This window comes from Lemur catta, chromosome 23, assembly GCF_020740605.2.
Source record: "Lemur catta isolate mLemCat1 chromosome 23, mLemCat1.pri, whole genome shotgun sequence".
NCBI lineage: Eukaryota > Metazoa > Chordata > Mammalia > Primates > Lemuridae > Lemur > Lemur catta.
Genome location: NC_059150.1, coordinates 4,875,855 through 5,004,829, shown reverse-complemented (window position 1 = coordinate 5,004,829; position 128,975 = coordinate 4,875,855). Strand labels below are relative to the sequence as shown.

Genomic DNA, 128,975 nt, shown 5'->3' with positions numbered 1-128,975 from the left:
TCGTTCATCCCCAGGGCCACCTCCCCAGGGCCACCTGAAGCGTCCCAAACTTCGAGGATTGTTAGAAACTTGTTTTTGATCGCCTTCCCCCTCTTTCCCTGCAATCTCCACGGACATCCTTTGCCCCTTGGGGGAGCCCAGAGACAAGGCGCCACTGAGGTCCCCGTGAGGTCGTGAACAGCCTCACCGCCTGCACCGCCCTCAGGGACACGGGTTCCCAGGCGGATGGAGACACCCAGTGCCCCCTCCCCACGCCCCTGTCGCATCTCCCGCCACTGGCCGTCCAGGGCCCCGCCTGCGCCCGGGCTCTCGGGCCGTCCCCAGGGAGCGCTGCCGCTCCAGGTGCCCGTGCCCCTCCCGGGAGCCTTGCCTGCCAGGAGGCACAGGTGGCTCCAGGGCCGGAAGCTGGGTCTCTGCCCACTTCGCCTTTGGATCAGGTCTGAGTAAGCACTGGGACCCCTCACAAGCTCTGTCACACTGAGCCATTGGAACCACTAAGGCACTGTGTGTGAACTGGCAACTTGGAAGGTGGCACAAGAGAAGGGCACATAGAACCAGCCCCAGCACCCTGACTGCCACTTAAAAACATTTTTTTTTTTAGAAAAAGAACTTCCCCCTGCGTGCGATCATCTCGGGGCCTTGCTTCTCTTATCTACCCGGCCGGCTGCAGGCAGACCCATCTTCCCTCCGCTTCCTGGTTCTCTCCTGCCCCCGCGTCTGAGGGGAACTACCTCCTCCCTGGTGGCTTCCTGAGTCCCCGCCTCCCAGGCTGCTGGCAGAGCGCCAGGTTTCCAGGCTGTGCCCCCTCACCCCCTCCAGCCCTCTCTCCTTTCCCTCCCCTTGGGGCAAAACCTGATTAAATCAATAAACTAAAACAAAAAGTATCTGAAGTGATTCATCATCACAGTGGAAGAAAACCACTGATTCCTGGGAACCGGGGTGTATGTCTTAAACCTGATTGCTCTAGTGTTTCCCTTAAACCACTTTTATTGATTTTAGGGGTTGAGTGTAACATATGATTATAAAGTATTAAGATTGGTTTTATTTTATTTTATTTTATTTTTGAGACAGAGTCTCGCTCTGTTGCCCAGGCTAGAGTGCGGTGGCGTCAGCCTCGCTCACAGCAACCTCAAACTCCTGGGCTCAAGCGATCCTCCTGCCTCAGCCTCCCGAGTAGCTGGGACTATAGGCACATGCCACCAACGCCTGGCTAATTTTTTTCTATTTTTAGTAAAGATGGGGTCTTGCTCTGGCTTAGGCTGGTTGCAAACTCCTGAGCTCAAGCGATCCTCCCGCCTCGGCCTCCCGAGTGCTGGGATTACAGGCGTGAGCCACCATGCCTGGCCTAAGATTGGTTTTAAATAGACATAATTGGTGTAGCCAGGTCAGCAGAATCCTTTGGTGGGGACAGGGCAATTACCTGCTATTTTGATGATCTTGCTGACACCAAAAACTTTTAAGAAGTCCCCTTTGGAAAGACAGAGGCACTGCATTAAGGAAGAGTGTTAACCTGGGTTCAAATTCTAAATTACTACCTGACACATCTTGGCAGCTCATCTAATCTGTTGGGGTGTTTCCTTGGATGTAAAATGACAATAACAATGGCACTTATATAACGCTATTGGGAGAATTAATTGGGCTGACAATGAAAAATGCTTGGCATGGGACTTGGCTCACGTAAGAGCTCATTAAATGGGAGCTGCTATTATATTATTGTGACATTTGTCTCATTTATTTATACTTACTTAAGGCTCCTTTTAGCCTTTTTCTTCTCTTCTTTTTTAGTTTTTTTTAGAGACAGTGTCTTGCTCTGTCACCCAGGCTAGGGTGGAGTGATGTGATCATAGCTCACTGCAGACTTGAACTCCTGGGCTCAAGCAATTCTCCTGCCTCAGCCTCCCAAGCAGCTGGGACTACAGGCATGTGCCACCAGGCCTGGCTTATTTTTCTACTTTTTGTCAAGACAGGGTTTTGCTGTGTTGCCCAGGCTGGTCTTTAACACAGGGCTCAAGCGATCCTCCCGCCTTGGCCTCCCGAAGTGCTAGGATTACAGGTGTGAGCCACCGCGCCTGGCTTTCTTTTCCTCTCTTGATGCTTACCTGCCTCCCATCCATGTGTTACTTTATGTTTTAGACACATATTTGCGGGACATCTCCCACTGCACGGCACTAGGCACTGGAGTTGTACGTGAAACAGATGGGGTCCTTGCCCTGGCGAGGTGGCCGGTCTGGATGGCTAGCCCTGTGCATACACTCTGCATCCCAAGCAGAGCCATCTCATTGTCACTTTTGTACTCTGGGCCTTTGTGTGAGTTGCTTCTTTTTAACAGCAGTTTCTTTTTCTTATGTAAAATTCCAGTAAAATCACTTTTTAAAACTTTATACTGACTGGGCACATGGCTCACAACTGTAATCCTAGCACTCTGGGAGGCTGAGGTGGGAGGATCGCTTGAGGTTAGGAGTTTGAGACCAGCCTGAGCAAGAGCGAGACCCCGTCTCTACTAAAAATAGAAAAATTGACCCCGTCTCCACTAAAAATAGAAAAATTAACCACGTGTAGTGGCATGCACCTGTAGTTCCAGCTACTCAAGAGGCTGAGGCAGGAGGATGGCTTGAGCCGAGGAGTTTAAGGTTGCTGTGAGCTATGATGACACCACTGCACTCTAGCTGGAGTGACACAGTGAGACTCTGTCTCAAAAACAAAACAAAACCAAGCAAACAACAACAACAAAAAGTGCTTTATACTGGTTGTTTCTGGGTGGTAGGGCTTGAAGCATTTTGTTACTTTCTTATTTGAACTCTTACTGCTTGAATTTTTACAAAGATTAAGAAAGATCAAGTGTCTTTTTTTGTCCTTTTTTTTGTTTTTAGAGACAGGGTCTTACTCTGTCACCCAGGCAGGAGTGCAATGGTGTGATCATAGCTCATTGCAGCCTCAAACTCCTGGACTCAAGCCTGATCCTCCCACCTCCGCCTCCCAAGTAGCTGGGACTATAAGTGTGTACCACCACGCCTGGCTATTTTTTTGTTTTAAATATAGATAGAGTCTCGCTCTGTTGTTCAGGCTGCTCTTGAACTGTTAGCCGCAAGTGATCTTCCTGCCTCAGCCTCACAAAGTGTTAGGAGTACAGGTGTGAGCCACCATGCCCGGCCCCGTGTCATTTTTACAATAAACAAAATTATTTCTTTAAAATACGTGGCCCAAATGCCACCGCCTCTGTGAGCCTTCCACTGCTGAGACCTGTGTCTTCCACTTCTGTGTCCCCACAGCGCTGTCCATGCAGCTTTGTGAGAGTGTCCCTGAAGTTGATGGCATTGCTTGTTTAAATGTCTGTCTCCCCAAAGTAGACATTGAAGCCCTTAGAACAGGGACCGTGCTTTATGAATTGCATCTCTGGCATTAAGCACATTGCCTGACGATACGAGTTGATTGGACCCCCGAGAAGTTCCAGAAGTTCTCCTAGGTGAGCCTTGCTGCAGTGAGTTTGTGACATAAGCATGGACGGGGTGAGATATGCAAAGCACAGTCAGTGGCTAGTCTTCCTGTTGTGCACACACCAGTCAAAGAAAAGAAGCCAACCCCCACTGTCCTCCCTACCCTCACTGGGAGGGGATCCAGGGTCCTGTGCTTGTCTCCTTTGCCCTACAAAGGTGTTAGCAGTAGCTTTTGTATTTCTGGGCCAAAAACATGCCCAAATTGCCCATGTGAAAGACAACCCAACTAGGCTCGGTTTTTGGAGGTTCGGGGGCTGGGACAACCACGTTAGGATGACACAGGAAGCTTCATCGTGACAACCCCCCACCCACCCTTCCTCATTCATCTGCCTGTATCCTGGGGGCCTCTCCAGTCCAGACAAGTCTGAAACAGAAAACAAAGGCAGCAAATGCCGTCCTTTTAAGTTAAGGCCGTGAGAGAGAGTGGTTAGGACAGAAAGATTTAGAAAGGACAGAAACATTTCTCCTAGTTCTCTGCTCTCTGCCCCTACTCCACCCAAGACCCCTGAGAAGAGTGAGGGGTATTTGGAAGTGAGAACGGTGACCAGGCCAAGGGAAGCCTCTGTTCCCCGCTTAGGCTAAGCCCTGCTGGAGGAGGGGTTGGCATTGCCGGCAGACGAGAGAACCCTTTCCTTAAGTCCGGTGCCTCGAGAGCAGGGCTGGCCTCTGACTCCTTGGTCCTTCTGGGGTTCTCTGTGTGTCAGCCTCTGCAATGTCCCTTGAGACCTACCAGCTGGAGAGCCACAGAGCAGGGGTGGCTGAGTTGTGTCTGGATGAGCTGATACCTGTTAACAGCCCCAAGTCTTCCCTCAGCCCCAGAGCTGTGAGTGAGCTGGCGGCCCCTCCTCCAAGACAGAGGTGAGGACCGCAGGTGAGGAAGGCAGAGGGCCCGCCTGGGGGGCCGGACAGTGGGCATGGACGTGACAACGGGAGGGGGGGGGCCAGAACAGGGAAGGCACAAGTCAAGGTGAGGATTTTTGTGTGTCCTTGTGTGAGTAGAATATTTCAGTCACTAACCAAGGTGGTATTTTATTGACCAGGGTGTCCTGAACAGGCTAGGGAGGCTAGCAATAGGTATCTTCATGGAATTAGTTTTTTTTTTTTTTTTTGAAGTAGCATTTTCTTTTATGTGTCATAGGACAACAGCATGACAGTGGGTCTTGGATCTACGTGTACCCCTTAATAGTAGGCTGGGCCCGCATGTGGCATGTGTGCTAGCTAAAGCTACACTGTTCTTCCATTTTTTCCCTAGATAGCAGCCACATAATAGCCAACAGGACCCCATTAAACTATAAGATAGGTCATTGCAGTCCTTGGTTAAAACCCTCCAGTGAATCCCTCCAGTGAATTCCCGTTTCATGAAAAAGCCAATCTTATAATGGCCTACAGGTTAATTACTCAATTCCAACCCCTGGCCTCTTTGCATGTCCTCAAACAAATTAAGATTTCCTGCCTCAGGGCCTTTGCACTTGCTGTGCCCTTCCTCCAGGTCTCTTCAGAAATGTCTCTTGATCAGAGACATCAGGCCCTCCCTGACTACTCTATACCCACATCTGGTGCTCCCTCCTCCCCTTACTCCTCCTTACTTTTCTCCCTGGTCCTTGTCACCGCTTGACATGCTACATAAATATTTACTTCTTTATTTTGTCTCTCCTCCATGAGACTAAATTCAGAGAGGTCAGGGACTATAACAGTGCATACAGGCCAGTGCATATAACAGTGCCTGGCAGAATAAATACTTGTTGAGTGAATGGGTGGACCAATATCCAAGGGGAAGAGATGAGGCCACGAAAGATGACTGAGCGAGACCTTTCGCAGACCTTGGTGAGTGCAAGCTAGGTCAGAGCTGGATTTGATTTAGAAGGGAAAAGACACATATTTCTTGTACTTTGAGGATGTGGAGCCGTTTGTCTTTGTTGCAGGTCCCTGCCTGTGCATGTGCAGGTTTGCCGTCGTGTTCAGTATACAAACGATTATTCCAGGGCAGATAAAGCAATGAAAGAGAAATTCCACGTGGACATTCTCCAGTGATTATTAACAGCAATTAGACATGAGAGCAGGCATGGAAAGAGTGTCAGCGCTGGAAAGATCCTTAGGTCACACAACAAACTAGCAGGGTCAGGATTCCCAGGCCAGGCTCTTTCCACCACACCTCGAATGAGACGTCATGCTTCTCCTCCCTCATTTTATGCCATTCCATTGGGTTAGATCCATGGATTCCCAAAGTACTGCTCTTTCTACAACAAACTCCAAAACAGAAGATGGTTATTCCACTGCAGAATCAGCTAGATGACAGCCTCAGCAGGCTGGACTATAATCACGAAGTTGTACTATATTTATGTATACGTTGATAATTATAATGGGAGATAATTGAAACAGGATCCAAATTAGGCTCACTTGTGTATTAAAACACACAACTCAATGTTATATTGCCACCCAACGTTGGATCATTTCAGCACTGATTATTTGATTTGTTAATTAGAATCACAGCATTTCTGAGCTGGCAGGGACCTTAGTTTTTTAAAGCTACAGTTGATCTGGAAGCCAAAAACATTTTTAAAAATGTGCCACTTTTGTGGAACACCTGTGGGCCCTGAATCATCTCTAAGGAGTGACGTTTTGATCTCCAAAATATAATTTGGAAATCATCGATGTAGTTCAGTGGGCTCCTTGCCAAGGTGGAAAATCAAGCCAGGCAAGAAATAGAATTGGGGTCAGGGCGTGTGTGTTTCCTGCCTCCAGATCTGCCACACATCAGAATCTTTTTTTTTTTTTTGGAGACAGAGTCTCGCTCTATTGCCCGGGCTAGAGTGCTGTGGCGTCAGCCTAGCTCACAGCAACCTCAAACTCTTGGGCTTAAGCGATCCTCCTGCCTCAGCCTCCCGAGTAGCTGGGACTACAGGCATGCGCCACCATGCCTGGCTAATGTTTTCTATATATTTTTAGTTGTCCATATAATTTCTTTCTATTTTTAGTAGAGACGGGGTCTTGCTCTTGCTCAGGCTGGTCTTGAACTCCTGAGCTCAAATAATCCACCTGCCTCGGCCTCCCAGAGTGCTAGGATTATAGGCATGAGCCACCTCGCCTGGCCTTAGGAGGGAACTTACAATGGAAAAAAAGACTTTAGTTTTGTTTTGTGACTATTTTATGACTCCTGTTATTAAATAAGCCCCAGCCCCTATTTTTAAATTTATTTTTGTTAGTTTATTATTTATTTCCCAGTCCCTATTAAATTTTATGTTTTTGAGACAGGGTCTCACTATGTTGCCCAGGCTGGAGTGTTGTGGCTATTCACAGGCATGATCATAGTGCACTACAGCCCCAAACTCCTGGACTCCAGGGATCCTCCCACCTCAGCCTCCCAGTAGCTGGGACTACAGGTGCACACCACCCAGCCCAGCCCTTGTTTTAAGTGGGTCATGTGTTCGTGTGAGTGAGCATGAGCAGCCTGGGACAGGCAAGAAAAGTGGGGATAAGACCTCAGATCACAGAGGTCTTTCTTGGCCAAGGCTGCTTACTCCTTCAGAAGCAGCCTGTTCAAACGGCCAGGAGAATTTGGGCTGTTCTTCAACATCATACTTTTCCTGAAGGAACTTGGGACAGTAGACAAGGTCTGTTCCTCCCTGTGATGCTTTAAAAGAGAAGAGGGGACTTGACTGTGCTCCTGGATGAGATCTGTGGGAGGAAGGAGGTGTCTGAGATATGGAAGCCTGGAATAGGAAGCTGTTTTGACCTGAAACTGGGGCCTAATATCAGTTATGTGAGAGCATCACCGAGTGGAACAATTAAAAAACAGCTCCAGGGAGGGGAGGTGGATAGAGAGGGAAAAGCAGCTAATATAAGGGGAATTAATTTTCCCAAAAGGCATTTCATTAAAAAATAAAAAATAAAAAAAAAACAAAGGAAAAAGAAAGGACGGCCAAGACTGCCTCTTTCTTATCCTCCCAAAAGCTCCAGCTCCTGAATCAATTTCCCAGACAACCAGCGGCATGACCAGCACGTGGAGGCGCATTGAGGACAGCACAGATACAAGTGGGCATGGGCTTTTATTCTCAGTGCACGGCAGTGTTGGTTTCTGCTCATTAGCAAAAAGCTTTATTGGTTCCAAAAAATTATCCCTTTTAAAACTCCTCTTCTTCCTGTCTCAGTGAAACAACACATTTGAATTTCGGATTTGGCAGTTTATACCTTTTTTTTCCTAAGAACCATATAAATACATGCAAAACATTGTACATAGAGCTTAAATAATATCAGAATGCAAATGCAGATCTGGGTGCGCTGTTAAGCTGAATTGCAAATTACGGCAACACACACTGGGGTACACATTGCTTGGATATCACCATTTGTTTGTTTATGTCATGCAGACCACAATAGTCAATCTCTTGTTTTGTTTGTTTTTTCTTTTTGTACAAAAATACCAGTGCTTGTTACACTAGTTACTGAAAAGAAGAAACTCGAAATTCCTATCTGCATGCTGATTTGAAAAGAGCAACGTGGATAGATTTGTTGGCACATATATATGGCATATTCACATATGGCATATATACATACGGGGAGAAAACACGAGCCGCAGGCCAATTCCGTCACGGGCAGCTAATCTCCCTCCATCTCTCCTAATCAAGAGGAAAGGGAACGGCAGGCCTACCGGCAGGGCAGGGAAGGCGAAAGGACTGGCGCTGGGCTCAGTGGAAGGGTATCTGGTCTATTCTGAGGAAGAGGCTGGAATGGCTTAAGAATAGCAAGCATTTTAAGAGCCCACCCTCACCACTGCAGCAAGGTGGTCCCTAGATGGGAAAGGTGAGGGAGTGTGCATACTGTGAAGGTACCACGGCTGCTACCACTGTAAGGCGAGGGACGCAGGAAGGAAAGGAAGGGATGCATTCAGAGGTTTTTTCGGCACACGCGAGTTTGCCACGCCCCTCCGGGTTTTCGGCAGTGAGGTAATCACTTAGATTTAACTGTGCAAACTCTCCCCTCTGAAGCTCAAGAGAAAGAAGAAACTCAAACCCTAAAGAATTCACAAGTGTCCAGAGGGACGTCTAGGTGATCTCTCTTAACATTTGTAGGGATAGGAGAGTCATTTCAGAGGATAGAAGACACCCATGGGAAGGACCTAGCCCCAGGACAGTCACCCAGGGCTAGAACCAGCCATTGTTTTTGCCACTTAGAGCTCTGTCCCCTATGTAATATATTGCACAAAATCTTTCTAGTGGAGAGAAGGAGTTGCAAATCACATCCTTGCAAAAAAAAACCCTCACTAATGGAAAATTCCAGGAGGAACAGGAAGTGAAAACCGTAAAAATGCAAACTCCAATTCAGAGTATCGTTACAGGTCAGGGGATACTAATGTCTTTGGTACCACTCTGCCAGCTATTCTTCAAGAACACAAATCCAACCGAGGCCCCTGATCCTAATCACCAGTTACAGAGGAGCCCGGCCAGCCATCTCCGTGTCGGGGGCGGGGCGCACGTTCATTTCCTGACAGCTGTGTCCCTTCTTGCTGGGTGTTTTCGTCACTATCCACAATTTACTCTCCGTTTTCCTAGGTTTATCAAGAGAGGAATCTAGGATGATATGTTCTTCTTCTCCCCATCAGACCCTTTTCAAATCCAAAGCACCGTGTTGGGGAAAAGCATTATTAACTTACGCCATATTTACTCACTGCCAGTTGGATCACTGAAACTGAATAGAAAAAACTTATATAAAAAACATATGCACATAAACACTTAAACTTACTCAATTCCATGTCAACAAAATTTATATTAAAAAAGTCTAGAACCCAATACATTTTTCCCCTAAGTATAAAGATGGCTGTTTGGAGAAAGGAAGTATGGTGTATTGGCTTTAAAACCAATTACCAATATACTAAGTCACCTGTCATGTCAAACAGCTGGTTAAGCACGCCCTTCCACGGGGTTACATGACGGCAGTTTATTTTAAATCCTTTAAACAAAATACATATGGCTGACTCGAAAATATCAGTTTCTGATCTAAAGAAAACTATATATTTTTGCATATATTTCTATATTTTCTCTCCATCTATGGAAACTAGAACACACACACAAAAAAAACTGTTGACTTTTAAAAAGTACACACAAGCCCTCAAGAGTAACCTGTCAGGCACCGTGAGAGTCTTTTGGGAACAGGAATGGTAAAACAGCCTTCAAAGCTTGTGATCGGCTTGCCTTTGAAAATGATCTGAGGTAATAAAAGATTTGATAGAATTAAATCTTCCTATGTAGTTAATGAATACATATGTGAACATCTAATGCCTTGGGTGAGCTAATTTCCCGCCCCCGCCCCGTGACTATTTAAGACAGAGAAAACGCTGCTGTACAAAACCCCAATCGAATCTGTTTTCCCCGTTTCCTGCAATGACGGATTGTGCAGTAATGGGATGGGGGGTGGGTGCTGGTTCTTTACAGTCCTGCCTCGGGCAGCTCAGGTGACAGGAGGGGAGGAGGGACCCATTAGAAAAGGCTGAGTGGACCAGGCCACCTTCCTCCCACATGGAAATCTGGCAGTTCGTAAGAGCCTCAAGTGGCCTCTCCTGACTCCCATCGCTCTGGAAAGAGGGGTGCGGGCTTCACTTACCTCACGGGCTATGGGAGTCGGGGTCACGGGTTAGCCCCTGCACAGGACCTAAGTGGACACCAGCAGGGATAAAAACGGAGCCCCCTGCACATGTGGCTCCACCTCGTCCCAGTAAGGAACACTTAGAAAATCTCCTAGCGAAGCCCCCAACTCCTGAGAGGCAGGTGGGAAGGGGACCCTCTGGGCAGTGCTCAGGGAAAAGGCACAGGGCTTTGCTGGGCAGCAGCTGGAGCGCGGGGCTGGGACGGGCTCGTGTGGGGCACGTGAGAGGAAACGAGGGGAGGAAGGGGGCTCTTCAGTAGGGTATTTTGCTCCTTTAAGTCAGCAGAATGTCACGGGGGCCTCCCACTTTGGATGCATATTTTCAAAATCAGAATACGTGAGAAAGACGGGGACCTTCTCAGAGGCTGGGTAAGTTGTGGGACACAGCAAAGAGCGGAACTAGAAACTGAAGAGTAGGTTGAAGCTGGTACCCAGGCCCCTAAGCTCGAGTTCCTGGTCCCTGCAGGAAGGTTTTCTCAGATCATGCCAGAACGGCTCTTTGGCCTCTCCCAAGGCTTCTCAATCCTCATTCCCCGAACAATCATGCTCTGCCCTGGAAGAGCCTTGGCAGATGGCTTTGAAAGCAGTGGTTACTCCAAGGAGGACGTTTAACAGTCTGCTTTGATGGTCTGTCTTGTCCTAGACCTGCCATTCTTCTGGTCCTCAATATCCAAGTCCAGCAAGGAGGCAGGGTCACACCCAACTCATTCTTTTGCTATGACTTTAGGAATTGGAGAAAGCTCAAGCCTGTGGTACAAACCATACACCATACATACGTGACCTTCACGGGCAAGGCTGATCTCCCTGGCACTTGACAACACACACGCCTGACAAGATGGCAGTTTAAAAGCAGAAGGTAACCTGGCAATAACAGGGCAACGTTCTTACCAGCTCTTAATTGCTGCAAAAGGACCCTTTTAGCAAAGAAATCTGTCTGATTCTAGAACTAAATCAAGGGTTCTTTGGGGGCCAAAAGGGAGAATGGTCAAATTTACTCAATTCACCCATGTCCTTTCCATTTTCTTAATCGTCAAAACATTAAAAAAAAAAAGTGAAGGAAAGGAAGACAAGGATCACAAAAGAGCAAAAGAACCTCAGGGAGGTTTGACTGGAAGGGCAGAAAGAGCCAGAGGCCTTTAGGTATAAGTGTTCAAAATGGGAAAAATTGTCATAGAAACAATCACACTACTGGATGATTTTATACAATCCATCCCTACTTTGGCCCATTTCATTTGGGGATATTCTCTCTCTGAACCCTCAACTTAGCTTATAAACAGCACAGACTAATAGGATAAAATCCAGAAGCCAGGATATGGTGACATGTGTATGAACACGGGGGAGAATTTAGGTTGGGGTGATGCCAATAGGATTGTTGTCATTTCTTTAAAAATAACAGCTGACACACCCATGAAGTAGATTCTACCATTACCTGCCTGGGGCTTGACTGGGTCCTGCTACAAACCCCAACTCAAGCTTAACTTGAAGTCCTTGTAGGTCTGTGCTCTTGCCTCTTCATGGTCAGGTCGGGGTTCACACACACTGGGGAGCAGCTGACATGACAATGAAAAGGTCCATCATCACCTTAGAGATGGGATTGATGAAAAGAGAAATAGAGAAAGCAGGGATGGGAGTCAGAGAGTGACAATTCAAACTGATGTCTCCAGGCTGTGGAGCGGGCTGTCCGAGTGGGAGGCAACAGTTTGCACTTGACTGCAATCCACCGCATTGTTGTTTTGGTTGGCATTTGCAGTGACCTCACCATCCAACAGGAGCACACTAGTCCCGGATATAGAAACCGCGTCAAGATTATTCTCCACTTGCTCATCCAGGAGTGGTGTTCGTGGCAACTCCTCATCTATGGCGAATTCAGGGTGGATCATGAAGCTGTGGATGGAGTTTTGGCTCTTGGGTTTCTGAATGCTTTCGTGGAGGGAACTATGGAATGCTTTGACCACCTTGATCTACACCAGAGGAAGGAAAAGGAGGATGAGAAAACAGGGAGGTGAGAATTGGCCAGCAGAACAAGGAACTGGTGGTTTGAGGAGAGAAACACAACCCAAACTACAAAATATGACTGCTCAACAACCCAGACCAAACACGTAAGAAGAGACCATGGGGCACTAGAGACATCCATGGCTCAAATTTCAAGCATCGGGGCAGGGTGGGGTGAGTGATGGTAAACAATTAGGACGCTTCAAAACCCAGAGCAAAGTTAGCATTCCCAAACAATCCACTCGTAAAATGAAACCAAAAACAAGAAATTTCATTAGTTCTTTCAGATGGAGGGCAAGGACGTTGGAACTAGGACATTGTGCAAATTAATAGCCAAACTTAAAAGACGTTTCTGACATGTGGATTTCTGCGTTGAGGCCAAACATGTTGTGAATGCGGAATGGAAAAATTATACATTGAAGTTCAGTTATCTGTTCAAAGCCCTCCGAGGGCCGGCACATACCAATCTGCACTTAACACACACTGGGTGACACGTGACCATGAGCGCTGTGCAGCCAGGCGGACAAACCAGTCTTCATTCGTGTCAGCAGCATGCAGGGAAGTAAACCTCTCCAACTTAATGACATGCCCCTTCAGTCAGGAGACATGCACGTATGCACAGCCCACAGCCCCCACTGCGCTCCCTCCCCCAAAAGAACGCAGAACTCCGCTCCTTCAGTCCCTCTCCTGGAAGACCTGGATAAAACACAGGTGTCAAAAGATGCCTTCTTCCTGCCTACCGAGAGGAGACCTGGTTCTCGTCACTCAAACTCATCATTCACGTCCCTGACACATAGCAACCGTGCCCAGTCGTGCCACTTTCTCCAGCTGTTTCCAAATTGTGAAGAGGAGAGTGATCTTGTGTGGAGTGTGGAGAAGGGAAAGGAAGGGACCAAGGAGAGAAAGCCAATTCAGGAGGCAGTGCTCCAAACAGGTGGCCTTTCTGATGGGGTGGGTGAGGAGGACGGAGGAAAGGAAACCATTTGCAGTCTTACTGGGCAGAGGGAAATGCATTGCCCCGTGTCAAAGTCTTTGTTTTACTGCACACAAAGAAAGGAATTCAGTCAACTCAGGGTCAAGAGGAAAAAAACTGACAATAATTGATCCTCAGGAACAGCCTTTGCTTAGCCATAGCACTGGCTCTCTCGGCAGCTCTGCTTTTCTGAGCTGTGGGTCCCTCTGAGGTGTGGCTTAGAACCTGGTAGAATTGCAGTAGGAAGAGAGGGCTGGATCTCTGAGAGGGTGGAGAGAGAGGCCAGGGGAAAGGTAAATGGCTGGAGGGCAGTTTTCGTTGTTGGGAGGTGGCTGATTTAGTCTTGTCCAAAAATTCTGCCCACAGGAAAGAAACGGGAGTAATGCGGGAGAAATTGTCGAGGTGGGAGGGAGGTAGGGAGGAACGGTGAATGGTGGGGTAGGGCACCTCTTTCATTCCTCTGCTGTTTAAGGAAAAAATATGTTCCTGGAGAAGAGGCAAGAATTTGGAGACAGCAGAGCATACAAAGAAGGGGGCAGCCAAATAAATTGGTTGGATGGCCTGTCCCCGTGCATCCTGCCACTGCATGGAGCCTTCAAAAGTACTATGCAAAGGAGGCTCCCCACAAGTCCTGCAGGTCCGTCTTCTCTGGAGAAGGTGTGTCTCTGGCTGGCTAAGGCTCTCCTTATCTTGCCTCACTCCACCACAGCCTGCAGGCCCATCCAGGACTGAGGGTGGCCAGAGTTTAGAAAGCAAAGAACTCCTTATCACTCAATAGTATCATCTCAACACCTCCGCTAGGAAGAGTCAAGGAGCCTGGGCACACACTCACCGTGCTCAACAGAAAGTGAGCACCCACTTTTCCATCCTCCTGTGATTCCTATTTGACTATCTGATGTGTGAATTTAACCTGTCTTACTGCCTTTGCTCCAGATCTAGGTGGGATCAGATGCAATGGAGGTTCTACCTGGTCTTCAGGAGGTCCCAAGTTTTCACTGGTCTACATCCAATCTCAGAGCAAGGCAACTTGGTTCAAGTGAGCCTAAACTTAATGGCTCCTCCATGGGCCCTGGTATAGATACTGGTACTGGCCGAGGGTTGGGTGCAAAGCCATCCCACCCATCAAAGGCATCAGACACTTTTCATCTGCCCTTGGGTCTCAAAATTTCTAATGAGTACCAGAGAGCAGGTACTTGTATACCCCCAGTTCATCACCTTCAGTAGCAGTGATTTTCAAACTTCCTGCTTCTATTCAGTTGAATGCTTTATGGAAACTATTAACATTATATATGAAGTGCATTGTAGAGAATACATTTTTTTTTTTTTTTTTTTTTTGAGACAGAGTCTCACTTTGTTGACTGGGCTAGAGTGAGTGCCGTGGCATCAGCCTAGCTCACAGCAACCTCAGACTCCTGGGCTTAAGCGATCCTACTGCCTCAGCCTCCCGAGTAGCTGGGACTACAGGCATGAGCCACCATGCCCGGCTAATTTTTTTGTATATATATTTTTAGTTGGCCAGATAATTTCTTTCTATTTTTTAGTAGAGACGGGGTCTCACTCTTGCTCAGGCTGGTCTCGAACTCCTGACCTCGAGCGATCCACCCGCCTCGGCCTCCCAGAGCTAGGATTACAGGCGTGAGCCACCGCGCCCGGCCGAGAATACATTTTTAATGACTGGGGTTGGAGTGAGAGGTCTGGAGCCCTATCTGCTGGCTTTTCCTCTCACCTGTTGGGGTGACCAATAATACTGTTACAGGTAAACAATGAGGAGGATAGAAGTGAATTGGGGATGGAAAAAATACGGAAAGCTTTGAGGGTGCAAGGAACAGGCATCCAACTAGACTGCAGGACTTCTGGAATCTACCGGGAAGCCAGCCACCTGTAAGGGAAGCTCAAGCGAGGCGGAGCCAGAGAGCTAGGGAGCACCTCCCGGCCTGGGGGTGGAGAGAAGGGTGAGCAAGGAGAGGGCACGGGGCTGTGCCAGGATGCTCCTCCATGCCAGCACTGGCCTCACACGTGCTGACGAACAACCGCACAACGTCACCACCATCCACTCCGGGGCTGGCATCTCCCCTTCCTGGAGCACGGTGCCCGGTGCACGAGCAGTGTCTGGGGACACGACAGGGCGGGTGGAGCAGGAGTGGGGAAAACTCAGAGTACGCTCCGCTCGGCTAATCAGCCCTTCCCTCCCTGCTCATCATCGCTCAAAACCTCTGGAAAATGTCCCTTCTGGGCCCCTGTTTTACAGGCGAAAGTGGCTGACTGACGGGCAACTCTTTTCATGACTCTGAAGCTCCAGTCAGGCTGCACCTTGGATTAGCTGTGAGTGCCAGAGGCTGCTGCCTGGAGCTCAGGGAGTGGGTAGGTGAAGACTCCATTTCCTCAGCTGAATTCTGTAGTTTTCTGCCCTCTTTTCAGAAAGGAGGGAAGAGAAGGATTAGGGCTTTCCTATACAGGGAATTCTTGGAGATCTATCTAATGAAGGCTGAACACAGAGCTGAATTCACTTGGAGATCTGCAGTGGGAGAGAGGGTTTTACAATGCGTGACTGTGACTTCTAGGGCCTCCAACAAAGAAGGCACAGCTGGAGAAAGGGCAGGTGTGGCCCGTGTCTCCCCCCGATCCATCTAGCCGCATACCCTCCACCAGCTCCTCTGAAAGGGCCCCCTGGGCTCAGTCTTCTGCTTAGTCTCGTCCCACCGTGAAACCACCGGGACATATGACATTAACCCTTCCTACCAGAGAGGGATGATTTAAAAAGAACAGAAGCTAGTTAGAAGGGGAGGGCAAAATGAGGAGAAAAAAAAGAATTTAATTTATTTTACTTTACTTTTTTTTAGGCTGGTCAAGTGAAGCAGTGGGAATAGAGAAGGAACAAAGAAATCTATAACTGGTTGTGATCAATTCGTTGTATTTTTTTTTTTTTTTTTGAGATATAGTCTCGCTCTGTTGCCCAGGCTAGAGTGCCATGGTGTCAGCCTAGCTCACAGCAACCTCAGACTTCTGGGCTCAGGTGATCCTCCTGCCTCCACCTCCCAAGTAGCTGGGCTACAGGTGCTTGCCACCACGCCTGGCTAATTTTTTATTTCTATTTTTAGTTGCCCAGCTAATTTTTCTATTTTTGGTAGGGACGGGGTCTTGCTCTTGCTCAGGGCGGTCTCAAACGCCTGACCTCAAGCGATCCTCCCGCCTCGGCCTCCCAGAGTGCTAGGATTACAGGCGTGAGCCACCGCGCCCGGCCCAATGCGTTGTAAACACCACTGCACTTGGACCAGCCAGAAAAAAGGAATTAAGAGAGGAATATAGAGGGGATATAGAAAGACCAGAGCGAGAGGCTCTTGGATATTTGTAGGGCAAGATTTATTTAGTTCTTTCTTATCCGCCTTTGGGCCTAAAGAAATAGTACACGTCTATACCAAGCACCACCCACCATACCTCACATCAGAACACTTACAGCTGGGCAAAAAGACAAAATAAATCTAAGTCAGGTCAACCCACACAGCTCACAATCATGGGAACCACAGACAATGCAACTGCTCTTTCTTTTTTTTTTGAGACAGAGTCTCACTCTGTTGCCCGGGCTAGAGTGCCGTGGGGTCAGCCTAGCTCACAGCAACCTCAAACTTGGGCTCAAGCAATTCTCCTGCCTCAGCCTCCCAAGTAGCTGGGACTACAGGCATGTGCCACCATGCCCGGCTAATTTTTTCTATATATATTTTTAGTTGTCCAGCTAATTTCTTTCTATTTTTAGTAGAGATAGAGTCTCGCTCTTACTCAGGCTGGTCTTGAACTCCTGAGCTCAAGCAATCCTCCAGCCTCGGCCTCCCAGAGTGCTAGGATTACAGGCATGAGCCACCGCGCCCGGCCTCAACTGCTCCTTCGTCATCCCCGTCCCAGGGTTGAGGGCTGGGATTGGAACCAGGGAGGAAGGAATCGACTGAACATTCAGGTACTTGGAGCCCATAATATTCTTAATATGGAGAAACTCCTTTCCTATCAAATACCTTAATAGCACTATCAGCAAAGAGCTGGCTGCCTTTTCTCTCCTGGCTGTGTCCCATTTCGGGGAGCTAAAATGACCAGGAACAGGCAGGGATAAGCATAATTATCCAACTATCTACCAATGGGAACACCAGATCTTAGGTTGAGAGTCGATAGCCATTCTAACTGAAAGGCTAGCTGAGAAAGGGATTCCTAAAAAAAGAAAAGTGTTTCTCTTCAGAAACTTCTAAAAAAGAAGATCTAGTAAATGAAGAAATGAAGAAAAAATAAGTTATTTCAACACTTTCATATATTTCTCCTACCCTGATGTGAATTAATTGATTCTTAAACCAGACTGTGGCCAGGCGTGGTGGCTCACACCTGTAATCCTAGCACTCTAGGAGGCCGAGGCGGGAGGATCGTTTGAGCTCAGGAGTTTGAGACCAGCCTGAGCAAGAGTGAGACCCTGTCTCTACTGAAAATAGAAAGAAATTAGCTGGACAACTAAAAATATATAGAAAAAATTAGCTGGGCATGGTGGCACGTGACTGTAGTCCCAGCTACTCGGGAGGCTGAGGCAGGAGGATTGCTTGAGCCCAGGAGTTTGAGGTTGCTGTGAGCTAGGCTGACGCCACGACACTCTAGCCCGGGCAACAGGGTGAGACTCTGTCCGAAAAAAACAAAACAAACAAACAACCCCCCCCCCCAACAAACCAGACTGTGGTTTAAGGTCCCTGAGAAGTGTAATAATGAGGATGTCCAGCGCTATGCATTTGAACTGAACTGCCTTCTTTTTTTCACATCCAGCTACAACTTTCATGCTAATATTGCCAGCCAACAATACAGTGGTAGCCAAAAGGACTATTATTATCGACCAAGTTCAATATTGGCTCTGTTGTGACAGGTCCGCTGGTAAAAAAGCCACAGGCACGTTAGCTTCCTTCATACCTTTCTTTAGGAGATTCCAAACTTGCCCCCGTGTAAAGAGGGTTCCTGGGTATCCACTCAGTCTAACCTCAATCTACGCTTGGGAGGTGCGTTCTAGACTCAAAGGAGCAGGAGAGGAGAGGAACAACAATACATCCAAACAAAGCAAAAAACAAAAAAACAAGGCAAAGCAAAACAAAACAAAACAAAACGTAAGAAAAGGGAGGAACAAGAAATGCAGAACAATTGGAAAACAGGATTATTGTCTTAAAATGGTTAAGGTTTAATAGCTTTACTACATTAAAAAAATAAAAGGGTACATTGCCTGGTTTTAGAGTGGGATTTTTGTCTTTTCTTCCCTTAGGTCAAAAGATCAAAGGGAAAAACCAAAAGGAAAAGATAACCATGGTTGGTTAAAGTGGATGCCACGTGCTCTCTTGTGGTCATTTTAGCAAATCATGCATCGTAATAGACTATCACTCACTGCCCATAGGAGGAGATGAAGCAGCAGCAGCAGCAGCAGAAGTGCTGGGGGAAGATTTGACTGGTACAACTGCTGCATAGGATGAGCTAGGAACAAGTTTTACGGCATGGTGTTGACCCAAGTTCTGTCGCCTTAGGACTCCCTGAAAAGAGGCTCCAGTCTGGAATGTGTTAACTACGTCGATCTGCAAAGAATCAGAGAGTGAGACAGCTTTGCTCCGCAGTCAGAGAGAGGTGCAGAGAGAGGAAGGGAGGGTCTGGGAAGGTTTGGGAAGGGGGATGGAGGTAGCTGGGAAGAGGGGATAGGAGATAGAAAGCAAGAGAGAGATTCCCTCACACACAAAGCCATGGTGAGGAAGAGGAGGAAAAACGTTAATTGCACATCACACTTCATTTAGGGAACAATTTGCCATGGAGTCCCAACACCCAGCCAGAATCCAGTTTTCTCCTCCCCTTTAACTATGGTGAGTGTTGAAGGTGTATAGGTGTCCAAGAATATTTAAAATTTAAAAGGACTTCCCTCCCACTCTATGACTCCTAACAGCTAGACGGTGATTGGCAGCTTATTCATGGTTTTGACCTGTACTCTTAAAAATAATGTGTACAATTTAAGATACTGAAGGCAAAATACATATCACTGAATTTCAAGGCTCAGGAACCTCTAAACCAACTAAACTGATTATGTATTTTTGTAGATTTCCCAGGAAAACATTTCATGTGTTTAAAGAAAAAACAGGGCTAGTGTAGTGGCCCGTACATGGGTGGCCGTGGAGGAGAGGCTCCTGGACCATGAGTTGCTGGGCTCATCCTCTTCTGGGTATTTCTCTGAGATACCCTTTCCCTTGGCTGAAGTGGACAGGGCCCTTGAGAATGAAGCTCAAGACTCTAGTGGCCAGGCCCACTGGAGGGAATGCTGCCAGCTACGTCAATGCATTGGGGATCCTGAACCGTCTGGCAGAAACGCTGACGGTAACTCTGCAGTTAGGCTGACGGAGGAGGAAACGTTTCTGGTTGGTGGTGGTGGGAGCAGCTGCAGGTCTAGGCCTACGTAAGCAGACTCTGGTTTTCAGTGTGCTACTCCTCGGAGACAGGGGCAATTCATGCTATTCATTTTCTAGCAGTGGTGCTGATCTGGGGCCTTGATCAAATCTACCATCCTTGTCCTTGACCCCTAAGTAACAAGTCAAAAGGAATTCCTTTTATCCTTCATGGATCTGGTAGAATGATCTTAGGAATATCCACCTGCCTAACGCCAAGGGTCAATCTACCAGGAATGTATGAGAGGTGCTGATTCCATGAATCTGACTTCCTTTCCCCAGAAGAGGGGAAACCAGGCCCCGTGTGAGTGAGACAGTTGTTCTTATTAATAAAACTTCCTGAGAGGCCATGAAATGTTTAGGGTTAATTTCTGGAGCCAGGTCAAAGTTTGAGCTAAAACGCCACCCCTTTCTCACATTCTACAGTTTTCAGTTCCAGGGAACTAGGGAGTCTGAACCTGCAGGGGGAAGGTCTACACTTGGGAGGGGTCCAGCTCCATTGAAGAAGGGGCTGTGGAGGCACATCCTTCAATGCTTATTAGGGTCACAAAGTCCCAACCTCCATAATGAACTTAGATCCCAGGTTGAGCTTCCCAAGATTCTAGCCTTTAAGTTTCCTAAACTGCTTTATAGTGCTTTTAGCTCCCCAAAACCTAAAGGGAAAAGGAGAAGGGAAGAACAGTCTAGAACCAGGGAAAGGGGAAATCCCGTCCAGAATTGGACAATAGCTTGGCAACACCTCCACCTCCTAAGCATTGCAATGAGACTGACAAGGATCAGCACTGCGAGGGCAGGGGATTTTGTCAGAACCCTGCTGAGGCTGGAGAGTTGATGCCAGGCGCGGACCCCGGGTATCCGGGACGCATGTTAGCGTAGTCAGCCTCATCTGCTTACAGAGTCAGGTGCATGCTGGAATGGTATGAATTTGGTCATCATGGCATCTGTACTAGATCTCCTTTGATGCCTAAGTTTGGGCCTTAGTGCTGTTCTGGCCCGACTGCCTCATGCCCCAACAGGGACAGGTGCATCCCTAAAGCTACGTAGGCAGTGAGACCAACAGGGAGGTGCGTAGACAAAGGGTGGCAGTTGGTAGTGGAGGTGAAGGAAGACCCATGAATCTCAGCCCTACGGGACAGAAGACTGGCAGGGAGTAAGGAGGTTCTGGAATGAGGGAATCCTGGCTAGGAAAAAAATTACGTAGTAGAAGAGGAGGCAGGTGATCCTGAAGGGAGGAAAAGCAAAGACAGGTTATTTTGAAAAGAGCAGCCCCAGAGGGAAGCACTGGGGGCTTCAGAGACGGGAGCCAAAGGCGCCAGGTGCTATGGGCACTTGATGGACTCTCAGCCTGGAGGACGGGGCGGGGCAGGGAGTGGGCGTGGAACTCTGGATGCCACGAGGCACTTTGTGCAGGTCCTGCTGGCATTTTCCTTTCTGGCGGGAGGAACTCAAGAGAGGGCAAAGGAATCCCACTGTTCCCCTACCTAGCCCTTCTTTTCCGTCTGCTGTCCTGCCCCTGGGAGATAAATTCCTACTAGGTATGTAGTTTAGAATATTAATTTCACTTATCTTCCCATGCACTAAGGAGGTGGGGTTGCCTGGGGAACTTTCTAAACTAGCTGCAAGGCCAATTTTAGAGTAAAACTATTTTTGGGATCTGCAGCCCATCAACAGAGAGAAATAGGCTTGTTCTCTGGAGACTCCCCCTGAGATCTTGGAATTTATGGTTTGTGGAGATGGGGAATCTGAGGAGCAAAACAATAAAGGTATGTGGGGTGGGAGCAGGGAAAGACAGAATTATCAATGCCTGTATCAGCCCCTTCACTGAGGAGAGGGTAGTTATGACTGATGCATGGAAAGTGAAAAAAAACAAAAAACCAAAGGTTACTGTAGGGCTGTAGGCAGGGGATTTAAGAGCAGCAGCTTCTATCCCACTTCAGAAATTGCAAGAAGGGAAAAGGTTTGAAGAAATTATAGCTTCTTCCTTTTCAGGAAGCAAGTCTGAATCCTGCAAAAGCTACTCAGGCCTCGAGACACTGTTATTTATATACACTAAACCATCAGATTCCCCACGATGGCCTTAAGCTTTGAGTGGGGAAGATAAAAGGGGGTGAGTTTCTTTTACAAAGATCCCTCCAGATAACATCTATTTCCATAAGGGCAGTGTGAGGACTTTACATTTAGTGTCTGCGGGGGACGTTGGCATGGAGATGTTGTCTAACTCCTTCCTTCCGAAGAGCAGGGGAAGGCTCTGAACATTTACTTTCCACCGTGGGGGCAGGTCTATTGCAAGATACCTTAGGTAGGAAGCTTGCCCACCCGACACAGGGTGGGAGGGGGCTTTAGAGCCAACGCAAAGCTACAGGGCTGTGCTGAAGTGTTCCGTGGCCTAGGGGCTTTGACTACTCTCCTCTCGGAGATACCACTGCCCCCTGGTGTCCTGAAGCTGGGGAGCCAGTGCTGGCCATTCCATGAGGAGAGAGGCCGGCCACCAAGAACTGCCACCCTCCTAACGCTGCCCCAGGGGGAGGACAGGCCTCTCTCAGAGTACCTGAGTCTGGATACGGTTCAGGCCTCGGAACCAGAGGATCTGGCCTCGGCGCAGCTCCATCTCCGCGTGGTCAATCTCATCCAGGCCCTCGGCATCTTTGGTGATCTCCTCTTTGGCGGTGCCGTGCCCAGCCTCCTTCAGGAACTTCAGGGATTGGGTAGGTATCGCAGAGATGAGCTGAGAAGAGGGGCGGTGAGGACAGAGACACCAGAATCAGGGGGAGAAGAGTTGTCAGTCAACTCACAGGGGTCAGGCCCTTGGTCGGTTACTCTGTGCCCTGTTGCCCTGCCCACTGGGAGTGAGGAGAAGCAAGGATTCTCCAAGTGATTCACCAGCTGCCAGGCTCTCAGGAAGGTTTTCCGTACTTATGGACACACAAAAGAGAGTTTGTATGCTAGTAATCCACCAGCCATCTGCCTGGTTATATACTTCATTTTCCTCTCTCTGTCTCACTCCTTCCTTACCTTTTGCTACCTGTCTGTTATGGGTAACATAACTATAATGCATGGTGCATAGTAGGAAAAGACAGAGACCGGGAGCTGGGGGAAAACAAGTCTGGGGAGAAGATGGTCACACTGCATGTGCAAGGTGAGGGGTAGAGGGGGTGCTGGAAGCGAGAGACTCCCTTCTTAGTTACCACAAGCAATGTAGTGCCTGTGTTACAAAAACATAGCGAGAGGATACTATTAATAAAAGTTTTGGCCGGGCGCGGTGGCTCATGCCTGTAATCCTAGCACTCTGGGAGGCCGAGGCCGATGGATTGTTTGAGCTCAGGAGTTCGAGACCAGCCTGAGCAAGAGCGAGGCCCCGTCTCTACTAAAAATAGAAAGAAATTAGCTGAACAACTAAAAATATGTAGAAAAAAAATTAGCCAGGCATGGTGGCACATGCCTGTAGTCCCAGCTACTCGGGAGGCTGAGGCAGGAGGATCACTTGAGCCCAGGAGTGTGAGGTTGCTGTGAGCTAGGCTGATGCCGTGGCACTCTAGCCCGGACAACAGAGCAAGACTCTGTCTCTAAATAAATAAATAAATAAATAAATAAATACATAAAAGTTTTCTTGGGCTTGGGGTGAGGAAGTGGGTGAGACAGGCCATGGAAGGAGGGACACATGAGTATTACTTTTTTTTTTTTTTGAGACAGATTCTCACTCTGTCACTCCAGCTAGAGTGCAGTGGCATCATCATAGCTCACTGCAACCTCAAACTCCTGGGCTCAAGGGATCCTCCTGCCTCACATTGCAGAGTAGCTGGGACTACAGCCACGAGCCACTACACCCAGCTAAGTTTTCTACTTTTGTAGCGACAGGGTCTCGCTCTTGCTCAGGCTGGTCTTGAACTCCTGACCTCAAGCAATCTTCCCGCCTCAGCCTCCCCAAGTGCTAGGATTACAGGTGTGAGGCATAGCGCCCAGCCAACACATGAGTATTATCAGAAGACATGGAGCAGCAGGTTGGGGTTGAAATTCAAAATAAATCCTTGATGAGCTCAGAACCTGTCAGTTTTCCTTTATAAACAAGATGAGGAGCAGGCAGGGCCCAGACGGGAAAGAAGGCCTGCATGGGCAGTCCAGCATGGAGCCAGGCGTTTTGAAATTGGAAGAACGTCAAAGCTCTGCTTTTGCATCTCGGAAGGAGCTGCTGCGATAGGGAAGGAAGGCTGTGATCAGCGTCATGGCCCCATGGCCACATGCGACACCAGACCCAGAAGAGAGTTTCCAACAAGAGGTGTAACAGCCAAGCTTCACCCACGTACAGACACTGGTAAATAAACTTCAGCAAACAGAACGGGGCGGAGGGAATCGGGTCAGAAATTAGCCAGGGGGGCATGCAGGAGGTGTGAAGAGACAACTGGTAGGTCTAGGGGGAAGGTTTGCAGCTCCAGAAAGGGCTCTTTGGAGCCAGTTAGGGCAAAGCCTCCGTAACCCAGCGGCTGGGCACTCAGGGATTATCCGCAGAGATCTGGGGTCTGCAAAGAGAAGTACAACCCAGGCCAGAGCTGTGGATGAGGGGGATGTGTAAAGTGGTGTTAGGGACAGAGTGAAACTCTGACCAGACCTGATGATATTATATACACAATACTCATAGCTAACATGGATTGAATACTTGCAAGCTACTAGATAGACAACCCATTTACTGATTAACAATAATTAACAATGACCGTGTTAACCTAAGTTGAGGACACAGAAGCACAGAGAAGTTAAGTGACTGGCCCGAGGGGACTCAGCTTGTAAAAAGGAGAGCCAGATTCAAACCCTGCAGTCATTCCCAGAGGCCGCACGCAGAACCGTGGACTCACTGCTTCTCTCGAGATCTCCTGAACCTGAACTCATCTCAGGTGAGAGTCGGGCTTTCCAGGCAGAGAAAGCCACGGCGAGAAACACAAGAGGCCGGGAGCCCTGGATATGTCCACGCAGCAGCCCACAGACAGGCTGCTCCACTGGAATAAGGACTTGTGCTTTGCAAACTCTTCGATTTCTAAGACACTTCAGTTTTTTCTTTTTTTAAGCAAAATTCCTTTGAGAAGTTCCACCCCTTTCAGAGAAGCTAAGGGATGTGCCTGCCCCCAGGCACGGTTAGAGAAGGAATCTGCAATCTGCAACCACGGAAGCGGTGTGCACCGCAGGGTCCTGGGGGCGGGGGGCGAGGAGACGAGGCGAGGCGAGGGGTGGGGCGTCTGCGCAGGTGCACGTTCGTCTCCCGCAGACGACTGGCCAGGCCGCAGGCTGTGCGGAGCAGGGGAGGGTGTGCCCGTACTCACCTGGCCCCACAGAAGCTCTCCAATCCCGATGAAGAGACACCACAACCACTGGGCCAGGCTGAGGTTGGTACAGCTGAAGGGTTTACCCCCGAACTCCACGATGAGAACCTAGGACAGAGACAGGGCCAGCCTGCCGTCAGGGAGGTGACTAACAGGCAGTCAGTCCTCCAGTCAAGGACACCAAAGCCACATAATCCCCCTGCCCCAGGATTCTTGGGGTGCAAGTCCTGATCTGTTTGCTGGGGAAGGGGAAAGAAGAAATCTAGAAGGAGAGGCAGATACAGTTTTTGAGAGCACTCTAGACAGACGCAGTTACCATGACTATGATTAACGTAAGGTGTGGGGGAGTTGGGGGAGCTGGAGGCTTCTTGTGACAAAAGCCAGTGGGTGACAAAGAGAAGACACGGTGACGGAGAAGAGGAATTGAGGATGGGGCAAATAAGGGACATACCCCGCTGTGGGATGAGGCAGGAGCTCGGAAGCTCTCGTATCCAGAGATGTTTTAGTGCACCTCTGACTAGGGCAAGAGGGAAGGGGCTCGATCCTTCTACCGCCAGGGCAGCCATGCCCTTCGCCCCGGTTCCCACGGGAGGAGCCCAGGCTGGGCCGTGCAACGACACGTGCACCATCCCATCACTTCTCTTTCCCCGTAGAATCCTGCAGCATTTTCTCCCACGAGCCCCTTCAGAACTAAGGCGAAGGGACAGGGAGCCCACACCACACGCACCCACACATGTCATGTATGCTGGCAGGAGGCATGGGAAGGGGCTAGAGGACAGGGACCCTTCTCTTGGCCACTTTGCGGAATTTCCGTGTATTTAGAAGGATAATGAAAAGATTCTGCAAGTCTTGTTTGCAATCAACATAGTGCTTTGCACTGGACACCTGGCACACTGGGCTCCAACTTTAGAGTAATGCACAGTAATATCAAACTGGGAACCCCAATGTGTTCAACGCACGCCCTCAGTCCCCATCACTCCCTCGCTCCTTTTCCTGGGTACTTAGGGAACTGTGGCTCCAGCTTCGGGCCTTGACCATCCCAGACCTGCTACCCCAACTCCGGATAGAATCTCACCTGGCTGACGAACGTGCCCAGGACTACAGAGCAGAAGATGAGGTTGCGGTAAATGCCTGCGAAGACATTCTTCTCCCCGTGGATCTTTCGGGCGTTGATTTCATTGAAGAGCTGCATCAGCACGAAGGTGTTGAAAACGATGGTATAGTGCTGGGTGGGCGGTGAATGTAGAGGTGCCTTCCTCCCACTATCAATGTCAAAGAACTTCTCACCTAGCAGGGAGAGGAGAAGCATTGGAAGGTAAGTGTGGTCTGAACTGGGAGTCCGAACGCGCTGGTTGCTTGTGGCTGGTGTCCATTCTAATTGGCCAGTATCTGAGCTATACTTGTTATTAAATATTTGAAATGTCAGGCCAGGTCTCAACCCATCTGACCCTCTCTCTGTTTGCTCCATTGGTATTTGCTTTCGTGCAGTGTAGCATGGTGGTAAGACTGTGTGCACTGGGGTCAGAGGGACATAGGTTTGCATTTTAGTGCTACTATTTACACATTATGGAAGCTGAGCTTCATTTCTGTCCTCTATAAAAATATGAATAATAAGGCCACCCCTGTGAAATTCTTAAGAGGAGTACATTAAACAGCATAACGCACCATGTAGCAGGAACACAGGAGCTCTCAGCAGGTGAAGCTGCTATTTTTCTAGTCTCAGCTACCTTTATCCTCGGGCCATTCCCCGCCCCGTCTCCATCTGGCACCCCAGCTGCTGCCCCACCTACCCTAATCCCACCCTGGCTCACCAGCAAAGACAAGGACAAAGATGACAACGAGCTGATAGACTGCATGGCCCAAGATGTTCTTCATCATAGTACGTGAGATCAGAGGCTTATTTCGGCCGTAGGGGCGACGATTCAGCAGAGATTCCGTGGGGGGCTCTGTGGCCAGGGCCAACGAAGCGAAGGTGTCCATGATTAGATTCACCCACAGCATCTGCACGGCTTTCAGTGGGGAATCCTGGTGGGAAGAAGAACCAGTCCTTTGAGCTTTCCTCGGAAACCACCCCCACCTCCGCGTCAGCCCCACCTTCGCCCTGTAGACAGCCTGGCTCCTGCTATCCACCTAGACTTCGAATCTGGCCACTTATTAGCTGAGTGACCTTGAGAAAGTTACTTAACCTCTCTGAGCCTTGGATTCCTCATCTGTAAAATGAGGAATAACATCATCTACCTTGCAAGGTTGTTTTTGAAGAATAGAGGCAGTACATACAAGTGCTCACCACAGTGGCCGACACTAAGTGCTAAATTAATGGCAGGTAAGTTACCATCGTTCCACATAAGCAGATGGAGACCGTGGAGCCCCGGCATTGCCAGGGAGACCTCGCCCTTACTCCTCAGCACACACACTGTACCCGCTGTCCCGTGTTCCTCAGCCCCTGCCTCATCCTTCCCATCTCAGCTCCCACACCCCCTTCACCTGAGTGATACAGGCTCCAGTGAAGGCCACAATCACAGCCACAACATTGACGGTGAGCTGGAACTGCAGGAACTTGGAGATGCTGTCATAGACATTTCGCCCCCACATCACTGCCTTTACGATGCTGGTGAAGTTGTCATCTGTTAGGATGATGTCCGAGGCCTCCTTTGCTACATCTGTGCCTGCGATACCCTGCGGTAAGACGGGGAAGGGAAGCGGTGAGACTCGGGACGAGGCAGCTTATCTACGTTCTGAACCCTGGTCTCCAAGAAGCTTCAGCAGTACGTATGCACATCAGAGGGCGCGGCAGCCACACAAAAGAAAACGAAGAGAAAACAGGTCTCTGTCACTCTGCAGAAGAGGGCTGGGGCCTGATGCCACCGCCTTACTCCTGAACCCGGACTGGGAATTATAGTCATCTCTGATGTCCCTTTCTCCCTCCCCTCCTGTAGCCTCTATCTCAGAAACTAATTGAAAGGTAGTAAACTAATCCTATCTATTCTACCTCCAAATTCTTAAATTTCTGTTTAAGAATGAATTAAATTCTTAAATTTCCATTGTCAGTATCTCATTTACATCCTGGTCTCCCTCACGCCATTGAGAACTCGACATCTTGCTCTAGGCATAGTTGTCTGGCTGCACAGGTCAGAGGTTCTATCTCTGTTCAAAATCCTGTCAAAGGGGAACCACTGAAGGTTTCTGGATGGCCATCTCAGTGGCTGAAAGCCAGGCTTTCGAAACAGCGAGCTTTCTAAGCCGGGCAGTCAGTGCCCTCAACTAGTGAACCCAGCCTGCTCTTCTATAATCTTTTTGCTCACAATCTGCTGGTTTATTCACAATCCCCTGAATCTCCTCTGGAGTTTACACTTCTATTCACATCATTTCCCTACACCTGAAATAGCTTCTTTCCCCATCTATTTAAACCTTCTCCATCTTTAGGGCCCCATCCAGTTAAACCGGAATTGCTCTGCAAAGCTCTCCCTAACATCCCCAGCCATATTTCTGTTTTACATCTTGCAGCTTCACAGAGGAGCTCACTCTTTAATTCGGTGTGTACTAGCTGGTAGATTACTTGTTCTCTTTACCTGGTAGTATTGTTTTCCTATTCAGATTGCAACAGATGAGCATCTGTTAGATAGACTATGTAATTCAATTTCCCCATCAAATAGTTCCCTGAGTAGGTGTGACAGAGTGGTGTGGGAAAGTATTTTAATCAGTTGGCATTTGAGTAGAGATCTTGGTGAAGAGAGAGTGTCCTTGACGATATGTGATTGCAGAGAATTCCAGGGAGAGGGAACAGCGAGCGCAAAGAATCAAGGAAGAGAAAGGAGGCCAGTGTGGCTGAAGCAGTCTGAGCAGGAAGAAAGTGGTAAGAGACTAGTGGAGACAAGAAAAACCAAGCTCCCTAATACATCCATACAATGCCATGCGATGCACTGTAAAACAAAAGGAGCAATATTGTTATATAATTACTAATATGGAATAATCTCCATTTTTTTTTTTTTTTTGAGACAGAGTCTTGCTCTATTGCTGGGGCTAGAGTGCCATGGTGTCAGCCTAGCTCACAGCAACCTCAAACTCCTGGGCTCAAGTCATGCTCCTGCCTCAGCCTCCCCCGAGTAGCTGGGACTACAGGCATGTGCCACCATGCCCGGCTAATTTTTTCTATTTTTATTAGAGAGGAGGTCTTGCTCTTGCTGAGGCTGGTCTCGAAGTCCTGACCTCAAGTGCTCCTCACTGTGGCCACCCAGAGTACTAGGATTACAGGTGTGAGCCACCGCGCCTGGCCTCCAAGTTATGTTGTTAAGTGAAAAATGCAAGGTGGAAAAAAGGGTATATAGTATGGTATCACTTATCTAAGGGGGCAGGCAATAAATACATGATACATTGGATTATATTTTAAAGAAGCAAACAGAAGGATAAACCAAAAACTAAAGAAAAAATTACCTGTGGGGTTAAAAGGGAAGCAACAGGGTGAAGGCAACAGGGACAGAAGCCAGATTTCTATGAATATACCTTGTTTTGTATATTTGACGTTAGAACCATGGAACTATTTTATGTAAATAGAAAACAAAATTAAATTTAAGGTTGGGCGCGGTGGCTCACGCCTGTAATCCTAGCACTTTGGGAGGCCGAGGTGGGCAGATTGAGCTCGGGAGTTCGAGACCAGCCTAAGCAAGAGTGAGACTCTGTCTCTACTAAACATAGAAAGAAATTAGCCAAACAACTAAAAATAGAAACAATTAGCTAGGCATGGTGGCGCCTATAGTCCCAGCTACCCAGGAGGCTGAGGCAGGAGGATCACTTGAGCCCAGGAGTTTGAGGTTGCCGTGAGCTAGGCTGATGCCACAGCACTCTAGCCCAGGTGACAGAGTAAGACTGTCTCAAAAAAAAAAAAAAAAGTTAAAAGTTGGACTTGCTCTTCCTGGGTAATGATCCTTCATGATTCCCCTGTCTCTGTTATCTATTCTTCATACTTGATAGGTCCGCGATTACACACGCTGTTACTGGCCAGGCGGGCAGAGAGATGGAGCCATCAGAAGCCTGTCCTGGCCTCCGGTGGAGAAGGCAGCTTGCAGTCGGAGGAAGGCACCGTGCTGAGCTTACCATGGCAAAACCAACGTCTGCTTTCTTCAGAGCGGGCCCATCATTTGTGCCATCCCCGGTGACAGCCACCACCTGCCGCTGTTCCCCAACAGTGCTGTCAATGATTCCTGGGAAAACAGACATGCCCCACAGTGAGCACACGTGTGCCACCGGGGCCATGTGGCATCATTGTGTTCTGTGAAAAGTGCTTCTGTGGTCTCCCGCCCCACTCTAGGCAACACCTACCCCTTCTACTGTCTTCCTCCCTGCCTTTTTCCTGGGGCTGGCGGTTCTAGAGCAACCTCCCAGGGGCAGCCAGTGGTTCCCCGGGCAGCACTCTGAGCTGCGAAGTCTGTCCCCATGGTGCCCTAAGGCAACTGCTGTGTGCCAGGAAAAGCAGCAGATGGATTTGAAGGCAGAGACCTGGGGGTCAAACTATACCACTTCCACCTACCAGCCAGTCACTGGGGGAAGTTACTTGTCTTCTCAGCTTCAAACTTCCTTATTTACAAAATGGGGAGAGTTCTACCTGCCCTGCCTAGTCCAAAGTACTACCGGCAAACAAGAAATGATAATGTTTAAAAAACACATTTATTATATGTCATACTCACCAAGGGCTCAGCTGTTTGCTAAACTGTGTGTTCTCCCACCAGCCTGGCTGCTCTCCTGGGACCTCCCTACTCCGACAGGAGAGTCGCTCGGCTGACAGCTCTTACCTGTGCTCGCCCGGCCGCCTGCACCTACCACAGGGACCCCCTCGGGAGCCAGTCTCACCTTTCACCAGGGTGTGCTTGTCAGTGGGGGACGACCGCGCCAGGACCCGGAGCTTAGGCCAGATGTGGTCCAGCTTTTCTTGCTCTACCTGCCAACACCAGACCACACCTGGATCAGTCAAACTCAGAACCACTAACCGGGAAAACCTCACTTTTCCACATACTCTGAGCTACTGGGACATCTGACACTCCACAGCCCCGTGGGGGAGTCTTATCCTGGCCTCCAGGGGACACAAAACAGCCAACTCAGTCTCCGAGGGTGAATTTACTTATGTGATCGTTCGGGCCCTTCTTTTCTTCTTTCCCTTCCCAATTCCCTACCTGGGAGCCAAGCCCCCATTCTTATGCCCTTAGCAGGAGGTGGGCTAGGTTTGTTAGCAGCTGGCTCAGGCGGCTAAAGTGGTGTTTCTGAGGTTTTTGGTTTGATTTCTATGTAGACCAGGAAAGCTGTGGTCTGCTCCATACCCAGACATGCCCTCCGTTAGGCACCATTAGCCACAGGGCAGTGACATGGGAGGGGTGGGGTGGGGGAAAATCATCACAAAATCATCCCATGACTGAAAGGGCAGAAAGACATGAAAAGTTAGTGACACTGTCTCAAACGATAGCTTGTGAATGGAGATATTAAAAATGGGAAGAAAGACTACTCCTCATTTTACCATCTGAGCAGCTTTGGGGCAAAGGGATGCTTCACTGTGAATAGATCCGAGTTTGGAATCCGCCCACCCTCTCCCACGTGCCCCAGAGGCCTCACGCTGGAGACGGCCCTTCCCTCGTCAAGCGGGCCCTGGTCCCTCCCACCCAGGACCCACCTCGCCCTTCTCATTACGGATGAGTCGGTTGAATTCTTTGCCTTCCAAGCACATGAAGTCATCTGTAGCTGTCAGAATGCCACATTTGGTGGCGATGGCCCGGGCTGTGTTGATGTTGTCACCTGTCACCATTCTGACAGTAATGCCAGCTCGTTTGCATTTGGCAATAGCATCTGGAACCTATGGAGAGTGGAGAAAGAGGAAAGGCACAGGTGGGGGTGGTGATCCTTGTGGCTGCCCAGTGCCATGGGGCACGGGCTAAGTCTGGTCATTTTTATGTGGCCAGGTGATACCTCACTTCTGTCCACGCCATAGTGTCACGTTTGAATCTGCCTCATTGTACCAAGAGTTGAAGGGGAAATTTGCTCTAGGAGACGGGTGTAAAAACTCACTCCTCAGCAGGGCCTGGGTGGCATTTTGGGATCTGACCACTGCTTTCCTTTCTAGTAGAAGTTTTTACCACTCTCTGCCCACCTGGCCCGTGCTCCAACCATGCCCAGTCTGTGTAGTTTCCCAAATGCATGACACCTTCTCGTGCCTCTGGGCCTCAATAGTTGATAATCCATCTGTCTGAACTTCTCAGACGCAGAAACATGTTCAGTCCCCTAGTGTCTAGAACAGTGTGCGGCACACAGCAGGAGCTCAGAAAGAATGTGTTGATTGAAAGAAGGCAGCTAAAGACAAAGCTGGTGTCCTGGTGAATTCTGCCACCCAAGTATTGTTAAGTAGCAAATAGTAATCCCAAAAGAACCTTTGCTTCCCGCCACTCTAGACAGCATGAACTCTAGGAAGGCTATATTCTACCAATTGGCACGCCACAGCAGTTCTGGGAAGCAGGAAGCAGAGAAACCTCGATCCCTGTCACTGAGATGCAGTTAGGTAACTTGCCTGGGGTCACAATTAGAAAAGGAACTATTACCCCACTTCCTGTGACTCCTGGGTGGCTTCCTATTAGGTCACACTGGGCCTATGCGTAGCCAGGGGACGGTGGAAGACTGCCATTTGTGTTTTCTTGCCCTTTCTCCAAGCAAAGCCTCACCTCTGGGCGCACAGGGTCCTCGATGCCCACCACTGCGATGCAGGTCAGCTCAGTGAGGATTTCACTCTCGTTGTCCCAAGAGGGCTCTCCGTCATCGAAATCCCGGTAAGCTATGCAGATAGTCCGGAGCCCCTCACAGGCCATGGGCTCAATGACAGTGCGTACCATGTCCTCTCGGTCTTTATTCTTGAATGGTATCGCTTCCCCTTTCTGGTCCAGGATTCGATTACACCTGGAGAGGTGCACAGTCAGAAAGCAGTGTCTGCATTCCCTCTCGACATGCTTCTACATCATTTACGGACACTTTGGTAATCTGCATTACTCCTAAAGACACTGTTTCATGGGCAAACCTCTCCTTCATTCACCTCTCAGCTGAGCCCCTCTTTCCAAGGCGGGATGGCCGGTGATGGAGTGAGGTCTAGGTAGGCAGAAGGGTATGATTCTCCCATGTCATCTGTTCTTAACCACGTGTGAGTACAATGCTGAGTCATTTGCAGATCACCTGCTCTTTTGAATTTCTATTTTTTTTTTCTTTTTTTACTTTTAGATAGAGTCTCACTCTGTCACCCTGGCTAGACTGCAGTGGAGTCGTTGTAGCTCACTGCAACCTCAAACTCCTGGGCTCAAGCGATCCTCCTGCCTCAGCCTCCCGAGTAGCTGGGACTACAGGCATGCGCCACCATGCCCAGCTAGTTTTTCTACTTTTAGTAGAGACAGGGTCTCACTCTTGCTCAGGCTGGTCTTGAACTCCTGAGCTTAAGTGATCCACCAGCCTCGGCCTCCCAGAGTGCTAGGATTATAGGCGTGAGCCACCACACCTGGCCTCTTTTGAATTTCTTGAAGGTAGAGAGACTTTTTCAATCCCTAGTATCTAGGAGAGTGCTCAGTGCATGGTGGGGGAGGGTGCTAAACAAGAATGTGCTGATCAGAAGAAGATGGCGAAAGCCAGGTCGGGACACTGGTTAATTCAGCCCTACTGGCCCTGTACCCAAGTAGGGTAAACTTTTACTGATCTGTGGATAATGTAACCACTTTTTAAGCTATGCAACTTCCCTCTAATCAGAATTGGGAATGGAAAGGAACAGAGAACACAGAACTAATATTTCTAGTACTTGCTATGTAACAAGGCATTTCACACACATCGAATCATTTAATCATAGTGAGGTGGGTAGTAGTGTTGTCACTACGTGAGTATTATTTAATACTGTAGTATTTAATACTATTTAATATCTCCATTTCTGATCGGGAAATGGAAGTTTAGATAGTCTATGTCTGAATCCTGGCTGTGCCTATTAGATGTATCACCTTGAGCAAGTAACTTAACTTCCTTTTACCTCTGTTTTCTCACCTCTAAAATGGGGATAATAATATTAAATAGCATTCTCCTCACTGAGTCAATGAAATAAAATGAACCACCTAAAGTACTTAAATCCAATGCCTGGATATTAGTTCCGTCGCCACCTGGCTGGAGGGCTTGCCCATCATTGACACTGGTTCAGCGTGGGCCATGTCGCCCGGACCTCCCTGAGAGGAGGGCCTCGAAGGGCAGGCGGGGAAGGGGCTCACTTGCGCAAGATGATCTCGGAAGCACCCTTGCTGTACATGCGGAAGCCGCCGCTGGGGTTCTTAATGACGGTGCTCATGGACTTGCGCACGGAGTTGAAGGTGTACACCTTGTAGAACTTCTCCTCGGGCACCTCGGTCCGCACCGCCTGGTAATCCTGATTCAGGTCTGTGACGAAGCCCAGCAGAGCACACTCGGTCTTGTTGCCCACCTGCCTCGGCAGGCCTCCCTCCTTCTCTGGAGGCTGAGAGAAAAAACACACGGGACTACTGAATAAGATGCCTTGACCAGGGAGAGAACTTAGGAAAGAAAGAATTAACTTACAAAACTTTCTCATATAGACCCAGAGCCCATGGGGGAAGCAACATTTGTGTTTTTTTTTTTTTTTTTTTGAGACAGAGTCTCGCTCTGTTGCCTGGGCTAGAGTGCTGTGGCGTCAGCCTAGCTCACAGCAACCTCAGACTCCTGGGCTCAGGCAATCCTCCTGACTCAGCCTCTCGAGTAGCTGGGACTATAGGCATGCACCACCATACCTGGCTAATTTTTTCTATTTATTTTTAGTTGTCCAGCTAATTTCTTCCTATTTTTTTTTAGTAGAGATGGGGTCTCACTCTTGCTCAGGTTGGTCTCGAACTCCTAAGCTCAAATGATTCTCCCACCTCGGCCTCCCAAAGTGCTAGGATTACAGGTGTGAGCCACCACACCTGGCCCCAACATCTGTGTTTTGATTTTTTTCTTTAATTTAAAAAAATTTTATTTTTAGAGATAGGGTCTTGCTCTGTTGGCCAGGCTAGAGTGCAGTGGTGTAATCACAGCATGCTGTAACCTTGAACTCCTGAGCTCGAGTTTGAGTAGTTGGGATTACAAGTGCGTGCCACCACTCCTGGCTAATTGTTTTCATTTTTAAGAGATGGGGTCTTGCTATGTTGCTCCGGCTGGCCCCAAACTCCTAGGCTCAAGTGATCCCCCCACTTCATCCTCCTGAGTTGCCGGGATTACAGGCATGAGCCACTGTGCCCAGCTTTTTTTTGCTTTTTTTCAAGGGTCACCAGACAGTGGTCAGTGGTAACCATGATCCCCAAGCCATCCGGGGCTTAGGGGTGTGTAGTTTGTGACATTGCTGGCCTCTCACCCTGTGTGAGTCTTACACTAATACCCTCTCCTTGTTTCTGGAAAGTGAGTTATTTATTCCAGATAAGCCCAATTCTACTCCCAGCAGGAGGTCCCTCCTTGGAGACAGTGCCTGTTCCTGGCCGAGGATTCCTATAGGCCTCACCCTAGCCCTCCCTCTACTCCCGTGGATTATTCCCCAGTGACACCCAAACGTGTCCCCTCGGGAGTGAGAAATGGGATGTGGGGTGGCAATTCAGGCAGACTAAACAATAGGGGGTTTGTCTCTGAGAAAATTAATGTTCCTTCCAACCACCCATTCTAAGTGCCCAGGCAAAGGGAAAGCTTACCAGAATCTTGGAGGTATAAGCACTGTTGATAGAAATACCGTTGACAATAAAGTCCAGGACCTTGGGCGGGAAGACGTCAGGGCTTGGGATCTCACGGTAGTGGGTGCCCCCAATATACGCCTGTACCACGGTCATGCGGTTCATGGTCAACGTGCCTGTCTTATCAGAGCAAATGGCTGTGGCGTTGCCCATCGTCTCACAAGCATCCAGGTGTCGTACTAGGTTATTGTCTTTCATCATTTTCTACAAAGGGGAAGAGAAAAGACTTGAGAGGGGACCAACTGGCTCTCCCCGTTATAGGTCAGTCATCTGCTAGCCAACATCTCTCTGCGTTTCATTCTGCAGCCCCACCCCAAAAAGCAAGACACTATTTTTGTCAAACTCTTAAGATTCTACTGGGTTATTTAAATGTTGATGCATCTGACTGAGATGGTCCTTCCCCAGTGTCAGGGACTCTGCTCTGGTGAGGCACCACCCAGGGTTCACAGGGGATAGAATGGCCTATCCTTTCACTGACGGTCACCTGGCACCCTCCCCGCCCATCTCTGTCCTTAAAGGAGGAGACAGTGCTGTTCCAGTCTCACCTTCACAGAATAGGCCAGTGAGATGGTGACAGCCAGTGGTAGCCCCTCTGGCACAGCCACCACCAACACAGTGATGCCAATGATGAAGAACTTGACGAAGTACTGGATGTAGATGGGCGTGCACTCGGGTAGCCATGGTCTGCGTTGTATCACAAAGTTGTCAGTCACAAAGTACAGAATCAGGATGAGAACTGTGAGAGCGGACATGATCAGACCTGTGCAGGGAAACAAGTCACATGAGCCCAGGCTGGAGGGCATTCCTAGGGTCCTGGCCAGAGAGGGACTGGTGTAAGCTGTAGCCTTTGTGAGCAATTTTTAAAACCACCATCTCCAGGAAGACATATGAAACCCCTACCCATTCTTTGCATTACAGCGTAGGGAACAGACACTGGTTTTGCATTCCAAAGGCACAGGTTCTCAGCACTGCACTAACTTGACTTGGCTTTGGATAAGTCATTGACCCTCTCTGGGCCTGTTTCCTAGGCCAAATTCCTCATCCATAAATAAGGGGGTTGGTCTGTTTTCTGAATCAGCATTCTGTGATTCTATCCCAAAGCTACCCTCTTCCCGCAATGCACAATATGGTGATTATACTAGTCCATTTCCTAGTAGCTTATCAGTTGTGACTTCTCCCCTACTGGCCTGTGAATGTTGGACAATTCCCAGTTTGTTTACAGCGATGCCCCTAGGTGCTAACAAGAACCTACACGACTAACCCTTAGAACAGGGCTTCCCAGCCTTTCTCTTGTCACGGCACAGAGACAAACGACAATCATCGCAAACGGTTACGTGGTGCCTGCTGTGAGCCAGGCGATCACCTCACAACAGCCCTATGAGTAGATCACTATGATTATCCTCTTGGTAAAGATGGGGAAACTAAGGCACAGACAGGTTTCTGGTGCGGCAAATTGGTAGGGTGACTGACCATTCTGATTTGCCTGAGACTGAACAGTTTCCTGGGATGTGGGACTTGGCTAAAATCGAGAAAATCCCAAGCAAACTGGGATAGTTGTTTATCCTACACATTAAGGTAAATGGAAAAATCTGTTCAAGGTCAAAAAACAACAGGCTTAGGGGCTCCAATTGCTCTGGGTGCTGCCAGGCCACTGTGAGGGCGGAAGGGATCAGTATCTGGGCACAACTGTCCGTGTCTGTGGCGTAATATTTGGGGAAAAACTCTGCTTTAAACCACAGTCTGGTTTTGGTCTTTGATTTTCCTCAGGGCCTGAGGACCCCGGGGCCTCGGAACAAGGCTTGAGATGATGATGTCAAGGAAAACAGAACCTCTGTGCTCTGCTTGACGAGGGTCAGGATGAAGATGGGAAAGCAAGACACTTACGGTGCGAAATTCAAGCAGGGACTCACTCTCTGGGGGACGGAAGGCACCTTGCTTGCCTCGCCCTAGTCCTGGCCTGGCCTGATACAGAAAATTAAAACAACCAGAGCAAACTAGGGCCAACCTTCAGGTAGCCTGTGCTCTCTGAGAGGAACAAGGCAGGGATTAGGGGACTACCAGGAGGGTTAGGTGGGGTCTGTTTAATATTTCAAACCTGTGTGCCTGGGTCAATAACTTCATTCTGCACCTGCAATTCATCTCATCCGTGTATAGTTTATATGCAAGAGATTCATGGTAGTTAAATTTAGCCAGGTACTGGAATGGAACAAAGAGGCTAGACCAACACAGCCCAAAAGATCTTTCTGTGATGCTTAAAACATTCTCTATTTGCACTGTCTGATACGGTAATGTGGTTATTATGACTGAGGAACTGAATTTTTATTTAATTTTAATTAACATCAATTGCAACAGTCGTATGTGGTGAGTGCCTGCTATCGAGGGCAGCGTAGATCCTTGCTAGGCAGCGTGTGCTTAACGGGTCGGCGGCATGGCGTGGTGTGGGGGCTTGTTAGAAATGCAGAATTTCAGGCTCCACCCCGAGCTCCTGAACTGCATCTGCACTGTAACAAGAACCCACGTATGTGCACACCCAGAGACGTACTGATTATGACTGATAAACAGAAGGGTGGGGCCAGAAAATAAACAGTGGTAAAAGACCATATCTTGAGGGGTGTGTCCACTGAAGGAGCAATCTTCCTTTTGTCCCCTCCTCCCATTCCCCCGGCCCCTCCACTGAAAGAAGGTGGCGGGGGAGAGAAGGTAGAGGTAAGTGATGGAGAAGTCACTTCCTCATTAGAGTGCATTAGGGACCTTTCCTCTGGAGAGAGCCTCCCTGTCCACCGTCTTCCTTTTCCCTCCAGTCTTTATTTGGTATTTATTGCTCTGTGCTTGGCCAGATGCTACTACTGTGCCAGGGAACTGCCTTCAGCAAACTGCAGTCTTCTCTGCCCTTAAGGAATGTACAAGCCAAAACATGAGATGGGTGCGCAGTTATTAAAGTCCTCCTCCTTCAAATGTGAATCTCCCTTGTGAGATATGCTCTTTATTTCCCATTCGTCTGGGTATAAGAGACCTCAGGCCCCTTAACCCTTACAAACAGGGAAAATCTCTCTCTCTATGGAGTGGCCAAACAGTGGCAGAGACAGGGACACAGCTGCCTAGACCCAACTAGCCACTCTGAAGTTTCGGCTTCTTTCCGTCAGTCCTGGCTGGTGTAGAAAGAAGAGGATGGAGGCAGTGAGGCTGCAGAATGACACGGAGGAGCAACGCCACTCACCAGCTTTCCCAATCTGCACGGCCAGGCGGGTCAGCTTGCCCTGCAGCACTGACTTCTCCTTTTTGGGCACCTTGACTGTCTTCTTGTCCTTCTCCTCACTGTCAAGTCCCTCCTGGCTGTTGAGTGGCTGGATTTCCAGGGCCACTCCATCCTGGGTCTTTGCTACGGTGCACACACAAAGAGGACAGGTGAGCAGGAAAGGTGCCGGGACTGAGTGGCAGGCAGGTGGAAACCAAAAGACCCTTCTGTCTTCGTACTGGAATATACCTGGGAGCCCCTGACATCAGTTCCTGCCACTCCCACCCCCTACCAGACGTGGAACTTGCCTTCACCCTTCTATTAGGGCCTTTGGAATAATATTCTAACAACTGAAGCTGAGACAAGGGTGCTTTTAGGGTATGGATTTCCTCTTCAGTGGCAGCTTCCTGGCATCACCTCAGAGCCCCAAGCCAGGTTATTCCAGCAAGGGGATTAATCATGTCATTAAGTGCTATTACCAACAAACATCCTTCCTGGAATTCAGTTCTTAAAATAGTGAATCTTTACTGCAGAAAAGGGCAGAAGGAAAAGGTTGGCAGATGTTTCTAGAGCATAAGCTTACTCTGTTAAATGGTTTCTGTCTCTCTCTCTCTAGAGTATCAGGAAAGAAACACAGACCCCCAGACCCAGGGTATTTTCCAGAGGCTTCTTCTATCAGTTGAAGGACAGGGTAAGGAAAGCCCGTTTCTTCCCTGCCTGACAAAGGTAGGGAGGTACGGAGTGGGACGTAGGGTTGAGTGTTTCGGGGGAGAGGGATGAAGCTGATGATGTGAGGGACCCCACTAGAATAAGAGAAAGCAGGGATAAAGACAGACATAAAAATCCATTTTGCTTTTAAAGGAAGTGTTAAAGAGACCTAAAGTTAAAGAATTATTTCTGTTTGGCCCTAGTTCTCTGCTGTGATGACTTTATTTCTAAAGATTACTATGATGTGGGTCACTTACAAAGGGAAAAAAAAAATCTCCAGGAGCCGTCCCAAGAGAGCAGTTCTTGCTGGTTCCCAACACCCCTCTGACCGCACCCCTGCAGAGCTCAGCCCCTTGCTTAGGATGCCCTTCCTGAGAGCCTGTCTCTGCTGTCGGACTCACAAACAGGACAGAGACGGGATGTAAACATAGCCACCAGAAAGAGAAACACACATCAGATCAGGAGGAAGAAAACATGGTGGAGAGAACAAAGAAAGAGGTGGGGAGAGAGGTCCCGACAAAGGGCTCTCTCCAAGCACCCCTGAGAAGACCAGCAGAGAAGGGATCCAGACCAGAAGAGGACACCGATGAGGAAGCTAGCAAGAGGAGGGTGCAGGGACCGCCCACCCCAACTCCCTCCACCGTAAGGACCCTGCAGTCTTCCAACCCAGAAACCGAGGATCACTGGTGTTTAAACCCGGCCGAGGGCAATGAAACAAAGTTCAGCACCCTGGGAAGAGCAGATCAATCCCACACAACCCCCAAGAGAAACCTTGACGTGAGGTTCTACGAGCCAACAGCAGAGGGTGCTGTTATCCCATTTTAGACTGGGACTGGGCCCTTGCGCCCACCCCGCGAGCCTCTGCACCTTCCTCAGGATGAGGGATCTGAGCCATAGCAGCAGATAACAGATTTATGGAGCAGAAACGGGAGAAGGCAGATGGCCTGGAAAGGTCTGGTTTGAGCGTGGGCAGGTAGAGATGGTAAATGAGTGGGTGGAGAGGTTACCTTTGTTGCGATTTTCAGGGACTCCTTGTTTTTTACCTGTTTGAACAAGAAAGAAAAAAGTGGGGTGGAAACCCAAAGTGACTATTAAGAGATCAGATTTCCAGTTTGTTGGTCCTGCTCAGAGCCCAGAAGGGCGACAGCCAAGGGCTGGGCTGCAGGGAAGGGAAATGTAAAGGAAACTCACATCTCTGCTTTCATTCATTCTTGCTAGAGGCTCTAACGAATCCTTGGGATACTGACCACAAGGCTCACTCACGTAGGTGAGCGCATGCTCACCCCTGAGCTGCTTTCTCTCGGAGCATGGCTGCTGCTGGGAGCGCGCTCTTGGTCTGAGTCACATTGCTTGGAAAAATGGGATGGGGATTTGGAAGCGAGAGGTTAGAAGTGTTTCTGCCCAAGGGCAAAGGCCCTGCCGGTGTCCCCACGTTACTTCAGCAGCACCAGGCAAGCTTCCTCCTTATTCACCTGCAGGTAGCTGCAAAAATGAATAGTCTAATTTCCTTTTCATAAATTGTCCTCCACTACACAGCTCAAGATGATCCTCTGGACAGGTGGCAGAAATCTTTCTCTCCCCAAGGGAAGAAGGAATGCTTAGGGAAAGGTGTAGATTTGGTTTATCTTTTCCTCCTCCTCCTTCTGTCATTCCTTCCTTCAGGAACAAGTGAATGGCAAAGACTGGACTAACTCAGGGTAGACACTACCTCTCTGTTCCCACTCTCCTAGCCGTGTCTCTCTTGCACTGAGAGCCCACGGTTTCATCAGGAATCCATTTTATTCCTCTGGCCAGTTTCCCCCTAGTCGTGATGGTTCATTTAATCTCCCACCTTTGAGGGAGAAAGCAGGGGGAGGGGTGGACACACAGGGCCTTTTGGGCCAGAGCACCTAGCCAGCTCATTTGGGGCAGGCTTTATAACTCATCCCTTCACAACTCACCAATAGACACAGAAGTTGAGGCTCAAATTCAATCTGATTTGGGAGCCTAGAGCCAGGACCTGGTTTTCATCAGAGCTCCCTGGAGAGCCAGGGATTACATCTTTATCTCAGCAAGGAGTATGGCTATCTGGATATCTGCTTTCCTCATTCTTGCAGATTCTTCCAACCAGGCTTTCCATCCAGATCTGCTCCCTTGCCTCCTTGTTTGTCCATTGGGATGAGAGGAAAGAGAATCTCATTCTGGATGCCCCTTACCTTTCTTCTTCTTCTCCTCCTCCTGGTCCTCATGGGCCCCCAAGAGAGTAAAGATGATTCCAGTCTGGGAGTTGACACCCACAGCAGTCACTGCCATCCGGCCAGAACCTTCCATGACATGGGTTCCTATACGGGAAAGGAGAGGATAGAAAGTAGTGTTTTTGTTTTTTTTGTTTTTTTTTAAATACCTAGCCATGACTTGGTGTGAAACACAGACTTAGAAGAAAAAATAATCCTCTACTCCATGGATAATGACACAGTTAGCATGGCAGGAAAAGGTTGAGAGCTGGCCCATTTAAAACACCAAGCAAATTGGTAGGAAGGAGGAAAATGAGTCTAACTGCTTTAAGGTAAGCCCTCCTTCTGTCCCCTCCCCCCACAACCAGCAGTGCCCCTCCAAGGACCCTCCAGTACTTGTTTCATAGAAAACCTCACTTTGGTTGCCTGATATCCCTGTATTCCACCCAGTGATATTCTATTGCCCCAGTTGAACCCAAGGGAAGGAGATGGGATAGAGCCAGAAGAGAGAGCAGGTCTGGATCCTGTGGGCTGGCTGTCTGGGGGGAGGTGGAATGGGAGCTTGGGTAGCCAGAGGCTGTACCTGAGAGCAACATGATGTCTTTGTCCAGGGACTTCTTGACATGGTCTGATTCCCCTGTCAGAGAGCTCTCGTCAATCTTCAGGTCATTCCCCTGGATCAGGATCCCATCTGCAGGCAGCAGGTCACCTGGTGCACAAAGGAAGGGGGAATGGTGAAGGAGGGTGGGTAAGAGCCTGGCCGAGGGTGGGGACCTCCAACTTCTTCCACTCCATCTCAGGGCTGCTCCCATGGGCTCTACCAGTAGAGCGATGGCCCAGGGCGTATCTGGAGAGCCTTTACAAGACAACTTCAGCTCTCTACCACCCAGGACAAGATTTCTTTCCAGGTATTACAAATTCAAACTATTATCAATATCCAGACATGGGTATTGTTTCCATGGCCTGGATATTATACACTTTTCACCTTAAGACACACAGGGTACAAGGGTGACAATCTTTTAGGCAAGTTTCAGATACTGCTGTCTCTGAAATTCCTTCCCACAACCTCCTTAAATACTAACCTAGAAGCTAACACAATTTGGGGTCGTTTTGGGTTTTCAGCAATCTCAGTCCTCTCATGCCAAAGGATCTACCCCGCAAATGTGGGCTGGTGGTGGTGGCAGAAGTACAAGAAACGTGGAGCTCTCACCATACTTGATCTGGGCGATATCGCCCACCACAATCTCAGCCACAGGGAGCTGGATGAGCTGACCATTTCGGATAATGGAGAATTTTTGCTCCTGTTCAATGCGGCTCTGCAGCCCCCGGAATTGCTTCTCTTTGCTCCAGTCGTTAAAGGCGGTCACTAATACCACGATGATCACCGAGAACAGGATGGCTGCCCCCTCGATCCAGCCGGCTTCTGCCTCATGTTCATCTTCCGAGTTACTTGCAATTTGACCACACACTGTCCCAGGGAAGGGAGAGAAATAGTCACCGAGGAGCTTCTGTTGCCATTCAGAAATGAGGGTAGTCCTTCCACAATCCCCCTCCAAAATGGAAAGTCAGGGAAAGAGAATCATAGAAAACAAAATTCCTGAGTAGCAAAGCGTATCAGAGGATAGCAGGATTGAGTGTTGTCTCATCACCAGCATAACTATTTATGTTAATTCAAAAGAAGCAAATGACTAGAGAGAACAAAATATGTCGATGCAAATTGTAGGCAAGTCACATGTAAACTCACACTCGTGATTCCTGACATGGTCAGGCTCCCACTGCTATTTCCCATAAGGCCAGACGGTTGGCAGGGGCACTCTGAGATGCAGGGCTTTGTTGCTTAGGTAAGGGGACAGCATCCATGACACTCTGACTAGGATTTGATGGGAGAAGGGTAAAAAAAAATGCTCTGGAATAAGGATGGGTTGGAAGAATAGCTTACTAGCTGCCAGTAGGTTTCCTGCGGAGAGCCGCTCTCGATAATGGGGGCGAGGTTTTAAGCTATAACCTGCCAACCCCTAGTACTGAGTGCTTTCTGGTGGTGACAGAGAGAACCCAGATCAGAGTCATGCTGGTTTGTTTGGACATTTACCTTCACTTTCTTCACCAGCGGGGCGATAGAAGGACAGGACCAGGGAGATGATGGCTGCGATCTCCAGGATGATGAGCGTGACATCTTGCAGGGCTTCCCACACTAATTCCAAGAAGGTCTTGGGCTTTTTGGGGGGTATCACGTTATGTCCAAACGCCTGCCTCCGTCTCTCCAGATCTGCAGGGTGCCCAGACAGACCTGAAAGGGAGATAGTGGTGGGTAACGAATGAGGGAAAAACAAGAAATGATAAAAGAAGGCAGTTAAAAGCCCTATTTTTAAAAAAGACCTCTTGCTTCCTCATGTGCCCAAGTCTGAGAGCCAGTGGGGGTGGCCAACCATCTCGGTTTGCCCGGGACTCAGGGGGTGTGGAACCTTCAGTCTGAAGATGGGCGAAGTGGGACTACTTGGTCACGGGGACCGCTTACTTCTCTTCATAACCAGGAGAAGCTAACCCAGATGTACAGTGTCATCTGCTCCTCATTGAGTATGTGCTAGGCTCCAGCTCTAAGAACATGAACATTAAAATGTCTCTTGGAATTCACACAGAACTTTTCTCTCACATGCAAATGCTGGTAATGATTTAAATATAGAGTGAGAGGCCGGGTGGTGGCTTGTGCCTGTAATCCTAGCCCTTCGGGAGGCTGAGGCAGGAGGATAGCTTGAACCCAGGAGTTTGAGGTTGCTGTGAGCTATGATGATGCCACTGCACTCTAGCCCAGGCAACAGAGTGAGCTTCCATCCACTGGCTTATACATTAAGGCCAGAAAAGGACTAACTACCTGCTCAAGGTCATGTAAAATGGAGGCAGAGAACACCAGGAGAGCCCACCCACATGTCTGGATTCCAAGTTCCAGGAGCTCATCAGAGCAGAGGCTTTGAGACTATCAGTTTTGGGCATCCCCTGTAAGCACACATGCTCCTCCTTTTCTGTCACACACACACAGAGGCACAAACACACACCATTAAGAGGTACTACGATTCTACCAAGTGCTAAGTACTTATAGGTGCTAAGTAGGTACTAAGAGAAGTACTACCACTCAGGTTTGAGGTAGTACTCGAGGTGCTAAGTACTTATAGGTGTTAAGTAGGTACTAAGAGAAGTACTACCACTCAGAGAACGAGGAAGGTGAGGCCATAAAGGTTTCAGATACTACACGGTCCTTGATTACAGGCATCTTCCCCACCCCCACACACGTATGCTGGAATACCTGTGTGCGCACGCCATGTACATACACACCCCACGCAAACGTACCACACACGCACCACACACCACACACACATAGCACATACACACCACATACTACACGCACACGTAGACCCCCCACACACTACACAGATATCACACACATACTACACACACACTCACCACGCACCACCACACGGCTCCACACACACACCCCATACACATTGTGGGCATGTTCCCAAAGGGAGGCGAGACAGGCAGGATTATTCTCAGCGCCTTCCTCACACTCAGGCCCTCCTGCTGGACCCCAGGGTGTGTGTGTGTGTGTGTGTGTGTGTGTGTGTGTGTGTGTGTGTGTGTGTGTGTGTGTGTGTGTGTGTTACCACTTGAGGGAAGAGGGGACTCCTACTGTGGCATCGCTGCCAGAGGCCTCCGCCAAGTTGTTCACACACTGAAGCAAATCAGTCCTGGTTTTGGCACCGGAAGCTGTTGGCTGCATGTTTGATGGGTTCCCCACAGGCAGGGTGGGGCGACCTTTGTCTTGAAAAAAGGTCAACAGCTGAGGAAGGTCAGAAATAGAAGGGGATAAGCAAGCAAGGGAAGCGGCAAGGACAGAAGGAGCTAGGCCGCTCCACGGTGGGGAGGGAGCATGGACGTGCTGGGAGGCAACATCCACCCTCCATCTGCACTGAATGGAGCCCAAGAGTGTTACCTTAAACGGCAAGAGGAGAGATTCGGGTTAGACCTACGGAAGATGTGTGGACAGAAGAAGATTTTGAAAATGGGAATACAGGTGCCCAAAGGAGTATTTTTTGCAGGGTCCGAGATGGTCTCCGTTTCTCCACCCTAAAAACAAAAACCATCAGGAGGTGCTCAGACACTCAGGGTCTGGGAGTGGCTGGGGGAGCCTGCCAGGCGGGACGGTGGGGGGTGGGGGACGGAGGGGCACCCACACCTACAAAGTCAGGTATTTGAGGGCCCTTTTCTGAGATCACTTTCACTTGCTAGCGCTTAGGAGACAGACACGGGGGCTGTCAGGGCAGTGGTGGCTGAGCTTCCCACCCAGGGTCTCCTGCCTCCCACGGCCATCACCCTGGCCTCCAGCTGAGTGGCACAGCCGAGCTCCACAGGGAGCAAGGCTCGGCCAAAGCACCGGAAGCCAGCTGGCCTGCTTCCCAGAGGCTCCCTGCCTCCGTCATCCCAGAAGTCGCGTTCCCAGCAGGAAAGGGAAGCAAGGGCCTGGGAAAGGCGTGTTCCGGGCCCGGCATCTCTACCCCTGGGCAGGCAGAGGCAGAGCTGCCAGGGGCAGGGCCTTGCTGGTTCTTCCTCCCCAGGGCCTGGAGATGGCAAGGCTGTGCCAACTCGAAACTGCTGTGCTGAAGGGCCAGGTCTGCTTACGGGAAACAGGAGTTCTGGTAATTTGTTAATCCACCTGGGATGTTTCTCAAAGAAGCAGGATTCACAATGTGAAGCGAGGAGGTGCTCGTCCCTACTTAACAAGGTTTAACAGATGGTTATGAGGGCAAACCAGGGCATCAGATACTAACGATCATCACAAGGGGCATCTCGATAGCCCGATGGAGCTCCCCGCCCCAAAAGAGTGGATCTGAGCACCCGTCTAAGGGGCAGGGCTGCCTGTCCCTCTCTGCTCTTGTATTAATACCTAGTAGTCATCCCTGACCCTCACCCGTCCCTCCCCTATATCCATATAGTCAAATCCTATCCGCTCTGCCTTCAAGATATATCCAAAGTCCAAACACTTCCACTTTTCCACTGCTGTCACCCTGGTCTAAGCCACGCCCACTCCATCTGCATTCTTGCAACCGTCTCCCAACTGGTCTCCTTGCTTCCACGCTCCTGCTCTCAGTCTGCTCACAGCACGGTAGCCAGGATGATCTTTTTTAAAGACCTGAGGCAGCCTGTGTCACTCATCCGCTCAAAACCCTCTGGCTCTTACTTGGAGTAAAACTGGGCACCAAAGACCTTATGATGGCCTCTAAGGCCCTCGTGAGCCCCCCAGGCTCCCAGCCCTCATCTCCTGCTGCTCTCCCCTCGTTCCTCGTGATCCCGCGTGGCTGGGCCCCCTGCTCTTCTCTGCATGCCCCAGGCATGTTCCTACTTCAGAGCCTCTGCACAAGCCGTTCCCTCTGCCCAGATTCCTCCTCGCTGGGCAGGGCTCACTCCCTCCGGTCTTTAAAGTACAAACGTCTCCTGTGCAGTGAGGGCGACCCCCCGACCACCAGCCTTGCCCTGGCTCTCAACGCCCCTCATCCTCCCCGGTCATTTCCCTGGACAGCTCTTCCCACCTTAGCACAGACGTCTTCATGCACTGTTTGTCTGTCCCCCTTCACGGGGGCAGGGGGGCTGTACCCCTCAGCCTGCAGCCCTGCGGGCACATTGCACACATGCAGATTAGCTCAATGAGCTGAATGGACGAGTGGTAAATCAGACTGCTAGCACTTAAGCACCTCTTACGTGCCAGACGCTTCCCCGGGCACACTCATGCCTTCTCATTCCAACCTTACAGAACCCTCTGTGGTGGTGCTGTTAACCCCATCTTACATATAAGCAAAGTAAGGCCTGGAGAGGGTACGGCTGCTTGAGCTGGTAAGATCAGAGTCTATATATACACTCTCCGCAGGAGACAGCTGGATGCCAACCTACACACAGAGGGGGCTGGGCGTCGAGGCAGCTGCACTCCGCTGAGGCTTCATTCTAGTGTGACCAGCTTGTCTCAGTTTGCCTGGGACTTGGCAGGCTTTAGCGCTGAAGTTCCTGCCTCCTGGGACTCCCCCTTAGTCCCAGGCAAACAGGCGGGCACTGAAACGAAGTTGGCCACCCTACTTCATCCACCACGGGGTGGGCCATGTGCTGCTTTCCTCCGTACCCTGAAGCCAGCACTGTTCCCACCATCTGCAACTGGGATGAATTAGTCCTGTCCTTTTCCTGTCCTCAGGGATGATGACATCACCATTAGGTTCATCTGAGTCCAATCTATGAATTTTGTATTCAATAAAAGGTTCCTTATGGCCTTTTTCGGACCCAAGCAAATGAAGCAAGATACATTATGGAAAACATAAAGGGTCAGGCTTTGCTCTTGCCTAGATGCCCTTACAGTCACTCACTTGCTTCCTGTTTGCCATTTCCTACTCATCTGTCTGCTCCACCTTAAGTCACCCCCAGCTGGGACAATAGCTACCTTAAGAAGTCAAGTTGCTGCCCCAGCTCCCAGCACAGCACGCCATGCCTGGGCGGGGCAGGTTGGGGCTGTGAGCTGTAGTGGCCTTGGGAATCCTCTCTGACATGTGGCTAGGCGGGAAAGCCATGTGGGACCGGGAGCTCGGCCAATCCCCAATTTTGGGCTTTCCATTCCAACTCTTTCTGCCGGAGAGTGGCTTTCGGGCCCTCCTCTCAGCAGCTGCAACTGCACACAAATGCTGGTCCAGCCCCGGAAACGGTTTTAAAAGGCCCTGATCTTGGCAGTGGCTTCTCACACACTCACACAGCCCCCTGGAGAAGGGAAGGAAGACTTGGCAGGGAGAGAATTCTGGAAACACAGGGAAAGGGTTTCCCCTAGAAATTCATCGGGAAAATGAGAGGAAATTTTGTCCTCAAGAACATGAGAAAGCCCCACCCAAACTGGGAGTACTTCTGGCCCCGAGAGCCAGACTGGACCCAGGAGCTGGAGAGGCGGAGAGTATGTTAGGCTGTGACGCCCTCGCCCCCACCCCACGCGGGGAGCCGCAGGGCCCTGCCCAGGCTGGAACATCTGTGTCTACTGTGAGCCTGGGCAGGACCCAGGGCCCGGGAGGGGAGGTGCCGCCCAGCTGGCAGGGGTACCCCTTATCAGAACTGGCTCAGCCCCGGGAAGGGTGGGGCCCGGTCAGACATCATGAGGGACTTCCCAGTTGTCTGAGTTCTGGCACTTCGCCAAAGGAGGCAGCAGGATCTTCTCCCACACAGAGAGTGCAAGGGAGAAGTTTCTCTGGGTTGATGTGAAGGTGGTCCTCTTGGTACACGAGATGAACAGGTATCAGAATGTCTTTCCAGTCCTACCTTTAAAACCCTGGACCAGGGAGGAGTAGCTGAAAATCAGTATAGGGCCGGAGGGATCCAGCCAGCTCCCACTGATAACCAAATGCTACTCTTCCAAGGGGCGTAACGCAGGTTCCCTATTTCAGCATCTGCAGCTTAACACCCCCTTGGCTCGGAGATGTGTTCTCTAGCTGCTAGACTTCCAGCCCCCAGAGATAAAGCCATCTACTCAAGGTCACGGCAAGAGGATAATTAACGGACTTACAGAACAATGCTCCTTTCTGCATTGAAGACCACAAGTCTAGCCCAGGAGAAGCCTCCCCAGCCCTCTGCACTGCCACCTTCTCCCATCCTGCATGTCACATTCCCAGTGCTCACACCTTGCAGCTAAATAAAAAGAGTGAAAACCCCACTTTCAAGGGTAGACGCGACATCTGCGTCAGCCAGGAGGGAATGCCATCTTTCTTCCCACCCCTAGCAGATGGGTCCATGTGAGGCAAGAACCAGAAGGTTAAAAACCAAACCAAGCCCCCCAAAACTTGCAAGAGTTGCTGCTGAGCTGCCAAAGGAATGCAGCACAAAGGGTTCCAGCCCCCATGGAAGGGGAGACAGCAAGAAGGACCCCTAGGTTCAGGAAGACTTGGCCACACTCTCCTCATTAAGATTTCTCTGCCCTCTGCCTGGCGGCATTATGCCAGGGAACCTAAAAGCCCAGCTCTGGGCAAGAAGGAGCTGGGTAGAATAGAATTCACAAAGCCTGGGCTGGGCTGGGAAGAGAAGGCCCACAGCCTTCACCAGCCCTGGGCATGAAACTCAAACCAGCTGGGAACTCCCAGGATGCAACGTGGAGCTCCCTGTGGTGGCAGTGGTGGGAGTGAGGTCAGGGACAGGACAGAGGGAGGACAATCATCCACCATTTGGCTATTGATGCTGCTTCTCCCAAGTTTTAAGAAAGCTTTTCTCATGCCTCTACCAAGTACTAAGTATTTTTTTTTAATGAAACTACTGGCCTTGCCTCAACTACGTCCATCACAGTACCCCCTTTCTAGCTGTTGGAGATGAGCTGTCCACCTCTACTCCTTCCCCGCCCTCCCAAGATATTCTTTGGGCTTGAGTAGCTCTTGTGTCTTGAACTGGTGCCAACGCATCTGCCCAAAGTGTGATAAGCAGAGCAGACCACAGAGTGCCAATCTCCGTACCCGCGCCCAGATCAGTTGTTATTAGGGTCATTCATTTGGCATCCTTAGCAGAGTTGGGGCAAGAGTTCAAGGTGCTGGCTATGGGGCAGAGGCCATGACGAAACAGGGCAGAGAGAGGCTGCGCTTCTAACTTCACATGACGAGCTCCTAAACACTGACATTCCAGAACACACTATAAACTCTAAAAATAGGGAAGAAAATCTCAAAGCAGCCCATCTTCCTCTCACATTTGTTCCATCTATTCTCTTGCTTAGTCCTCCACATCCCCCCAACACTCTCTAGAGCAGTGGTCTCTCAGTGGGGGGCATGTGCCCCCTCTGCTGGCATGTGGGGAAAATATTACAACTTTTCGTTTTACCTCATCCACTTCTATGCTCGCATATCTTATTATGTAAACGATATTAGTGTTAGAAGTACCAGTAGTAATACAGTAGTGCTGTAGGTGAACATTCATTTAGGATATGGGCTCAATTTTTTCCAGACTGACATGCTATAAGAAATTTCAATTTTCCACACTGAGGAAAAGCCCAATCCCAGTATGTTCCAGCTGTAGCAAAATGGACGATTCTTGGTAAAACCTGCCACTGCCCTCAAAAGCCATGGTGACAGGACATAGTTAAACCCGAGAGATCTGAAGCTGACAGGAGAGGTTAATCTAAATCCTCAAGCTAATGAACCACAATCATAATTTGGGCTGACTGTCTTAAAACACATTCTTTTCCCTGCTGCCATCTACTTCCAAAGAGTCTCAGCTCCGTAAACCCAGTAACTACTCAGTAATTACAGAAGGCAAAGATGCCTGCATTTCATGCCAAAGCATTCAGTAAGTAGTAGCACGTACCACAGAGCATGGCCATGCTAGAGCTTCCCTAGGTAATCCCTAGTGATGCAAGGGTCTCTCTCTACCTTCTAAGTCCCCTTCCCCTCTCCTGCCATCCCGTCCCCTTAGGTCCCCACACCGTGTGCTCCCGTAGCACCCTGTTCTTCCCCATCATAGCACTATGGGGATATTTTTGAAATTGCCTTCATTTATATGCATCCTCTTTTAGCCCGTAAACTCTGTGGAAGGAGGGACTGTGCCTGTCATGTCCACCATTGTGTTGCCAGCACCTGGCAGGCATTAAACATCTGTGGAATGTCGCTGAAGAGAGATCGGAGGCCCTTAGCATCTCACTGGTGCACTCTCAGCTCTGCAGAGGAGAAAGAAGTAGAAGGGTACAAAGGGAACACGGAATAGAAAGTCCCACCAAAATTCCTCCAGATCCAAATTAAACAGACATAGTCTTTAGCCTTTGAAGGAAGCCCACACTTTATAATTTACTATTTATTCAAGGCTCCCCTTCTCTGCCCTTTCTGGTCTGGGCCCAGACCTTCCTCTCAAGGGCTGGCCTAACCTCCTCCCCGGAAAATATCATTCTTACTCCTAAAAAGGGTAGCACAGCTGAGGACCCACATGGAAAAGTTCTATGGGGAAGAAAGGTTATCTGTGACCTGCTATCCTTCCATCTAGGGCAAAGACCTCTCACCTAGGATCATCCCTTTTCCCTACAAACAAAAAGAGACTGAGACTAAGGAAAATATCTCTTCCTTCTTCCTCTTAAGCCACAGGTAATTCTCACTTCAGGTTCACCAAAGGTTTCTCCTGCTCACGAGGCCATTAGATACCACAAGACACCACTCAGAAGGGGAAAGGCCATCCTCTGGCCTGCACCAGCCAAAGTGCTCTGCTCTTTGGGGACTGGAAAGATTGCTTGGGATGGGAATGGGGTGGGGAAAGAAGAGGAGACGATAAAAGGAGAGGAACGAAGAAACTGGAATGGGGAAAGAGGCAACCAAGCTAAAAGAACTCCACTGGGGCCAAACGCTCGGATTTCCCTGCTGTTAAACCCAAGGCCACACAGCTTGCTCAGGAGCTAGCGCCTCACCCCTGTGTCTTTGCTTGTGTTTATCCACAGCCCTAAAAACTGAAATCTTCTGTCACTTTGATTTAAGCATGTATCCTCTTTTATACCTCCCCACCCTTTCCTGTTTCCTTAAATTTCCTTCCCTTTTATGCTCACACTCTCAGCCTTGTTTCTGGTTGCTGCTGAGTGCTGAGGCGGCTGAGCACCCCCAAGTCTTCTCGAGTCTACCCAACTCTTGGCCAACGGGGCAGTTCCTCTTACTCCAACTAGCCGGTATTCACTCCAGGAACGCAGGCCTGTATTAACACATCGGCGCTGGGTCACAATTAAGACATTTTCTCGGGTATTGAAACGCAAAACAAACTTTAAAATTAACTGCGCTTCGGAGATTCTCTGTGTTGCTGCTCTAGCGTGGGAGGCAGCAGAGCATTAATGAAATGTAAGTCAGAAAAAATGAAGTATTCCGTCTCATTCACCTGGTAGTAAGACCTCAGATAAGTCACTTAAACCCTTTAGCCTGTTGAGAGAGACAGAGAGAGAGAGAGAGAGCGGGAGCACATTAAAATGAAGTCCCACTTGCCTTTTGAGTTGTATAAATCTAGGATAGTAAAACCATGTTAGTGTCAGAAATGTTATAAAGCCCAAGTTCCAAAGTCCCTTTAGTAGCTATGGTAAAAAAAAAAAAAAAAAATTCTGTCAGTCTATACTATAGATGCTATAAGTTCGTAGAAAATAAAGGAAAAGGGTCATACTCTAGGAACCAACCTCTCTAATCTTACTTCACCTTAGTTTTCTACTAGCAGAATTCAAGGTAAATTTCTTTATTCTTATTACTAGTCTGCAGGGGCCTCCCACAAGTGACAAAATTATGCTAGGCTGTCAGGCACCTCAGTGTGGCCTTCTGTGAACAGGCTGGCTCTATATAGCATGAGCTCATCATGCACCTGTATGTTAATGCTCTTTTCTCTGCCTGCCCAACTAAACAGTTCAGTATTTCCCTTGTCTGAGTTGATACTCCTGTGTCTTAGCTGTTCTGTGTCTCTTTTTCTTATCACTTCATTCCTTTCACATATTAGGAGGTCACTGTTGGCAATGGGGGCTAAAAATTACTAATGGAAAGGTTGTTTTCCAATACCCTGCCTCCCCAACTCCAGAACAAGCCCATGGTAAGTCTTACATTAAAACAAATAAGGGCTGGGCGTGATGGCTCACGCCTGTAATCCTAGCACTTTGGGAGGCCGAAGCAGGAGGATGGCTTGAGGCCAGGAGTTCAAGACCAGCCTGAGCAACACAGCAAGACCTTGTCTCTACAGAAAATTAAAAAAAAAAAAAAAAATTAGCCGGGCATAGTGGCATGTGCCTATAGTCCCAGCTAATCAGGAGGCTGAGGCAGGAGGATCGCTTGAACACAGGTGTTGGAGGTCGCAGTGAGCTATATAGCCCAGGCAACAGAATGAGACCCTCTCTCAAAAAAGTAAAAAAAAAACCCAAATCAAACCAAAACAAAAAAACAGATCAAAATACATATTTGTAATCTAAGGAAGGAGATGGTAGTAGACAACTGTGCCAGTGGTAGGAGTCTTGGGATACAGGCATGACTAGAGTGTGTAGCAAGAGAGGCATCTCCCATTGAAAGGGATGGCTTTCAACATAGGTCTAAAACCAGGACTGGGAAAGAATCCAAGAGCATTAGCTGTCTCTATAATGTTTGATATCTAATGTTGAGAGAGTAGAATATATGTTGGCCTTTGGGAATGAAAGCTCTCTGGGAATCAGAAAGTAAACAGTAACAGCTATAGGAAAGGATTTGGAAAATTTGAGGGAAGTCTGGATCCTTCCCTTAGGAGTTCCCCAGGCTCCAGCTTATTTGGACTCCTGAGGTCCACTCTGTAAGAGAAACAATTTTCCAAAGGGATCAAGAACAGCATAGGAAGGGAAAAAGAAAGACCCTGCTTAGATTCTGATGGGTATATTTTATAAAAGAGTTTTATAAAAAATACTTTACAGGAGTACTGTATAGTCTCAGTGGAAACATAATTACGAACAGACTCTCTTTAAGGTCAATCCTGTTGTAAAAGTGACCGAATAAAGAAATCTTGCAGGCAGGAAGCAGGAAGTGTCCAAAAGTAGGCAGCCATTAGACACTAGCTAAAAGGCAGAGAGCAAACCACATGAAAGCAACTAAGCATTGCCATCTTAACCAGGTCTCCTTTTGCAATCAAGAAGTGAAAGGGGGAAATGGACAATGGTTGCAGTTACACATGCAGTAACCTCTCCAGATGTGACAATACGGTGCACTCCATGGGCTCATATTCTGGCAAATATCTTCAGATACATGGGCTCTGTTTTAATCTGAGACAACTAATTTATTAAACACTTATTATAAGTTTGGGCACTGTGCGTATGTTACTTAATTCCAATAACTATGGGCTAGGTATTATCAACATGATTTTCAAAGAAGAAATAGACTCAGGGAGGCTGAGTAAACCGTTCAGTGCTATTTAGCTAGTAAATGGTAGAGCTAGGATTTGAACTCAAAGCCTGTGAGGTAGGAAACTGAATTCTAGAAGTAAAGAGAACATGTAGGGAGACTCCCTTAGGTTGCAGAGAAAACAAGACACGGGCAATGTACAGGTATCTATATAAAAAAAAATCTCTTTTTTCACCCTAAAGAGTCTAGACTCCAAGTCACTAACTTATAATATAGCATTGGTTAGTGTGAAAACTTCTTGGAATTGGTGAGAAATATGAAATGGCCTCTGAGGAAGGTTCAGAAATAGGAAAGCACACGCGGCTGAAGGCCTCTAGTAGATGGCATCTTTGCAACATCTCCTACTACCCAACCACGGACTGCCTGATGTATCGTGTCAAGAAAAAATCTGCTACAAAGATGCTAAAACCAGGCAAACGTGAGAAAGCATGTTTCCTTTGGTTCTCTCTACATTTTGATGAGGCAACAGTTCATAATATCAAGGTGCACCAGGCAACTGGGCTGAACCAGACAATCATGAAGCTGGATTTTTCATTCTCTTTTAAGAATAGATTAAGAAGAACTATATGAAAGTTCCTCAGGCAGGTTGAAAAAATCATCTATAATTCCCTGACAGAAAAAGGTAAGTGATCCAAAGATATGGTGGGTACAACTATACAGCTTATGATTCCATTTCCAACTGTATACAACAGAAAAGTACTCATTTGAGTGAGGAAAATTATATCTTAAAGTCTTTTGTAATCAAAGACTGATACCATCCTAGCACTCTGGGAGGCCGAGGCAGGTGGATCATTTGAGCTCAGGAGTTCGAGACCAACCTGAGCAAGAGCGAGACCCCGTCTCTACCAAAAATATAGAAAGAAATTATGTGGGCAACTAAAAATATATAGAAAAAATTAGCCGGGCATGGTGGCATATGCCTGTAATCCCAGCTACTCGGGAGGCTGAGGCAGAAGGATCGCTTGAGCCCAAGAGTTTGAGGTTGCTATGAGCTAGGCTGATGCCATGGCACTCTAGCCCGGGCAACAGAGCGAGACTCTGTCTCAAAAAAATAAATTAAAAAAAAAAAAAGACTGATACGGAACAAGGACTTGATGATTATTTACTGATAAAAACATTAATATCGTAAATACTTGTAAGGTAACTATCCTCCTTTCTGTGCACCGATACAGAAAAAGTAGGAAAGAAAGTCGTCAGAGAACACCACAGTTCCCAAACATCATCTCTGGGAAAGAAACGGCTCTTCAAGGCCTCATCTCCTTTCAGAGCTTCAGATGCTACACTTTTCCCACCAGACAAAAGTATACCAGTTGGGTCTCCCGAAATGTGCCTTCTCTAGAAGCTGGGAAAACAACATTTTGAAACACTAGTCACCTTCCTCCATTCCCCACCCCTGAATCGGTCTTTACCTTCCACAGGGGAGGTTTTCAGTCTCCTGCAAAGATTCTCTACACCTCCATAGTGGACAATAATCTCGCGCAGTGCATCGCTCGAACGCAGCTCCATGAGCCTCCTCAGCTCCATCACTGTGCAGCCAAAGTCCCCTTCGTGGATCGAGTTGGCCCGCAAGCCATGTTCTGATGGGTTCGTCATTTTGCCTGCTGTTACCAAGCCCCTCAACCAGAGAAGATGTGCAGTTTCCCTTCAACTGATCAGCGTCTCCTGTGTTTCTGTCCCAACTTCTTCCTACTTCTTGTGTCTCTGGGGGCCCAGTTAGGAAATAGATCGAATATATCTTGTGCAATAAGCTTCAGAGTAGCAATTCCACGCCTAGGTCCTTTCTTCTGTATGAAGCCTGGCAGCGAGAAGGGAAGAGGATGGGGGAACTCAGTGGATGACGGACTTTGTGTTACGATGATTGGTGTCCTCAGGTGGTGATGGAAGTGGTTGTCCAGGGTAGATAGGTTCCTAGCTTAGACCAACTTGCCCCGATGGAGGTGTAAACAGGATGTGCACGTTACCATGGCAGCAACCTTAGCAACAACCAGCAACTGTGATGGTAGAGAGGCGGCAGAAGGAGGAGGAAGAGGAAGGCTTCCTAAATCCTGCTGACAACTGGATATCTGGAATGAAGATTCAAAGATAGACAAAAAGGAACAATTAGAGCAGTCATGAGGACCCAGCTTCTGCAAGGGCAAGAGGTATGCATTCTAGTACAAGGGTTTAAGTGACAGTTGATACCCGAGCTGAACTGGTAACTGAGGCCTGAGCTGAGTGAACTGACTCAAGAGAGGCCTTTTCTTCCCGGGAGGCCCCAGCAGCCTGTAAACTCCAGTGTAGATAAGCGATTGAAAATACAACCCAGTCGTTCCGTCTCACCCCTCCGAAACCAACCCAACACAAATCCCACAACTCCAGAAACTTGGAAATAAAAAGCCACAACTTCTAATGGCCCTAATGTTCTTGTTTATTTGAGGGACCTGGGACAGGGTCCTTCAGTCCAGCCTTACCTACAGGAGGTAAGAAGAGGTCAGAAAAAGGAGTTCAATAAACTAGTAATAGCTTATAACTGAGAAATTGGTTTTAATTAGTAGGCCATTCAATCACCCCTAGATTGTTTTGTCATTTAAGGCTACTATCTCATCTGTAATCTACGTGCATTCTTTTATTTTCAGTAGATAAAATAAGCACAGTCCATTCTTTGACTCATTTTTCTCCTTGAAACTAAAATCAGGTCATGTGTACATATTAACACTCCCTTCTTCTATAGGATAATTCAATGTATAAGATAATTAAGATGAACGTATACTTCAAAACGTCATGTTGTACATGATAAATCCAGGCAATATAATCTGTCAATTTAAAATAAAATGAAAAGATGTAGAAGATAATTTTTTAAAAAAAGAAAAGAAAAAGGAGGTCAGACCCAAGTGATCTGAAGGGTGGCCTACCAGTCTGCCACCCTCCCCCACACCCCATCCTCTTCCCTGCTCCCAACATGCACATTTACAAACCAGAAAGACAACCTGACAGAAGATGCCAAAATCCCCCAAAGCCCCTCACAGTACTCGGCCTTCAGCTGTATGGAAATCCTGCAGCCTGTTGAAGTTGTCAAATGGTCAGGCACCAAATGTCGGTCTTGGGGCTAAGCTCCACCTTCTTCTAAGAGGCTTTTGGGGAAAAGGGGAAAGTAAAATGCTCTGGCAGTTGGTGATACAGGGTGGAATCTTTTTTTTTCTTTTTTGTTTTTTTTTTTTTAAATAAAGGAGAAAGAAGGACCTCTGAGGAGGCAAGGTAGGGAATCTGAAGCCTGAGCATTAGAGTTTCTGTGGGGTGGGAGAGAGAAGACAGCTATCAATTCAGATAGAGCACAGGGCCACAGCAAGGTCAGCAGGGGAGACAAGTCAGCCTGTAAGTGAGCACCAGCAGGTCTCCAATCAGCTCATTAAGGAACCAGAGAGGAGCGACCCTCTGTTCCCTCAGAAAGACATCTGTTAGCTCTCACACTTGCTGACTAAGGGCTGGGGGTGGAGCCACGTGTAGGTGAGGATACAGAGAGCTGAAGATGGGAAAAAGACTTATCCTGAGCCCTGTTCCCAGCTCCAGAGAAGGGCTCCTGTGTCATGCAGGAGCCACTTAAATATACGGGAAGGGGTTGGGTTCTTCCTGAGCACAGCACCAGAACGCAGGGGACCCAGTCCCGTCCTGTACATAGTTCCCCTTGACTGGAGTTCAGTTACCAGGGGGTGGTGAAGATTTTACTTTTTCTGTCTTCGGTCACTACGGTGTTTGCTCCATGAAGATAGGGATTTTTACCTGTCCTGTTCACGGGTTTAGAAGAGAACCTGCATATAGTGGGCACTCGGTAATATTTCTTTGTTGAATAACCAGTGGCAGATTCAGAACAAGTTTTACATCTTCCTAGGCACACTTTGGGTAAGTCACTTAGCCTTTTTAGGATTCAGTTCCTCCTACCTTTAATTTGGGGAAGAATGGGCCCTACATTTTCACACCACCCTAAGAGAGTGTAAAGGAATGGGATTATAGATAGAACTAGTGCTTGGAAATCTCAGATGAAAGGTGTCCAGGCCAGGTGTGGTGGCTCACGCCTGCAATCCCAGCACTTTGGGAAGCCAAAGCAGGAGGACTGATTGAGGCCAGGAGCTTGAGACCAGTGTCGGCAACATAGTGAGACCCCCTTCTCTACAAAAAAACCCCAAAACATTAGCTGGGTGTGGTGGTACGTGCCTATAGTCCCAGCTGCTAGGAAAGCTAGGGCAAAAGGATTGCTTGAGCCCAGAAGTTCGAGGCTGCAGTGAGCTATGATCACATCACTGCACTCCAGCCTGGGTGACAGAGCAAGACCCTGCCCCACCCCCATAAATAAATAAATAACTAAGAAAGTTGTCCAGTGTCTAATACAGGAGTATAGGACACTCAAGTGATGGAAGAAAGCTTAAATTGATCTTAACAAACTTTTGTTATCTATCCCTATAAGTAGAAGAACAATAGCTCTATGTGCCCTTTCATCTTTCCTTGCCCCGCAAACAGAATGGAAAATTCGAAAGCAGCTTCATTAACAATAACCATTAGCTAGTTATAACCATTAGCAATAACCACTAGCACATAAGGTCTTGGGTCTCTAGAAAATCAGAAAGGTTAGTGTGAGTCAGAATTCCTTACTTTGAACCTCTTCTCAGGGTACTAAGGGAGAGATTCTTCCACTCACATACGTAACCACTGGAAAAGGTCATATAAGACGAGAACACTGGGGCTAAAGAACACATGTGGAGAAGAATGAGAAGGTTTGTCTGCTTCGGGCTGATCTAGCGACACACACACAGTAGGTCAAGCACTAAGCTGTTGGCACAAAGGCAAAGGGGCAATGCATAGTTGGGGCCCCAGACTTACGATGGGATCTCTATAAATGTCCTTCTGTAATTCAGAAGCATATCAGGGTGCCCACGCTTCTCTCTGGGCTCTCTAGAATATAAGCTCTCTGCAACTGCTGAGCTTGCCTGACCCACAACCTTATTAGGCAACTGCCAAAGAAAAATCCGAAGTGCTCACACCACCTCGGCCTCAGATGCAATGCTCAGAACCCTGGGAGGTACCACCTCTTGTCAGGTCAGGCTTAGCCACTCAGCTTGGGGCATCTTGGCTAAGGTATGTGCTCACTCCTTGATCCAGCATCTCGCAAGCCCAAGGGATGACAGGCTAGAAGAGCAAACTCTCTCATCCCTTCCTCCTGGGGCAAGAAACCATGCCTTACATGATCATTGCGTCATCTTAATTTTTTTCTCCAAAAGTCCTGTAACATCTGTTCTATAATTTATCGATGACGTGAGAAAGCATTGACCTGTCAATTCTAGATCGGACAGCTGTGAGCCCCACCTTACAGATGAAGACACTGAGGTCCAAAGAGGTAAAAAGTGATCTGGTCTTTGATGAGTCAGGAGCCTTGACTGCCAGGTGCTCTTTTGTTACACTTTACTCCTTCCCTTATTTTCAGACAAACATCTAAGAGGCCCTTTAATATCCAGGCGTTCTCTAGAGTACAGAAAATACCCATTTCCATTTAGAGGAAATGCTGACCCTTTCCCTTACTCCTTCTCTTTCAGAATCAACTACATCACATTCCCTGCAATCAGGGCAAAATGAAACCCCCTCCTGTGTCCATACATAGCTGAGAATGACCTTGCACTTCCTCATAATCCAACCTGTAGTTAGGCTCACTAGCAAGTTCCAGAAATGAGGAACCGCCAGAGACAAGCTTATCCACTAAGGCACCAAACCATAAACAACAATCAGGCATTCTGTTTCCTCCCATTTTGTCCAAGGAATCTTTCACTCTTAGACGCTTTCCCAGGGTGCTAAAGAGATACCTCCCCAGGCTGAGGAAAAAGCATTACTCCTGTGTAGGTTATAGAGCAGGGTGTATCTGAAGATATGAAAGGAACCCACCCTCTGAATCTCCCCTGCCAAAGGCTCCTGGTGAACCTGGTGCGAAGCATGGGAAATGAGGACGCACGGAAACAGGAGAAAGGAAACAGGAGGGGCCAGGGGCGAGGGCTGCAGGCGGGTGCAGCGCTACAGGCAGACCTGCCTGGAATATTAAATGGCTCCATTCAACTCTGGCCTCTGGGCTGCAGGAGCGGCTGCTCAGTGGAGCTGACTCTTGCTCCCTGCCCTGCCCTGCACTCTCCTCTTCACTGGGCTGAGAGGCTCTGTGCAGGAGCAAGTCAGTGGCGCTCAGAGACACTGTGGCAGGAGAGCCAGCATCACTGCCAGGCAGGACTTGGGGGTGAAGAAGGGATAACCTCCGGGGAGGGGAAGAGGCCGGTCCCTCCTTAGAATGCACCAAACTGAGATGTGAAACCTTCGTCAGGAGCCCCTCACAAACCTGTTGTCTTTTCTCTGACCCAAGGTCAGTTTATCTCATCCCGAGTGAGGCTCTATGTCTCCCTATACTCAGGAGCAGGGGTGGAGGGTAGGAGACAGGAAGGGGGGGAATAATATTTGTTGAGCACCTACAATGTGCCAGGTGCCGTACTAGGCACTTCATGTGGAAACTAGAGAGAAATTATGCATATTTATATATACACACACGTGTGTGCACGTGCTATGTAGTGCCTAGCACAGTGGCTGATACGTAGCGATACAGTGGTGGGTCCAGATGCGGTATTATCATTATTACATATGCTGTTAAACTGAATTCTCACCAACCCTATAAGGAGGACATTTCTGTTTCATAGCAGGGAAATACAGATTCAGAATGCCAGGATTTGTGCCCTAGTCTGAATCCAAAGCCACCCCATCCTCAAGTACAACAGTGCTGTAAGAAAATGCAAACAGCCAGGTGCAGTGGCTCATATCTGTAATCCCAGAACTTTGGGAGGCTGAGGTGGGAGGCTCACTCGAGGCCAGGAGTTTGAGACCAGCCTGGGCAATATAGTGAGACCCTGTCTCTTTATCAAATAAGAAAAATTAGCTGGGTGTGGTGGCCTGTGCCTGTAGTCCCAGCTACTCAGGAGCCAAGGCAAAAGGATCACTTGAACCCAGGAGTTTGAGGCTGTAATGAGCCATGATCATGCCACTGCACTCCAGCCTGGGTGACAGAGCGAGACCCTGTCTATAAATTTAAATAAATAAATAAAAATTAAAAAAAATAAAAACAAAAGAAAGGAAACTGGAAACAAAGCTATGGATTTACTCCCTAAACCTACATGAAAAGAAAGGCCCACGTAAACCTATCTGTCCCTTGTCCATGACCTCTAAAAGGCTCTAAAATAGGTCAGGGAAACACCTCCCTCTTTTGAACTTTCTGGGCAAGTGTAGGCAGAGATCCACACAGCTTATGGCAGGCAGACACCCCCACCTCCTGCCCTGGCCCCAGCTCCAAGGCAAAATGCCCTGGGCTCTAGACTGGTGTGATTCAAGCGTATCTATTTCCCTCCTGAGAGCCCAGCAGTAGGGATGAGAGTTTCCTCCACTCTATCACCTCATGCCCTTGGCCTTGCAACCCCTAGTGACCCAGGCACAGAGAGATCCTGCTCTGGATTCTCCCTCTCCTTTCTCCAGAGAGGCTATTTCCTGTGCATCACCTGGAGTTTCTTAGGCCTTACTCCTCTCAGGCACTCCTATGCTTCTGAAAAGGCTGTGTCCTGTCAAGGGAGTTGGCAAGAACCTGACCCTGGCAGGCTGCCTGGCTGGCCCTTCTCTCTGAAGGTGTGAACCCCACACAGAGGCTGCTCTGCTCTCCTGCTCCTCGTAGGCCCTGTATTTCCACGACCCAGATTCTAGCCTGCCCTGCCAGTCCCATCCCTCGGGTCTGGTGGCCATCCTTACCGTCCTCCTGGGCTCTTCCTTCCCTCCCGGGGCCTGCCCTGCCCTGTCCTACTTGCTCCTCTAACACCTGCTGGCTTGCAGAAGCAGACTGAGAACACACCCTCCTTGTTTACCGAGGCCCTCTGGAGGCATGGGAAGAAGGTCGGAGGCAGGGTGCATTGGCTAAAGGGCAGGCGGTGGGTGGCACCACTTGTCATCATCATCCAACAGTCACACCCAAGCCAGGAAGCCAAATGAGGGCTGGAGCTCCATCCTGACTACAGGATGGCACACTGTGGCCTGGTCCAGGAACCTGCTGCTAACTCTCAGCTAGCCTTCTGGTGGGTACTTCCCTCCTGAAGGGAGAGCACCACTTCCTGGTTAGGAGGTGGCATTCACACCAAGTCTGCTACCCCGAGAGCATCTTCTTCAATTCCCCAGCAGAAATGTGAGAATCAAAGCATCTATCTGGAGAAAATGTGTTACCGTTACCCGCTGTGTCTCAGGAATGCAGAATCCATCCTCCCTCCCCAGAGCCACCTGGTACTTCTTAAGTCAAACTGTCTATGCATACCCTGGACCCAGTCACCTACTCCCAGGACCATCTTCCAAAGACACTCTCATAGGGCCAGAGGTGGCACGTGCAAGGATGTTCACTGGAGCAGTATTTGCAGTGACAGGGATCTACCCTCCCGGTGACGGACAGTAACGTGTGCCGAATAGATGGCATGGAATGTTGTGTGACAGTTAGAAACACAGACTAAATGTACACACGTCAATATTGGTGATCTTAAAAACATATTACCTAGTGAAGGAAAAAAGATGATCTAACAGCTTTTACATAAATTAAAAACACATGCATCTAAAGCAATGCTATGCCTTTTAAGGGACATATTTGAACAAGAAGATACATATTAGCACATTAGAAAGCTGCCCATGAGCAGAGACGGGACTAGAAGTAGGACATGGGGAAAGAGTGAGCGAAGGAGGGGCCGTGCATGGACCAACGATAATAACAGGCCACGAATCCATAGTGTGGTTGACTCAACCTTCTGCACCTGAAGTCCAAAAAAACCCCAAAAAACCTCTCAGTCTTGGAGTGGCTGTGTTGTCTAGGATATGCTGTGCTGTGACAATGATGGCAAAGCTGGTCAGTCCTGGCCAGACGCCTTCAGAAGGCAGGGAGAAGACGGGGCCCGCAGACAGCACAGCCTTCTCCAAACAGTGATACCAGGAACTGTATCCCCACTCCCGAGCACCCGGCCTGCTAGGATCCTGCCCACGTCAGAGGCCCCAGGAACCACCCAGATGAAGACAGGAAGCTCGGGGACATGGGTAGGGACGCTGGGTGAGACGGAGGAAGCAGGCCTGTGCCTGAGAGGGCACCCCCCCTCCCCCCAAGGCCCACTGGCTCCACCCTAAAATAGCATCAACATCATCAAGATGGGAAAGGGTAGCTCCCTTGGCCCAGAGCCATGGGGAAGGTACCCTCAGTCCAATTATCTGAGTCACACTGGCCTAGGTCACTCTGTGTCCTCCCATGACTCAGAGGGCGTGTAGGGGTGTTCACAGCAAGCGAGAGCTCAAAAACTGCAGCGGGTGAAAAGCAACGCTGACCATTTCCTTCAGTTGGTTAAGAACAAGAGCCAAGTTCAAGTGGAAGTGACAGTGCCCTCTAGAAGGTCTATTGTTTAACTGAAGGGGTGCTGGCAGCCTCTCCCCATCCGGCCCACCGATGGCGGGAAACGCTCAGGACGAGGGGGGCAAGGGTGTCTGCTGCTCGCCCCTCAGAACCGAGGCCAGACGGACACAGGCCCTGGGCGGTGGCACTCGGGCGCTCTCGGACTGCGTGCATCGTCCTTCTTGGGGCTGCTGTGGTTTTCCACATTTTGGTTCCAAGGAAACAAAGGGGCTTTTTAGTGGCTGGATTGGATCCTGGGTTATTTTTAGGAACAAATTTCAGCAGAACCGTGTCATGCTCACGGGGAGGGAGAGGAGGGCCAATCTCCCTTGGCTCCGGGACTCAGGGTCTGGTGGTCCCGGGCCTCAGGCTCTGGCGGAGCCCTGGGGGTGAGGAGAAAGCCGCCTGGCCTCAGACTGAGGGGGCCACGTTTCACCCACCAAAAGGGAGTGCTGGGAGCAGCTGCTCTGCCCCCAGGGGCTCAGCAGGAGGAAGTGGAATAACATTCCTGTGTGACCCAGACACTAGTCAGCATGTCACACACTGGTCATCACGCCTGGCCACTCCCACGCCCTCTCTCCAGTCCGTGACGGTCTCACCTGGCCAGAGTACAGAGACCCCCCCTTCCCCTGTTTGCCTGTTCCTGCCTTCTCTCAGCCCAGCCGTTTCCTGGAAGTCGCAGGCAAGTAAGCGAGGGCTCGTGCTGACAAGATGGCATCTATTAAGAGAGCCAGGGGCACTCCCTGATCACCTGCCACCTCTCTGCTCCTGTTCCACTCTTCCTTTTTCACACCTTGCCCAGACCACCAGGGGAGCCCCCAGGTCAGCCCAGGGCTTCGGAAAGCGGACTGATCAGGCTCCCCTGCGCTGAGCTAGTGCTTCAGGGCAGCGGTTCCCAAACCCTGAGTGAGCACCGGGATCCCCTGGAACCCTGGCGAAAACCTATTCCTGTCCCCACACTGCCCTGAGTTGCTGGTTCTGGGGACCACGCTTGGGGAACACCGCAGAGGTTCTGAAGCATTTCTGTGAACAGGCTCCTCAGCTCCAGGTGGAGAGGACAAGGGGCAGGAAGGTCTTGTCACACGTCTGCTCCTCCCCTCCCCCCGTCCCCGCATCCCCTTCCCAGACAGACCGCCAGCTTCCCACGGAAGGCCCGTCTCCTTTCCGTCCTTGGGAAAACAGGCCTGTGTCACTCAACACGCCACAACAGAAGCCAAGATCTACCCAGAAAGTTAAAACGAGTGACCTCGTGAGATTCCGAGGGACACCCTGGCCCCTTTCCAGCCCAGCAGGCGAGAAGCCCCCCAGACCCGCTTTCTCTCCGCACAGGAGACGAGAGACAGGGGCCCACGTGCAGGTGAGGGGAAAATGCTCACTTAGGCTCCCAAACATTACTGCCCCGGCACATCTGGGAGCCCTCCTGTCCCTCCCCTGCCAGCCCCCACGGCCACAGCCCCACCGCCCCCGCGCCACCTCGCGGGGCGCCTGTCCCCTGCTCCCAGGCCGGGCGCCGTGCGGCAGCTGCTGTTTTCCAGGCCGGCTGACAGGCTGTTATAAACACTCGCTTTGGGTTGCTATGGCAAAGTGAGTGTGCAGCCCGGCTACGGTGAAGCTATTTATGTGCCTGTAATGGCAGAGTGGTCTGTTTTTTATTATTTTACTTTTAAAGTTTTCCTTTCCCAACCCCCTGAATCAGCTTTAAAAAAAAAAATAAAAAAGAGCCACCACGACTTTCTTAGGAACGAAAAGAGGACAGCCAGAAAATAGAACTTATGACCCGAGGAAGGGGAAACTGCAGTGAGGAGTGGGGGTGAGCCCCGTCAGAGGGAAGGGGGGGCGTCTGGCCACGTCCACGCCTGGTCACTCAGAACCAAATCCCGAATCCCGGCCTCCCTCCGCCTCAGCTCCACAAGGAGAAAGGTCACACCCAGGTTTTCTCACCTCTCGACCACCAGCAGACAAAGCCACTTGGTCTTCCTCCTCCAGCATTCCTCCCGTACCCCCAGCCCCACCGATGAAGACACTGAGGATGCCACCAGGGGCCATGGGAGGAGAGCTTCAGAGCGCCCACCGCCTCTGTGGGTGGCACTGCCACCTGGGCATGGAGCCTTGTCACCCCTGGCTGGAGGCTTGCAGAGAGCAACCTCCAGAGGTGCCTCTGAAGAGACATTTCCTCCACTTGCACAGAGAACTTTCATCCGATCTTTACCCCTTGGGGAGCCCTGGGTGAAGGGACATTGCTGCACAACAAGATTTAAGATTTTTGTCAGGGTGGTGAGGACGCCAAGCCAGCACCAAGGAGTCAGCATTTGAGGTTCAGATGCTGAAGGGTGATGAACAGATTCCTCCTGAGACACATTTGTCTCCAGGGCACCAGGCGCATGGGAAAGGTTGCTGGCAGAGGAGGTAGGGAGAAATGAGAGGCCAGCTTCCACCTATTGGATGGGGGCACTGTGGCCCGCTGCCTTGTTCACTCCACCAGCCAAAAATAAAATAACAAATGAGAAAAAAAGAAATGGAGGCTGGGCATGGTGGCTCACGCCTGTAATCCTAACATTCTGGGAGGCTGAGGCAGGAGGATCAATTGAGGTCAGGAGTTCGAGACCAGCCTGAGCAAGAGCGAGACCCCGTCTCTACTAAAAATAGAAAAAAATTAGCCAGGTGTGGTGGTATGTGCCTGTAGTCCCAGCTACTAGGGAGGCTGAGGCAGGAGGATCACTTGAGCCCAGAAGTTTGAAGTTGCTGTGAGCTAGGCTGATGGCCACGGCACTCTAACCCAGGCAATAGAGTGAAACTCTGTCTAAAAAAAAAAAAAAAAATTAAAAAATTAAAAAAAAAAAAAAATGGGCCATGGGCAGCCCAAGAGGGGTAACAGAGTGGAAGTCACAAGCCCATGCACGCACACACACACACAACTAAGCTGAAATGTGCACTGACTTGCATAAATATGCTATAGGTTGAGAATCACCAAATGGCATATAAGTAAGAGAAAGAGAGTCACCTTCCAGAAATAGCTGGTTGGAATACAAAAGATGCTGTGGGATTTTTATCATTCCTTTTTTTCTTAACTTATTCCAGCTCCTTTTGGATTGGTGCACACTTACTAGTAGAAAAAACCTCCCACTGCCGTTGGAGACATTAACCAGATAAAATAAAGATAGGGCAGCGTTAAAAAGAGCACATCCTATAGACTGTTCCAGGTCCCCCCAACTCATATGATAACTGACTGTCTCCCAGATGCCACCATGGCTCAGAAAGGCTATAGATGAGGACAGCCCCCCGGGGAGGAGAAGGGCAGGAGAAGGGGGGAAACGCTGATGCTCCCATCAGGGACCCCCTTCTGCTGCCCCTGGAGAGGTTAAAGTCCTAACTGACAGCCCTGGTTAGCTCATAAACTCTTGTTGGGAAAATCAGAACTTGGGATAGAAATCAGTCTTGGCAGCACCTTGAGGTCAAAAGAGCAGGGCGGGCATCATTGCTCAGCCTGTCAAACCAACTGTCATCAGCATCCCAGTTCCTGTAGGGTAGGAAGGGAGGAGGGACGAGGTAAGGAAAGGGTCCAGGGGGGCAGAGGGGAAGAGTCCTGGACAGGTGGGTGTAGCCTGATAGAAAGGCACCAGCTACGACCTAAGGTCACAGACAACCAGTGTTTCTTGTCCTAGATCTAAGGGTATTAACTCAAGCTGAGTGGCCATTACTTGGGAATAGATAAAACGACAAAGAGAGACACAGCCATGTTTCAGAACCCCAAGGTAGAGTAAGCATCCAAAAATCATGGGCTAGAAAGAATATCTGTTCAAAAGGGCTCACATCCATCGTGATAAACACAGGGCCATTGTTGAAAGAGACAAAGGGCAGGCAAAGAGGTGACTCAGCCCCAGCTGGTCACTATTGATGGAAGTGTCTCAGGGGAGAGAAAGTGGAGAGTAATGTGTATTTTCCTTGCAAGTGAGCAGAAAGGTTATATGACCTCTCTGTCCCAACGCAGCCCCAATGCCTGGCCTAACATGTGGCATTAATGAATGGAGCACCTTTCCCTGCTCCAGTGTGCTTCCATTTATAAGGGAAGGAAAAGTATGGGAGTCCCACAGAGGGACTCAATCCCCAGAGAAGACCAGTAAGACCCAAGCACCACTCCTTTGGGACCTGCCCTGTCTGTCCCGCCCCCACCCCATCCTTTGGGCCCTAAAATTGGCAGACAGAACAGATCGGAGGCACATCTCCCTGCATCTCCAGAACACAGAGTCTCAGGGTTCGGTGCAGGCAGAAGGCGGGCGAGCCGTCACTGCGGGAGTCACCCACTCTCCAGGGACAGGCAAAGGTAAGCAAACCCCCCCGATTCTGAATTCCCACACGTAGCAGCATTTCAGAAGCCACTGCAGCACCTCCAAGGGAAACCTGGGAGGAGAAGTGTGGGATGGTGGCGGGGAGGTCTGTAGGAAGTGGCAAAATAGGATGTTTTCTGGATTATTTTATTTCTAAAGCTCCAAGTTGCCAGAAATCATGGGAAAAATACCTAGTACCAAATTTTCCACCTCCTCACTTTTCTCTCTCTATACTCCATTCCCAGGCTTCTGACTTTATTCTTTCATATCTACGTATATCCCTTCCCCTGCCTCCTCCCCTCTCACCTAACCGTCTATTTCTCTCTCTCATTCTCTCGTTTCCCACATCTCCAGGGACGGCCTAATTGGATGGAATTCAATTCTCCCTGAAACCGATCCACCCTGTCCCAATCCACAGTGGCTCCAGGAGTGGGAGGAGCAAGACAGTACTGAGCAGCAGGTGAGACACTTGTGGGGCTGCTACCACTGGCACCAACTCAGGGCCAGTCTGTGTCACTGGGGCCAAAGGGACACAGGATGGGCCTCTGTGAGCCAATCTGCACTCTCCCAAATCCATCTGGAGCTTGCCTGGCTAAGTCAATATTTGTGCAGCATCTATCTAACTACGCTTGAAGCAGAGGCAAATTGCTCAGACTGAGGACTCAGAAGCAAGGAACCCTAAAAGAGATGGGGGAAGAGGAGGGATATGAAAATATTCCTGTGGATTAAAAACAAAAGTCAAGATTTAGTATGCTTAGCCAAGCTCCTCAATCTAGCAGAAACAGGGGAGTAGCCTGACGGAGGAAGGGTTTGGGAGACTAGACAGAAAACGCACTCTGGGCTACATCTGATCCCAGCTTCTTTCTTTTATTTATTTATTTTTTTTGAGACAGAATCGCCCTGGGCTAGAGTGCAGTGGCACCATCATAGCTCACTGCAACCTCAAACTCCTGCCTCAGCCTCCCACGTAGCTGGGACTACAGGCGTACCACCATAACCGGCTAATTTTTTTCATTTTTAGTAAAGACGGGGTCTCCCTCTTGCTTAGGCTGGTCTCGAACTCCTGACCTCAAGCGATCCTCCCCCCTCAGCCTCCCAGAGTGCTGGATTACAGTCACGAGCCACCAAGCCCGGCCTCCCAGCTTTTTTCAATGCTCCTAAGGAAGTTGAAGATTTGAGAACTGAACATAAACAGCTAGTCCTACCAACTATAAGCTGCAAGACGATGGCTCCACTGTCCCACCCAGGTTCCACTCTGAGCCTACAGAACTCGGGTAGGAAACAGGAATACGGAGGTCAAAATCCAACCCGTTGGTGACAAAGCTGCGTCCTTCTATCTCTCCCCACCACTACGAAAGTATTCTCAGAGGGGCCAGGGTAGGAGTAGCAAAAGGGCATCCTAACCCAGCAGAGTCAAACTTTTGTAGGCATCTCGCACTACTTGCCTAAAATTTGCTTTTGCAGAGTGTTCCAGAGCAAGCTTTCCCCCAGATCCTCTCGTCTTGCACACCCTGGCCAGCCGTTCCAAATTAGCAAGATGGCCATCACCAGAGGATGGTCCTTCCCAGGGTGGGGGAGGGGGTTGGTGCCCTCTCTTTAGGGTTTCGGACACTGAGCCCTCCCGCTGTGAGCAGCCCGAGTCCTCTGGGAAGCTGAGGACACGCCAGCCTGTTCCCTCCCCTCCCTCCCTCCCTCCGACAGCCAGCCCGAGAAAGCGAGCTGGCCTTCATGGGGGGAAGTCCCAGGGCAGCGAGGCTACGGAAACTTTGCCGTCTAAGGCTGTGGAATTCTTCCCCTGGGCTCCTGCAATTAATCATCACAGCTCCACGCATTCCCAACTTGGGGCTTTAAAAGGTAGCACCAGACCAAGAAGGACAAACATGTCAAAGAGAAGAAAAAGAAAAAAAAAGTTGTTGTCAGCTAAAAGATAACCACCTCCAACACTAGTCTACTGAGTAATGGTGAGAAGGAGAAAGAAGAAAAGAGTACAAGCAAAATGAGTACAGACCGCAGTCCAGAATACTCTTTCAGATTCCCAGCTAACGCTGCCCACAGCTACACTCCAGACCTTACAGAAACCCTCGCTCCCACTGCGAACCTCCTTGTAAAACGGTTATCTGGGTATTGGTTCGTTTGAGAGTTTCTCCTGGTAGCAGATCAGAGGCTGCTGTCCCCCTTTGGAAAAAAGTGTCAGAGAGCTCATGGCTGTGAGTACAAGGTTTTGGAACATTAACTCCCAAGATGGTAGAAGTGGCCTCTTAGGCCAGGTTGCCATAGTTTCCAAGAGAACAAACAGAAGTCTGGCCCTAAAGAGGGGCAGGAGGGGAACTGCCTTTTTTTCCCTCAGGGAATAGTTTCCAGAGCCAAGATAGGAGGGGGACATGGCAAAATGAAGAGAGGGTTACAGAGCGAGGGAAAGAAAATGGACAGTCTCGAGAGCTCCCATTCTTCCTGGTAAGCGGACGGTGGAAAGCCCCACTCGTACGGTGATAAGGCCCTATTCCGCGGGTAGGACAAACCCAGGAAGTTAATAAGAAGCTGAGCAACCTCTCTCCTGCATTAAATGTCTACCCAGCCAAACCCAGGAGGCAGGGAGAGCAGAGGCCGAAATTAAGCTGCTTTGGGAAAGTCAAGGACCTCCAACTGAGCTTTGCCTGCAAGATGGCGGGTGAGGTGAGTATCCCCAGGAGGGATGTGTGGAGGTGCTGTTCCGCAGAACTGAGGCCTGCCCCACTGTCCACCCCCTACATTGGCGTCGGTGCACTGCCTTTCCAGGTCCCCTGGTCAGGACTTTTTCAACTCTTGTTCCAAAGGAGCCAGATGGGGTAGAACATCGTAAAGTGCCAAAATGCTACCACGTCTTCCCAGCAGGAGCTGTCAGCTACACTCGGCCACCTGGCTAAGGAATCCCCATTCAGACTCCTGGGTAGCTCTCTATAGTTTCTGAGAACGCCCTTGGATGCTTCCTCTGGAGCTGGGGCAGCTCGGGCCACACTAGAGAGATGGAAAGGAGAGTTGCTCAGGACTCTGCTATACCCAGAAGGAGCGACTGTGGCCCCATTGTAGGTTAAGAGCCACCTATGCCCTGCTACCTTCTCAAAGCAGAGAGGGGCCAGGACTGGCTGACCATAAGCTAGGAAGCAGGTCAGACCTAATTACGATTTTATCACTAGTAACCACACTCGCCAGTAAGTTCCTGGCCTTTCCAGGGAGCAGGTCCCCTGCTTTTCCCACCAACTACACCAAACAACTCACAGAATTCCATAATCATTGCCATGCAAGCGACTTTGGGAAAAGTCTAATACAACCCCTCTCATTTTGCATTTTAGCACCTATGAGCTAAATATTGTGCTGGGCACTGGACAGAAAGGCTGTACAATATAGATAGGAAAGCAGGACACAGGCAGGGGCAAGTGATGCAAAGAAATCTGTTATCAGGTGTCAAATGACGGGCAGAAATATCTCCCATACCTGTTCACCTGTGTGCATCCCAAACCTCTGGGATCTGCCCTACAGACTGGCTGGCATCCATCAAGCTGCTGCAGCAGACAGCTCACTCACAGCACGGGCCTCCCCCTAAGGGGCTCAGCCCCACAACCTGAGCACAGGGGGCTTTCTTTTGTCTTTCCAGAGCTGCTGCATACGGTTGTGTAGCGTGGGCCCTGAACATGGGCACCAGGTGGGAGGTGGTTGGGACGTGAAGTCCACCCTCAGTTTTGCCAGATGGGCCTTGCCCCGTGGGCTATATTCATCTTCCTAAAATCTTTAAAAGGTGCCCTGTGGGCCAGCAGCTGCTCTGAACTGTCAGCCTGGCACACTCCCTTGGGTCACCAAGCGCTAAGAAATGTCTAAGGAAGAAAACCAGAAGTGAAGCCAATTTGACCAGGGGATGCATTAAAACCTGGGCTGAAGATACCAGAGCAGCCGGCCCCCTGGTTCAGGCCGGAGCTGCCCATCCTTGGCCAGGCTCCTGCCCCTCACAACTCAAGGCTGTCTTGTAATAGTCCTTGCCCAGAAACACCAGCGCCCCTCAGTATACCCTCCTCCAAATCCATTCTTCCTAAGCCTTAGTTTCCTCATCTGAGAAAAAACGTAGATCAAAAAGTAATCTATCTCATATGAAAGTTGAGAGGGTTATTACCGCTTTAGTGTGCAAAGGCCCACTGCCCTTGGATGAAGATAAAGTGCATTAAGAAGCTGTTTCACAATGGAGACAAACTGCCCCTGCGCCTCTGTCCCAGCCTCCCGGAGCCTCTGGCCACCTTGTTCCCGTACCTCTCCATCCTGGGGCTGCATCCTCGGTTCTGTGGGCCAGGAGGACATCGGTACTCTCTGACCACAGACTTCTCCAGAAGCTCTAACTTTTGCAGCTGTAGCTGAGGAATTTATCTGCCTGAGGCCCCTTTTTAAGGGGTGTCAGCAAGACTGAACAGAACGACAGAAAAAGTTCTTGAAAGCAGAAGGAGGTTGTGGTAAGAACTCGCGTTTGGGTAACGCTTCAAGTTTTCAAAGCACTCTGGTGTGTGACCTTTGTGGCGATCTTTTAAGATAGACAGGACTGACAATAATATTCTTTCACAGATTTTATAACGCAAGGTCTTAAAGGTGAAGTGACTCACTCAGTTATGGCCACGTGACCACAGGCAGAGCCTAGGAGCGGCGAAGGCATCCTACTACGAGCTCCAAGGTCCCCTAAGGAAAGTGGAGAGAAACCGTAACAGGAGAACAGAGCAGCCTGCGTAAAACAGTCAGATAATTTTAGGCCCGACCTGGGACATCAGAGCTGGGGATTCCCGTGCTGGTGAGCTCAGAGGGTGACTATGTAATAGGTTCTCCCATTTCCTCCCAGAGGTAGCTGTGAGACACGCTGAGTGCATGTGTGATGTCCGTGTGTGTCATCCGTTTTGGCCACTGACACCTTGAAGGCACAGACTGCGGTCTGGGTGGCGTCTGCACAGCGCCGGGTGCGCTGCAGGGGTGTGAAAAGCAGAACAACAAAGGGTGGAGGAAGGTTCAGAGAAAGGAAGGAAGAGGGCCTTTCCCTCCGGGAGCTCTCAGTCCACAGAAGTCTAAATAAAGACAGGACACAGACACACATGTATGAAGAAGGCCTACGACTGCAGTCCAGTGCGTGCAGAAATGCTGAAGTGCATCGAGTCCAGAAATGGCAAAGGCTGACAAGGGGAAGATATGTAAGACACAAAACCAAACAAAACCCCAAAAACCTAACCAGGGGGGGAAAGAGTTGCTCTGGAGTCTCGAGAGCCTTTGCCTACAGTACTGAAGTCAGAGCACTCCTGGGGTAGCTACAGGAAGGCAGGCAAGGGCAAGGTCGTGGCCCCAGACAATCACTTTTCTCCAGCCAGCCCGCCGGGTTCAGGGGATGCCGTGCACGTGAAACAGCTCTCGGGAAGAGGCTGCTGAGAGCACGAAGCCCAGAAGAGGCCTCACAGCCGTGTTCACAAACAGCGCTCGACTATGCCCTCCCTCCACCTGCTGGGAGGGTGACCCCCGCCTCAGTTTCCTGCTACAAGGGAAGAGCAGGTTATTCTCTCCATATTCCTGCAAATTATGATACACCCAAAGAAATTTCAGTAAAAATAGGAGCGCCTCCATGTCAGATGAATGGATAAACAAAATGTGGTACATCCACGCAATGGAATTATTATTCAAGGAAGGACATTCTGACACCTGCTACAACAGGGATGAACCTTGAAGACATCATGCTAAGTGAAATAAGCCGGTGGCAAAAGGACGAACACTGTATGAGTCCATTTATACGCAGTACCTAGAACAGGCAAATTCATAGAGACAGGAAGTAGAGTGGAGTTCCCAGGGGCTGGAGGGAGGGGGGAGGTAGATTATTGTTTAGTGGGTACAGAGTTTCTGTTTGGGGTGATCAAAAAGTTCTGGAAATGGATGATGGTGATGATAGCATGGCATTATGAATGTACTTAATGCCAGTGAACTACACACTTAAAGATACTCAAAATGGTAAATCTTATGTTCTGTATATTTTATCATAACATAAAGTTAAAAAGAGAAGGAGGAAGGAGAGCCAATGGAACAGCGGTGCTGGCAAAGGCGGGTGAGCAGGGTGGGGAAGGGAAGAGCAGACCTAAGGGCAGGACTGTGGCACAGGCTGCTGCTGTCACCAGGAGCTGGGCCCATCGTGGTCACGGAGGCAGAGTCTGGGCGGGGTAGAGGTCAGTTCTCACTGACAGTGGCCTCTGACATGTCCAGGGCTGGGAGCCCACGGGGGGCCGGCACAACATCAAAGAACTCAGCAGGCGACCTGGCAAGGCTGAGTGGCCAGGCCAAGGGAGGGGAAACAGAGCAGCTGTCTGAACACCAACCATGCAGTGTGGAAGGGCATCGAGGGTGGTGGCCAAGTTATCTCTTTAAGGGGCAAGGGGAAGGGTCTGCTCTCGTCCCGCACTCTCCCAAAGCCAGCCCAGCATCAGCTCAGAGCATACGGGCACCTGACTAGGGCAGGGGCAGCTAAGGCCCTCCTGACCCAATGGGAGACGGAGTGTCCAGGCTTTGTGAGCACCTCACATTATTATCTCACTTGACCCTTCCAACGACCTGGGGAAGTGGGTAGGAGCTCCCATTTTACAGAGGGGAAAATTAGCCAAATTCTTTATCTAGGGTCATACAGTAGGAGGCAGAGCCCGAATCCAAACCAGAGCTTGGCAAGGGCCACACTTTTCTTGTCATATTGCCTTTGAGATGCTTTCCAGACACGAGAGCTCTCCTTCTCAGGGACCAGTGGCAAGCCCTGCGGACGGATAGGCCCAAATCCCAGATCTGCTATCACAACCTGTCTGACCTTAGGCAAGTCAGGTCAGTTAGCACCTCTGCTTCTCAGTCTTAGCGCTGACAAAATGGGGATAGTAACAGCACACATTTCACAAGATTCTGAGGTGGCCGACCAATCCAGGTACGGGCATCCAGTGGTGCCACATAGTTAGCACCCAGATATAAACACTGTGCTTGTTACAGACTGTCAGCCCACGTTACTGCTGGGTCCACAGACACCAGGGACCTGCTTATCAGTGAGCAGCTGAGGGGGAAACACTGCAGCACTTCCCCCCCTTCTGCCAAAGAAGAAATAAACACCTTCAAGTTGGGAGGGACTTAAGGTCGTCTAGACTAACCTTTCCAGGGTTAGACTCCATTCTCACCGCTTCCTAGGGGCCTCCTCAGCTCTCACTCTTATATTGAACTGGGACCTGACTTTTGATCTTCATCACCCAACGGAGTGGCATGCGTTCTCACAATGCTATTTTTATGCCCTTTCAAGAGCTGAAGGAACCAAGACCCAAGGCCCTACAGTTAAGTTAGTCTGGGCACAGTGGCTCACGCCTGTAATCCTAGCACTGTGGGAGGCCAAGGTGGGGGAATCACTTGAGGTCAAGAGTTCAAGACCAGCCTGAGCAAGAATGAGACTCCGTCTCTACTAAAAATAGAAGAATTAGCCAAGCATGGTGGCATGTGCCTGCAGGCCCAGCTACTCGGGTGGCTGAACCCAGGGTTTGAGGTGGCTGTGAGCTAGGCTAACACCACGGCACTCTAGTCTGGGTGACAGAGTGAGACTTTGTCTAATAAAAAAAAAAGAGAGAGCCTCAGTTGGCTCATCTTTAGACTGGAATCAATACTCATACCCATTTAATTCATTTTTCAATAAATGTGAGTGCCTATTAAGTTCCAGACCTTGTTTTAGGTACTGAGGCACAGTAATAATAGAAACCATAACTTTTAATGCCCACTTTGTGCCTAGCACTTTTATATGAAATTATAAAGATTAATGATTCAAAGCGACTAACACAGTAGCTACTCAAGAAATGGTAATATTCCCTAAATCTACTAAAATAAAATTAAAAAGAGGAACAAAAAAGAAATGGTAATATTTATTACTTTCTTCTATATCATAGCCTTGAAAAAAATTTTAAACTGCTGCATTTCCTATTGTCTTCATTCGTGTTTCTTTTTCTGTCTTTCCTCTTTCTTTCCCTCTACTAGTTTGGAAGTTACATTATATCTAGTGTTAGCCTAGAAATCTTAACATGTATATTTAATGTAAACACTTCTAATAATCAATATCTTTAACCTCTTCTTAAACAAGAATCTTAGAACACTTAAACTCTAATTACTATATTCACCTTCCAATTTATATGCTATAGTTACGAAGGATTTGAATTATAGCTTCATTTATGCCTATAAATTCAAAATTATCTTTATTTTCCTTGCTGTCAATATTTAGATTTTAGGCCAGGCATGGTGGCTCATGTCTATTATCCCAGCGCTTTGGGAGACCTAGGCGGGAGGATGCTCAAGGCCAGTTCAGGATCAGCCTGGGCAACACAGACAGACCTGTCTCTACAAAAAAATTAAAAAGTTAGCCATGTATGGTGGCATGTGCTGTAGTCCTAGATACTTGGGAAGCTGTGGCAGGAGGATCACTTGAGCCCATGAGTTCAAGGCTGCCGTGAGCTATGATCACACCAGTCTCTCCAGCCTGTGTGACAGAGAGAGACCCTGTTTCTTAAAAAAAAATTTAGATTTTGCTCCATGTTTACTATTTTATTTGCTCATCATTCCTTCTTGAATCTTAGACCTTCCTTTTAGGCACAGGCAAACCTCAGAGATATTGCAACTTCAGTTCCAGACCACCACAATAAAGAGAATATCTCAATAAAGCAAGTCACAAAAATTGTTTCAGTTTCTCGGTACACACAAAAATTATGTTTACAGTATATTGTAGTCTATTAAGTGTGCAATAACATTATGTTTAAAAAAATAATGTGCATACCTTAATTAAAAAATACTTTATACTAAAAAACGCCAACCATCAGCTGAGCCTTCGGTGAGTCATAATCATTTTGGTGACGGAGGGTCCTGCCTTGAAGTTGGTGGCTGCTGACTGATCAGGGTGGTGGCTGCTGACTGATCAGGGTGGTGGCTGCTGAAGGTTGGGGTGGCTGTGGCAATTTCTGCAAATAAGACAACAATGAAGTTTGCTGCATTGATTGACTCTTCCTTTCATGAAAGAGTTCTCTGTGGCACCCAATGCTGTTTGATAGCATTTTACCGAGTAGAACTTCTTTCAAAATTGGAGTCAATCCTCTCAAACTCTGCCACTGCCTTATCAACTAAGTTTATGTAATATTCTAAATCTGTTGTCATTTCAACAATGCTCACAGCATCTTCAGGAACAGATTCCATCTCAAGAAATCACTTTCTTTGCTCATCCATAAAAAGCAACTCCTCATCATTTTAAGTTTTGTCATGAGATTGCAGCAATTCAGTCACATCTTCAGACTCCACTTCTATTAATAATTCTAGTTCTCTTGCTGTTTCCACCACGTGTGCAGTTACTTCCTCCACTGAAGTCTTGAACCCCTCAAAGTCATCCATGAAGACTGGAATCAACTTTTTCCAAATTTCTACTAATGTTGATATTTTGACCCCTCCCATGAGTCATGAATGTTCCTTTTTTGTTGTTATTCCTGGAGCTTCCCCTACATGAGAATGCTCTCTCTTTTTTTTTTTTAAATTTTTAAAATTTTTATAGCTGAGGTCTTGCTATGTTGCCTGGGCTGGACTTGAACTCCTGGGTTCAAGTGATCCTCCTGCCTCAGCCTCCTGAGTAGCTAGGATTACAGGCATGTGCTACTATGTCTGCGAATGTTCTTTTTTCCTTTCCTTTTCTTTTTTATTTTTTTAGAGATGTGGTCTCACTCTGTCACCAGGCTGAAGTGCAGGTGCACCATCATGGCTCACTGCAGCCTCAAACTCCTGGGCTTAAGTGATCCTCCCACCTCAGCCTCCTGAGTAGCTGAGACTATGGGCGTGCACCTGGCTAATTTTTCAATATCTTTAGAGACAAGCTCTCATTAGCCCAGAATGTCCTAAACTCCTGGCCTCAAGTAATCCTCCCACCTTGGCCTCCCTTGGATTACAGGCGTGAGCCACGGTGCCTAGCCAAGAATGATGCATCTATTCTGGAAGTTTTCCAATTTACTTCGCTCAGATCCATCAGAGGAATTGCTGTGTATGGCAGCTTTACAAAATATATTTCTTAAATAATAAGACTTGAAAGTTCCTTGATCCACAGGGTGCAGAATAGATCTGGGAGCCAAAATAAAACAGCTTGGCGAAGAACCCAAACCCCTTCTCTCCGAGGCTTCTGGGTCCTAAAGTGGAGACCAGCCCCACCCGCAGGGAGTGAGGGCTGTGTGCGTGGGAGGCCAGGGACGAGTGACAGGCGGCCAGGGAGCTGCCCCGAGCGGAGACCTCAGGCAGCAGGCTGAGCCTCGCACCGGCGAGCCGGGGGCGGGGCGGCCGCCTTGCCAGAGGTCGCTCCCCGGGTCCCCACCTCGCCCGGCTCCCGCCCTCGCTCCGGGCCCGCCAAGTTGCGACCTGCAACCTGGGCGCGGGCGCGACTCAATCCCGGCTCCCAGCTTGGTCCCGGGAGCAGCTGGGGAAACAGATGCCTCAGCCCCTGGGGCCTGGCTGAGCACAGAAACCCAGAATAAGGGGGGCCGGCTCCGCCCCAGCAGCGGCGATTGCTTAGACGGGGTCAGGTGACCCACTGCGGGCCCAGCCAGCCGAGCGGCCCCTCTCCCTCCCCCAGGACCCTCATCCTTCCCCCCATCGCACCTGCACCACACCTGGGGTGGTAGCCCTTCCAGCTCTCACCCCGCCCTTCACCTGGCCTCCCGTAACAAAACCCTGTGGCTTCAGCAGCTCAACCAACTTCTCAGCACAGCTTCCTCCAGAAAGCCCCTGTTCTAGGGGGGCCAGCACCCCTGGGAACAGGGCCTAGCTCCATACTTTAAGTGGCACGCATGCTTGGTAAGTGTCGATTGATCCAGGGATGCACGCCAAAGCACCGGGCAAAAACTGGGGTGATTCTGGGCTGTGAGCATGGAAGCTGCTGTTTACATCAAGTGGAAGGGAAGGAAGGCTGCGATCAATCCGTCATGCTTCAACACAGGATATTACAGGGTATATACAAGTGAATGTTCTCCTAGTCCTCACTCGGCAGTGCTGGGATGAGGGGGAGGTAACCTGGAGCACACGCCACTGGGTCTATGGGGACCCTGAGCCACAGAGTGGAGAGGGTGACCTGCCTGGTTGTGTACAAGCAGGGACCACGGGGTTTCCGTGGCCTCAAAGTTTCTGGTCAGTAAAGCACCGTGCTTTTGACTTTTCAAAGCACTTCTGTTCAGATTCCGTACTCTCCCCCTAGATTATCAGAACTATCCTTTGTGGTTAGAAACAAATGACAAATGAGGAAACTGGGGCTCAGAGGTTAAGTGACTTGCTCAAGGTCGTACTGCTAGCTACTGGCTTGCTCAAGAGTGGAACTAAATTAAGGGCCTCTTTTTAATGCCCCCAAATTCTTAGATTTTTCACCCACTTTGAGCATGTCATACTCACTTTCCCATTCTACAGCATGGAGAGGAGCCATCTGCTCAAGAAAGAGGGCTCAGACTTTACAGGAGCTGGAGAAACGGTCTTCCAAATCTCAGAGGAGCAAGGAGGGACTTCCCCATTCAAGAGTCGTCATAAACAGTAATCTGTGTATCTGCAGGCTCTCTACGGTATACTAAGCACTTTGACATCCATTACCTCAAGTGATTCTTGTAATAACCCTGCAAGGTATTCAGGATTATTTATCTGATATTTTAAAGACAGTGAAAGGCTACAGTTTAACTGTTAAGTGGCATGTCCAGTGATGAACACCCTCTTCTCTTCCTGTGTTATTTTTCTTGCAGGAGGTTCTGGGTAACCAATGTAATAATCAAGAATCCTTTCTTAGCTTTCTGGGCTGTTAAAAAAAAATACTCTAGGCCAGGTGCGCTCACGCCTGTAATCCTAGCACTCTGGGAGGCCGAGGTGGGAGGATCACTCGAGGTCAGGAGTTCGAAACCAGCCTGAGCAAGAGCGAGACCCCGTCTCTACTAAAAATAGAAAGCAATTATCTGGACAACTAAAGATATATAGAAAAAATTAGCCAGGCATGGTGGCACATGCCTGCAGTTCCAGCTACTTGGGAGGCTGAGGCAGGAGGATCGCTTGAGCCCAGGAGTTTCAGGTTGCTGTGAGCTAGGCTGATGCCATGGGACTCTAGCCTGGGCAACAGAGTGAGACTCTGTCTCAAAAAAAAAAAACAACCTCTATATTCATAATGGAAACCCACAGCATCTCCCTCTATTTTTTTCATCTACCTCCCCTAGATTCCCAGGGAGGGGGAAAGCGGAGGGGTAAAACCTCCCTATGTGCCGGGGGATGGACTATGGGCACAGAGTGGCCAAAGGCTTTCCCAGAGTCACACAGCAAGGTGGTGCCAGCTCATGGGTGAGCCCAAGACTTCATGTCCTGGCCCTGGATCCTGCACGGAACTTGCGTCAACATTCCTTAGGCAAGTCTGTATCTGCCATGGAGGCCACAAGGACTCTCTGTCATTCCTGAATTTATAGCAGCCAGTTGGTTCAACCTCCAAAAGGCTAGCACTTCAGGCTGCCATTCCAAAGCATTCCAACTGCTGAGGGGTGTCGAGTGGCCTGCCACACGGGACTCTCCATCCCCATAATATATACTAAACACTTTTTTTTGCCCCAAGCCCTACATTTGCTAATTATCTTTTGGCTGGTGACAGCCTCCCGATCTCCCTAACTCCTTTCTCTGTCTCTTCCTGTTCTATTCTTGGATGATTTTTTTTAAAAAAGAGTTTCTTTTCTTTAAAAATATAGCTGCAGATAAAATATACTTAGCTTCTCTTTCACACATATGCATCTTAAGAGAAAGAAGGCAGGAAAGCTTTATGGTTTGCTCCGACCAAAGGCCAGTGTGAGAAACCAAACCAGAAGGAGCCGGCCTCTCGGCCATTAATGAGTAATCCCACTCGCAGGTTTATAGGGGGCTTTATATAGGGTGTTCCACGTCTTCTTCCAGAAAGCCTGGCCTTCAGCTGAGCCTGTGTAAAAGCCACTTTGCATTTTAACTCCCACTTCAAACATAAGTTGGCCTGCTCACCTTCTCACACCTTCCTGTGGGATCCAGACACACAGAGGGAGGGAGGTGCCTCCCAAAGGCAGCCCAGGACTGCCAAGCCGCCTCCCCTCTCTGATCTCTCACCCCAGCTTCAGACCCCCGAGCCCCGCCCAGGCCGGCTCCAGACAGTCAGCTTTCAAGGCAAAGCTGTGGCCATCCGCATCTTTATTTCATTTCTAAAACTGCACATTTTGCCTCTGGTTGTCTGCTATTATTGGATGTCATTGGACTATGTTTGGGGCTGACTTGTGACCAATTCCTTAGGAAAATGCTCATGATATATAATATTGAGTAGGAAATACATCAGATCAAAAGTTCAATATGCAACGTGTTCCCAGTTTTGTTTAAAAGAATTGCATATATTCACCCACATAAATAAAAGAATAAAAGAGGATATGAACAGCTATCTCTGGACTTACGGAAATTTTATTTTTCTCTTTAGCCTTTTCTGAATATTCCAAAATTTCTAGAATGATCTTGTGCAGCAGTACAGAGCTCAGACTGTGAAGTGTGAGAGGCATGGTTTGAATTCCACATCTATCACTTAGTAGCCGTGGGAACGTGGATAAAGTATTTTATCTCTCTGAGCCTTAGTTTCTTTTTTTGAAAGCGAGGATTGGAATGACACCTTCCTTATAGGGTTGTCATGAGAAAGAAATGAAGTCATGCAACTTTAGCATTTGTCTTGGTGCCTGATATATACTAAGTGCTCAGCAAATGTGAGATATTTTTATGAATTACTTTTATACTCAGGGAAAAAAGTAAAGGTCCTTAAAAAAAAAAAAGAAACACTTTGCTAAAAATTCAGCTTTTGGATTAAGGTACACTGGAAAAACAACAAAAACCCTCCTGATAATGTAGTGTCTCTGAAAGTGACTGGAACAAGAAAGAACATAAAATAAAGTGGGGCTTAGCTATGTCAACGTTCATATGAAAAGGGAAATATTAGAAGGGAAAGTTGTCAAATGAGGAATGATGACTGAGAAATAAAAAGTTGATGAAAGAAAATATAGATGCATTTTGAAAGGAAAAGTCCCTACAAAAATCGCTAGATCAGACCACAGAATGATTGACTGAACTATAAAGCAACATGCATAAGACAAGCGTACAGACCAGAAGGTAGGAAGAGTCTGTGAGTTGGGCAAGCAGGGATGGTCTGCCGGGTTAGGGTACGAGAGGGGCAGTGTTGTCCAGGGCTCAGGGACATGGGCCGAGGGAGAAACAGCCCTGGCTTAAACAGAGGCAGAGGTTAGCCCCCACTTAGATGAGGGATTTTGGGGATCGGGAGCATGGATTGGGCCTGCCTGGGGAGCTCTGAAATGCAGCTGGTTACAGCAACAAGGGCATGAGGCAAGCTGAGCAAGTTAGCAGGAGAATGTGCACTTCGCTGATCTGAATGCAGCTGGAGTCCTGGATCTCCCCACACCGTACCTTAGCAGCTTGGCCCTCCAATAGCCTGACCTGTTTTGTGCCCAAGACATGAATGGAGGTTGGACACCAGAAAGAAACAAAAAGGGAATTACCATCGTCGCCAAGGTTCTAAGCGGAGCCCAGCTCTCCTCTCTAGCTGGAATAGTGGCCACATAAAGTAAGCAGAGGGGGCCTGAACCTCAGCATGAGTCTGAGGAGGGGGAGGTAAAGGTGGAGCTTCCCCAGACATGGGCTCAATGATTCTGTGTGGCCGAGTCCCTAAGCAAAGCATCCTGGGGCACTGGCCACTGTTTCCTTTCACACCTCTAAGTCACCAGCTTCCTGGGAAGATGCCCCAGTCTCTGCCATGGAAGCCCAGCTGAGCAAGAGAGCTGGTGCCCTAAGGACCCTTGCCTCTGCCCTTAGAAGTTTTATTTTCCCTATTCCAGGTTTGCACACTCAAATGCCTGCAGAGACCAGGCAGGCAACAGATGAGCGGGGCAGGCTGAGCGTGAGGCTACAGGGAGAGGAGGAGACTGCAGCCAACGAGGCAGCGCACGCCTGTCTGGAGGGGCAGCAGTTACTCAGCTCCTGCTGACCGTTGCCATGGGAAAAGGGTAGGCCAGTATTGTCAGAGCTTCTGGTTTGGGGGAAGAAGCAGGCAATTTGGATTTCTGTGAAATCTTACTTTTAAATTTTGGTACCCAACTATAATTAATCTGCAGGGTTATTTGGGTAGGAGGAAGCAGAGGATTTTAGAGTCAAAACGTCCTTGAAGTACATTTAGCCCAAACTATTCATTTTAGACATGAACAAATTGAAGCCCAGAAAGGTTCAGTGATTTCTCAAAAGTGAGAGCACGATTTAAATGGTTCAAATCCCACATCTCCCAGCTTCTAGTCCAGAACTCACTTCTCCAGACCACCCTGCCCGTCACCAGGAAGCCTTTGCAATTACTCAGACATGAGATGATGAGGTGTGGAACAGGGAATGTGGCCCTGGGAAGGAAGAAGGTAAACTTGACTGTGGTCTTAACCCGAGTTTAAAGAAAAATTTCTCTTTGTTTATGCATTCAGTCACCTATCCATTCATCCACCCATCTACCCACACTTTACTGATCCTCATCCTGTGAGCCCAGGACGGTGCTAAATCAACAAACGGGGCAAACAGAGATGACTAGGGCCACCCTCTTCTTTCAAGTAGCTCCCGGGCTGGGGAGGGCCGCCGCAGCCAGAGCCGACAAGCACTGCATCCCAGCAGCCATGCTGCCAGGGCCTGTTCACACGAACTCTCGGGTAACAGTCATACCCTCGTCTGTAAGTCACTTCCTCTGAAAGCATCTCCCATCGCTGGATGCCATCCCGGAGACACTGGGAGGCAACTGGAGAATTTCTCCCACCCCAAGGGAGCCTGGAGCACTGAAGTGATCCACAGGCAGCAGGAGCAAGAACTGCACTCAATGCCAAGCCCCCTCCAGCGAAGGGAAGGCAAGTTCTGGTTCATGCGTTACCTTGGCCAAGCTGCCACTTCATGTCAGCCAAAGCCTCCATGTGGGTGTGTGCCGGGGACAGCAGGGGAGATTCCAACCTGGGACTCTCCTGCCCTTTTAACCAGTGGCCTGCTCAGTTCCAGTGGCAGCTAGCAGTTGATTTGAGTGATCAAATAGTGATGGTACCCTTGGGCCACAGCTTCTCCAAAAGCAAATGGAGCATCGTTGCCCAGTCTGACTCTCTCCAAGAGATTTCCCAGCATTGGCTCTTACAGCGTCTGCTCCCCAGGGAGGAATACAGGGCAAGAGCAGACAAGGTGAGGTGGCTGCAGCGCTCCACCCACCACTCTGCCTATTTTGCCAGGACTCTTGTTGCTCAAGTATCAAGCAAAGCCCTAGAGCTGGCACCAAGAGGGTAACCTGTCACGTGGGAATAATGGAGCCTCTGGGCAGCTCCTGCAGGCCCCTTGTTGGAGAGTTACAGGGGGCTGGGGCCTCTGGGTCTCTCAGGTACTGGGAGTTCATGGGCTATGACCCTTTTATAAATGCACCGAGCCCAGAGGTTAGTAGGGAGCAGGTGGGCAGGCTGGTGCCAGGATCCATGGACAAGAAGGGGAGAAATGGACCGAAAAAAGAGGAAAAAATTAAAATTCGATGATCACCTACTACGGAGGCAGGCACTCAGAAGACGTATCACTCTTTATTCATGTATATTCCCATTTTCCAGAGAAAACTGAATCTGGGAGACTAAATAATTTGTGCACTGGGAGATAATGAGCTATGACCTTTAATAAAGGGTCACATAGCTGGCCAGGCAGAGTTAAACTCAGTTCCATCTGACTCCCCTAAACCTGTGCTCTCATCCAACACCGTCTGCTGGGACAGAAGCCAACTGCGTGATTTGGGACACGGGGCATTGTTATGAAGGCACAGGACAGGACTCAGGATTTGGTAAGCTCTGACCCCTGGAGCTAAAAACCCAGTGGAAATTAGCATTCTTTTCTCTATTAATACGGGACCTCAGTATCCTGTTTCCTAGACCCAGTAAGTGGATTTTCCAGTGTTAGGGAAATCTCCCTTCATTTGGTCCCCTCACAAGGCTAAATGTCTTAGGTCAGATGTATGAACAGGAAACATGGACAGATCTAAGATCATACTTTCCTTTAGACTTTTCTACATTGCTGCTAATGTCCCCACCAAAGTAGACTGTGGAGGTCAGGGACAAGAAGCACACCTGGAGGGTGACCCCACTTATTTCAGTGGCCCATTCTCCATGAAAATTACCCTTTTTCCTCTGACTTCAGGGAGCTCAGGAGTGCAGAAGTTACCAAAGCCAAATGTACTAGACAATTTTTTATTGAGCACTTGCAATGTGCCAAGTGCTATTCTAGGTGCTTGGGATACATCAGTGAACAAAAAAATTAAGAACCCTGCCCTCATGAAGCATGCATTCCAGAAGAATCAAAATAAAATAATCTTTGGGGGAGGCAGTGTTGTGTAGTAGAAAGGTCATAAGCTTTGGCGTCAGATAGGCCTGGGACAAATACCAGCCCCAACCCTAACCAGCCAGATGACCTCTGGGCAAACCACTTAACTACACTGTTAGCTTTCTCGTCTGTAAAATGGGGGCAATAACACGTTGTAGGGGTGTTGTAAGGATTACAGGTAATGTATATAAAGTGCCTGGCACACAGCAAAGCCCACTGAACCCACAGATTCTGGGACAGCCTGCATGGCCTCTTACTCAGGGGCTTCAACCAGGGCATTGGCCCCAAGATATCAGAGAGACAGTTTGGTGTGGTGAAGAACAGAGTTGTGGTTTTCAGTCAACCTAAGGTCAATGAATTTTCCCTCTAGAAACATCTGCTCCCACCCATAGCCCCTGTGCAAGAGACAGACCCGGGTGGCCGTGTTTTATCAGTGTCCACTCCCCTGCAGCAGGCCACAGATCACTGGAGCCGGGGTGGACATTGGGTCTACGCTGTAATCAGCCTCTCTTGGCATTTGGACTGGGAGACTGAGTTAATTTACTTTGGAGAGCAAAACGGGAAGGCCGCATGGACTTGGAGGCTGAAGCTGCTGCTTGGTTAACCACGACGGGGCCTGGGCAAGCGGATGAGGGTGCAGCGCAGTCGTCTGTGCAGATGAAAAGCCCGCACCCCGGGGAGAAGGTGCAGCCCACACAGCCCCACTTCCCAGCCCCAACTTCTGTGCTACTTCCCTGTAGCCTTCGAATCAGGCCCCTTTTACTTTTGCTTCTGTGAGTAGGCTCCTGTTCTCACAACCACATGATCTCTGAGACAAACCCTGTACCTGCCTCAGAAGGTGGTTGTTGTGACATAGTTTGAAAGCAGCTGGCATTTAGTCGACATTCAATAAAGGTGTCGAAACTCTCCACGTTCTTGTCAGCCAGTCACTCAGCCACGGAAGGAGGAAACCCATAAATGGGCCGCCTAGGGTCGCACCTGAGCCTCATGCTCTATGAACATCTTTATTAATCTGCAAAATGAAGACAATACTCATACTGCCCTCACTATTTTCTGGGAATAGCCAGTGAGATAATCCAAGTTCAATAGCTAGCACATAGATAATGAATATCAGCTTGGATGGTTACTTCTACTGTTGTTATTTAAGATGCAACAAATGTTGCTTTAGGTTTTGATCTAGGCCAGGAGGGAGGACGCAGTAAGAACAGGAGCTGGAGTGGCTGGAGAGAGAACAGACAAGGATGTTCTGGAGTGGGCTGGGCTATAGAGAGAAGACACTCAAATGCAGAGTGCGGAACAAGAAGGGTCACTGGAATAATAAGCTTTACATATATCTAGCACTTCAGTGTGTATGCAATGCCTTCATCTACAGTATCTCATTTGTCCGTCACAACACTGCAGAGTGCAGATAAGGAAAGATGATACTGTCTACGGCCATACCACCCTGAACGTGCCCGATCTCATCTGATCTCAGAAGCTAAGCAGGGTCGGGCCTGGTTAGTACTTAGATGAGAGGAAAGCTAATACTATACACACTTTTTTTTTTTTTTTTTGACACCCAGGCTGGAGTGCAGTGGTGCCATCATAGCTCACTGTATACACACTTTACAGATGGGAAAACTGAGGCTAGTAAAGATGTACATAGCAGGTACCAAGTCCACTCCTTTATCCTTTACACCACATTGCCTCTGAAGGTGGCGGGCCAGGGGCTGGAATGAGAAGTTAGGATTGGAGGAGACACCAGAGGGTTTCTCTGGAAGTTTATTTTTTCATTCCGCAGTACCACTTGGATCCCTTCTGGGCATCCCAGCAAAGGAATGTCTCTGCCTCATCGGAGTCAAAGGCTCTGGACGTACGCAGAGGGCTGTAAAGTCAGGCGACACTGGGGCGCCAAGCCAAGGACTGAACAAACCAGGCTGGACCAACACCCAGCGTCGGCACCACGCCCTGGCGGAGGAGAAGGCTTCCTCAGAGAAAGGATGGGAAGTCCTTTACCACCCAGGCCACAGTCCCATTGGCAACACTGGGGGCTGCCCTGCCCTGGTGTCTGAGGCCCCTCCGGGCTCAGACGTGTACAGAGTCTCGGCCTGATCTCTCGGAAGTCAGAGGTTAAAGGTGCTCTCCAGGGGAACAAACGCAAGTGGCCTGGAACACTGCCACGACCAGGGCTGGCTGAAGGTCAGTGGTGCTCAGCCCTCCTGCCTCCTGGATGCTGCTTCGCCCCAAACCCTAACATAACGCCTGGCATATGGTCTATGCTCACTTCATGTTTGCTGAATGAATAAACAAGCAAATGAATGACAGATTGGCTCTGGCAATAAAATTGCCCTGTGCCATCACATCATACAGGCCCTGCCCTGCTCACTCTCAGACCCCAAATCAGAGCTCAGAGGCCAATCTGGCTTAGTCAGCTGCCAAGGAAGCAGCAGCGATAATAGCACTTCCCCTCCACACTTCCTCTGACCTTTCAGAGGAGCCATCCTCGAGGAAAGGCAGGGCCAAGGATGCCCGGGCAGGAGGAAGGCTCTGCCCACTCCTTTCCAGGACTTCTGCTCCCCCTGGCAATTATCCTGCATCTCCCAGCTCAAGGCCCGCTGTGGGGGGAGGAGCTGTGGAGGGGACCATTAGGAGCGGCGCAGCGAGGAGAGCGGTGCCAAGAGTACCTCTCTTTGCATTTTCTCCAGGGCTAATGACCCTAATTGTTAATAATAGCAGCAACAACAGCAATCATGGCATGGCACCTTCATGGTTTTGAGCAGCCTTCTTCCAAAGTGCTCCTAGCACATAGCCTCACAGTGCTGTGCGTCATCCTTGGAGGACAGGGGTGTCCTGTGATATGGGCAGGGCTGCTGGGTGCCAGGGAGGTTTGGTGTTGATGTGGTCACAGTGATGGGGTCGAGGGCGCAGTCACAGGCCTGGAGAGGGGAGCACTGGGCTCTAGCCCTGGCTCTGCCTCAAACTAGTCCAGTGTCTTTGAGCAAGTGTCTACGTTTCAGTTTTCTCACTTGAGAAAAAGGGAAATTGGACTATTTCTCCAACTCTATCCATCTCAAACGTTCTGGCTCAATAAAATGAGCTGCCTTCTAGCCCACAGCCTGGTGACTGACCTCCCCTGCACAAGGTCAGAAAGCTCCTGGAAGTTGGGATGCCAGCTGTGCCTGCCTAGCATCCTAACCGATGTCCTGCGAATGCTCCCCACAAAGAAGGCAGTGGTACAGACGGCAGCGAGGAAACATCCAAAAATCATCCTAATGGTCCCTGAGTGCCAGGAGAGCAGGCGGGCAGCAGGCCGCCACTGAGGCCAGATGCCATCCTGCCCATGACACCAGCGCTGGTTCGGACAAAGGCTGGAGGTATTCCAGTGGGTCGGAGCAGACAACTGCCCTCACCGGCCAGAGCGTCTGATTCTCCACGACGTTCAGAGCGTCGTCAGTCGGACGCAGCAGAGAGCCCTTCCTCCCAATCTCCCCTCTGCTCTATCACATTTATCCTTTCTCCTCCAAATCCTGTTTGGCAATCGCCTTGTCCAAGAGTAATTTCCAGTTGAGCCCTGCCAAACCCTGGTCTCCCCATTCCCACTAACACCTCTTCGGCTCCCAGCCATCACTCAGTCATGTGTCCCTGTGCCAGATGAAGCTTCAAGTGTGTGTTCTCCCTCTTGTCTGTGTCTAGAAAGGGGCAGGAATAGGGCCAGTGTTTCCTATTTCCTCCTTCCTTAAAGTTTCCTCCAGCTGCAGTTTCCAAGACGTGAGGCAGGGCATTCGGGACAGGGAGAGTGGCCTATAGACGCCTGGGACTTCCCTGGGCAGCAGGAGGGCTAATGCTGGAATCTCAGGCAGACTCTGGACAAGGGCTTGGCCAACGTGTCGACCTCCGGGCCAAAAGACTGGATGGAGAGGGCGGGCAAGCTGCTCCAGCACCTGGTGGCTTTCCCCACGTTGCTCCTAACCCAACCCAGGCTGGGCAGGTTCAGACAAAAACCTACTCTCTCCAGCCCACAGCGTCGACTGCAACCCCTGACTTCCAGTACCTAACAATATGAGTATCAGGTTGAACCATACGAAATTACCTTTTTTTTTTTTTCAGGGACTACTGATTAGAGATGAAATTGACTTTTGTAGGTCAAAAGTGGTTGCATATTGGCCATTTCATATGGTTTAATCTAAGAACTCTTCTATGTTCCCTAGAAGATAGTAAACTTTCTTAAGTCCTGGACTTCTCTATCTATAGCCAATATTTCTTAGTTTCCAGCTTAGGACATAGCAGAATTATGGCCTTGGAAGGTATTGAGTAAATACTTCCCAAGTAGCGTTCCAGGCAGATGGAGGTGGCAGTCCAAAGGCAGATCTTTTTTGGTTACTTTTCTTTTGGCCATCCTGGATAGAAGGATGGAACTTAGCTGCAGGTTGTGCTACATGGTGCCAGGCTCTGTGATAAAAGAGTTTTGTTTGGGCATTGAGAGTTTTACCCCTTTGTCTTCCATAGAAGAGGAAGGTCTTGAATTAGAAATGTCTGTATGTCCAAACTCGGTTTCAGTGTAGGAGATGAAGGTCCAGAGATACCACTTGCCTCACTCAAGGTCACACAGCAGCCAAGAGCCCAGGCCACCACTTTTCTGACTCCCAGTCCCGTGCTCTTCTGGCAGGCCCGGCAGCCCACGAGAACAAACTCCTCCCTGTCTGCCCCTGCCAACTTCCCGGCTCCCCTGCTTTCAGGCTCCCCAGCCCAGACAGAGGGGAATTGACGACAGGATCAACAGTCCTCTCCTACATGAAAAGAGCCCTGAGTCATAGCAGGCCTGGCCCCAGGGTTTCCAGGGAGAAAAGAGAGAAAAAAAGCCATCCTGGAAACGCGATCTCTCTCCAGAGCCCCGTCCAGACTGGGGGGCAGGTGGGGGGCAGCGTGGTGATTGGGTCACTGACAGTGCAGCCAAGTACGCTGTCCCTGCCGAGGGGGCACCTAGAAAGCCTTGCTCCGCTCAGACAGCAAGGCTCAGGGCAGGGACAGCCCAGTTCTCTCAGAATCAGCTCATTAGAGAATCCTAATGGACGCGGAAGGCTGGTGAGCCACACAACCTCTGTGCTGCTGGTGAACTCCTCCTCCTACAACCTGAGACCCCTTCCTCAAAAGGTAGCGGGGTAGGTTCCGGAAGCCCTCAGTCCCTGGGCTTCCTCAGCCGGCCCCGTGGTGAGAGAATGCCTGTTGTCCTGCCTCCCATCGTCCCCATCCCGTCCCCACCCACGGTGGCCCAGCTGCTCCTACCTGGAAGGACAGGCCTGGTGTGGCAGCAGTGACAGTGGGAAGGAGACTCTCTAAGGGAAGTCACCGTGTCAGGAAGGTCCCTCTGTGTGCTCGTGAGGACTCTCAGCACTCCTGACCTTAGAAAAGATGCTCCTTTTGGTCAGAGTTTGGGAAATGGGTGAGAGGAGTCCAGGAATCTAGGGGTGCTTTCTGGTGTTGACTTCTCTCACTGTCTTAGTATTTTGAAAAATTTCAAACCTGAAACATTGAAAAAAAATAGTACAACAAGCAACTACAGACCCTTCATTTAGGTTCACTGATTGTTAATACTTTTCGATGTATACATACTCATACACACATTTTTTTTGTTGAACCATTTGAAAATAACTTGCAGACACTTTGCCTCTAAATACTTTTGCATAATCTCTAAGAATAAGGATATTTTCCTACAAAGCCACATTTGCATTTATCACACCTAAAAATTACATATCATTTAATATATATATTTAAAATTACCCAATTGTCCCAGAGTATCTTTTATAGTCTTTTTTTTTTTGACCCAGGATCCAATTAAAGTTTATGCATTGCATTTGGCTATAATGTCTCTTTAGTTTCTTCTACTCTAGACTGGTTTCCACCTCCCTGTCATTCTCCCTACAACACACAATTTTTTTTTTTTGCTAATCTCTGTATCATTCCAATTTTAGTATATGTGCTGCTGAAGCGAGCACAACATACAATTTTTATGTTTTTTTATGACATTCATTTTTTCAAAGAGTCTCAGTCACTTGTCACTTACAGTGGTTCACATTCTGGATTCCTCCCTCATCTCCTCTTAATTAGATTCAGGATAAACATTTTTGACAAGAGCGCAGGAGGCATGGCTACACATCTTACTGCAGCCTGAGGAAGCTCCTACATCAAAGAGTCTCGCCCACTGCTGATGTTGGAATACCTGGTTAAGGTGGCACGTGCTGGATTTCTCCATCGTAAAGACAGACTTTTCCTTTTGTAAAGGGTTTGCATCTGTGAGGTGATACACTGGGCTACAGACTGAATGTTTCTGTCTCCCCCAAATGCATATATAGAAGCCTAAATCCCAACATGATGGCATTAGGAGGTGGGGCCTTTGGGAGGTAATTAGGTCATGAGGATGGAACCCTCATAAATAGGATTAGTGTCCTTATAGAAGACACCAGAGAGATGTCCCCCTTTCTGCCAAGTGAGGATACAATAAAAAAAACAGCTGGTCATCTGCAAACCAGGAAGAGTGCCCTCCTCAGACATTGAATCTGCTGGCACCTTGACATTGAACTTCCAACCTCCAGAACCTTGAGAAATAAATTTCTGTTGTTTAAGCCACCCAGTCTATGGTGGTCTGTTGTAGCAGCCTGAACTAAAATACGGTAAGACCAACCTTTTAGCCAATGGTTTAGCATGCATTAGATGCTAGCTTGAATCAGCTATTACACTGGGGGCTGCAAACTGGTTGATTGAAAGTTCTGATGATGTTGGTCAAAGGGTACAAAGATCAGTTGGACAGAAGGAACAAGTTTTTGAAATCTATTGCATGGCAACTACAGGTAATAATAACATAATGCATATTTCAAAACAGGCAAGAGAGTAGACTTAAAATTTTCCCCTCACCAAAAAGAAGATAAATATGTGAGGTGATGGATATGATGATTAGCTTGACTTAATTATTCCATCATGTATATATATCAAAATATCACATTGTAACCCATAAACATACACAATTATTATTGTTCAATTAAAAATAAAATAAAAATTAAATTTAAAGAAAAGATCTGCCATTACTTCTACATTTTGTTAGTTGGCATTTCTTGGTTTTTTTTTTTTCTTGAGACACAGTCTTGCTCTGTCGCCTGGGCTAGAGTGCAGTGGTGTCATCATAGCTCACTATAACCTCGAACTCCTGGGCTCAAGTGATCCTCCTGCCTCGGACTCCTGAGTAGCTGGACTACAGATGCGCACCACTATGCCTGGCTAATATTTTTATTTTTAGTGGAGACGGGGTCTTGCTCTTGCTCAGTCTGGTCTCGAACTCCTGACTTCAAGCAGGTCCTCCCACCTCGGCCTCCCAGAGTGCTAGGATTATAGGCGTGAGCCACCATGCCTGGCCTTAATTGGTATTTCTGTTAAGAGTTTTCCCTCCCTGCTCCTCTTCCCCTCTGTTAACTGTCAGAATGGACTCAAGGAATCTTTTATCTTCAGTGCGTTACAATCCATAACTGTTATCCTTTTTGATGCTCAATGTGTCCCACATTTGCCTGGAGGGAGCCCCTCAAAGCCAGCTCCTATGTCCTTTGACATGAGTGTGCTCTAGCTTTCTGGCACGACATGGTTCACTTGTACTTCCCAGTCCCAGACTTGGAGCCAGCCATTTCTCCAAGGAGCACTGGTTTCTTATAGTGGAAAAGTGATAATTAAAAATAAAAATCCAGGTATAGGTGTGTTTACCTGGGTAGCATTGCTTCTAGAGACTTTTGGTGGACAGACCTACAAGATATACAAAAAGGCCACAGGGTTGGTGGGGCGCGGTGGCTCACACCTGTAATCCTAGGTCTCTGGGAGGCCGAGGCCGGAGGATAGCTGGAGCTTATGGTCTCAATATCAGCCTAAGCAACAGTGAGACCCCATCTCTTCCAAAGATAAAAAAGAAAAACGAAAAGACAAAAAATACTGTTCATGGAGGCTAAAAAGTAAGAACACTAATAAATAGAAAAAAAAAAAAAAGAAAATAACAAGTATGAACATAAAGAAAAAAAAATAAAAAGTACACAAAGACCACAGAGTTCTTCCTCCCCTTCCCCCATTTCATACTGATACCTTTTTCCATAGCGAGACCCTAATTTCCAGAAATGTCAACATAGTTACTCATTGATCTATCCTACAATAAACAAAATGGTTTCCAATTTATGACACCAATACCACAACCAACAGCATGACAACAATGTAAAGTGCAAGAATTCTTTTTTTCCTTAGAATATAAATTCTACTGAGGATATAGAATCAGAATATTAAGCTTAAAAATTATTAAATACTTGAATGCATTCTTTCCTTTGTAATCAAATTGATACTTGTTTAGTTACTGTTTCTGTTGTGCTTGGCTTTAATTTTTGAATATGTAAAATATTTACATGGTACAAAAATTAAAACTGTCTAAAAAGGTATAACCAGAAAAGTCTCACTCCCATCCCTATCTCCTCTACCCTGCTCCCACCCACCCCCTATAAGCAAGCATGTTAATGGATTTCTCATTTATCCTTTCTCTGAGTGTGTGTTTGCAAAAAACATTCATATTTCTCCTGCTTTCTCAGCTCAAAGGGGGCATACTATCCACACTCTTCTACATCTTGCTTTTGTCACTTAATAACATATCCTAGAAATCACGTATTGGTTCATAGGGCTTCTACTCCTTTTTCTTTTTCTGGCTGCCCAGCACTCTGCTGTGTGGCTGTACCATTGTTCATTCAACCAGTCTCTTAAGAATGGGCATTTGGAGAGTTTCCAGTGATTTCCTATTACAAATATGCCTTACAGAATCACCTTGTGCATATATCTTTGTGAATGAGCATCTTCTGGATAAATTCCTAGAAGTAGGAATGCTGGGGAAATGTGTATGTAGTTTTGTTAGATGTTGCTAACTCCCCTTCCATGGGGGTTGTATTGGTTTGCACTCCTGGCATTGATTTTACAACCTAGGTAGACCTTGCTCTTCCATTTCCAGTTCATCTTCCCTGAATTGTCCCAGAGATTTGTGTAGGAAACTTGGGAAACTAGGGCAGAGAGAAGTGATGAGGCCGAAGACCTCGGCCAGAGAGGAGCCACAGTGAAGGGAGGTGGAGGGGGGCCCTTGCCCCTGACACGTATGTTCTCATCCCCTTTTCTCTCCTGTGGCCTCTCCACTACCCCTCCCCAAGCAGACTGTCTCCCAGCAGCCTCTTCCCTGACCGGGAGCCCTTGGCTCTGCTTCTACCCAGATCCTGCCTGGTTTTCCTCAACCCAAGTTCACGTGGGCTGAATAGAGAGGACTGGCTGAAGGTGGAGGCAGAAGTGGAAGGTCCCTGTCATTTGTTTTAACATGCACAGAGGAAATAAGTCAGTGGAACAAGAGTGGCTCAAACAAAGAAAAGAGGAAAGAAGAGACAAAGAGCAATGCTGGGAGAGGAAGCCAAGCATAGGACAGTCCACACAGGCCCTCTGGACTCAGCCCTATTCCTGTGACCTGCAGAAAACGGGAAATGAGTGGAGAGAGGCTGTCATCCCGACTGACTAGCCCGAGGCCTTGCCTTCCTCATCCCTCCTTCCCTCTCGCTCCTACCTGCCAAATACCAACCAGGGATGACAGGGGTCAGCCTAGGAAGAGAGCCCAGTTTGAGGGGCACCCTGGGGACACAGAATTCAGACGGCCTGAAGAATCCCCCAGGATGGACAGTTAGGCTCAGGGAGGGGCATTCTCCTTCAAGGTCAAACCACACACCTGGGGCAATCTACTCCAAGCCGAACAGTTTCTTAGGGTCTTGAGGACCAAGAATGAACATCTCCCTTTCCTCCTTTCAAAGCTTAGTAGGTCTGGAATGTTCTATGCTAGATGGGCAAGGCTGATCCATGTCTTTGGGTGCTGGGTCCGAGGCCAGAAGCATTGAAAAAAGAGAAAAGGGCCCACAGAGGTTACTAAGAATAAGGCAGCAGAATGCTGGCATTGCTGGCAGGTGGCAGCTGTGTCCTGCTGGCTGAGCAGCCCCAGGACCTCTTCCTCTCAGGACCCTCCAATCAGTGGGGGTGGGAAGAGTAAACCCCCTATATCCTTGTCCAGGGACCTCCATCCCCCACGAACCACCTTACTTCCTCCAGCGCCCATACCTGGGGCAAATTCTAACTGCTTTACTTCCCACCCCTAACTGGGTCCTCCCAGGTTGACTTCAGACAGACAGAAGCCACAACAATCTGACAAATCTGACTCAGCCACCCCTCCCACCTCACTGTGGGAGCAGGCTGCCCACTGTGCGGAGGGAAACCGAGGCCAGGGGGCAAGTTAGGAACCCGCAGGGTTGAGTCTGCTTCCCATGCGCCCCCCAACTGCCCTTCCTTCTCTCAGAGAGCGCTGACCACGTGCTCTAGTGTCTCGGGCGCTGTGCTAGGCACCGGGGGTGCACGCCGGGGACGAGCTGTGCTACTTCGACTTGACCTTGAATCCTGAGACACGGAGGTGGTAAACAGAAGGGACGGGGCCGCGAGGCGCAGGCCCCGGCCCCCCAGCTCTGAGCCGTTCTCCTCGGAGTTCGCAGACCGCGGCCGAGACGGGAGGGTGGAGCCGAGCCTCGGGAGAGGCTGCCGGGCGGGGCCCAGAGGGCGCGGAGAGCAGAGGGGCCCGAGGGTGCGCTGCAGTCCCTCCAGCCCAGGAGCCCCCTGGGGGGGTGCTGCGGCTTCGGGGTGCAGATCCCCACTCCGGGCGCACCCCGACTCAAGGCCGCGGGAGCAGGCGCCCCGAGTGCGGTGCGCGCTAAACAGGGACCTGCTCCTCATGGGGAAGCCCTCCCCAAGCCAGAAGCTACCCCTAGTCAGGAGGGCTGGCTGCAGGGCTGGTGGCATTACCGACCCGCACAGCAGGAGGCCACGGGCGGGGGGGGCGGCGCATGATTTAGGGGTTATCCCTCAGCAAGATGGTGGCAGGAGGATGGGGCTTCAGAGGAAGAGCAAACAAATGGGTTCCCCTCCCCCCTCCAGAACAAGGGCATTTATCCTGTCTTGGGGCTTCGGCCCACAGGGGAAGGCCTCATTCCCTTCTCCATCAGAATGTAAGTAGGGAAGAGCTATCTTGCCTTGGGGTGCAGTCAGATGGATCAGAACACCTCAAAATGAAAATTGATTCCTCTTGCTTCCCCCGCCCCCACTTAGGCTCTCCTCCTCCAGTCTCTCCAGTCTCTCAGCTGCAGCCTTTCCCACCGCCCCAGCCAGACCAGCTGGGGCTCCCGGCAGGTGTTTCTCCCCCCAGCCTGGCTCGCACAGCTTCAGGTCTAAGACCCACCTCGCAGAGCACCTTCACCAAGCTGCCACCAGCCCTCCCAGCCCCAGAGCCTGCTCCCCAAGCCACCCCCCTCAGCTCCCCGGCGGCACCCAGCCCAAGTCACAGCCTCTTCTGGCCCTCCACCTCCAAAAACCTTCCCTACCCAGCCCCTCTCCTCTGTCTAGGCCAGGCCCAGCCTGCAATGACCCTGGCCTCCTCCCTTCCTTCCAGGTAGAGGCCCCAGGGCAGCCGAAGGGTCGCCAGATGGCAAGAGCTGGGAGAAGGGGCTGCTCCGGGGAGGGGCTCAAGGAAGGAGGGGGAGGATCTCAAGACTCCCTGCCAGACACCCCAGCCAAGGGAGGAGGTAGCTCAATAGAAGGGGATTTTGTTTCCTCTCCCTCCCCGCCTTCCTTTGCCCTCCCCCCAGGGGCCTCAGTGGAGCCCGTTTCTTCATTTCACATTCCCCCTACCCAGCCAGCAGGCACCGGCATCACGCCTGCAAGTTATTGTAAGTCCGGCAGGAATGCCAGGAGGGAGGTGCCTCTGGCCCGCAGAGTGCCCACTCCTCGCCCATGCTGGGGCAGGCCACTCTGCGCCCTCCACACCCCGAAGAAGAGGGACGGTACCCTCAGGGAGGTGGAGGAGTGTATGTGGCTGGACTGGCCTCGGGGAGTGATGCCAGTGGCCCCATCTACCAAGAGTGAGCCAAGTATGTGAGTGTATGTGAGTGTGAGTGTGTGTGTGTGTGTGTGTGTGTGAAGGAAGAGCAGGAAAGGCAATCCCAGCCTTGATTTCCAGCTCTTCAGCCAGCCAATGCAGCAACCCAAGACGCTCGGGGACCCTCCCCAGCACGCCAGCGGCCCATACCCAGCCGCCGGACACTCCCCAGCCCCCCAATCTTCAGGCTTGAAACCGAAAACTTTTCAACTTCACCCCCTTCTCCTTCCTCCCCTTTGGGACCAGCGATGTGTGGGCCGGTGCCCTCAGACACTCATACAGTTGGTTCTGGACGCTCACACTCAAACAACAGCGGTACGAGGGAACTCCCAGCTTTTTCCACTGCTAATTATAGACGTGAAAGTCTGAGGATGTTTTGCAAGCAGCAGAGAGAAACTGCTGAGGTTTCTCTGCAAATCCAAAGAAATTTAATTTGCGTGCTCTCCTTTCTCAACCCCCTCCTCCCCCAGTGTGCCCCTCTCCTGGTCCCGAGGCAGCCCCTCCTTTCTGCTAAAGATTTTTTACTTGGTTCTTTTTTTTTTTTTTTTTCCATCTCTCTTTTGGGCTTTTGAGAAAGGGAACAGACGCGGAAAATATTTTTGCAACAGTTTTCCATTCTGCCTCTCATTCCCAAGCCAAGGGGGAGGGGGAGGGCAGGAACGGATGGGGGGAGGCGAGGAATAAATGTTTTTTTTCCAAGAGCTCAATTTTGGTGTGAAAAAGACAGTCCCTCCATTTCCCTACCTCATGGCCCAGGAATGACACAAACTAGGAAAAGAAAAACAAATCACTTGTGTGATCATATGGTTTCTCAGGGCTGAAAACAGGAAAGAAATACAGTATCTGACAAATCTGTGCACACACACACATACACACACATAATACATCCTCCAAAGCCAGGTGCATGAAATATGCTAGGAAGAGGAGATTCGGGGAGTTTTAAAAGCCATGGAGAGGAAAGAAAGAAACAAAGTTTGCAAATCACGAGTCAATTCATTCTCTGCAAGCCTACCTCTCTTTCTAGCAAAGATCCAGGTTTCTCCAAGCGGGACTCTCCCTCCGGGTTTCCATGGATGGGGACAGGGTGGGGTGACCACCCACCGGTCTCCCCAGTGTGGCAACCGAGCTAGAGACGCTGGCGTCGCGCTCCTGCCTTTGCAGCTACGGCGGGGAGTGGGCTGGGTCTCCGCCCCAGCGCTTCCAGCGGGAAGGACCTCTCGGGTCCCGGCAGAGGAGGGTGCGGGGGAGCTGGGCGGGAGTCTCCGATCCTGCCCTCTTCGGAGGGATGGTTCCCCAGGAAGTTCGTGCCTCCCCCCCGGCCCCCGGCTTTGAACGGTCTCAACAGCAGAGCTTTCTTGAGAAAATGCTTGTCATGGCAACAGCTCCAGCCAACTCGGGCCAGACTCCTGCTCGCCAGCTCTCCCCGCGCGGGGCGGGCGGGAAGGGGGAGGGGCGCGCGGGGACGGGGGCGGGACTCGGCGCGGGGCCAGACCGCGACTCTGCTGTTAAGGTGGCCCGGCTCGCAGCCGCCCGCTTCCTGGTGCGCCTTAAGGGGGAATGGGGCAGGGAAAGCGAGGAATCCTCTCTCCTCTCCGCTTTCCTCCCGGCTTTCCTCCCGCCCTTGCTCTCACTGGTCGGAAAGAAAGCCGAGGGGGGTGGGAGTGGCTGGGGGTGGCGGTATTCAACCGTCGCTGGGTGCAGGGGAAAAAAGGAAGCTTCTGCAGGCGGTTGGCTTCCTGCACCTCCTAACAGGCCTAGCCACCTCTTACTCACTTAGACCCAGGACCCAGAAACCCAAGTGTCTGTGGGCATTTGTTTCGTCCCCTCCCGCCCTCCTACCCCTGTCTGAATAGGGGGCTCGGAGAAGAGGGGGAAATGACTGGTATAAACCGCCCCCCCACGCACACACTCTTCCGCACCACATTTCGCACGCAGCCCGCATGTTGCTCCCGCTTGCGCTGTACCCGCCAGAGGCACATGCACAGTGCATGAGGACAGCTGCCTACTTTTGGGCCCTAGTATGTGTGGGTTGTGGTACCAAACGCTTTGCATATATCATGTCTAATCCTCCTGGCAATCTTGAAAGGTACTTATTAAATCATCCTCGTTTCACGGTTGCGGAAATTGAGGATTGAATGACTCGCCCAAGGTTCCACGTCTGGTTAATGACAGAGCCAGGATTCAAGGCCAGATGGGACTGACTGCCCATGCGCTTTCTTGTACTTGTATCATACTCACGTTTCCATCTTAATGTGGACACACTCGGACATCCATGCACACTTGTACACAGCCTGTAAACTATTAATCACGCCCCTGTACCCACATACCCACCAGCATTGTGCAACAGTGCCACCCATAGATTTTGCATAGAACTTTATGGCTTTCAAGTGCAAACATGCGCCATCAGCTGGTTCACACGCTGACGTATCTTCATTGACTGATACATTCCCACACCTACCTCAACAGAACACACTCGCTCATTTTTATATGCTTATGGAGGGCAGGGTGACATACATCTCACAGGGTACAGCTGTAAGCTATGCTGCGAGGAAGGTGACTGGCCACTACTTCCCATCCTTCTTCACAGGGGTTTGGGAAAAGGCCTCTTTGATAATACCATCCTAACCCAACACCTCACACCACACCTGTCCTTCTTTGTGGCCCTCCCTGTCCCAAGACACAGGGCCACGTGCACATGGAGAAACAGAGTTGAGAGTAAGACCCAGGGGTCTGGTTTCCCTCCATCCATGAGCACCCTTCCCAATTTCCTAATGTTGAGGTCCTTTCTTCACTCTCTTTATTTTCCTACCCTACTATTTCTCAACAACTCATCCACATCCTATTTCCGAACGAGGGAAAGTTAGACAAAAGTAAAGGAATTTTCGAGAGTGTTTTGGCTGGGCTCAGAACTCAGAGCTCCTCAGTGTGGTGCTGTAGGTTCCCATCTGTGCTGGGAACCCAGTCCCAAGTAAGCCCCTGCCTGCGCTTGTGCCTCTCCTCTCCAGCCCAGCCTAGCTAGGGAGGGCTGCAGGGGTGGGGGGAGGTTTTAGGGTCACCCTCTATGGAAAACTATCCATGGATTATTTCCTAAGCACTTCTTTCTCCCTAGGGATTGAAGGTCTCACCCTCAAGGCACTTAAAGGACACCAAAAGTGACCTTTGTTCTCATTTGCTCCCTACCCCTCTCCCAACTCCTCTGGTCCTTTCCACCTCCCCAGGGCATTTCAGGGATAGAAGTGGTACCTTGTTAGATTTTGGTAGGTCCTAGCAAAATGTCAGATTCAGGAGCCCACATCACTTGCTGGGGAAGAAATGGGGAAGGAAAGGAAAGGAATCAATGGAACAGAGCTTCAGATTTAATGGCCTGTCAGGCTCCTTGCTGGATGGGAACAACTTGACATTTAGCGCCCAATGAGTGTCAGTTGCATCTTTATCATGAGCAAGCCAGTCTCTGAAATGGCTCTTTAAATGTATTAAAGTATATTTTCAGCTCATCTGCGGTGGCTGTGTGTGGAAGCATTGCCTAACTGTTCAGTAAACTTGTCTTGGGGGAATTACAATTTAGACCAGATGTATGGGCCCATTAAGGAAGAAGTCTGCTTTGGCTGACTGGCCTGTGGGGGCTGGGAAGTGATGCCCCTTCACAGCTGATTATTGTTTGAAAGGTAAGCTCTTCATCAAAAACTCCCTGGATTCCAGGGAGACAGGCTGTGCAGGAGAGGTGCTGTCAAAAGAGGCCCTGATGGCTGTCCCACCTCTGGCGGGCTGGGATTCATGGGCAGGCAGGATTGTGACTTCTAAGGTGGCTGTAGGTCCTCCCTTCTCTCAGAGCAGTGCTCCCCCTTGGCTGGCTGAGTGGTTGTGGGATGAGAGAAGAGGAATCCCCCTTATACTTCATTGCCACCCCCATGCCCCTGCAGACAGGAGGTGGTCAATGTGGCTCCAGGGGGACAGTGGCATGATCTCTGGAGCTGAGCTGGCCACTGTGACAACCTGTTTTCTGGAAACCCAGAAGCCTCGGTGCCTTGTTTCCTCCAGCAGCAGGTTTGAGGTCTAGAACGGGTAAAAATAAATCTATCCATAAAAATAACCACAAGATGTGGGAAAATGGAGTTGGCCCCCCTGGGGCAAGAGGGAGGACATTGCTGCTGGCATAGGAAGTTCATGGTAGGCTGTTCTGCAGGTTGTGCTCAGCCTCTGCGCCTCCCTCTTCTCCCTGGCCTCCTGCTGACCTTACAGCTTCCCTAGCCTTGCTCCCCTTAGCCAGGTGTCATGGCCTCCCCAGAGCAGGTCAGTCTCTGCAGGGCTTACATCGCTGTGGACCCTGTCCCCCACCCCACTTGAAGAAAATGCAATCAGCACTCTCTGCCTTAAGTGTTTAACAGAGTATGTTCGTATGCCTCTTGACAGCTCCACCTTGACTTCCCCAAATCCCCCTCATCTCCCTTGAACGCAAATGGCATCACTCCCTATTTGGGTGTCTACTGTTTTTGTCTTGTCTAGAACAGCAACCATCCTCCCTGCGCCCACCAGTCCTTTAAGATGTTCTTGCTCCTCACTGGCAAGATGGAAACTTTCGTTTTATTACAGGTCCTACCCCCTCCTGACCCAAGCTGAGCCAATTACATCCTTTCTTGGGATTTTTAAACTTAAAATCAAAGACAAAACAAAGCTTGGTTCTGGCAGTGAACACTGCGAGCACAGTGAGGAGAGAGGCTCTGGAAGTTTTGGGGGCCGTGTTCCCTGGCACGGGGGAGAAGCCCCACTAGGAAAGTACCCGGCTCACATGCAGAGAGGGGCAGAGAGAAAGCTAAGGCGTGAGCGCTGGCAGCATTGGAGTCAGCTGTGCCGCACGTCCTACTGTCCCCGAGCCTTTCCTACACCAGTTCCATGACTCATGGTGCATGCCTACGCTAGAGGAAACTGGGTTTTTTGGTCACTTGTACGAAGTAATATAGAAATGCAATATAGAGAGTAATATCAAGAGTCCGCTTGCTCAAGGCTTCTTGGGCGTGGCTCCGGGTAAATTGAAAGATTAAAAAAAAAAAAGAAGAAAGTAATCTAGATGCCCATTGAGCTAGTACCTAGGATTTAGGTAGACTCATTTCAGTGCATTTTATTCATTCAATAGGTGTTACTGAATGAATACCTACTATTCAATTCAGGACACATTTACTGAATGTCTACTGTTTCTTTTTTTTTAACCTATATTTTATTTTTTTTAAAATTTGAGATGGGGACTCGCTGTTGCTCAGGCTGGTCTCGAACTCCTGAGCTCAAATGATCCACCTGCCTCGGCCTCCCAGAGTGCTAGGATTACAGGCATGAGCCACCGTGCCTGGCCAGTTATAGTCATTGTTTTTAACGTATTTATTGAGTGCTTCCTATGTGCTAGGTAGTACTTTTTTATTTTAATTTTATATATATATATATTTTAAGACTAGTCAAGTGCCATGGTGAGAAGGGGAAAGAGTAGAACAAGGAGATCCATCTGTAACTGACCGTGAACAATCAGGTGGGACAACTCACTACCTTGGGAACAGCCATAGGTAGTACATGTTAAAAGATGAAATATTAAAATACTTCTTTGGAAATTCCAGGGACTGATTACTTTGGATAAGAATATTAGAAGGCTCTAGGAAGGAGAAAATATTTGGAAGTACCTAAAAATCTTTGAAGAACAAGCTGTGAACTGTTTCGGGGGAGGGCAGGGGTGGAGTGGGGTAGGGAGGGGAAGGATGGAAGGCAGGTGTGCAGGTAGAAAGAACAGAGCAGAAAGGCTGGGGAGGTGGTTTGGGTCCCGTCTGTGGAGGGCCCTGAGTGGCCTCAGTGGGTCCGTGCTCGGCCAGCTGGCTGTGACGCAGTGTGTAGGGGAGATTGGAAGCCGAGAGACAGTGGGAGGGATCATCTAGGCGCAGCATAATGCTGGGCAAGGTTATAGAACACAGTCATATATAACATAGTCCCTGCCTTCCAGAAGCCTCTGAGCTAGTGTGGAGACACATAGAGCTGATAACAACAGAATGAAGTACATGATTAAGTCTAAAACTTGGATCCCCGTGAAAAACCCAATGAAAGCGTAACAAAAGGGAAGCTGAAGGGACAGCCTGGAGCCTTTGAGGAAGGCTTCTTGGGGTTGGCGGGACTGCCTCTGGACTCTGAATTTCTTCCCAGTGTCTTTGTTTCCACTGTCCTGCAGAGCAGGCCTGGTGGCAGCTGAAGGCAGGGCACTTATCCAAGGAACATCTGCCTCCAAGCCGTTTGTCTGATCTTATCATGCATAACCCAGGGCAAAGGTTCTGATGGGGAAGAAACAGGATCTGGGGAGACAGCTTGGGAAACGAATTTAGCTGCAGGTTGGCCCCAAAGGCTGGATGAGCTCCAGCTGGGGGCTGGGGTAAGAACTCTAGGCAGAGATACCAAGGCAGAAGTCCGTGGACTTGGCCCAGGCCCCTGGGAACCCAGATGGCCGGGGCTGACCCTCCAGGACATTCTCATCTACAATCAAAACAAGTGATTCTCAAATCCAGAGTGAGGACCGCTTCAGGAATCAGGCAGGGAGGACTCTGCTCAAGGAAGACAATAATGATGTCAGCATGGGGGATCTAAGGAAGACAAGGATGGACACTTCTGGCTGTACTCATATGAGCAATAAGCAAATAGCAGCTGCTATCTCAGCAGCAATAACAACAGCAAGCTGGGCCTATTTCTCTGCTGCGGGAACCTTGCTGGGCCGTCCACCAGGAGGCCTGACTCCCAGCTCACCCCTTGCTGAGCGTGGGTGGTCATCACCGACAAGCAGCAGTTCCATGTTTCCCACTTCCTGGGATTCCTGTGGAGAGGACTGGATGGAAGCACCTTTACTGAGATCATTAGAGAGTGTGTCTGAAGCGGCAAGGGTGGATGCAGAATTAAATCAAAGGACACGGTCTCAGAGGACCACCTAGTCACTGCATCGCAGAGGTCTTTAGGGCTCAACTTTTGCTTCTTGGTTTTTTTGTTCTTTGTGTATTGCTGGCTTCATGCTCTGATTCTGGCAATAACGAGGGTTAGTGGGGGTGCCAAGAGTTCCATTTTACTCTGCAGTCTTGGGCAGAGGTCCTGCAGGAGGAAGGTGAAGCCAGGCAGGGGGACCATGTGTTCACAGGAAGAACCCGTGTGCTGGGCTCTGTGCTCCTGGAGGGACCGGACTGTCTATTCCTCATCTTTGTGTCCCGGTGACTAGCACATCCAAGACAATCTGGTGCCTCCTGTTAAATGAGGGCGTGCGGAGTTTGACATGGGAAAACCCGAAATGGAGGAGGTGAAGGTCAGAAGCATCTTTTTGATTCAGGGCCTTTGATGAGATGCAGAATTAGTTTGACTTACTTGGGAGCATATTTTTCTGTCCTAATTTCATGCTGGTTCAATAGTTTTGGAAGCTGCAGTGTTTTGGCTTTAATTTCACTTTGAACTCATTAGGTGTTTGTTTGTTGTTGTTTTTTTAACTGAAGTTTGGTTCACGATTTGTTTTTCTAACAAAATATTTGTCTCTCATTTGTTTCAGGGTACAGCAAATTAGTGCCATTTAAAAATAGTTTTTGGTTAATGGTTGTGCTTGATAGAGGAAGTGAGTGTGGAGTGAAGGGAACAAGCGATGATTTTTAAATTTAATTTTGAATCCTAATTAGAGTGTCAGCTTTGCCCTAAGTACTCATTAAGTTTTAAAAGAAGATCAAAGGACACTCAATTGGAAGGATATTTCCCGGCCCCATGCTAGACAGGAAGAGTTTACAGCCTGTCCCATCTCAGATTCTCCCCCTTCCAGAGCCTTTAATAGTTCTGTGTTTGTACAGCACTTGCAGTTCACAATGTGCTTTCTCTACATGGCATATTTACTTTGATCCCTGTAATAGTCCCATATGGTAGGAAGAATAGGGCATGAGTTATTATTCCCATTTTTTAGTTGGGGGAAACTGAGGCTCAGAAAGGTTGACTAAATTGTTTGGTATCACACATTTCATGGCAGGAATATGACAGAAATCCTCTGACTGCTGGCCCAAGGCTAGTACCCTGGCCTTGAGCTGACAGGCTTTCTCACCCTCCCTGCCCCAGGCCAGTTCTTCAGGCTTCAGGATCCATAGACTTGGGGAGTGCTGGGGAGAGCGGCTGGGAGGGGCTGCTGGGGAAGCCGGTGGCAGTGGAACTTGTTTGCATTCCAGGAACTGAATTTCAGCCTTTCTGGTTCTCTGACATTGGAGCCTGGATTCCAGAAATTCCCCTTCCCTTCGCTTCTCACCTCGGGGAAACCTGGAGTGGAATTTGCTTTTTAGGGGAGGCTCAGGCTGGATCTAGCCACCCTCAGTCTCTCCGTTATCTGAGCAGCCCCTGGCCCGTCTTTGCAACCCCTTCCAAACACACGGTGAACCCAAGGCTTCCTCGGCTCAGCTTGTGCACTTGCCTTCCAGCCACTCGGCCAACTAACATTGAGCCCTACTATGTGCTCAACAAGGAACGAGCCACTTTACTTGCATTTATCGCCTTTCACTTTCAAAGTCCTGAGAAGCAGGGGTCATTACGCCAATTCCATGAGAAATGAACCCCAGAGAGGACTGATGACAGTAAGAGAGAGAGTGGTGCCCAGACAGACCCAACCCTGGGGCAGGGGGAAGGAGAGGTCTTAAATGTCTGTCCCACTCAGTCTAACAGCTTCCAGAAGGCAGGAAGGAGGATGGCGGGCATGCCTGTGCCCACTGCGGAGGCTCTTAGTCAATGGTGGGCGGGGAGGAGGGAAGAGGATAACTACTCTTTGTATCTAACCCGGGGAGTGGCAGGCTGGGGAGAGGGGGAGCATGGTAATGGGGGCAGGCCCAAAAGTGAACAGAAGGGTCAGGAGAGCTGCAGTGGGTGAATGTTTAAAAAATTGCTCACCACCCAACACCTGTCTGCCCCGCCCCGCTCTGTTCCTGACTCTGGAGGAGGGGGCCCCTCACCAGTGTTCTCGGGGAGCCACTCAGTCCGTGCCCCTGCCTGCAAGCAGCGCTGCGGATGGCTCAACAAATAGGGAATCCTCCGAGGAGACTCTGCAGCCGCCTTGGGTCACGCACTCGACTCTGGTCTATTAGAAGCGAGCAATGCTTCCGCAGGTCTACCTTAGTCCTTACTGCAGGTTCTCTTGGGGCACCCCCAGAAACAAAAAGACTGAGTAGCCTTTTAAGGCTTTTGCTGAGTCTTCCCCAGCACCCCACTCCAGACTGACGTTTGTGGCCCAAGCTCTACCTTAGCGGTCCCTTTTGCTGCTGGAACTGAGTGAGAGGTGCCTGCCGGACCCAAGGCAGAGGTGGGGAGGGATTGCTGCAGTCTGGCTTCATCTGCTCTCTTAGTGTCTTCTGGGATTTGGTGGTTGGTGGTGGGGAGAAGGTTTGTAGGCAGGAAAGGCTCATCCTGTTGTGTTTTGTAGAGGGGTGTGGCTTGTCTGCTAGTGGCCACGATGTTCATTTTTGGTTTGCTGAGGGGCTTTTGCAAATGCCTAATTTCTCTAGTCCCCCATAGGTTCCCTGTATCTGTGGCATCGGAGGACGGATGCAATGAGGTGCCTTTCCCATGGCCGTGTGAAACCTGGATGATTGATTCAAGGGGATGGCTAAGGGCAGCACCTTGAGCCAAGATCCTTGGGTAAGTCAGAAGTATAGAGGTACATTCCGAAATGGTGGGCTCCTCTGACAAGCGGGGACCTCCAGAGGTCATGTGGTTCTCCCCTTCCACACTCCAGGTAGGAGTGCTCTTGCTACTCCCCGAACAGCAGCTAGTTCTGGATCAAGACAGATTCCAGGAAAAGACGATGCCATAGCTTTGCGGGGACACACTCTTTCCCCGTGGGCCACTCCCGATGTCTCTGTGAGGCCCAGGCCTCCATTCCCACACTTTCCATGGATCATGGAGGCTGCAGCAACCCCTGTGGTCCATCGTGACCGGATCACCTGTCTCAGGACCATAAGGTGCCATTCACCACCAGAGGTCATTGTGCCCAAGCTGTAATTGCGGGCATCGAGCTGTAACTTCTGCCTGGTAATTACCCAAGTGAAGTTGGCATGGTGATACCGTGATATCATCTCCATGCAATAATCAGCCCCGTAATATCCAACTCATTGTGCTTCTTGCGTGACAAAGGCTGAGGAATTGCAGTCACAAAATAACTGGCTCAGATCCACTTGGGCAGCAGTCCCTTGAGACTCAGTTCACATGTCAGCTCCCCTGAGAAGTCTCCCTGAGTCTCCTCTCCAAAACCCAGGTTAGGAGCCCTTCAGGGCTTCCAACTTGTTTAGAATTAACCTCTGTTAAGTGCTTGCTGTGTACTGTGATGCCTGTCTGTTGTTGTGCCTCGTGGCCACTAGACTCCAGACTCCTGGAGGGCAAAGGCATCTTACTCATTTTTGTATTTCCAGTGGCTGGCAGGGTCCTTCCCTGGCATAACAGGTGCCTAATAGTGGTTACAGCAAGAACGAGAGACTGAACACCTGAATGAACATAAAGTGCTATTGGTGCTTGGGAGTCAGCGTTTGTCACAGGAAAGAATATTCTAAATAACTAATAGCATTTCAGAGGCTGGCAGGCCAAGAACCTGTTACCTGGAGGTCTTTGAGAAGGAGCAACATGCCATCTGCCTGGTGTGGGCTAACCTTGGGTTCTGCAAGACCTGGGGACAAGGCTGTGGGTCTTTGACTCCCTTGGAAGCCACAGACACCAAGCAAGGGAGTAAAGAGGAGGGTCAATGACTTTCCCTCTAGGAACGCACCCTCTTCCCTCCCCCGTTTCTGAGGTGCCTGTGACATGATAAATGTTGAAATGCTCTTAAACCTTTGAGATAGGAAGTCTTGGCGGAGTATATACCCACCATTGATCATACACGTCCAAAGTGTCGGGTACTGTGCTAAAGGTTTTAGTTACGCTATTGTATTTGAACCTCATCACACCTCGAGGGGTACTATTATTGTCATTTTATAGATGAGGAAACTGACGGTCAGAGAGGTTCAGTAACTTACTCAAGGTCACACAGCTGGTGTGTAGCACTACTCGGTTTCAAACCTAGTTTCCTCACTCTAAAGCCCATATATTCTCTTCCAAAGACTCCGCTGTTGGAGTCCGTGGTTCCTGGAGCTCTGGCTTTCCTCCGGCCCTCCCTGCTTCTTCCGCTTGCCCTCTCTGGTACTTAACATTGGGTCAGCTGTTTAGAGTTCACAAAATAGTTTATTATTGGCTCTGGCATCGTGGTGGGTAAGCTCAGCCCCAGCGAGCCGAGAGCTCGGTCTGCAGCAGGCAGAGCTGGCGGCACGGGCGGCCTCACCCACCAGCCGCCACAGCCACGGTTTCTGTCCCCTCTCTCGGGTTTCCGTTCCTTCCGTCCCAGCCCAGGGATATTTCTCTCATCTTCCCGTCACACCAGAATCAAAACCTTCTCTGTCCAGCACCAAGGTTGCCTCAGCCTTCACCACCACAGTCTCAACCCCAAACCATCAGATCTCCTGAAGGAGGAAAACCAGAATTTTCAAGTAGTTTCTTTTTTTGTCCTTTTTAAATTTTTTAAAATTTTGATATTTTGGGCGGTCTTCCCATGAGGACTGGAAAAACTGCTAGACAAATCGTAAAAGAGCTGTAACTCTTCAAGTAATTTCTGCTTCTTTTGGACACCCAGGAGAGATGACTGTTTTTGGCTAAACAGTCTTCTTTTTTTAAACGTTATTTTAAAAGTTTTAGAATCGATATATAGTAGTTGTATATATTTTGGGGGCACACGTGATATTTTGATACCTGTATACAACGTGTAATGATCAAATCAGGGTCACTGAGACATCCGTCACCACAAACATTTATCTTTTCTTTGTGTTGGGGTCATTATGATTCTTCTCTTTAAGATATTTTGAAATAGACAATAAATTATTAACTATAATTTCCCCGCTGTGCTATTGAATAGTAGAACTTATTCCTTCTGTCTACCTGTATCTGCGTTTTTCTTGAACTCACAGTTTTCCCCTAATGCTTTGTGGATAGTTCAATGCACGGACTTCATGCCAGGCTCTGTTTGGAGACTGGGAGACAGAGGTGGATAAGACTGAGCTCTGGTTCTCAGAGAGCCAAGAATTTGTCAGAAAATTTTCATGGCAGGCTAAGCAAAGTGGCTCACACTGGGGGTGCCTCCTCACCCCGAGTTCACCATCCCACAAAACTCTAGCCCACACTTCAGAATGAGTAGCAATGATACCACACAGAGTGGTGGGGAAAATTGAGTAGCTTTTAAACCAAAATTTTATTTGCTTTCAGCTTAACTTCTCTGAATTTGGTATCATTTCTTCTGATATTTCTTTCTCATTTCAGCACTTCAGAAGCATAACTACAGCCTGCAGCGTGTCTGCATGTGTGCACATATACCAGGTTGACAGAGTGAGAAAACTGGGGTTGAACCAAATGCAGTAGCAACTTGCTGTGGACCAAGTCCTTCCCTCTGATAGAAGCTCCAGGGGCTCCTTCCCACTCAGACCTTTCTAGACTATAGTCTGTGCTTAGAGATCTTGTCTGGTTATAGGCATTGTTTTTTACTCCTTTAATTTCTTAATTTATAGACCCTTTTTGACACTGCCAGGTAATCCCAGCACTTTGAGAGGCTGAGGTGGGAGGATGGCCTCAGGCCAGGAGTTTGAGATGAGCCTGAGCAACGGGCAGGCACGGTGGTGCCAGGTGCACACCCACAGTCCAAGCCACTTGGGGGGCTGAGGTAGGAGAATTGATTGAGCTCAGGGGTTTGAGGCTGCAGTGAGCTATGATTGTGCCACTGCACTCTGCACTCCAGTCTGGGTGACGGAGAGAGATCGTATCTCTTTAAAAAAAAAAAGGAGAAAATTAAAAAAGAAGTTCTTCATGACATCCATCTATTTGAGTGTTCGCCTAACCCCGACATGCTTTAGTGGTTGATTCGGTGCCGCTGATTCAAGATGGGCTCCGCGGTGGTCATTTGCAGTCTAGTCTGCATCTGGTAGCAGCACTCTGATTTTTAGGAAAAACCACTGCTCTCTCATGCTAAGAATGTGCAGTTTGGGAGCAGTTGACTCCACCCCTGGCCCCAGGAATGTCCACATAACTCAAACCAGGCAATGAGACTCAGTTCTGGGTCTTTGGTTGAAACTGCCACCAGTAGGATTGAAACTAGTGGGGTACACACCTGGAGCTGCGGGGCCGCCCTGCCAACACCTGCCTGAGAGTGGAGTCAACGCGGAGGAAAGTCTAGCGATGAGTTGAGGAGAAATCAGTCCTGACCACATCCTGTGAACTCCGGGCCTGATACATACATGAATTTTGCTCAAGCCAGTTACAGTTGGGTTTCTCTTAATTGCAATGCAAAAGTCTTGACTAATATTAGACCCAAGGCCCATGTTCATTAAAAGAAAAAAAGGTGCCTCTTCCCACTAGCTCAGGGAAAAGAAATGAATTTCTCTTCCTCCCCATATCTCCTGTTATACATTGACCCTTGTTTTTTAACTTCCAGACATGATTGTCCTGAGAGTGCTGTGCAGGGGAGGCCCTGGAGGGACCCGTGGCAAAAGCAATGTGCCTTAAGGGCCCTCAGTCGGGGTGACCCCAGGCTGCAGCTTGTCTCGGGAACAGCCCTGAGGGTGTTAGTTCCCCAGCGTGGGTGAGGGAGTGGCTGTTGGTTGCTGGGTTGGTCTCATGGGCAATTGACATCCTCCCAAGAAGAAGCTGTCCAGCCCTGTGCTTCTTGAGACTGAGGTAACTACCCTTTTTGCCTCAAAACTCTGGGATACTTGGGGGCCTTGCTCCTGTCCTTTTTTATGCAAAGCCCCCCACCATGCAGGGAACCAGTGGGGTGTGTGTGTGAGATTTAACCCACAAGAGCAAAGGGGCCTGGAATTCAGCAGGTATTGGTATCGAATCTAAAGGTCACACTTCAGATAGGTCAGGCCATTAGGGGATTTCTCTACTTACAAGATACTGAGAATTACCTTAGACAACAGAATCCTACTTTTAGGGTGTATTGCAGATCAATTTGTCAGTCACTCCTTCTATTTGTTCCCTTCCTTTGTCTTCCCTAGTTCCCACACCCATCTTGGCTTCTGGCCAGCTCCAGGTTTGTTTTTTTTTTAATAGGTTAAATTTTACCATTCCAAAAGAGAGACAGCTCCAGTTTTTTGAATTACCACTGAGAGAAGCAAGGCTTGCACGAATTACCTCCTCAGTATTCTTCCCTCTGGCTTCCTCCTCTTTATCTGCAGATTCTGAACCTAGGATGAGAGGAAGAACATCCTAACCAGGCGTTTCCCTGCAGGAGGGAGGCTGAAGACTATCCCAACCCAGGGCCTGCTAGGCTCTTTTGTCCCCTCTGAGAGCCCTTAACAGTCAGAGGAGGGACCATGCAGTTCAGGCCCTGGCTTGGCTCCCCGAGGTGCCTCCCCGAGGCTGGACGTGACCTTGCCTGGGGCCCTTCTGCACTTCAACGGCTCTGTGATGACCAACGCCCTCACGGATTCCAGAGAGTCGGCTGCCCCGTGGGTTGTGGCTGCGACGCCCTGTTAGGCTGACTAGATGCACAGCACCACCTGCTTCTGCATTCGCATTCGAACTCGCACAGAGACACTTGTGTTCTCGTGGATTCTATTCCTAGCCCGACTGAGGTTTGCCCCAGTCCCAGCCTCCAGCTGCATCTGCGTTGGTGTCTGAGTCTGGGTCCACCTGGTTATTTCCCTTCCAGAAGGCCCCAGCCACCTTGAACTGGATCACTGTCACATTAAACAGCAAGGTAAAGGAGGAAAAACTTCGGGGCCCCTGTGCAGGGCACTTGCCTTAGGTGTGGCTGTGGTGATGGGAGTCTCAGTCACCCCAGCTCGTCTCAGGCCTGATTGGCCAGTGGCACAGAGCAGCAGGGGTGGCCCGGGCTCTGAGAGCCTCTGCAGCCTGGACTCTAAGCCCCCAGCCCATCAGCCTAATGCTCGAACTAAGCTAAGCTCATTCATTCATTCAGAACATAAGCAGCGTTAGCATCAGGTACGTATGGGGCTTTGTACTAGCTGCAGGAAGAGTTATGAAAATGCTATGGTGGAGTTGGGAGTAAAAACTTACACCCATGAAGAATTAACCAGCAACATAATAAAACAAGACACGAATGACATGAGAATGTCCCAGAATGGTCTGTGGTTTGCTGTGGAGTGGATCAGAGAGAAGTACTGTGGGTACTCAGAGGGGGTGAGGTGACTGGGGGCTGGCATTGTCAGGGAGTGTCCTTTGGGAGTTGATAGAAGTCTTGAAGGTTTCAAGGATCTAAACCAGGCAGGTCTGGCCTCCCAGGGAATGGCTGGAACCGAGGCAGCGAGGCCTCAGCTTCTGGGCTTCAGTCCCCCGAAGGATATAGAAATTGAAGCCGAGGGTTCCTGTTGGGGGCCATGGAAGATGAGAGAGAGTGGGACCCTTCTTTCAACAACTTTGGGGAAAATCAAGAATTTGGCTATCGAAATAATAAATGCCATTTATTGCTGAAGTCCTTTATACAGATTAGGTTATTTAATCCTAAAACCACCCTATGAAATAAGCACTGTTATTATTTCCCCATTTTTAAAGATAAGGAAGCTGAGACTCAGAGAGCTGAAGTCCCCAGAGCTATGTCAGGATTTGAACCTGCGTGTTGTCAAAATACTTGCTTTTTTCACCAGGCCACGCTGCCCACCCCACCCAACCCCACCCCATGCCGTCTTTCCTGTGGGTCCTGGTGACTCAGACTCTTTCTTGGCAGACCTTGTGGTTTTCAGACATTGAGGTTTTTGATAACTGGGTGGATGAGGTCATCCTGTTGTTGTTGTTGCCTCTGCTCTTTGGCCGCACCCGCCGGCCCCCCACACCCACTGGCCCCCAGTTGCTGGTGCCGGAGCAGGAGCTCTGAAGCTAATGTTGGTCTTTTCTTTTCTTTTTTTGGTTTTATAGTGTGTTTGCAAGGACAATGGGTGGTTCCACAGGGGGCGAGCCAAGCCCATTTAAATTACACGCTCAATGTTTTCTAACAAACACTGGTTCTCATGTACCAAGGGCAGTTCTTATCTCAGGACGAGCTTTCTGTCTTCTCAGTGCTCCCCACACTCACCGTACTTGGGGCAGGCTTATCTCCCCTTTTTGTTCCGAGCCTTAAGCCTGATGTGTCAGCAGCCTGATCCTCCATGCCACAGTCGTCACCTTTCCTGGGTGCCCTCCTGGTCCCTGTGAGTGTGACACGTTGGTTGTCAGTGTCAGGCTCCCGGAATTCCCAGGGTGGATGCGCCATGAGGCTCACGCCGTGCCTGCTGCTGGAGGAGATTGTCGTGGGAAGTAAGACTGAGGGAAAGAGCAGAGGAAAAGGGGAAGTGCAAATGTGTACTGAGTCATTTCTAGAAGCTTGGCACAGTGCCTCATATATCTAGTCCTGTGTCACTTAAAGATGGGGAGATGCTCTGAGAAATGCATCCTGGGCGATTTTGTCATTGTGCAAACATCACAGGGCGTGCTCATACAGACCTCGATGGGACAGCCTTCTGCACACCCAGCCTATATGGTGCGGCCTCTTCTCCCAGGCTGCAAACCTGTGCACCGTGTTACTGTCTGAACGCCGTTGGCAACTGTAACACAATGGTAAATATTGGTACATCTAGACATAGACATATCTAAACACAGAAAAGGTACAGTAAAAATATGGTATTAGAATCTTATGTGACCACTGTCATATATGCAATCTGTTGTTGACTAAAATGCTGTTATGCCTGCGTGACAGTATTTTAAAGTTTAATCACAGCAACATAATAGCAGCGCTGTTTGCTGCATTTTGCAGTTGAGAAAACCGATGCTCAGAGAGGTTTAAGTAATCTGCCCATCGAGGGCAGGGCTGGGATTGGCACCAGGTCAACTTGGGGAAGTTATTGTTTTGAACTTGATCCTCTAGGCAACAGGGCATCACTGAAGGGCCCAGCAGGAGAGCGAGAGGCAAAAGCAGCATTTCAGGAAGACAAATCTGACAGCTGTGTGAAGGGCGGCCTTGTAAAAACAACAGGAAAACACCTAGTCCTACGACCTCCCCAGTAACAGTTACAGCTCGGTCCTGTGGGTTCTCTCACGGACAGGTGCCTGCAGGAGCTCTGTGTTGCCGAATCAATGGAGAAGAGATGTGAATCTCTCTTTCAAAATTGGTTTTTGAGAATCTGCTTTTGTAGAGTTCCTGAGTAAACAGCAGAGGAACCAGGGACAGCCTCGACCACATCTCCAGGACAGAGTTGCATCTCCCGTGACAATCGCTTCTCCAAGGAAAAGCAGGAAACCAAGTCTTGGACTTTGACATCCTTGCAGTTTTGTTACCTACCTGCTGCCGCTTTTGTTATCAACTGACAGCCATCACTGCTTTTTTTCTCTTTGTCGCCCTTAAAATCAGCGAGCCCCTGGCCTTCTCTTTCTTTGGGATGCCACGCCATCTCCCTGCTCTCTTCCTCCTTCCCTTCTCTCTCTTTCACTCTCTCATTCTCTCTATCCTTCTGAGAAGATAAACTTTTTTTTACTTCTATGTCCTAATTTCTGCATGAGAAATCTTTCTCCACCCTCGCATGAACACCTGCTGGGCTTTCCACCCTAACAATGTGGACAAGATAGCAGCGAGGCCAGAGCTGTGGGGACCTGTTAGGACGTTACTGCGACCACGTTGGCTTGAGACTCCTCCGGGAGGATGACAGAAGCAAAAAGGAGGGACAGTTGCAAGAGACACTGAGAAACAGAGATTAGCAGCCCTTGAGTAGACCCAGACACTGACAAGGAAACCCTTCCTTTTACTTTTTAAAACATTTAAAAATTTAATTTTTTTTATGGACAGGGTCTTGCTTTGGTGCCCAGGCTGGAATGTAGTGTTGTCATCATAGTTCACTGCAGCCTTGAACTCCTGGGCTCGAGGGATCCTCCATCCTCAGCCTCCCAAGTAGCTAGAACTGCAGGTGCATGCTACCATGCCCAGCTAATTTTTTAATTTTTTTGCTAGAGTTGGGGAGTCTCACTCTGATGTCCAGGCTGGTCTTGAACTCCTGACCTCAAGTGATCCTCCCACCTCGGCCTTCCACAGTGCTGGGATTACAGGTGTGAGCCACTATACCCAGCCCTTTCCTTTTTCTGATAATTCAAGGTCCCACCAGGTGTTAGTGGCCTATGTCAGAGACAAGGCCTGTTATTTCTACTCAAGTCAGTTATCCAAGAGACAGAGAAGGCAGGGAACAACGTGTGGTGAGAGGGTGCCTTGCTCTGTTCCTTGGCAGGGCGGGGTTAGGCTGCCTGCTCTCCCAGGGCAAGGCCTTGGCCTTTGGGAGATGTTTACCCAGCCCAGGAGACCACGTCATGCGTGCTCAGTAAACGGTAATTGGTGGCGGCCACTCAGAAGCCTCTCTAAAATACAGCACGAACAACCACTGCTTATGAGCAACTCCTATCCTCGGCTGCTGGAGGCCAATAGGTCTCATGACTCCTCCTTTCCTGATGGGGAAAGGGAAACTGAGGCTCAGAGATTACAGAGCTTTCCCATGGTCGCCTGGGGAGCCAGAGGGCAGCGTTAGGGTTCAAATGCATCATTCTCCACTTTGACCTGGAGTCCTGATGCTTCCCCCAGCTCATTTCTCGTTGGTGTCAGAGAAACAAGGGGAATTAATGATAAGCCTTTACTTGAGCAGGGTTGTTTACAACTTACAAAACTGCCTCTCATCCATTATCTCATTGGATCCTCACAGCAACTGGGCATTATTATGCTCATTTTACAGATGAAGAAACTGAGGCCCAGAGAATTTGAGGTCATTCAACTGTGAGTGCAAGAGCTAGAATTCAAAGTGAGGTTATTTTGACTCCAAGTCCACAGCTCTTTCTAGGAGGCCTACCTGGGGCTGGGAGGTGCATCCACTGCAGGGAAGACAGCACAGGAGTTAGAAATGAAAGACCTATGTTCAAGTTCAAGCTACACTAAACTGTGTGTCCTCAGCAAGTTACATCGATGTACTAATTCTCTGTCTTGATCGCATAATCATGAGGATCAAAAGCAATGCTGTGTTCAGGGCTTAGGAGAGGAAAACCAGGCGTGGATTTCCCCTCCCCGCCCCCCTCGCCACCTCCCCGGCCCGTCCCCTGACAAAAAAAGCAATGCTGTGTTGTTCAAACTACTTAGCTAACTGTGAAATGTCCCTCAAATATTTGCTATGATTTTTATCGGCGGTCTTCTAGAGGCATTGGTTTACATAAACGGTGGGGACTCCAAACTCCATAGCAGACTGGTGAGACACTTTGAGGAAAGGGGTCTTTCAAAGCTCCTCCTGTAGGGCGGGCGCGGTGGCTCACGCCTGTAATCCCAGCACTCTGGGAGGCCGAGGCGGGCGGATCGTTTGAGCTCAGGAGTTCGAGACCAGCCTGAGCAAGAGCGAGACCCCGTCTCTACTAAAAATAGAAAGAAATGATTTGGACAGCTAAAAATATATATAGAAAAAATTAGCCAGGCATGGTGGCTCATGCCTGTAGTCCCAGCTACTTGGGAGGCTGAGGCAGGAGGATCGCTTGAGCCCAGGAGTCTGAGGTTGCTGTGAGCGAGGCTGATGCCACGGCACTCACTCTAACCCCGGCAACAGAGTGAGACTCTGTCTCAAAAAAAAAAAAAAAAAAGCTCCTCCTGTCCTGTCTTGAGTTACGAGAGCAGCTGGCAGCTGGTTACCCCATCCTCGGCTAGGAGGGCTCTGTCCTCAGGCTCCCGAAGATCCTAACCTGTGGCACAGTCCTAACTCACTGTGCCCTCCTGGCTGCTGGTTACCTGGGCCCCAGATCCACCCCTAGAATGAACCCACAGTCCCTTTTTCTCCGGAAGAGCTTGCCCATGTCTGGGGAGCACTCTCCAATGTGCTCAGAGGTCCCCCTTCTGCCTGGTGATTAAGGAAGGAAACGGCTCAGTGACAAACTCGTCCCAGCCGAGCCTCTTATGGAAATGCTGACAGACCCTGCAAGACCGGATGCCAGCGCCAGCAGCGGCAGCCTCGCCAAAGCCCCAGCTCTGAGCTAAATATAGAGGCGGGAGGGAAGGTGGTATGGATTTGGGGGGCGGGAAGGGACTGGGGAGGGGAGGGAGAAAGAAAGAAAGCAGAAAAGAAGTTGAAGAAATGGGAGAAAATGAGAAGAGTCTCAGAAAAGAGTTGCAGGGAAAGAGAGATGGAAACAAAGGTGGGGAGAGCGATGATGCCGCTGGGAGCAGAAGGGCCTCAGCAGTTCTGTCTGCGTGCAGGAGCTTGCGGGGTGGCGGGGCGGAACCCCATCTGGCCGGGACCCCATCTGGCCAACCTGCTGAAAGCCCTTGGTGGTTGTTTATCTGCCAGCACGGTTAGAACAGAGACAGTGTGAGTCTCCACACCCTGCCTGCTGTCCCCACATCTTCATTAGGGGTCCCCGCCAGTCCACCTGGGGCCTCGGGGTGGCTGGGGTGGAGCTTTGCGCGATGGTGGTGGTGAGGATGGTGGTGGTGAGGAGCGAGGGTGGGTAGTGAGAGGGTGCAGCCTCGCAAGCACTTGACAGAAACCTGCTTCACATACCTCCCGGAGGATGCAGAGGTATCTGGGCAAGCTGGTGCTGAGCTGGAACCAAGTCAGGAGGGTCAGACCCAGCCGAGCGGAACAGTCACTGCTGGCACTGGGAGCTGGCTGCACTGATGGGGTGTGGGGGCCCCAGAGGTGGGGGAGCCCTGCGAAGACAGGAGCGGGTGGTGAAGCTCAGCACAGGGGAGGAGAGGCAGGAAGGGGATGGGGGGGCTGTCCTGCAGAGAGGTTCGGGAAATTCACTGGATTTTGGCCTGAAAACTAAAACTATGCAAGCATCATGTGCAACATGATTTGCAACTAGATTTGCTTTCATAGCAACTATGTTTCAGGACACCGCTCTGGCCGTTTTAGGATGTGGAGTGAGGCTCTGAGAAGGACCCCCGGCTGTGTGGGGAGAAGGATGGGTCGGGGGCCTGGGGCACAGGGAAGGGGCTGGGTGTGCTTTGCTGTGTGAGTCAGCAGCGCTCAGTAGCTGCTCAGCAAACATTTGTGGGTGCTGAGAGCCTGGAGAGCAGGAGGCTGAATTCTCCTTCCTCCCAGGCTCTGGGAGGGAGAAGTAGGCAAGGAAAGAGGGGAAAAGGAAGCCGCTGGTGAGAGAATGGAGGAGAGAAATGAGCCTTTCCTCCCTCCTCCCAGGCTCCATGGGAGCAGAACAGCTCCTGTCCCCCATGGGAAGATTAGCCAGTATTTATGAGCTCGTCTGGAAGGGGCTGTGCTGGAATATTCAGCTTTGGTCCCCTCCCCCCAGCTGGGGAGGGGGTAGGGAGGAGCAGGTGGTGCCTGAAGGCTGCCTGTGGTTTCTTAAAGGGACAGGAGGCCCTGTTGGGGGCCTGGGCTGTCCAGCCCACGAGGGAGGCTTGGCAGGTTCCAGTGTAGGAAAGAGGGAGAACTGAGACCTATTGCAGGGAGGACTCCCTGACAGGGTGGATCGTGAGACACCGGCTGGAGTGCAGGGAGGAGCTTGGGGGTGTCTACACCTGGAGTCCTCAGGGACAGCTCCCCTGGGCTCTGCCAGTGCTGGCCCCTCACAGCCAGCAGGACAGGTCAAAGTTCACCTGACCAATGGGCGCACTTCAAGGATTAAACGCTGGAATATGGGAAACGGTGGAGGTGTGGGTGCAAGAGGAGAATGGAAATAAAAATGCCCCTATCCCTGGTCTAGGGGTCCAAAACCACCAAACGCTTAGCTCAGCCTCTCTCCCTGTGGGAGAGGGAATAACTGAGGGTCTGAGACCCCAGGGAAAGGAGCCAAGAAGAAAGGAGAGAGGATGAGGGGCTAAGAGAGAATGCAGTGGTTAGAGGGGTTGACGGGAAAGGCAGGGAGAGGAGAGAACAAAGCAGTAGCTCCGTGGTAGGTGCTGGGGTCAAAGTGGGCCCAAGACCCAGAGGGGCGGGGTAAAGGCCGAGACACGAGTGAGGAGGACAGAGGTTCTGCACGGCAGGGAAAGAGACAGACCATGAGCAAGGAGGAAGGCAGGGACCGGGAGAGAATGAGGGCAAACCCAAACTCCAGGCAGGCCAGGAGAGAGGACTGGGGATGGGGTGGGGAAGGGGACCCTAGGAGAGCGCTGATGAGGCAGGTGCCAGGCCTGGAGTGTAGCAGGGAGGAAGAGCAGAGGTGTGAGGGCCGCCATGCTGGCAAAGGAGAGGTTGCTGCTTTTCTTCTCTTTCATTTCCCCCGCTATCAATAATACCTTCCCGAGAAGCCGCTTTTGACAGCAATTAAAAAAGCATTTATGCTCCCAGAGAGAAATTGAAATGATTTCCTCCCACTTCCCTATGCTCTCTGGGCAACAGTCCCTAGTGATGGTCTCCCCATGGCATGGCGTGCAGTCCAAACGACAGCAGAGGGGCCGGGGAACGTTCTCCATCCCCCTCCCCAGAGGCAGAATCTCTGAATGTTTTATACCAGGCGCTGGTGTGGAGGTGGCTGTGCGGAGATGGGGTGTGCAGAAGCTGGGCATTTGAAAACCCTTTCCTGACTGCCAGACCTCGGTGCGGAAGAAAGGGAGGCTGGCCGCCTCTTCAGCCTGCTGGCTGGAGGTGACCCTTGTCTCTCTTTGCTGGAGTACCAAGAATCCGGGAGGCTGGGCGGTGGGAGATACTTTCCAGAGTGACTCCCAATTCAGCAGACCTTTACCAGACAACCACTGTGATCCAGGACCTCTGATAGGTGGGGAGGGCGTTCCAGAAATGAGTGAGGCAGCTCCCGGGCTTCCGGGAGCTGCCTAGTGGGTAAGAGATGCACACACAAGGGACCAGGACACCAGGCAGACAGTGGCAGATGGTGTAGGGGGGTGTTAGGAGTCCAAGAAAGCAATGGCGGAGAGGGAGGGAGGGGGGAGAGGGACAGGTCAGTGGGCGAAGCTCCTCCCCAGGATGAGGAACAAGGTCATTGCTCCCTCTGGCAGGACCTCCTGAGCCAGGTTTTGTGCTGGGCTTTGTCTACCTTACCTCCTTTACCCGAACCTTGCCACTACCCCACAAGGTGGCAAGCACTTTAACAGACTGAGAAACCAAGGAGTAAAGAGGTTATTAACTTGCTTGAGGTCACACAGTTGGGAAGTGACAGAGCCAGGGTAAAAGTCACCGAGCTACTCTTTCCCTCCATCTATTCTGCCTCACGTTGGGAACGTCTAATTCCAGAGCCCATTTACTCAGCAATTTCGTGTCTAGACACTTACCCTACAGATGGCCTTGCTCGTGTGCAAGATGACATTATATAGAGTTTCTCACTGTCACATTCTTTGTAACAGCAGAAGATTAGAAACAACCTAAACATCCATCACAGGGGACGGGTTAAATGGGTTTGTAGACAATGGGGTCCTCTGCAGTCGGCAAGAGAAATGAAGAACACTTTACATCTAGATATGGAACGATCCCAGAACACTTTGTTTAGTACAAAATGCAAGCACAGAGCCGTGTGTATAGTAGCCTGTCATTTGTTAAAAAAGGTGGGGAAGGAATGTTTATGCATAATTACTCAGTTTGCATAATGCACATATGGAAGGATATACAGGAAGCGTAACACTGGTTGCCTCTGGGAAGGGTGATGGCATGTTTGGGGATCAAATATGAAAGGAAGACTTTTCATGGGATACTCTTTTGTAACTTAAGTGTTTTGAACTATTTAAATGTAGGACCTATTAAAAAATAAAGAAATAAAGTTAAAAATAAATTTCCGGGCCTAGGCGAGGTGCAGTCCACGTGGGGAGGAAGGCGGAGATAGATAGTTGATGGAAGCTGTACAGTGGACAGGCTGTCGAGCTCAGCTTTAGACAGACCTGGGTTTGGATCTGCACGCCGCCACTAATAGCCGTAAGTCTTAGGACAAGTATTTAACCTGGCCGAGCCCCATCGGCTCACCTGTAAACAGGGACTCGCTTTCCTCGTGGGTAGTTTCAGCGAGGAAGACACGCAATGACGTAGGTGCGTGCGTAGCAGGGGCCTCTGTGCCGAGTCCTCACAGTGTGGCCGCTGTGACCACCTGGGCCCCAGAAGAAACCGAGGGAAGGAGAGCACAGTGCTGCTCGCATCTGGCAATCAGAATCCAAGAAACGGGCGTCCCTCTATTGGTTCTACTGGGAGAATCCAAGAAAAGATAAAACATGGGTGGCCCCATCCTTGAGAAGCCCTCAGACAGATGTGGAGGGCAGAGGTTATTCAGTCATTCAACAAACACTTGTGAAGATGGCTGTGAAAGAAGCCCGGGAGGGATTAGCCACGGTCCCTGCTCTCCAGAAGCTTGCAGAGGCAGGGAAGACGCTGCTCAGCACATGAGGCCGTATTTTTACAAGAGCAAACTACCATTGTGCCAGTTGATCATGTGAGACTACAGGGAACATGGAGGACGAGTAGTCGGGCCAGGGAGGTTTAAGCAAGAAAGGCTTCCCGAGGAGGACGGAGCCTGCCAGCAGGGCCAGAACCAAGGGGCCGTGCTGGGAGGAGGTGGGTGACCCCCCGTGGAGTGCTGGAGAGCAGGGTGTGTCCGTTCAGGAGGGTGGCACATAATGAGCTGGAGAGCAGGGGCTGCTCGCAGGGAGACTGGAGCTCTCGGGGTAGACTGCTGAGCTTTCCAGAACCTTCTCCAGCCAGGCTGTTGGGTTGCTGCCTGCACCCTGGGGGTGAATAAACTGCTTATCTTCTCCCCTCAGCCTCACCCAGGGACTTTGGCTGGCCCACCCCAGAGAGAACAGGAGCTGTGAAGCTCAGAGAGGGGTGGGAGCAGCCGCCCCAATGAGAAGAGGGGCGCACGGCAGACCGGGCAGGCCTGAGGGCTGGAGTCTCGGGCGGCCAGCTCCCGGCTCACGCTGCCCCCAGCCCAGCCCGAGACACCGGGCACCGGGGCTGGTGCGGCTCTTCACCCGCTCTGGGTCTGAGTTACACCCCACCCCGGGGAGGGCGACTCTCTGCTTCTGTCTGCCGGGGCTCCCAGTGGAAGCCAGGCCTGGTGGATCCACATAAATATTGATGTCTGCTCAGCCACCAGGCAGCGAGGCCGGCAGGAGGGGGAGCCCCACCGGGCAGCCCTGGCTGAGTGGAGTCCTGATGCCAGGGAGGGGGGGGGGAGGCCCCAGGCTGACAGCGGGGACAGGATTCAAACACACAGTCCTTTTCCTCCCATCCTCAGCCTGGCCCCCACTCCTAGTTGGTGGGATTTTAGCAAATTGAAAAAAAAGAAAAAAGCTCAATACATCAATGAGAGATACTGAAACAGCTCAACAAACCCTCGCTGGTAGTTTTATGAAGTCAGTTTGCTCCTGGTGGGGAAGGACTCAGTTTGGCTGCACAGTGACACAGGCCAGAGGAGAGTGCTGCTCTAACCCAGCGGGTTTCTAAACACTCTCAGGGAGGGGAAGGAATAGCACGCAAGGAGAAGTGGGGAGTGATTGCCGAGTAGCAGGTGGGGAATGCCCCGGGGCAGGGTCTGCAGGGGTGATGGATGGGCTACCGCTCAGCCTAAGGGGAGAGCTATCGCTTGCTGTCGACAATAAAGCAAGGCAGCCAGCTAGAGCCACGCTGGCAGGTCGGATGGATCACAGACTGGCAGGCCTGGCATGCAAGGAGGGACGGGGACTCCCCAAAGCAGAAAGAAAGGAAAAGACCTGGCTGAGTAGGGTGAGGAGGGGTGGGAGAGAAGGGGGTTGAGGTGTCGTTGGTCACCCAGTCTTCAGTTTCTGAGAGGGACAGTCCCCAGGCTGTGTAAGAGGAGTAGGGCAGGTGCACGGGTGCTGAAGGGAATGGGGGAGGGTGGAGCAGAAGGGACAGAGACAGGTAGGAGCCCACTGGGAGCCTGGAAGGTGCAGGGGGAGGGGGAGGGGAGGCTGTGCACCTGTGTCTTCCAGCCGCTGCTCCTGCCCTTCGCCCCTCACCGTGTGTCCAGTCCACCTTCACTCCCAGCGGGGGCCATGGTGGTAGGTGGTGTCTAGGAATGGAAGAAGATGCATTTACTGATTGCTTGGAAATGTTCTCTCCTCCCTCCCACCCCTCAAGCAAGCAAACTTCCTTCCCCATCTCCTCGCCACCCTCTTTCCTATGCTCACTTTGTCTTATTTTCCCTGGGATTGGGGGCAACTTCTGCCTGCAGAGAACAGAACTTGGTAAGTGCTCACAATTCCCCCAGGAGGCCAGTGTGTTCGGTGAGCTGGAGCTATTGTTATATCACATTAGAGTTTAAGCTCGCTCTTGTTGGTATCTTTAAAATCGATGGCAATCCATAAAGGCTTCATCCGAATCCATGCCGGTGTCTGCGGGTGCTAAGAGCCCGTGGGGGAGAGATCCATCAGCAGGAAAGGAAGGGCAGCCAGGGCCACGGGCCGGGATCAGATGCCAGGACCCAGGGCAGGCACGGGAGAGGTCCTGAGCATCTCGTCTGATGCCAGCCAGGTGGGGCCCTCGGAACGGCACCCACAGGAAAGTGAGCATGCGGGAGGCAGGGTGTGGCCACCCTGTTCAACCCTCGTCTCAGCCACATTCCTGGACAAAGACGAGTTTCTTGAGGACATGCAAAGGAATGGAATGATCTGAATGAAAAGCCTAAATGGGGGCGAGAGAACGCCAAGGGATGTCACCCCTCCTCTCCCAACAGAGGGCACGACAAGTCGCTCTCTGATCTGGAGACAGAAGGGTAGAGCAAAGTTCCTACCATCTGAATTTTTATGAATCTTCTTACTATCAGTGATGTTCTAAATGATTACTCTGCTCCTTCTGTGGGGCTCCCTCTGGTTCCTCCTTCTTGTGCCTCCCTTCTTAGTAATTAACAGGGCTCGGGAGGGTGTCCCGCCAACAGACGGCCAAAAGGCAGAGCAGGCAGCCGTGGCAGTGGCAGTGCCAGCAAAAGGACGGGCGATTAAAACAACATGATTCATCTTGGGAACGAGTGCAAATCGCTTTCCATTTACAGCAATCAGGGCTGGGCTCCAAACAGCCTTTGTGGGCTCGTTCGGGGAGATGAGAGTCAGGGCCATTGACCAGTAAGTAAGTGATGAGCTCCCTGAGGACTCCCTGCTGACTCTGTGGACAGGGAATCTGGCTGGCAACGTGGGCGGGAGAGCCAGGGAACAGCAGGGAGACCTGAGGCTGCTTGGCTCAGCTAGGACACGGGGAAGGTGGGGCAGGGCTCCTGCAGGTGGTGACCATGGTGACTCTGGAGATCCAGAGTACTCCTGGCCACCCTTGTTATCAGAGATCTCCAGAAAACAGCCTGGGGCACCTAATCCTTTGCTTTGCCACCAGGGATTCCAGAGTCCACAAGGTTATTTAAAGAGCATCTGCTGAGTGTGCCGAGTTGGAGAGGAGCAGGGTGTGGAGCATGTCCTCAAGGGACTTACGGTCCAGGGGCGGGTGGTCAGCAGAGCCTGTTTGCAAAGTGCTGGAATTTGGACAGCCTACCGTGGCTGAGTGGAGGAGGGAATGCCAGAGGACACAGGCTGGGGTCCAGGTGGCCTGGGAATGCCGTGCTACGGAGTTTGCACTGACCCCAGAGGCAATAGGAGCCACCAGAACAGTTAACGCAGAGACATAATGAGGTCAGGTTGTATTTTTAGGCAACATCCAGCCACCCTGAGACTTTTCAATCATATCTCATCCAGACAAGTCCACTATCGTCTAAAAAAGAATCTAAACCATGTATGTTAAACTGTTAGCATTTTTTTTAAAAAAAGCTAGTGGGTACATGGGTGTATGTTATTTTATTCTCTGTACTTTTCTTTACGTTTTTAAATTTCAGAGTTAAAATCAATTTTTGTGTATCCATACGATAGAAGAATATGCTGTGCTGAAAATGAAGGTGAAATCACGTATTTTGTCATGACAAAATGCCTGTGATATATTTTTAAGTTGCAAAACATAATGTATAGTATGATTCTATTTTTGTAACAACAATAAATAAATAAAGTGACTCTGGGAGGAAATGTACCAAACGGTTAACAATGGCAAAGTTACTGGGGAAGGGTGGAATTCAGATACGGATAGGGAGAGGGGGACTTTTCATTGCTATTCTGTTCCTTGGAGAATTGTTTACATCTCTCCACCCTCCTTCTTTTTAAAGAGAGGGGGTCTTGTTATGTCCCCCGGGCTGGAGTGCAGTGGCTGTTCATAGGCACAGTCATAGCACATTCCTGGCCTCAAGCGATCTTCCTGCCTCAGCCTCCAGAGTAGCTGGGACTACAGGCACTCACCACGATGCCTGGCTAATTTTTCTATTTCTAGTAGAGACAGGGGTCTCACTCTTGCTCAGGTTGGTCTTGAACTCCTGAGCTCAAGCGATCCTCCCATCTCAGCCTCCCAGAGGGCTGGGATTACAGGTGTGAGCCACTGCGCCCGGCCACAGCACACATTTTTAAAAAGATCATCCATCATCTCCATTCTGCAGACCCCAATGGACACTTTTCAGCCTATCTTTCTGGACCGCTCTCCTGCTTCTGTCCTCTCCGTTCTTCCTGAAACCTCCTGTCCCTTGGCCTCTGTTGCCCTAAATCTCCTCTGGTCCTCCTGCTTCTCCAGCCTCCCTCTGACATCTTCCACCTCGGAGCGCTCCTTTTTGATACCCCTTAAACTCTGGTGTTTCTCAGAGTGCCGGCTCGGGCCCACTGTTTGGCTCTGTGTATTTTCTTTCTGGGAGAGCTTGTCCACTTTTATCCATGGAAACTATGACCTCTATCCTGACGGAGCCTGAATCGGGTCTTTGACTGCCACCGCTGCCTTCAGTTTCCAGTGCCCCGACTCAGATGCCCGTGAGACACGTGGTTTTAGAGGGTCCACAATCATTCCACACTCAGCTTGTCTCAAGCGCATCATCCTCTCCCCTCCCTCCTACTAATTGTTCTCTTTCTGTGTCCTCCGTTTCAGATAGTGGCACCCCGTCTTTCACTTTGACAGTGGCAATCAGCTCCTAATCGGTCTCCCTGACTACAGTCTTCCTCCACAAATTCCCCCTCACACTACCGTCAATGTGACAACCCCACATGCAAATCTCACAGTATTGTGCCCCGAGAAAACCGTCAATGGCTCCCACCACCTGCAGGTCCAAGTCTAAGCCCCTCAGCCTGGTGTCTGCAGCCCCTCCCGTCCTCCCCAGCTCGTGTCAGGTCCCCGTCCACCTCTGAACCCCACTGCACACTGGCCCACACCTGCACGTGACTGCTCATGCCGGAACCTTCTTCCACCTTTCTCCCCTTGGCTGACTCATCCTTCAACACCAGGCTCGATTCGCGTCTCTCCCAGGCTAGGAGAAGTGCCCCTTGGTTGTGTTCTCATTGCCTTCTTTTTCTTACGTGTATCTACACATCTACCAAACAATCTGCATCATCGCAGTTTTTGTGTGTGTCTCCCTCACTGCTCTGTAAATCCTGGAAGGAAAGGAGTTTGCATATCTTTATATACAATCGTATACTTTTATATCCTTAGTGCTTTAGCACAGTGCCTAGCATGTAGTGGGCACGTGGTGAATGTTTGATTCACCAAGGGAGGCATGCACTCTTTCTTTCTTCGCCCCCTCTGCCTCCTTCCCCGGCAGCAGCAAGCCTAAGCCATACCTGCTATTTTTGCATCAGTTATTGATGTTCCCACGCTCGGCTCCTTGGTTCTGGCCCCTGCTCCACCTTGCCCACCTGTCCCACCTTCTCTACCCGCCCCTCCCCCAGGCTTGGCTCCTGCATCCTCCTCCTCCTCCTGGGCTTCCCTCCCTCACCTTCTCTTCTGCTCCTTCTCTTCTGTTTTAACCTCCCATATCTTTCCAGAGGCTTCCCTCCCACTCTTCTCCCCTGTGGGGGCCACTCAGGGCAGCTGCAGCCCACTCCTGGCCCAGGTGTCTGCAACAGGACTTTATATAATCACCTTCACGATGGGGCCTGATGACTGGAAAGCACTTTCATCCAGCCCACACAATTCCAGATTTACAGCAGCTACAGCCTCGCGGTTACAGCTGGACGCTGCTGCACCAGCCCTCTCTGGAGCATCTTTTGGAAGACAGTCCTCCCCAGCCCTTTAAGGAAGAGGGTCCCTTGCTCACAGCTTGTCTCTCGAATACTTATAAACACAGTCCCTGGCTCCACTCCTCAGTCCTCGGCACCCCGACTCCGTAGCCAGGGCCCCCTTCATCGCGCTCAGCTAGGCGTTTAGCGTGTTGTAAGCTGATCTTCTACCATGTGAGGAGTCTCAGGGACAAACGTGTTCATTCGGCCATTCGCTCACACATCTCCTGTGCTCCCGGGAGCACCATCCACTGGGTGGGACAGAGGCACTTCTTGGCTGGCAGAGTATAGCTGGGTTTCAGCCCCAATTCACCCTTCTACGGGGTCCCCTTGTGCAAAGCACAGCTGGTGCAGCCGTTCTCGGTAGCCTGGACACTAGCACACAGCACTGGCCCCGACCTAACTCATGCTTCTACTTTGTCTTCTTCTCCTGACATCAACCCCCTTCTCTCCCAGCCAGAGAGACTGCCTCTCTCAGTCTCTGATCTTTGAGACGATGAGGCCACTTTCTTAGCTGGTTCTCAAGACATGACCTTTCATTTCAAGCAGAAATGGGCTTCCTGGACAAGGCCTCACCTCACGCTGGTTGTGCTAGCGTCTCTAAGTCCCACACCCAGAAATCCTTAGGCATCTACTCTTCAACCCACTCGAGCCTTCCAGGGAAAACAGCGACCAGGCTCTTGGCTGACGGTGGGAAGGCCAGCTGTGTAGGTGAATGCCTGGTATGGCGGAAGGAGTGGCCCCTCTGCTCTCAGTCCCTAGGCCATTTGTGCTGGGAGGGCCTGGGGCATGCAAAACACCATGGATTCTGGAGTCTTCCTGCCAACAGATCCTCAGGGATCGTTTGACCTAAGCCCCCCAGCCCACCCCGCAAAATAGGACTCTCTTTTACAGAAGCCTGTCAGATGGACATCCAGCATCTGCTTGAATACCTCCAGTGACGGAGGACTCACTACTCGATGTAGCAGCTTGTGTCTTGGTGACACTGAGCAGTGTATTAGGCTACCTTCTCAAGGTCACATGTCATAACTGTGACTCCACTGTGGAGTTT

At 49.8% G+C, this 128,975-nt stretch overlaps 1 protein-coding gene, 1 long non-coding RNA gene and 1 other non-coding gene across 5 annotated transcripts; all 3 read right to left on the bottom strand.

The window, feature by feature from the left end:
• Positions 1-7,521: 7,521 nt before the first annotated feature.
• On the bottom strand, positions 7,522-99,288 carry ATP2B4 (ATPase plasma membrane Ca2+ transporting 4). Of its 3 annotated transcripts, none has more exons than XM_045536339.1 (22): positions 98,870-99,288; positions 56,054-56,707; positions 43,832-44,029; positions 42,953-43,210; positions 42,326-42,451; positions 41,725-41,850; positions 40,537-40,572; positions 38,804-38,965; positions 36,132-36,346; positions 35,548-35,790; positions 34,090-34,331; positions 32,524-32,755; positions 31,485-31,664; positions 30,674-30,761; positions 29,921-30,027; positions 27,314-27,505; positions 26,641-26,854; positions 25,905-26,116; positions 24,830-24,937; positions 22,072-22,248; positions 18,488-18,671; positions 7,522-12,091 (listed from the first exon to the last, which is right to left on the bottom strand). In XM_045536339.1, exons 2-22 carry the CDS (start codon positions 56,235-56,237, stop codon positions 12,066-12,068), a joined length of 3,510 nt encoding a protein of 1,169 aa, XP_045392295.1. In that variant the 5' UTR covers positions 56,238-56,707; positions 98,870-99,288; the 3' UTR covers positions 7,522-12,065. The 3 variants fall into 3 exon arrangements, with proteins under 3 accessions (XP_045392295.1, XP_045392296.1, XP_045392294.1); XM_045536340.1 differs by having other exon boundaries at positions 18,564-18,671; XM_045536338.1 differs by lacking the exon at positions 18,488-18,671.
• A 9,859-nt stretch (positions 99,289-109,147) lies between these two features.
• Positions 109,148-114,302, bottom strand: LOC123626988. The gene is made up of 3 exons (XR_006731093.1): positions 113,975-114,302; positions 112,075-112,127; positions 109,148-109,358 (listed from the first exon to the last, which is right to left on the bottom strand). It is a non-coding gene; the product is annotated as an uncharacterized LOC123626988 (long non-coding RNA).
• On the bottom strand, positions 109,437-109,497 carry LOC123627173. The gene has a single exon (XR_006731175.1). It is a non-coding gene; the product is annotated as a U7 small nuclear RNA (small nuclear RNA).
• Positions 114,303-128,975: the final 14,673 nt, after the last annotated feature.

Coding starts and splice junctions, on each gene's coding strand:
- ATP2B4 (XM_045536340.1), bottom strand. CDS start 56,237: ATGACGAACCCATCAGAACATGGCTTGCGGGCCAACTCGATCCACGAA. Junction 40,573..41,724: donor GGAGGAGAAGAAGAAGAAAG/GTAAGGGGCATC, acceptor TTGTTCAAACAG/GTAAAAAACAAGGAGTCCCT. Junction 35,791..36,131: donor CACTGGCCTATTCTGTGAAG/GTGAGACTGGAA, acceptor TCCCCTTTGTAG/AAAATGATGAAAGACAATAA.